The 121,896-nt window shown below is 44.9% G+C and overlaps 4 protein-coding genes and 1 non-coding gene across 5 annotated transcripts; 4 read left to right on the top strand and 1 right to left on the bottom strand.

Annotated features, from left to right (window-relative positions):
* Positions 1-2,655: 2,655 nt before the first annotated feature.
* On the top strand, positions 2,656-10,241 carry TMEM61 (transmembrane protein 61). Its single transcript, XM_056356608.1, has 3 exons — positions 2,656-2,745; positions 6,902-7,312; positions 9,698-10,241. Exons 2-3 carry the CDS (start codon positions 6,963-6,965, stop codon positions 9,981-9,983), a joined length of 636 nt encoding a protein of 211 aa, XP_056212583.1. The 5' UTR covers positions 2,656-2,745; positions 6,902-6,962; the 3' UTR covers positions 9,984-10,241.
* Positions 10,242-11,464: 1,223 nt separating this feature from the next.
* Positions 11,465-15,391, top strand: BSND (barttin CLCNK type accessory subunit beta). Its single transcript, XM_056356133.1, has 4 exons — positions 11,465-11,702; positions 12,737-12,816; positions 13,237-13,479; positions 14,262-15,391. The coding sequence occupies exons 1-4, from the start codon at positions 11,526-11,528 to the stop codon at positions 14,545-14,547; spliced, it is 786 nt and encodes a 261-aa protein (XP_056212108.1). The 5' UTR covers positions 11,465-11,525; the 3' UTR covers positions 14,548-15,391.
* Positions 15,392-16,746: 1,355 nt separating this feature from the next.
* On the top strand, positions 16,747-16,817 carry TRNAG-CCC (transfer RNA glycine (anticodon CCC)). Its single transcript has one exon. It is a non-coding gene; the product is annotated as a tRNA-Gly (tRNA).
* Positions 16,818-18,173: 1,356 nt separating this feature from the next.
* On the top strand, positions 18,174-24,624 carry PCSK9 (proprotein convertase subtilisin/kexin type 9). The gene is made up of 12 exons (XM_056355489.1): positions 18,174-18,955; positions 19,033-19,221; positions 19,367-19,490; positions 19,696-19,829; positions 20,961-21,099; positions 21,203-21,399; positions 21,542-21,725; positions 22,023-22,193; positions 22,427-22,575; positions 22,662-22,827; positions 23,079-23,260; positions 23,524-24,624. Exons 1-12 carry the CDS (start codon positions 18,794-18,796, stop codon positions 23,689-23,691), a joined length of 1,965 nt encoding a protein of 654 aa, XP_056211464.1. The 5' UTR covers positions 18,174-18,793; the 3' UTR covers positions 23,692-24,624.
* Positions 24,625-26,484: 1,860 nt separating this feature from the next.
* On the bottom strand, positions 26,485-92,350 carry USP24 (ubiquitin specific peptidase 24). The gene is made up of 68 exons (XM_056355488.1): positions 91,909-92,350; positions 79,638-79,803; positions 78,587-78,654; positions 76,932-77,075; positions 76,315-76,437; positions 75,406-75,441; positions 74,749-74,814; positions 73,234-73,299; positions 72,375-72,449; positions 71,425-71,583; positions 69,993-70,107; positions 69,370-69,473; positions 68,070-68,177; positions 67,502-67,597; positions 67,239-67,400; positions 65,974-66,018; positions 65,296-65,403; positions 64,504-64,653; positions 63,729-63,860; positions 63,092-63,203; positions 62,762-62,838; positions 61,728-61,868; positions 61,526-61,579; positions 61,218-61,333; positions 60,462-60,528; positions 60,189-60,299; positions 59,685-59,783; positions 59,433-59,603; positions 58,744-58,829; positions 58,501-58,594; positions 58,101-58,256; positions 55,625-55,722; positions 54,220-54,315; positions 53,836-54,064; positions 52,750-52,909; positions 52,309-52,464; positions 51,668-51,738; positions 50,756-50,916; positions 49,827-49,888; positions 49,279-49,470; positions 48,862-48,979; positions 47,411-47,555; positions 46,880-46,999; positions 46,527-46,652; positions 46,220-46,318; positions 45,928-46,010; positions 45,562-45,703; positions 45,033-45,152; positions 44,416-44,636; positions 43,867-43,991; positions 43,084-43,225; positions 42,579-42,729; positions 40,589-40,684; positions 39,844-39,947; positions 39,304-39,417; positions 38,671-38,767; positions 37,054-37,170; positions 36,346-36,438; positions 35,901-36,003; positions 34,909-35,030; positions 34,298-34,411; positions 33,961-34,026; positions 33,625-33,691; positions 31,444-31,522; positions 30,781-30,856; positions 29,576-29,662; positions 29,122-29,232; positions 26,485-28,952 (listed from the first exon to the last, which is right to left on the bottom strand). The coding sequence occupies exons 1-68, from the start codon at positions 92,212-92,214 to the stop codon at positions 28,890-28,892; spliced, it is 7,839 nt and encodes a 2,612-aa protein (XP_056211463.1). The 5' UTR covers positions 92,215-92,350; the 3' UTR covers positions 26,485-28,889.
* Between the last annotated feature and the right edge of the window lie 29,546 nt (positions 92,351-121,896).

Genomic DNA, 121,896 nt, shown 5'->3' with positions numbered 1-121,896 from the left:
TTGATGCTCCCGTCCCAGCTATGAGGGCCCTGGTGGGGAGCCTGGGCTCCTCTTCTCTGGATTTGGTGCCCTGGTGCCCCCGAATTCCCTCTTGACTTGGTGCTCTGGTATCAGCCACCTTGTCGTGATGGGGTAGAAAGTGCATGCGTGTGCCCACACACACGTGTGCACACGAAGGTACTGAAAAAGCTAACTTAGCCTAGCCTGATTATACAGCGAAATACACCGTTTTACATGTGATTTGCTGCAGCAGCAAAATGTGGTGAATGGTGAATCAAAAAGCAGCACTTTTCCGTGCCGGCAGCGTTGATCAGGCACAGCATACTTACCTGGGGGAGGCAATTACTGGAACAATCTCTCTCTGTTCCTCCTTTGTTCCTGTTTGTGCAGGGGCTGTAACTGTCTTTTACATCTTCTTGTTTTCTCCACTGCGGTTTCAGCATGCATGGGGTGTTTTACATATTTTGCACAGATATTCTGTCTTTATTCTGGAGAAGCCCTTTGTCTGTGCCCCATGATGTGCCGCAGCACCTTGTCTACCAGCAGGAAAGCTCTCGGAGAGCAAAAATGTGGTTTGGCCAAGGTGCTGCTAAGGTGACAGAGGTGCTGGCACCACGCAGTGCTTATAGCCTCTACCTTGTTGTGGAATATTTGTTGTTGGTTTGTGGCTGCCTGTAGGCCAGCTCTCTGGGGAAGACAGAAGGTCGCAGATGGTTATGGGGCTGGAGGACTGAAGGGCCAGAGCGACGTGTTGGCACAGAGCCACCTCACTCTCTGCAGCCCTGTGCTTGGAAGAGCACGCAGGACCATGCGCTCACGCTGCCTTGAAGTGCTTCAGAAGTCATTTGACAATCAGATTTCCCTTAAATATAATATCTGAACAGGTAATGAGCAGAAGATGTCTCATTGTCCTTTAACAGTGGATCCGGTGATTCACAGCACCCGCGTCACTCGTGGGTGGTAACGTGAGTGCCCAGCAGTAGTGTGTCTGCGACAGCCCACCCAGATGTGCACTCCTGGGATCCCTGGGACCAAACTCTCTCCTGCCAAGGAGTGAGTACCACAGTGTTTGGAGGACACCTGGGATTCGTTGTCAGGGATTACGCCCTGGGGTTCAAGGACCTTGCTGCATCCCAGCCCAGGGGTGAGGCCACGTCTGAGATGCTGCTGGTAAGCCCCATGCTCCTCTGTGATGGAGGCCCAACCTGCTACAGGGCCAGCCCCGTGTGAACCAGCCCGCCTTGTGCCTCAGTTTACCATCTGCAAAACTCCCCAGTGTCTGCAGGTAAAAGGGGCTGCACACCCACACGTTTTCAGCTAGGCTGAGTGGCTAATAAACAAATAGGAAGCAGATATGAATTCCACAGCAGGGCTTTGCACCAGTCCCTGCAGCCTGTGCAGATAAACCCTGAGCTGTTTTTGAGCCAGCAAGGTGAGGAGCTGCAGGCAGCACAGGAACAGCAGACCCGGGTTCGGCTACGGTGCAGGTGTACCCACAGAAACAGCTTTGTCTGTCAGGGATGCTCAGCTGTAGCTCAAGAGCAACGCGATGGATCCATGAGCACGCACAGCACGAGCACAGCGTGGCATGGCGGCTGTACATCAAACCTACCTCCATCTCTGTGGTGAGGAAGTGTGCCTGAGCCAGGTGCCAGTCGCACAGGCCATCCTGAGCCTCAGATCAGAGCATCCTCGTCTTGCTTAATATCCAGGTGTCCTCGTGGGCGCCGTGGGGTCAAAGTGTCCAGTTGGAACAGGGAAAAGGGGTGATACTGGCATTTAACAGAGGTGAGAACTGAAGCAGCCACAAAGCAAGCCCGTGGCAGAGATCCCCCGTGCTGCGGTGTGGGTGTCCCCCCCATAGGACAGTGGTGTGTCCCCCATAGAACAGCGGTGTCCCACCCATGGGGCAGCAGCATCCGCAGGGCAGCGGTGTCCCAGGCACGGGGCACCACGTGTGGGCTCTGCAGCTCAGAGCTCTCTCCAGGCCCCTGGTCCGCCTGTTCCTTGGCTCCTACACCCAGGGGTGACCGAGCTCTGTGCCTCCCATCCCGTCGGGGCACGGGCAGCGCCACTGCGGCTGAACTCACCCAGCACCACTCGAACCAACACAGGCGGGTCACATCCAGCCCCACCGGCCTTCCCTGCCCAGCACCGGCCCCGCCGGTCTGCCCCGGCAGCTCAGCTCCTCCAAGCAGCGCGCAGGAGGCAGTGCCTGCGGGGGGTCGCCGCTGCCTTGGCTTTCCCTTTTTTTAAATTTTTTTTTTTTTTTTTTTTTTTGGTCACACCCCCACCCCAGGGCTGCGGTCCCGGGAGCGCTGCGCCCCGACGCGACGGGACGGGAGGGGAGGGGACGGGACGGGAGGGACGGGAGGGGACGGGACGGGACGGGATGGACGGGACAGGAGGGGAGAGGAGGTGAGGGGACGGGTCGGGACGGGACGGGACGGGAGGGGATGGACGGGACGGGACGGGATGGACGGGACGGGACGGGACGGGACGGGAGCGGAGCAGCGCTGCGCGGAGCCGGGAGCTGGCGGGGCCGCCCCCCGCCGTGCCGTGCCGTGCCGTGCCGTGCCGTGCCGTGCCGTGCCGTGCCGTGCCGTGCCGTGCCGTGCCGGGGGAGCGCTGGGGCCCTGCCCGCCCCGCCGCCGCCGCCCGCCCCCGGCCCCGCCCGCCCCGCCCGCCCCGCGGGACGGGCTCCGCGGAGCCGCCGCTCGGCCGGAGCGGGGCTGGCGGCGGCGGGTGAGTACGGCGGCGGGGCCGGGGGCCGAAGGGGGCACGGGCACCCCTCCGGCTTGTCGCTTTGCCAGAGAGGTGGCCGGGGGCACCGACCGCGGCGGGGACGGGTGTCCCGGGGCTGCCACCGGGCGACGGGCGCTTCAACAGAGGGGACGGCGGGTGCAGGCGTCGCGGCCGTCGGGGCGGCCGGAGCGGCGGCTGAGCCCTGCTGGGGGCACGGGGCCTGGGAGCTGGGGGGCTGCAGGGCTCCACGAGGGCTCCCCTCCATCCCCACCTGCCTCTGGGGGGCTGCCGCACCGGTGCTTCTCGGGCGCTCTACGAAAGCGTCGTTACTGCTGTGGTTTGGATGGGCACCAACCCCCTGACTACTACTGATGATAACAATAATCATCCTTATAACAGCAAATTCAGATAAAGGCAGGGAGCAATCTGCCTAATGACACGCCTGCACTTCAGCACGTCTCTCCCCGGCGTTTCTCTTGGCACATCTGTGTGTGGTTAAAGGTCTCCAGCCCATGTGGTGTGGAAGGACAGGCTGCCGGCGTTGTGGAGGGACGGGGTGTGGAGGTGGCTTTCTGGGTGATGGCGGTGGGAGAGATTCAAAACTCTTTTCGATTCTTGTGTTGCTCGATAAGAGTGGTTTTCTGAGTAATGCTTAGTAGACCCTATGAATCACCATCTGCATAACTTTATATGGGGGATGCTATTCTCAGCATCTTACTGGAACTATGTAAACTATTAACATTCGTATCTGCTTGTACATGAAATGTGCAAATCTGTTTCCCTGGGAAGGCTATTTCAGAGCAGGTCAGAGGAGGAGACGGGGCAGAACAAAATGTCAGGGTGGCTCGGTGAGTGGAGATGGGTGTTTGGGAGCTGGCAATTGCCATCTTCAGAGGGGAAGCCCCTCCATGGAAACCTGGGCTGGAAATGCTCACCGGGAGACCTGACGTGCGGGATGCTGAGTGCCCTGGGAGCGGAGCCAGGGGCAGGCTTGGGGAGCGGGCACTTGGGTCCTGCCCTGGCCTCACACCTTGCTTCCTGCCCCTGCTCCTTCAGCCTCTTCTTCCAGCAGTTGGTGGGGCTGAGAAAAACATTGTGAGTCTTTTAAAGAGGCTCGGGAGAGCTGTGCCAGCCAGAGAGGGGGTTTGGCAAGGGGACGGTGCAATGGCAGCGTCACCCAGCGCGGAGGAGCCACCCCCACACACGCGCTGTGGGAGCACGTGCCGGGTAGGCTGGAGGAGCGTTTTGCGTTGCTCCTCGCGCTGCACTGGTTTTGTCAAGAGAGAAGAGTTTATTCTCTTGAGCTGTCAATCCATCACCTCCCAAAGGCTCTCCGCCTTCCCTCCATGCCTGCCTCCCCCTCACTGCTACCCCTCCCAGATGTGTGCAGCACCAGGGGCTGCAAAAATCTCTGTGCCCAAGCAGGGGAATCGCAGCATCTCCCAAACCTCACCAGGGGAATCACAGCATTTCCCAAACCCAGCTAGGCTGACCCCAAAATGAGAAGAGTGTTGATGGCAGGAGCTGAACATTTCAACTCTTGGTGCTGTTTCAATCCAGGCTTTCGGTTTGGAGTGACCCATTGGATTGAGAGCTTTGCTGTAGGGTTTTTTGGTTGTGGGTCTTTTTTCCAAATAATGTTGGCTGAAAATTTTCCAGGAAAATGCAATGCTCTCAAAAGGAGCTGGATTCACAGGTCAATAGGGTCCTTGCGCTCTCCTGAACATTCACTGCTGCAAGGCAGCATGAGCCCAGCTTGTTTGCTACGTCCTGCTTGTGTTCAGTGGTGAGTTAGAGGATGCTGATCCCTAAGAGCATATCGTAGCAGCTCTAACCAGTCCCTAACAGTCCCTTCTCTGTCTCAGCTCAGCCAAGCCCCTGCCATTCAGGGGGTAGCATCTAAACATGTCCCGTTGTCATGTCCCATTGCCGTGGAGGGAAGCTCTGCCTCCTCTCAGCCCAGGAACGCCACCTCCTTCCCGGTGGGTAACTGCACTGCTGCTGGGGATCCCTGGCCATCACCAGCCCGGGCAGCAATTTGGGCTTGTGACCACAAGACGAGAACTGGAGTGTGTTGTTGGGGCTCCCGGTCCAGCAGCCTTGCCACAGGTTTCCTAAAGCTCACTTCTCATCGGATTCCTTCATTAAATGTAGATTAGATCAGATGGCATTTCTTTCACTACAAAGTAATTTGGGTTTCCATGTAGTGGGCCCATCTGATAAATAATGGCTTGAAATAATGTAATCGCACCCGCCATTGATCCCACTGAGTCTGTGCTGGACTTCTGCTCCCTGCCTAGGCTCTTCCAGAGCCTCCCTTGGCTCGGCTCTTCCAGATCACAGGGTACAATTTAAGTCCCTGCTGTAGAAGGCAAGCTGTGCCTGGAGGAATGGAGACTAAAGCCATCAGATCATTTTTACTGACCTATGGGCAAAGTGGTGAAGGTAGAGGTGGGGGCTGAGTGCGGATTATCCAGCTTTCTATCCACCTCTGAGCTTGAGTCCCATCTCCGTCCTGGCTGTTCCCCAGTGTGCAGGCTCTCTGCCGGCACTGCCACCATGAGAAGCCCTCACAGAGGAGTCACCCAGGACTGAATCTGTAAGAGGGTGCTAGTGCTTAACTCTCACATGGTCCAAAGCTTTTTGTCCATCAAAAAGTGGGAGCTGAACCTGCATCTTCTTGCTGGGCATGAGCAGGGCCAGAGAGGACGTGGTGGGACCTCTCTGCCTCCCTGGTTGTTTCGTTAGTTGGGGCCTGGGGATCCCCAAGCCCAGGGAGCAGATGCTTGCTCTTTGCTGGAGAAAGTGAGGGGGAGTGAGAGCCCCACAGAGGCCAGAAACCAGCTCCCCCTCTCCAAATTTTCCTTCACCAGGGGAGGACAGTTGCTCTCAGCACATGACATTTAGCTGAGAGGTGCCACCAAGCAGGAACGTGTGGCACTGCCTCATCTCCTTGGTTGCCCAACCAACCCCAGACCACCCTGGTAGGGACGGTGAAGGTGGTGGTAGCACCTGCAGGATCAGTCGCCCCGGGGAGGTGAGGAAGTGTGCACTGGAGCTGACCCAGGGATGCAAGATTTTGTGTGCCAAAGCTCATTTTGGGTGAAGATTGAGCAGGCTCCTCCAGCGTCAGGATATTTACCCCACCTTCAGAATAACCTGAAGCCCCTCTCTGCTTCTGGAGTGTCTCAAAATGGGACGTCACAGCTGGGTCAGTAAGAGCCTCGTAGATCTCAGTGGTCTGCTGCCTCAGCCCCCCCTTACCAGCATAGCAGAAACACCCCCCTCAGCAGTAGGTCATACCCTCTCCGAGGGTTTAGCTTGCATCCCAGCACATTCCTGACTTTGAACGGAGATACAGGTGGATTTCTGCTGCCATCCTTGCCCTGAGCTTGGTGGCCGCAGGGAGTGCAGCTGTTGCAGGCTCCAGCAGTGACGGCTGAGCTCACTGGGGTCACCGCTCACTCAGTGCCTGAGGAGCCATCCCTAGGTGAGGTTCTCTGGGTTGCCAGCATCTGAGGGTTTTCCCCCCCCCCCCCCCCGAAATAGCAGCTCTGTGACTTTCAGAGGTGGTACTTGGCTCTTTTCCCTGAGAAAGCAAGAGGCAGTGCAGCCCCAATTCCCCTGGGCTGCTGGCTTTCGAGCAGTGGTGCCAGCCACCCACTGTCACCATGGGACTGATTTAACTCCAGTTTCAGAGGAGAAAACATGTGTGCTGATAATTTGGAAGCGATGACATCTTAAATTAATGTCCTTCTCCCTAACCTCTTCCATAAGCCTTGCTTTGATCAGAAACCCAGCTGGCATTCCTCCGAGCTGGGGAAGCAGTCTGGAATAAAACCCGAAGACAAGAGCTATGCAAATCCCCGGAGCCGCCTCCATAGCTCCCCTGGCTGGGGTTTCCATCCTGCTTCCGTTGTTTCTTGAAAATGAGGATGTTTTTATGAGGCTGTTGGGAAATGTATGGGTCCAAACTGGCAGCTGACTTTGCTGTGCTGAAGGGCTTTCATCTGAGATGGTGGAAGTGCCCCTTCTGATAGTCAATAATAAGGCGCTAAAGATTGTGCAATCCCCAGAGAGGTCCTCGCTCAGTAGTTTTCTCCTCTGGCAGCTCTTCCATGACCTTGTCCTGCTCAAACCCTTTCTTGTCTTGCAGGACGTGGGCTCTCTCATGCCTTGTCTCGCTCTTCTCCCCCCCTAAAACCTCCCTCCGAAGGATGGCAGCTGCATCTTTCCGCTACGGCATGACCATCACCGGGGCCGTGCTGCTGGTGACGGGGACACTGTGCTTTGCCTGGTGGAGCGACGGGGAGGTGGGCTCCCCGTCTGGCAGCGGGGCTCGCCTCCTGCCTCCCCGAGAAGCTGAGGCTGTTCCCAGCTCCTCCTCCAGTGCCCTGCTCCGCTCCGTCAGCTTCTTCTGCTGCGGCATCGGTGGCATCCTCCTCCTCTTCGGGCTCCTCTGGTCCGTGAAGGCCAATGCCAGGGTGGTCTCCCGCCGCTACCAGTACCATTTCCCCAGGGACCTGCAGTACTTCACCGCGGAGCCTCTGGAGAAGTGGAACTGCAGGTGGGTGCCACATCTCTGTGCGGTGCTTGGGTAGGAAGAAGTCGAGGGTGGCTTTGAGCGCTCCGGCACGGCCGCGTACATAAGCCTGTTCTCAGGCTTGCTCACTGGCAAGCTGGGATGAGCAGTAACGCTGCTGCACTGCCGGCTGTTGCTCAGACCCTGTCCTGCGCTCTCCTCCTGCTCCTGGAGCAGATGCTCTTGCTCATTAGTGTCAACCCTTGCCCAAGCCCCTGCGCCCCCCCTCCCTGCAGGCACCCTCCGTGCCCGCCACACTGGCTGCTCCCACGGCCAGCTCAGTGGCACATGGCTGTCCTTGCCCTGTGGGGCTGTCACCAGGCCAAGGCAGACATCTCCTTAGCAGAGCCACTGAGCAGAAGACCACATTGGTTTTTCTGGCAGAAGGTCTGGATTTGGAGGGAGGGGTGGTGTCATCTAGACCTCCAGCTGCTGAAGCTTTCCCCGGTGCCGCAGCTCTGCAGTGCTCTGTGAGGATGAGGGGGTTTATGCTGTCTTTAATGGAAGAAAAATCCATGTTAAAAGGGAGTTAAATGGAACAAAGGAAAATAATCCTCGGATTGGCATTGAGATGGGAGTGTAGGCAGGGTATCCTGCGAAGCCTTTTTTGGGGTGTGGAAAGACCCCTCGGCTCACCCTGAACACCACTGCTGCTTGTTGGGTCCCAGACTCTTCCTGTGTAAGCCAGAGATTTATTCCCCCTTCTTAATTTAAAAGACTCTTGATCAAAAGGGTTTTTTTTTTCCAGAGACTGCTGTGGAAGTCGAGCCAGCCAGCCCTTCCCAGTGCTGTTTTATGGGGTCACAGCAAAGATCTTGGCTCCAGCATAAATCAGGCTCTGGGGAAAAGCAGCATTAAAAGAAACTCTTCAGAACATAAAACCGTAAAAATTCAGTTAGGCGGGAGGCACATTCCTCGTCCTCTGGGGGTTTTGGTGCCCATCTGAATATCTGGGGGTGAGATCGTGAGCCTGTCTGAGTAGTCTGGGGGGGTTTCCTCCTGCCATGCAGGGCTTTGCTGTGTCCCAGCAGGGAATGTCCCTTTCCTTGAGGTCCCAGATCCCACACCGGACGGGAAGGCAGTGTCCTGGCACTGCTGGTGCTACTGCAGCTCCTGCAGCCCCAGCTGTGCTGGCATTCATGCAGCAAAGCATCCTGAGCTGGGAGAAATGCCCCGCTCCACATTCCAAGGCAGCATGCCTTGGCAAGCTGAGGCTGTTTGGCAAAAGCCACGGCACAGATACCCAGGGCGGTAGGTCTGGGACAGGGGGCTGCCAAGTTCAGGATGGGGGCATCCCTGCGGAGCACTGCAGCTTTCCCTTTGGACCAGCTGTGCCCCTCTGATGCCCGCAGACTCCCCGAGTGTGCTGCACTGGGTTTTCATCTGCAAAAACAAGCAGAGATGGGTTGCTTTCAAAGCCCTCCTGGCTTTGGGGCTGCACCGTGTTGCAGGGTTCTGAGCGGGGCCAGGCGCAGGGCAAAGGTTGGGCAGCGGTTTTCCCTGTACACAAGCCACGTTTGCTGAGCAAAGCGCTGCTGGAACCGGCACCAGGCTGGGCCGGTGCATGGAGGGCTCCGGCGGGCGTGAGGGTGAGGTGTGACTGCATTGAACCGGGATGCCTGGCTCTTGCCTGGCTGCTCGTGCCCAACTGGTTGCTCAGCTTCTGGCAGCGCCTGTGCTGCAGGGGGTGAGCTGGCGGTCAGGTAGATGATGAGGATGCTCTTCTGCCCGTGGGAAGCCTTTTTTGGGGTGTGGAAAGACCCCAAATGCAGAATGCAGGTGCGGAATGGGGGGCAGATGTCTCAAGAGCCAGCACCTCTGCTGCTCTGCAGTATTTTGCACCTGCAGCTGTAGCCCTTAACACCGGCGGCGGCAGCTCTTCGAGGCTGCCTTACCAGGCTGTCCTGCCTCTCCTTGGGCGAGGGGTTAATAAACTCAGTGGGAACTGGGCGGTGTTGCCTTGTCACAAGGTCTGATGGACCGTGCCCTTCCTCCTGCATGGCTCCCCACCCTCCTGGTGCTGGGAAGCAGCTGACATGGTTTTCCCTTGACCCTGGGCACGCGAAACCTGCCTGCGTGCTGTCCCCAGCATACATGTGTCTATCATGCTTAGGGATGCTCCAGCCAATGGGGTTGATGGGGTGCTGGGATTCTGCAGTTGATGGGTGCTGGGATGCTCCAGTTGGTCAGGTGCTGGGATGCTCTGGTTGACAAGGGCTAGGGTGCCCCAGTTGATGGGTGCTGGGATGCTCCAGTTGGTTGGGTGCTGGGATGCCCTTGTTGACAAGGGCTGGGGTGCTCCACTTGTTGTGTGCTGGGATGCTCCAGTTGACAGAGTGCGCTGCTGGGTTTCTTTGTCTTCCCTCGCAGCACCTGGGATGCCAGTGCCATCCCCACCTACGAAGAAGCCCTGACCTGCAGACCTGCCCATGGTGCCCCAGCCTATGTCCAGCCCCCGCAGAGGAAGGAGGAGTTCACGCCGCCCCTGTACCGCTACCTGGAGGAGGATGAGAGCTGGCAGGGCAGCCGCCGGCGCAGCTGCTCCGACAGCGCCTTGTTCCGCCCCAGCCCATCCTGGCTGGAGACCCAGCACCCCGGGGAGCCGCAGGCAACGCCTCCCCCCAGCTATGAAAACATCAGTGTCCGGGGCGTCTGAGCTGGCGGCACCATGGGGCTGGGACTCTGGGGGTGGCTGCCCAGTCCCTCGGCTTTAAACTGAGCCACTTCCTTTGCAGGGGCGAGAGGAGGGTGGGTGAGAAGGGGCGAGGGTCTGTCTGGATTTCCAAGCGATCGTTCCGGGGTTGTTGGCATTGCGGGTCCTGTGGGCAATGTGTTTGGAAGGTGGGGGTAACTGGCATTTGTATTTTTAATAAAACCACTGCTGGTTGCAGATGCTTTGCATTCCCTGCGCTGACCCACCCTGGGGAGCCCATACCAGGCCAGGGGCTGCCCACTCAAAGCAAGAGCTGTATAATAAAAGCTGCAGCGAAGAAAGAGGAGTCTGGCCAGAGAAAAAAACAGCTCCGTGCCACCCCGTTCTCTCCTCTGCCTTTTCAATGCTCCTTCCAGCCACATCTCCATCCCTTCCACCTTGCTTTCTGCGCAAACTGCCTTCCCACGCTTCACTTCATTTGCTTTAGAGATGTTCAGTGGCTCGTGCGTGCGTTCAGGGCAGCTGAGTGCACTTGGCATTTCAGGCAGCATCCTATAAAAAGACACCCTGAGCAGCACAGCCCCCTCCTTGCCCACCATGGTCGGGCTTGCAGCCTTGCCCAGGGGAAAGGCCAACTGTGTGTGGGCTGCTCCATCCCCCGAAATAAGGGGGTGCCCTGGGCCCCCTGCAGGGCTGCAGAGCGGCCGTGGAGCCACAGCCGAATGTAATATATTGTTTTTAGTATAATATATTATTTTTTGTAAGCCAGGTATATGTGCTCCCAGGTGGGCAGGCAAGCAAGGGAACAAAATGAAGGTTAATTAAAGCCACCGCCACTGTCTGGCTATCAGATGGGGGCGGGGTGGGGTGGGGGAAGGCGACACTTTTTAACATCCCAGCTCCATCTTAAGCAAACACAGGGCACAGGGATGCTCTGTCCTCGTTCCCCCTGGGTGGACCAACACCGCTCCAGCTTTAGCCCCCAGTTCACAGCCTGGTTGCTGCCCCATCGGTTGTTCCCCAGTACCCAGCTGGAGCGAGGAGGGGGCTATTCCCAGAAAGACCCCAGGGCGCTCCCTCTTTCCCTCAGCAGCCCCACCGTTCTTGAAAACTTGCTGTTCCCTGGCACCCCACTTATTTGGGGCTCTGCCAGCCAGTCCAGCTCCAGCCCCCAGGGCTGGGAAAGTCCCGTGGGATCAGCTGCTCTCCAGGTCCCCATCTCTGCCGACATGCCCCCCTCTCCCTCCCCGTCCCTCCCCCAGGCATGGGGTCCAGCTGCGTGTGCCTGCAGGGAAGGTTACCCGGACACGTGCTGGGCAGCTTCACTGGAGTGTGAACAGTGGGTTGGTGTTTGCATTCATTACAAACCCATTAAAAACTGGCTGGCTCAGCCCTGGGCAGGACCAGGCTCAACGTGCAGCCGCTCCTCAGCCCCTGGCAGCCTCCACTCCTCGCCTTACCCTGGAGGTGTGCTCAGTGGGCAGCAGCCGCAGGTACACGGGCTTCCCGGCATCTCTCCTCCCCCGCCTCTCCCACCTGGTGCCCATGGCGGAGGACAAGACCTTTCGTTATGGGTTCATCATGCTGGGTTTCTTCCTGGTGATGACGGGGATGTTCATCATGAGCGTGGAAAAGCCCCAGATCTACATCACTTTCTGCGCCCTGGGTGTCCTGCTTATAGCTGTGGGCGTCACCTGGAGCATGTGCCAGTGCTACCCGAAGGTAGGGGCCATCCTGCCACCGCGTGCCTTGGGGGGCTCGAGGGCTCAGCTGGGTTTGGGGGCTTCAGCTGCTGTGAGCGTGTAGCCTCAGGAGTGGGGTAGTGGCATGTTCTGGGGGAAAGCCTGCTGGGGTGATTTGGAGTGGGGGTGCTGGTTTGGGAGGCTCATGCCCTGCTATTCCTCCCTGCTGATGCCTTCAGGATGTGGCCCTGCTTCCTTGCCCCCCCCTCCACAGCCCTGCATCTCCCCGAGCTTTGCTTCCAAGCGGGCAGCCAGGAGTAAGCCCAAGGAGATCAGCTCCCATACAAACCCCCTCCAAACCAGGCCCTTCCCTGCAGCTGTGGGGGATGGGGGCTTGGCGGGCTCCCGGGACTTCAGAGAAGGGGCTGTGGGGGTCCGGAGGGGCCCGGCCCCCCCGAGTGCAGCCCTCACCTGCCGGTCTCCTTGGCAGAGGGCACTGCTGGTGTGCCGGGACAGCCACGCGTCCCTGCCCCGGGAAACAGAGCTGGCAGAAAAGGCTTTTTTCCAAGGAGAGAGCGGCTGTGGTGCTGATCTGGGCACTACTGGGTGGCCTGGCCACATCTTGGCTGCACCCCAAAATGTGAGCTGGTGCACGGGACCCCGGGACTGGGGACCAGCTGGGTGCCCTGGGACAGGGTGAAGTTGACCCCAGCTCCCCCCAAAGCCAAGCTCAGCCCCAGCGAGGAGGGAGATGTGGCTTTGTCACCATGCTTAGGGAACCCTCAGTGTTGTCCCTGGCCACCGACCTCCCCCATGGGCCCTGGGATCCCCCCAAGCTTGGGGACACACATGTCCCCACTGGAGACAACGCACTGAGAGCGGGGCTGGGCTGGGTTCATTCAATCCCTTACTGATTTCCCCCAAAAAAACATTTCCAAGCAAGACAACCAAACGTGCTGGGAAAAGGCCCCAGACCCAGCTGAAGGGACACTCCAGCCTTTTTGCCAGGAGGGCCGAGAGTCCCCGTGATGCCCAGCGCAGCCCCCCTGGCTCTGCCTTTCTTTTTCCTCCCAGATAACGTTCATTCCTGTGAACCTTGAGGCTGAGCAGTTCCTGGACCACAAATCCATCGTTCTGCCGGAGGGGGACACATGGTAGGTCCCAGCACCCAGCCCCAGCTGCAGTTTCCCTTTTGGCAGGCGCTTTCATCTGTACACAGTTATCTGCGTGCCCCCGGGGACAAGGGCAGCGTTGGAGCACACTGGCACTGGGGACAACTGCATCCATTGCAGGAAAACATGACAAGCAGGGTCTCCCTCCCTGGGGTGGGGGAGGCAGGGGCTGGCTGAGTGATGCTGGAGCTGGAGTGATGCTGGGGGATGCAAAGTACCCAGCTGCATTCCTGCGGGCAGCCCCCTGCCAGGACCTTCCGGCCCTGCTGCTGGTGTGGGCAGGGATGTGGTCCCAGTGGCTTCTACAGCATCTGATGGAGCTCTGCCTGCGTGTTCTGAGCATCTCCCGGCTCTGTGGGGGTCCAGGTCCTGCTCAGCACCCTGTTCCTCCTTTGCCTGCAGCCTGATTGCAGCCTGCCCCAAGCAAGAGGCCACCAGCACCTACGAGCAAAGCCTGCCGTCCTACGAGCAGACCCAGGGGCAGGCGCTGGGCTCAGCCCCACTCCCACCCACGGCCCATCCCAGACCCCGCCGCTGCTCCCAGCCAGCCGTGCAGGCCAAAGCAGAGGTGCACCGGGAGCTGGGGGGTGCGGGGGACCCCCCCCAAGAGCTGGCGCCTCGGCTGGAAGAGGCAGAAGGCAGCTGGTACGTGATGCCTGTGGGGTCCGGGTGGCACTGGTGGGATGTGGGGTGAAACTGGGGGTGTGTGGGCGTGTCAGACCACAGGCATGGGGGAAGGAGAGGAGGCAGAGGGGTCTCTGCTGCTCACACAGCACTGACCCCCAGACCCCCAGCCCACTAAAGATGGCGTCTCAGCCCATGGGGAATCTCAGTACCAATATATTTAACAGGAGGAAATCTGGATTGCCTTTGGTTGTAATTTGCTTTTTGCCTTTATTAATTTTATAAATACAAACTATGTCCCTCACCAGAATAAATTCCATGTTCCTGGTCAGACTTAGACAGAAATGAGATGCTCGGTACGTGTTCCTCAAACGAGGTGCTGTGTATGATGCCCAGGCTTGGTTTGGGATTGGAAAGCACTTTGCAGGTGATGGGGGTGATGGTGCACCCTCGAGGTGCAGCGCTGGGGCACCCCCTCTGCCACAACACAGCTACAGCTGGGACGGAATGCTCCTCTTTCCCCTGGGACGCAGGCACAGCATGAGGGCAGCCCTTACTTCATCCCATGGGCAGGAGAAGGAACCTGGCAGGCAGGTTGTCCCCATAAAGGCATTGGGGGGGGCTGAGGTGGGGCCCTCCCAGGACTCCCCAGCCACCCAGCAAGGGGACTGGTGATGCTGGGATGCTGGCTGAGCAACACTGAGGCCAGCCCTGGGTCCAGCTCCAGGGGAAACCCCAGCCCATCTGTGCTTAGTGTAACCCCTGTGCTGCCCACTGCCCATCAGCCCTCCCTGTTCCCGTAGCTCCCCCTGGACAGCCCCGGGGGCCGCGCCGCTGGCATCCCTCCTGGAGGACATGGACACGCCATCGCTGGGGGGCTCCGTGCCCAGCAGCCCTGTGCCACGGGGCCGGCACCCACCGTCTGCTGCCCGTTCCGGCTGCACCCTGACCAGCTCCCCAGCACGGGGAGAACACCCCAGTTCGTCCCACGAAGGTGCTGGGGAGGAGGATGACTTCTATTATGGGCTCCAAGAGGGGCTGGATTCTCTGCTCGAGGATAGCGACTGCCTTTTTGAGCCTGAAAACTGATTTCCTGGAGAGAATGGCCACTCGGCACAGACTCATCTCATGGAGGGGACGTGAGCATCACAGCCTGGAAGGGGGGGGCTGGGGCTGCCCCTGACATCGAAGCGCCTGCAGCGGTGGAGGAGCCCCCAGGCTCCTGTCTGTGCCATGCTGCGGCCCTGGCGCCCACCCAGCCGCACGGGAGGCTGCCGTCCTGCAAAACCCAAGGAGAACACTGCTACCTCCCAAATTTCTGCAGCAGAGGGGACAAGGTCTCCCTGGCCAGAGCCCTTTGGGTGGGCGCAGATAAGTGCAGATGCTGGGCTGGGCAGGATCTGGGCTAAATGGTGTGCTTAGGAAGGGAAAAGATCAGCTTTGCTGCTTGAAATGGGGTCAGCGTTTAGGCAGGTGAGGAAGTATTCACTCCAGGTGGGTGTTACGAGGCGGAGATGTCTGCAAAGGCTTTTTTCCACATGTCAAAGCCCCCTTGGAATTAAAAGTAGATCCTGAGCATCCAGGCAGCCTTCACGTCTCCAGGTTAGGAGAGGGTTGATGGGGTGGCAGACTGTGCTGCCCCCCATTTCCTGCACAAGGACCAGATGCCAACACCACTGGGGACTGAGGGAGGAGGACTCGGCTGAGCCGAAACCCCAGTGACGGCTGTGGCTTCCAGAGGGCCACTCGGGGTGGTGGCTCTGGGCAACTTCTTCTCTCTCTGCTGGGCTGGTGTCAACAGCCGCAGCGCTGCGGGTGGCTTCGCATGCCGGCGCCCACCATCCCCAAACTCCCTCTGAATAATAAGTGTTCATTTCAAGTCACGTTGGCGGTGCTAAGTCTGGTTTGTCACCACGACAGGGGAACACGGCGGCTTTCCGCAGCCTGTTTGCAGCACACAGAGATGGCAGCGCTGGCGGGAGCCGCGACCTCCACCTGCCCTTTGGCTGCTCGGGGCTGCGGGGACATGCGTGGCTGAGCCTCCCCAGGGCAGCCAGGTTCGGATCAAAGCATCAATGGATCCATCAGGATGGGGGTGCTGAGAGTCCCTTGCCCTGTTTTGGGAAGGCTGACTGGATGCTGCATGTGCCCGGCATGGCCCCAGGAGGCTTGGGAGCACCTATCTGCTGGCAGAGCAGCTCTTCAGTGAATTTATGTGTGTTGACAAGCCCAAAAGCCAGGGAAAAGCTGTCCTCTGGCACCCGAGGGGGATGGAGCATGGGAACCCTGGAAACGACGCGCCCTGTGCTCCCCTGCCGCCCAGGCAGTGCTTTGCTGGTATCATCCAGGGTGGTGCAAGAAATGGCTCTACATGGGGGCTTCACACCCCTGTGACACCCTTCCTGCTGTTTCTGCGCCATTCGCTCACCTTCGCATCTCGGCGGCAGCGAGGGGAAGGGCAGGCAGTGCCCCACGCACTCGGCGTGTTTATGGCCAACAGGAGGGTGTGGAACGAAGATGCTGGTGTTTGCTAAACATGATCGTGAGCGGCTGTCCAAGAGGAAGCATTTCCCAACTGTTTACCCTTGCTCAGCTCCTGCCTGTCATGCCAGGTGGGGGGGGACAGTGGTGGCCGTGGGGACGCCGTTCAGACAGGGCCAAGTCTTGCTGAGTTCTGGAGGGTTCCCCGGGGCAGAGCATCGTGCTGTGTCATTGGCTCCTGTCCAGCGCAGGAGTCGTGTGGAGACCCTAAAGCGTTTGCCCACCTCGTGTCCTGCGACTCTGCCACTGTTGGCAAAAGAAACGTAACTTTCCCAAGGGTTTTCTTTGGGCAGGGGCAGGGAGAGGGATGAGACCAGGACTGGAGCCCCTGCCCTGCCACCTCCCCCCCCCCCCCCCCAAAAAAAAACAACTTTGCAGCTGGGTTTGTGTCCCTGCAACCCTCAGCGAAGCATCCTTGCTGCGCCCACGGGCCGGAGGACCCCAGGCACGGAGTCTGCGGGGGCCACGGGGCTGGGCTCCCCCGCGCCGGCCGAGGTTAAACATTGTGGGAAGCGGGACATTCCTGCATGGCATTACGAGCTCCGGGAAGCCCGAGGCCCCCGCCGCCCCCGCTGCCCCACGCGTCCCGCCCCACGGGCAGGGTCCCCGCGTTCCCGGGGAGGGGGGGGGGTCCCAGCCCCGCGTCCCTCCGCGGGGACCCCCCGGCGGAAGGCCGGGCCACCCAGCTCGCACGGACGGGGCCGCGCCGCGGGGCCTTGAAGACGCGCGGGGCGCAACAGCCGCAGCGCACCAGTGGTGTAGTGGTATCATGCAAGATTCCCATTCTTGCGACCCGGGTTCGATTCCCGGCTGGTGCAGCGCAGGCCGTGCGGCGGGCGCTGGCTCGGTGGCTTCCAAACACACCTCAGTCACACAGAAGTGCCCTGCACACGCACGTTGCTTTTTTTTTTTGCCCCAGACTACAGCCACGGTGGGATGCAGGGAGCCCCGGCCCCGCCATCACCCTGCCCGCTGCTGGAGCTGCGCGGCTGCCCCAGGGCTGGAGGGTGGCAGGGCAGTTAGGTGCCCTTTCCCCTTTTTGGGGTCTTCTCTGTCACCTTTTCTGCTCCCTCCTTCCTCCCCGCTAAACAGGACCCCCCCTTTACAGAGACACCGCCGGAAGGCACCGCTGCTTGCAGCAGCTGCTGCTGGAAGCTCCCCTGGGTGCCAGGATGGGAATCGGATCTCTACCAGGTGCAAATTTTTTACTATTTCTGAATATTTTTTCATTAAAAGAATAGTTTTTCTGCATATATCCACTCCTTCCAAAGCACTCCGGGGCTGTGGGTCTCTCCCACTCTTTGCACAGGCCTTGGGGATGGGTAGTCGTGCCAAGATGGATATTCACACCCAGTCCCTGGGGTTGCTCCTTTGCCACCCCCTCCCCTTTGGGCTGTCTCCATCCTTCCCTCAGACACAGCTTGTCCCTGTGCAAGAAGGAAGCAAGTGACTCTGCAGGGGGAGGGAGACCCCTCGGGTCAGGGCTCCCCAGTACTGAGCTGCCCTGAGGGTGCCCTGAAGCACCAGTTACTAGTGGCAGGGCAGGACATGGCGGTGCCTGGCTAAGCTGAGCCAAAAATCAGTAGCCAGCCTGGTCCCTGCGAGGGGCCTGCTGGGCACCAGCCCTGGTGACATCGGCTCACCACGGCAGAGTGGGTGGCACATGGGGTCCGGTGTCACCCTAGTTACCCAAACCAGGGCGCATGCACCCACTTGAGGTCTCATTAAAAATAACATGTGCGCATCTATATAAGCCATACACATCTGTATAAGACATATACATCCCTATGAACTATACATATCATTGTAAGACATACAGATCTGTATAAGGCACATACATCCATGTAAGTCATACACATCCGTATAAGACATACACATCCCCATCAAACATATAAGCTCTGAGGAGCTTATAAAGAGCCAGCAAAAAAAATTAAAATCCCTATTTCCCCCAAAAGCAGAGAGCAGGGCAGGGGCTTGCCGAAGGTCACCGGGGCCGTTGGCAGCACAGGTGCCCGGCGGTGCAGGAGGTGGGAAGCAGCAGTGGGAGCCACGGGAAGGCACCCACCGTTTCCCAGAAACATAATATTTGCGACATGTGACGACTCTGTAAAAAATGCCTGAAGAGGATTAGAGGCTCTCATGGCACTCTGTCTGCGAAGCGAGCCAGTCCGGGGCGCAGAGGGGCTCTCAGCCCTTTCTGGAAATAGTCCTTGAGCGTCGGCGTTTTGCCCGCCAGGGCCCGCAGCGGTGCGCGGGGCTGGAGCGGCGGGAGGGCGGTGCGGGTCCGGCTGCAGCCCCCGCGCCCTGCCCGCCCCCTCCGCGGGTAACGGGGCCGGCGGGGCCGGCGGTGGCGTGATCCCGCCCAGCGCACCGGGCACGGCCGAGACCGAGCCGCCCTGCGCGCCGCTCCGCCGGTGCGCTCCGCTCCTGCGCCGGTGCGCTCGGGTCCTCCGCCGGTGCGCTCCGCTCCTGGACTCGGCTGCGCCGGTGCGCTCCGCTCCTCCGCGGGTGCCCCTCGGATCCTCTGCCGGTGCGCTCGGAACCCTCCGCGGGTGCGCTCGGGTCCTCCGCGGGTGCCGTTGGGTCCTGCGCTCGGCTCCGCGGGGGCGCTCCGCTCCTCCGTCGGTGCGCTTCGGGTACCCTGCGGGTGCGCTCCGCTCCCCCGCGGGTGCCCTTGGGTCCTGCACTCGGCTCCGCGGGTGCGCTGCGGCTCCTCCGCGGGTGCGCTTGGCTCCTCGGCTCGGCTCGGTGCGTTTGAGGGGGCTCGGCAGCTGCGAGCATCCCCGCGGCGGGCATGGCCCCGCGGGCGCTGGCGCTGGTGCTGGTGCTGGTGCTGGCACGGGGGGCAGCGGAGCTGGTGGAGGAGCTGGTGCTGGCCCTGGGGGCGGCCGAGGAGGGGGCAGCCGCCGTCGGGGCTGCTCCGTCGGGACCCGCTGCCTTCCATCGCGCCGCCAAGGTGAGGAACATGGGGTGGCTGGGGTGGCCACAGGCGTGTGTCCCCCAAATCCAAACCTGCCGCTCACGTCCCCACAGGCATCGTGGCGGCTGCCTGGGCGCTACGTGGTGATGCTGCGGGCAGGCAGCGGCGAGGCTGAGGTGCGAGGCACGGCACAGCAGCTGCAGGCCCGGGCAGCGTGGCGGGGATACCTGACCAAGCTGCTGCATGTCTTCCACCTCCTGCCCGCCTTCCTGGTGAAGATGAGCAGCGACATCCTGGACATGGTGTGTGGGACGGAGAACAGGTCCCAGGGTGGCAGGCCAGGGTGGGGGGCAGCAGCAGGGTGGCACTGGTGGGGGGTAGCAGCCGCAGCCTCGGGGGGAACGGGAGCTTTGCCGCTATGCCAGGCACCATGTCTCCTCCTGGCAGGCGCTGAAGCTGCCGCATGTGGAGTACATTGAGGAGGATGCCTATGTTTTCGCCCAGAGCATCCCCTGGAACCTGCGCAGGATCATGCCACCACAGCCCAGCTCAGGCACCTACAACCCTCCCAGTAAGCCCTGGGTCATAGGGGGAGGACCACACGGGTGTGGGGAAGGGCCAGTGACCCCATCCCCTCTCCTGATCTTGAGGGGATGGGGAAATCTCCCTGCCCCGTGGTGCTGCGGGTCTGGAGCTGCAGTTTGGGAGCATCCCAGGTGGCCTAGGTTGACCATGATGGTGGTGGCCTTCCCGCCCTTTGTCTGTGTCCCTGGCAGATAAAGGTGACCTGGTGCAGATCTACCTGCTGGACACTAGCGTGCAGAGCACCCACCGGGAGATTGAGGGCAGGGTGTTTGTGACCGACTTTGGGAGCATCCCTGAGGAGGACAGCACCCACTTCCACAAGCAGGTGAGCCCCGAGTGGCACATGCTGCAGCCTAGCATGAGCATCCCTCTGCACCCACCAAACCCTGGTCAGGCTCGTGGGGCTTCCAAGGACAAGAGGGATGTAGAGGAATTCTAGAGGAATGAAGGCAGGTTAATTAACATTGATAATATACAGCTGTGGGCTTGCTTCAGGGGCAGTGGGTTGGCTGATGTGGATAATATGCAGCTGTGGCTGGTTCCTGCTAAGTAGGTAAATAGCTCTAAGGGGTATGGATGAGGAGGAGTGGAAGAAGTGGAAGAAGTGGAAGAAGTAGAGGGGAGAGAGTGCCCTGGATGTAGGAGAGACAAGGAGAGGCCCTGGGAGAAGCAGGGAGAAGGGGGCCTGGATGAGGAGAGGCCAGCTGGAAGAGGAGCCCAGAGAAGGAAGACTCTGGAGGCAGCAGAGGCAAGAAGCAGGGTGGACTGGCCCTGAAGAAGATAAAGAAATGGCACAGACAGTAGATAAACCTTTGAAACCTTGTGGGGTGGGGTTGGTGGCTGTGCCGGGGCAAGGCGGGGGAGCTACTTACTGAAGTTAACCTGGTATGGGATGGTAAAGGCCTTGTTGCAGCTGGCTGGTTTGGATAGTGCTGTGACAGAGGGACACTTGGCTTGTGGTGAAACAGTAGGCAGGACATGCAGCAGCAGGAGCTGTGGTCCTGGGAGATGTTGGGACCCTCAGTGTGGTCTGTTTGGAGCAGTGGCTGAATGGGGCAGGGCTCCTGTCTGGGGGGCATAGGTGTGTGTTAAGCTCTTTTTGCAAGAGGGAACCCAGGTCCACACCGCACAGGCTGGGACAGCCGCCTGTGCCTGGCGGTGGGTGCTAGTGCTGCCTTGCATGGCTTTATCGCTGCTTGCACGGAGGAGCCCAGAGCTAGCACAGCCCTAGGAAGGGCTGCCTGTATCCACTGTCCTTTCTGCCAGTTTCTCCTTCTGCACAGGAAGGTTTTTTTAATCTTCCTGCCACCTGAAGATGTTTTTAAGGATCTGTTCTACAGTGGGATTTAGCTGGTGCAAAGCACAAGGGGTGGGATGGGGTGGGGAGGATGCTGTGGGGTTGCAAACCCACTTTGATGCAATGGGCTGGTGGGTACAACTGTGGTGCCTGTGCCAGGTCAAGTGTGACAGCCACGGGACACACGTGGCTGGGGTGCTGAGTGGGCGTGATGCTGGTGTGGCCACGGGTGCCAAGGTCCGTAGCCTCCGTGTGCTGAACTGCCAGGGGAAGGGCACCATCAGCGGGACCCTCACCGGTGAGTTGCCCCAGACCCCAGAGAGGAGCACGCTCTCTGCTGGAGCCCCCTGCTTTGTCCCCCTCCTGTGATAGTTTCCTGTCTCTCATCTTGTCCCTCCCAGGCCTGGAGTTTATCAAGGCAACGCTGGAGGCTCAGCCCTACGTGCCGCTGGTCGTGCTGCTGCCCTTCGCTGGCACCTACAGCCGTGTGCTAAACGCCGGCTGCCGGCGGATGGCACGGATGGGGGTGGTGGTGGTCACGGCTGCCGGTAACTACAAGGACGATGCCTGCCTGTACTCGCCAGCATCTGAGCCAGAGGTATGGCCTGTGGGGGTTCCCTGAGGTGTAGGGACATGCTGCCAGCTCCCCAGGGTCATCCGCTCCAGTGCCACATCAGCTCAGCGGGCTGGGGCTGTGCATCCCACCCTGCCCATGGCCCCTTCCATCACTGCCCTGGCAGGTCATCACAGTCGGTGCCACCAACAGCGAGGACCAGCCGGCCTCCTTCGGTACCCTAGGCACCAACTTTGGCCACTGTGTGGACCTGTTTGCCCCGGGAGATGACATCATCGGTGCCTCCAGCGACTGCAGCACGTGCTTCACTGCGCAGAGCGGGACATCACAGGCAGCTGCACATGTGGCAGGCGAGCTGGGCTCTGGGGTGGCAGGCAGGGCTGGCCCTCCACTTGCTGCTGCTGGGCACGTGTCCCTGTGGGCACAGGGCATCGGGGCTGCCTGTGCTGGGGACATGTGTGCCATGGTCTTGGCACGTTTGGCTCATTTGGGTGCTGCAGCCTGTACAGAGCTCCCACATCCCACGTGTACAGATCATGGGTTGCAGTGATGTCTTTTCCTCTCTCCTGAGTTGTGTTGCTCAGGGGAGTTGTGTGGGTGGCTGCATTGCCCCTGGTTCTCACCGTGCCCCTCCGGGCTCTCAGCAGGCATTGCCTCCATGCTGCTCAGCGCCGAGCCCCAGCTGAGCCTCGCCGAGCTCCGGCAGCGCCTCCTGCACTTTGCCACCAAGAACGTCATGGACATGGCGTGGTTCCCTGAGGAGCAGTGGCTTCAGACCCCCAACAGCGTGGCTGGGCTGCCTGTCTGGCTGGGCACAGGTAAAAGCCTTGGCTGCCTGCTGGTACCTGGCACAGCTCTGCCCTTACCAGGGAAAGAAGTGCCTGGGTGAAAGCACGGCATGCTGGCAGGCATGTCCCTCCCCGAGCTGTGCCTGGGACAGCCCAGCCCGGGCACCATTGCCAGCCCTCGTTGGCAGCCTGGTCTGTGCCATGGGTGCCGGGTACTGCTGTGGGTGCCCACCCCGCCACTGATGCCACCTGCCCCATTGCAGATGAGCAGCTGTACTGCCGCTCGGTGTGGTCGGCACGCTCGGGGCTCACCTGGCATGCCACGGCCATGGCCCGCTGTGCCGGTGCCGAGGAGATGCTCGGCTGCTCCAGCTTCTCCCACAGTGGCAGGCGGCTGGGGGAGCACATGGAGGTGAGCAGAGCATATGAAGACAGAACTACTGCCTCTGAGGCGTGCCCCTGAGCACCCCTGGTGATGCTGTGCCACCCTGGCTGCAGGAGAAGGACGGGCAGAAGCAGTGCGTGGCCCACAATGCTTTCCGGGGCCAGGGTGTCTACGCCATTGCCAGGTGCTGCACATGGCCCAGGGCTGAGTGCCGGATCCATGCCAGCTCCCCGGCTGCTGGGGGGGCCGGCTGCTCCCTGCAGGACCACGTGCTGACCGGTAATGCCCGACGTGGCAGGTTACAGACCCTTGAGCCAACAGCCTGATGGTCAGGGGTGTTTCTTCCAGTAAAACTGTGACTGGGGGGTAAAAGGGTGGGTGTGAGTGCTGGGGTGATGGGGAGGGGGACATGTGCTGTGTGCATGGAGGCAGGGAAGTCTCAGGGCTTGGCAGGGACATCCCTCAGTGCCTGTGTACACTGGGATGCTGCTGCAGCCACTCCACACTGACAGCCACTCTCCCCTGGGCAGGGTGCAGCTTCCACTCGCCCGCTGTGGTGCTGGGTGACGGTGGCAGACCCATCACGGGGCTGGGGAGTGAGCCCAGTCACTGCGCCAGCAGGACGGAGGTGATGGCGCATGCCTTGTGCTGCCCTGCTGCCAGCCTCGAGTGCCGGCTGAAGGAGCACATGTCCCTGGGCCCTACAGAGAAGGTAGGGATGGTGCATGCTCCTCCACCATGGTGTGTCATCACCTCTGCTCGTCCCTCTGCCACCCTGATGGGTGTTGGGTTGGCTTCAGCATCTTACTGTGGCTGCCCCAGCCTTCACTGGTGCCCCCAGTTGCCCACCTGTAATGGGACACCCTCCCCCAGCTGGGGTCCCATGGCTCAGTGTGACACTGGCTACACCGTCCTGAGCCCCAGGGACCGTCAGGGATGGGCTGACCCATGCAGGATGACATCTTCTGCCATTAGGTGATGGTGTCCTGTGATGATGGCTGGACGCTGACGGGCTGTAATGCCCATTCCCAGAGCCCCGGCACCATGGGAGCCTACGCTGTGGATGGTACCTGTGTGGCAGCCAGTGTCCGTGGCAGCAGCACGGCTGTGGTCATTGCCATTTGCTGCCGGAGCCGGCAGTAGGGATGGGCTGAGCTGGAGACATGGCTGCCCTGGCCCGGGGTGCTCAGGGGATGGGCGCTTTGCTGCACTGCTGCATCCCCAGCTCGGCACTTTCCCAGGTCTGAGCTGCTGCTCCCGGCATGGGCCACACGCTGACACGTGGCTGCCGATGACCTGTGTGCTTGGGCTGCCTTGATGGTGGGGTATGGGCTCATCCCCCTCTTGCACGCAGCAGGGCTGAGACCCAGGGCAGCTCTGCAGGAGCTCCCTGAGCAGCCCCCGTGCTGCCAGAGCCCTGCCCCGTCGCAGGACTCATCCCTTCCTCACCCTGTACCACGTTTTTCTATGAAAACCCCTGACTATATGAGCTGTCTCGAGGCTGTTTGTTTGTGTTGTGACCCAGCATATAATAAAACCACTTCTTTAAAAAAAGAACAAAAAAACCCCCTAAAAAAACCCTGTGGTGAGGATTGCTCCTTTCTTGCTTGTTTAGTTGCTCATTAGATGTCAGCTAATGCTGTTTAGCACCTGGAAAATCATAGTTTAGCCATTTTTTGGCAGTTTCATAACTGCCTACTCATGTACCTAGGAGGCTCCCTTACTTTTTAGTCAAGTGTAAGGGCTGTAGTTTAAACAGTCTGCTTGTTTAATTAGATTTTAATCTGCATTGCTACAGTCAGCTACTGCTTTGTTAAGTGGGTTTTTTTTTTGGTTTGTTCTTAAGTCAAAGTTAATGATCTGCTGGTGTTATGTGTTTCTTTAACGGTTTCCCTTTCAGGTCTCCCCACAACACATAGAACTAGCTGTAATTCCTTTTAAAAAAGGAAGAAGAAGAAAAAGCTTTTATAGTATCTTAGTTTTTACATTTGTACCTTAAATATTTATTTTGAATTTTATCAATAAACATTTTATAAATGTCTCTTTAAAATAAAATTCATAGACCGGTGCTTGGTAGATACGATGTACGTACATGTCCACAGTGAACCAGTCTGGAAGGGGGAGCTGGCACCTGCCCTGCAGGGATGCTGCTTTCCCCCAGCTGAGCTCTGCGTTGTTAGTGAGGCAGCCACAGGCCACCACCTCGGGCTCGGGTCTCTGCCTGGGGTACCAGGTGGCCCTGGATGACTGCTGGCATGCTCAGAGGTCAGCACCGACAGCTGGCCTGAGCTCTGTCACCGGCACAGAGACCAGGGGCTGAGTCTTGTTGTCCCATACACAGGCAAGAACAGAAGTTTGTTTTTAAAACAGTGGTGTAGGACAAAAGCTTCCAGTTATGGAAACAAACAGTGCCCAGCTTTGGGCAACGTGCCCTTGTGCTTTCTGTTGCTAGTGTCACTGGGCTTCACCCAGTAAGCACTGGAGCCCTAGGAAGATGAAGCACAGATGCTTAAAGAGAGATGCAAAGCAGCAGCGAAAGGCTGAGAAGCACCAGAAGCCATCAGAGCTGGGTCTCCTTTTTTTTCCTGGTGATTAGCAGCCTCCTGGTACTACAATATGTAATTTGTGTGGCGTTACCTGAGGAGAGATGAAAAAAATAAAGCTTGATACCACAAGCACCAGGCTAACCTGTCACACTTGGGCTGATCTTGGTTATGTGTTTCATCCTGTCAAAAAGCTCCTTACAGGTCTGTTACTCCAGCTTTCATTGGCAAGAAAAGACAAGAGACCCAGCAGAAAGCACCACTTTCAAAGGTTTAAACTACTTCTAACTTATTAGCTAACAATAGCAAAAGCTCAATCCTAATCTAAATATGTAATTACATAAAATTATGGGCTGTAATTATATACATGTTATCAGCTATGATCTGGATTTTGCACAGAGAGGCAGAAGAGAAAAAGGGATGTTAGCTTAAAGAGCTGAACAGCTTTGACATAGCTGGTAATTTTTCAGCAGACTTACTGGGCTGTAACTTCTCAAAACAGGCACCAGCTATTTCACCTCTGCTGACTTCCCTGCGAGAGGGGAAGGTCCCTGCCCCCCGGCCGGCTCCCAGCAGAAGGTGTGAGCACGTTCCATGCACAATAAGCCAGATATAGCTTTCATGGCTTAGCTGAAGCATGCATAAGCCTGGTGGAAGGAAACAATATTAAAAGATTAGCCCTCGCTTAGTATCTTACACAGGGGTAGGCAGAAAAGCCCCTCTCGTTTGGGAGAAAGCGGCATCGATCCCAGGTATGCTGCAAGCAGTCCCATCAGCATTGCAACATCCCGTCTGTGCTCCCAGGACTGGCACTGCCGGAGGAGAGCACAGGCTGGGTCATGCTTGAAATGCGGAAGTCTTTGTCCTTATCGTGGAGGACAAAGGCACCCACGTCAGGAAGGAAGAGCGGGGCCAGCAGCCCTGTCTGCAGCTCCTAGTTCTGCTTATGAAGGCAGCAGGCAGGTGAGGAGGGGAATACCAGCACCGTGGCACTGCTGCATGTCCAGCCTTCTGCATCTTGCACCAACCGAAAAAGCAGTATTTATCCAAGTCCAGATCACCTGCAAATCTTGCTGACACACAGAAGTCGGTCTAATCCATGACTGCAAGCGTATCCAGGGTATATCATTCTGCTAAGAAGGTGAGGCAAAGAAACTGCACACAGATACAGATCTGACAGTGCACCAGAAGGTGCCATGGCATAAGGATATACAGTGGTGCAGCTCCAGGGGCCGTTCAGCTGCTTTGATTTACTCTGGACAGGAGCCAAAATGGCAATCAGGGCAACCTCTCTGAGCTTATCAGCTGCAGGACTGGCCTAAGAAGTTTCAAGATAAGAGGATCAACAAGACAACAGCGTAGCCACGTATGCGCAGTCTAAAGATTACACTAGTTTTCTGTGAAAGGAATAACTTTATTCCATTGACCAGGAATCCCGAGACTGTTCATCAAGACTGCCCATTTTTCCAGTGCCAAATGTCTATGTATTAATCGGACAATATCTCCCCGAATGCTCACAGGCAGGCTGCGGCTGCTCCTCACTGAACATTTTGTAAGCTGTATAAAAACATTTTCATCCAAAAAGATTGGCAGTAAAAATTACAACATAGAAATGCATCACAATTTACACAAAAACTAGTTTTGTTGAACTCTATTTTCCAAAAAATAATCTTCAGCAGGTTCAAATGACAGCAGCTGGAAACAAAAATAATTGACCAAGTATCATCTTATTGCAAATTATAACCATTGACTTTGTACAAGCGTGAGCAGAATCATGAAAAAGCTTGTATTGGTTTCAAGTATACAGTGGTGATGAGCCATCCTGATGCAATTTTCTTATCAATGCTTCTCTGGGCCTCCGGTAATCGAGGACATTGTTTCCATAGGAAATAACAGGAACCTGAAGTGACAAGTGGTGCCAACCCATAGGAACATTACCAGCTTCTTCCGTCACCATCACCGCTGTGTACTGACTTCTTGTGATGATTTATGACCCATTAACAAAGTATTAGGGATGGGGGAAGGAAGAAGGGGTATCTGTAAGAAGCGATTTAGTCAAAATTAATTTAAAACATCACATTTAAAATGTCCCAGCACATTATCAGAAACATTTATAAAATGCTAACTCTGCCATGTGTCTATGAAGACATCGTTTGGAAAAGCAAGTGAGAGATTCACTACAATGCCACCCTTACTTCTTTGCACACGCAATTTATGACAACGGCTCTCTTAACCTGCAATAAGTTACAAAGCTGTACAGCTGAAATCAGATCGGATGTCTACTTCCAACAGTGAAATGACTGGTTAATTTCAATATTAGTGCACAACAGTGAAAAGCTGTCTGCTGCTTCTTGTTTCCGCAACAGTATGTAAAAAGAAAAAAAAAAAAAGGCACTTTTTGGCTGGTTGTGCCTTTAACTTGGCAAATTTATCTATTCTGGAGGTACCCAGGCACTCCTTAAAGATGTCCCCCATTTCTGTGCATGTTTGTTTATATAATTTTTTTAAAGTAAGGCAGAATCCATAAATAAAGGCAAAAAGCAGTGCAGAAAATGTGACAAACGCAAAATGTACAGAAGATGAAGAGTCAGTTGGCACAAAGAAGCTTGTATCCAGAGCCAGAAATCACTGAACTGCACTTGACGTGGAAAACAAAACTGTGCTCAAATCATCCCAACTGGTTTCTAGTTGTTTATGAGCAAATCAAAAGAGCTGTGATATTTTAAATGTTGCCTGGTCAAGTGAAAATACAAACAAAGCCAAATCATTCTTTCCCTGTGTTAAAATTGCTATAAAATCTGCACAACAGTGTCCCCAACTCAGTCAAGGAATTATTCATCATATACAACCAATACCAACTTTCTCAGTAATTTCAAAGCACAAGCAAGTGATTGCAGATCACATGATTGAGACTACATTTTATTCAATATGTCTCCAAAGGTTAAAAAAAATTTAATGAGTAAAACTGCAACAGAATTTCATCGTAAAGTGCTTTTTTCTTTTAAACTACTCATTAACTTTTTTTTTTAAATTCACCAACATCCTTTATTAACAAACGCTAGAGAACAAAGCTTTTCTTTTATTGCCCTTCCCAATTGTCTGTGGCTTTCAGAAGGGTACCAGAAAAGACTACCCATTCCAGAGCTCCTTGACCAAACCATTCTGTAAGGAATCACTCTCTTTACAGAGCAATCTTGCTGATCCTTCTCATAAAGAGCTTTACAAAATAACAGGGAGACATATTAAATACAGAAGTCCTTATGTAAACCCATTCTTTAACTAATATTTTACAATGAAATGTAAGTCATCACACATCTTTACAGAAATTTGAATATTTCTATTCAATATTATCAGAAAGATTAAAAATTTGCCCTCCATACATAAGGACAGTCTGTTTTTGTTTTCTTTTCCTGTATAAAAACCAACAGAATTTTTTTGCAGCATCACAGAAAAGCAACAGTTTTACATTCACTCATTTAATGTTCACATAAAAATTCAACCACTAGCGTTTGTGTATTTGATAAAATCTTCTTGTCAAACTGTTTTCGGGTGTCTGGACTGTCATAAGCTACTGCAGGTGAAGATGCAGTTTTCTAGAGCATGTATTGATCTGAAGCCTTCGTGGTTAAAAATGCTTTTAGCTCTCAGGGGAACAACCTCCTCCAGCATTGCCTCTGATCCTGTAAAGCCACTCCTCTTCCAGACTCTTCTAATGGTATAAGCAACGGGACTCCAGTTTCAGTAGGTACCAGGCATTAAATATTTGAGTTGATCTGTTCTTGTGTTCATAGGTATCCTCTATGGGTCAACATCATCAAGGTCACTTTTAGGCTCACCGATCATCATAGGAGACTCTGAGCCCTTCCAATATACACAAGGGATTGGGAGAGAAAGATAAGGCACATTACTTCAGTGGAGGCGCACAACTACCATGTCCACATGCAGTGACCATTCTGACCCGAGCCCCAGGAACACGTTGTCTAACAGAGCAACGCAACAGAAGATAACCATGCCCTAATTTTATTGTTACCTGTTGCAGATGTCTCTCTCCGTTCTCGTTGGCTGGACTACTTTCTGACCCGTTACTGCTTCCAGACTGATCTTTCTCATTCAGCAAGGCTGTGGCATAGGCCAGCGTGTCCTGAGTTGGAAACAGTCCAAGAGAGTGTCAGGGGCCACAGCAATACCTTTATTTATTTTTATTTTTTATATATATGTATTTATTATTTTTTTTAAAGGTGATTCTGAAACAATATAACTGCTGTAGTGAGATAGCTGAGTCACCACAGATAGCTGTGAGCTATTGACTAATGTCATGCAAGGGTTAGTTATTTCGGGAACAACCACAGCGTCTAGGCTTCTCAAGGAAGAACGGTCTTAAATGGACTGGAATATGCTAAAGTTGCCAAAACTAAAGATGCTACCTGAAAAGCAGAAAAGGAAATGAAGCAAGTTTAACGTTGTCTCCCAAGGCTGACACATACCTGTGCTGAAATAGTGCGCTGGAATGTTTTTGCAGTTGATGTTTCATTGGATACGTTACTCTGTGGAGCCCAGTAATGTTCGGACATCTGCGTAAACAGCCAAGAAAGCCACAAAATTGCTGTATGAGTTTTACATCTGTAAAGCCTTGTCCATTTCTGATGGTAGGTGAACTAACAAGTCTGGAACACACTCCCTGCATCCTCTGCCAATGAGGCAGAGATCCGGGGTACAGAGAAGCATGCACTTTTAATGCTGCCAAAACAGAGAGGCTATTGCCCTCAGTTGAAAACCAGCAACCAGCTCCATTTACCTGGTATGTGTGTGCACACATGTATGTGTGCAAGTTACTGGATGCCAGCTGAAGAGCGGTGGAGCCAGGGTTTACATGAGCCAGTAGAAAGGAAAAATGGGTACAGCAGGACTATCCAGACCTGTCAGTTTGCTGTGTTTCAAGAGAAGAGTGGCAACAAGTTGTGCCAGCTGCACTGCAAGCGTCCCACTAATTCTGCTTCCAGCATTCAGCACAGTACTAGTTTACGCATCTGACATCTGCCTGGCAGCAGCTGTCAGGAAAGAAAGGCAGCCTGGAGCTGGCATACTATCGTGTTGTACGTGCAGTGCTGTGAGACCAAGCATGGCCCTGCTCAACTGGAGGCAAAGCTGGGCCAATTCTGCAGAGCTTTAAGTTTTCCAAGTGTCCTTGGGTTTTTAATAAAGATGTGTTGTCCAACCTATGTTAAGTTTAGAGGGAAGAACAAAAACAACACGTGGGAGGAAAAAGCTGTTATCTGTCAACAGCTATGTTTTATGCAAAGCTGCAACGATTCTGTAAGGAATCCACTCATTTACACATTCTCTCGCATCAACACACAGGCAAAGGAAAAACTGCTTTTTTAAAAAAGTGAAACCTTCCAACACAAAATACAGTGGCACTGAAAGCTTCCCATATGGCAAGGAATAATCACTACGATCATTCACACTTGGTTTTACTCACTGTACACACAATCTATGCCTGAAACACGTGGGGCTACTGAAGTTCTTGCATGCATCAGATTTAGCTTCATCCAAACTGTCCTTGTCAAAAATGAAGTAGCTTGTATTTTGTCTTTAGAGTCATCTCAGAGAGCCATATAGAGGACAGAGACTTCATAATTCTCACTGTAAACAAGTGGTAGTTTCTCCACGAAGTCACAACCAGATTTACCTTTTTCTGTAGCCACTGCACAGCCCAACTCCAGTGGTGGGAATTCTCCTTGAAATAATCTTTCGCAGTAGGGCACCTCAGAAATTGAAATGATAATCATTAGTCACAAACAGGGCATTCTGGCAAACAAAAAAAATAATCCAAGGTGTCTTCTCTGTGCTGCTGCCCTCTGCAAGCACTGTTATCACTGCAAACACTGACTAGAACTGTACAGCCCTGCTATTAATTCAATTAGCAAGAGCAGTAATACCTAGTAAAGTTTACACAAAGCAGTCTACCACACAGATTCACGTATTTCAGAACTATGCTTTAATCGGGACACACATCAAGTTCTAAACAAAGAGAATGTAGGAATTACAATATTTCACAAATCTGGGACAGTTTCTGTAAGTTTATCTCTGTCTTAATGCCAGGCTCCTGCTCTACAGAATGTAGCTTTATATAGAGCAATTATCAGTTGTTAAGCGAGAAATCTGTCTTGGGTACTAATCAGTAAAGATTTCACTTCATACTGACCCATGTACTTTGAAGATCTTTGAGCACCACTTGTATCACAGTAACAAAAGATAAAGCTGACCAAAAGTTGAAAGAATAGCAGCCTAAAGAGTCACAGAGGGGCCTAAGGTAGGGATGGGGTTACACTCTGAAACCCATATCACTCACTTCTGAGCCAAGGTAACAAGGAACTTGACACACTGGTAACAACGGCTGCTGTCCACATGGTTGCTGTGGTGCATCAAGGCTGCAGGAGAAACACGTGGGAGCAAAAAACATAATTCAGATTTCTGCGTACCAGCCAGTTTGAAAACATAAAGATGAAGCCAAAATTTCCAGTTAGGTGGTAGAAGTTATTTCTACAGATGTTAAACGCATGAGTATTTGTGTTAATCACAGTGCTGTACTGCTTGCTGGCAGTTTTGAGTACTTCCACAACTCTATTGGATTAAAAATAGATCAAAGTGAAAAGGCAGTAATTCTTTCAAATGTGGTACCTGAATTTTAAACAGTCCTCTCCTAATGCAGTTATTCTTCCCCTATAATCCAGTCTATGTTAGATAATTGCTATGGTTACATCTATCTGAAGGGGAAAAAAAAAAATGTCTGAAACCCCTGTAAACGGACCAGATCACCAGTTTCCACCTGGATCAAATTTGCAAAGCTGGAAGAATGTTTAAAGCTTCTTCACACAAACAAGCATAGCAGAATTCAACAGCCATGAAACTCTTCTATGGGAGATTTGGGCAAAACCCCAGGCCATTCTTACCAGGAAGTTTTCTATACCGTGAATTCCCACATCTTTTAACAAAATTCTTTGACTGAGGAGAAGCACAAAGATTTCCACAGAGCTGCCACAAACAGATCTGCTACTCAAAAGTTGCTCTGTCCATAGCAGTCAGCTAAGAACACTGTAGTGAAACATCTGAAGTTGGTAAATAAGTACTAGGGAACTACAGATTGCCAGTTTTACTACTGTCAAAACACAGATTATTAAAATCACAGCACTTGATGTACTGCAAATTATGCACAAACAACCTACTGAGGGCCACAGAAAACTACTATTTGCTGATTTCTTTTCTTGGAGTAAAACTAAGCCGATGCGATGGATACACCATGGTCCACGTGCAGTGAGACTGGGTGCTGTTCAGTGCTGTTGCAAGGGAACTCCAAGGTAAAACTACAACTTTCACTCCCAAAGCTCACAGCAGTTCTTGAAGCCTTCAACATAAAAATCCAATTGGATAATTACACCTCTTCTGTAGAGGAAAAAAGGTCACGTATGGCCCACATTACAGAACAGAATTGGTCCAAGTGGGAACAATTTACCCAGAAAAATAAAGAAACCACTCAGTTATTCCCTTACACTGCCGCATGTTATCTTTTCCTCTATCAGTCATACATGGGAACTACCAAACAGAAGAGCACTGAAGTATAAAAGAGAAAAAAAGAACAAAGCTTCCTTCTCACAGAAGGAAACAGAACAGAATCTAAAATAACTTAAGGTGAAAGCCACAATCTGAAGCAGCTTCTCATCCAAACAGCTATGAAAGACATGCTCAAGCTGCACTAACTCATCAGAGGTGCTCTTTGAGCACCATGTGGCTACCCCACGTATCTCTTGCACGCAAAACCCCTTCTCCTGATTCATATGTAGCTCTCATCACTTCTGGGACTTTTCTGTTGCTTCTGAATGCTTCAGTAACTTCACTTCAGTAAAGTTTCTGTATCAAATGGAGAGACAATACTTTGTATGAGCAGCAACAATCGGAGCCACCTGTCAGATTAAGAGGCTGTCCTGCAATTAGTAGTATTAGCATCCTTCCATGCTGAACCAGTTTCTTTCAATGGTAATTAGGATGCTTACAAAACAAAAAGATTGGCAATTCCTTGAGATATGTAGGAAATAAAAACTGATTTTTAAGGTTACAGGATTCATAGAGCTACTCTGTTATGTTAATCACCCCCTTCCTCCTCCATACTTCCTGATCTGCTTCTTATTTAAAAGAATTAGTTCTCTTGCCCAACCTCTTGGTTAAGGTTCCTTAATGTCACTTTTTAAGTATGTAAGTACTACTCTTCTCTGGGTTCCTGACTGCTGTTGTGGGAGATAATGAATTTTTCCCAGTTAAATTCCTTTCCAGTTTGCCCTTACTATAGTATTTTAATGCTTATTTTGGATTTCCTTAGAGCGTTTTCTGAGGTGGTGGTGGCTAAATGAAATGTGTCAAGTTGTTTTCCCTGAGAAGTAAAACAGTTTAGAAGGATTAGAAACTAGGACATGGTATGAACCACTGTCAACATAAGGGTCAGTAGGAGACAGGAGTGTTCACCCACTGGCTTACTTGCCTATTAATCCATTTTCAGTTTCAAAGGCAAATTTGATGCGCTCCACTTGTAATGGGTCTTCAATAACCTGTTAGGAAAGAAAAAGATCAGTGTAAGTTGTGTGTGATACCTGAATCTATTCTAAAGAATGTTTTTAACCACCTCAACATGAAAAACAAATGAAACGTGAGGTTTCATATATTACCAGATTATCAAGACAGTAATTTAAAAAGTAATGAAAACTCCAAACTGAAGGATTAAAAGATACATGGATGTTGATGTTACCAGTGCATCCTGACCTTTTTGTTATGCATCGATACAAAACCTATCCTGTACAAGTCTTTACCCTTCACCTACCAGTATCTCATGGAGTAACTGGAATATGTTTTTCAGTTCATGAGGTGGAGCAGTTTCCAGCTGAGTCTGAATGTAAGAAACACAAAGTTACTCAGATAGTAAAATATGCTGATGATGCAAAGAATTACAAGACAGCTTTAGAGATTTTTGAGAATTTGTTGTTTTAAATAGTAAAAGCCTAGAAAACCCCCCAAACCCACCAACACTCCCCTGCAAATCCGACAAACTGTACTGATTGCTCTGCAGATCCCAGTGCCATTATAACCCACAACACACAGTATGACCAAAGCCTAGCAGAAACACCTATGCAAATAGCTTATCTTGATTATCTCTGTACCTTGATGAAGTGTAGCACAGTAAAGGAAAAGTGCTCATTACAAAAGCAGCAGTACACCACCATCTCAATGAGAACTGACAGAGATCCAGTTAGCTCTCGTAACGCATACATCACCTAATGGAAAAGTGCAAACAATTTCACACACAGCCATACAATTATTTTTAAGTAAGTTTGTAATAAAGTGTTAAGTCTTTTCCAGGAAGGGTGCAGCTTCTTCCCCCGCCACCTGCATGGCTCAGTGAGCTGAACCCTTGCCCTCACAGCACTCCATTCAGCTCCTGCTGCCCACCTCCAAGGGTCTGGTCAAGCATGAACCATTAAGTCAGAGCAATTCAAGTTAGCACACCTCCAGCTGACATGGTAACTGACTGCACAGGCACTTGCCAAATGTGTTCAGCTGCCTTTGCCAACTTTGTAAACTCTCAAACCGGACCCCTAAGTTTAGAGATATACTAGAATAAACCAAAAGTGCCTTCTTGCTTAGGCTGAAAACAGTAATCGCATACTCCCCAGCTGCTTTTTAACATTCAGTGTTTCTGGTACAAGGATACTTCAAAGAAATGACATCAGACCAGCTTTTACGTTCAAGCAGGGCAGAATTTAGAAGATACCTCCATTAAGTAGGGTTTTCCCTCAGACAGGAATAACAAGGCTTCCACTTCTTCATGGAGTGTCAAAAGCGGACCTGAAGCAGTGATGCTTAGAGGTGGACGCTGCTTAAAGAGACCAGGAGCTACAACAGCAAATACAAAAACAATCCACTAATAAATGAGTTTGTTCTACACACCTTGAAGACACTGCTGCTCATTTGGCACCATGTAATCTCTAAAGACACTCATCCCAACTAGCTTATAGCTCGTATGGTACCACTCCCAGTAACAATCTTTTGCACACTGAAGTGTCCTTTACTTTAGTGATAACATAGGCAAAGGAACTGCAAGGACAAAGCAAAATGTTCATATTTACTATCAGTATTTTGAGCTTTAGTTTCACTCCCAGTCACTGTTGCACATTCATCATATTCAGAATGTTTATAATTCTTTTACTTTGTGACTTTTAACTGCCTCCAACTTCAGAAACTTTTAACCCTAGACAGAAATCAAGGTATTCTTTTAAAAAGATGACTTAAAGTTGCTCCTTCAGGAAACTGAAGTTCTGAACTTATTCCTTTATTATCTTTATTTGGATATTTCTGCCTCTTGTAAGAAATATCTGGGAGAGTATTTAATTGCTTGTTATTCAGTACATCAGTCTAAATACTCCCCTTCAGACTAGCAAAAGGCATAACAGATCTAAGCAAAGTACAGCCTGACACAGCTTGATTCACATGAGGAAAGATCTTCTAGGCATATGGGGGGCGGGGGAGGAAGACACAATGTTAATATCAACATTTCTACCCACCCCCCTTGCCAAGTACCTGTAATACTATCTGCTTGCCACAGCCTCTTAGTACATTTACAGCAAAATAAAAAATAACCAAACATACATTAACCATTATTGACTTCAATTCAAAGTTACTGTATTTTCCTCACTGTTCTTAAGTTACTCCCAGTCAAAGTAACTGAAACGTAAAGTCACCCAAAAGCAAAAACGCAATTCTTACCAACATTTCTTTGTGAGGAGACGTCAGAGTGCAAAACAAGTAGTGCTACAGTATTGTGAAGATATCCAAACTCACGTGCTTGTGCTGAACTCCACCTGCGATTCTGCTTGACCCAAAGGAGAGATGTAATTAACTTTTGATTGGTTGACTTAGTCAACTTCTGTTAAGTCAAACCAAAGCAATGTCCTTAACTGTCCACCACCACATTCTAATACCTTGAAGCTGATGAAAATTTTGTTATTAACAAAACCACAATGCTCTCTTCTGGCAAAATAGCTATTTCCATGCTAACTACACATAGGTAGACTAAGACTTGCATGAAGTTTACAGAATAAGCCAAGGATTATTATCCTACCACTTGAAAAGTACCTGTCCGTAATTTAAGCATCATTAAAAACATGGAGATAGACAAACTACAGCACAATGCATGCTATGTATACTTCACCTGATTACTCTGCCGATTGGGGCCAAGGATAAAGTTGATCATGTGCCTCAAAGCAGAGTGTCTGAGAAGGAGACTGCTAGCCTTTATACCCTGCTGTTTAGACAACAATAAGAAGTTACATTCCTGTGCAGACAGAGAATCAATGCTCTAGGGAACAAAAGTAAAATGCATGGGCTAAAAAAATATAAAAATTCATCACACAGATCAATAAGAAACACCTCTCAAAGCTGTTTTGTTATACAGAGCACACTTTATAAACCAGCCGAGAATCAGCATATGCTAAGTAAGTGTCATATTAATGAAAAGAATAAAGAATAGGGGAATAAAGAGAAATCATACTGAGGTGAACAGTCCAGTCCAGTCAGTCATTCTGCTTCCTATAGGTCATAAATCCTGAACACTGAATATATATATTTTATTTTTTTAAGAACAACCAAGAACATCCCCACCATAACAGAACCCCAATATTCAGACTTCTGGAAATTACATCTTCAATTGGTATACTTTGCCGGTATATTTTTGTGTGATTTTGTCCTAATCTAGTGTTTAAGGACATCTACTTTTCAAAAACAGAAAAAAAGAATACTCTAATAAAAGTTCTGGAAGAGTTTTAATGTGCCACTTAAACCTCCTATGAATATAGATGACTAGCTGCTTTATTATTGTCCTTCAAAGTTAAAATAGCATGAAAAACCAGCATCTTCTTACCTTCTGTACAAAGTTATTGAATAGCAAAAAGTACTGAGCACAGTTTTTACAGTTTTCAGGTACATCTTTATCCAGCAGAGCAAGTAGCACCTCCAGTAATTGATGTAGCATTTTTAACTGTGAAAAAATTATTAATTTGAATGTAAAGAGTTGGCTACTGCTTTAAAAACAAGTGTTTCACATATCAGAGTTAAGGTATGGTTAACAAAATTGCACGTGTGGTCAGATACGCTTGCTGTGATGACTACCAGTAGCTAACACAGGACTGCAGCTCTCCCATGTTGCTCCCACATATGCTGCATATGTGCAACACGGAAGTAATGAAAGCATTAACATGTAACTTGCTCAAAGAGGACTCAGCAGTTACGTAAGTTTGCAATCTATTTAAAGCAATTCAAATTACTCCTCAGGCTGAACGGATGTTCAAATGTTCCAGTCACCATAGTAATGCAAAACAAACGAGATTAGAAGTAAACTGCCACTCAAGGTCTCATGTTAGTATGCTATCACACTCAGCTATGCAAAAAGCAATGGTAGTGTTTAGTTTGCAAAGCACACTAAGGGTATACACACTGGTATGTAATTTATTACATCTCAGTTAATAGATAGCAACTAACAGCCAAGAGGAAGTAACCAAAAATCAAATGACACTGTAAATGTTCATCTCCCTGCTACTGTATTCAGCTTGTAGGACCCTGTAGAAATCTTTCCTTAAAGCTCTAAATATGACAAACATTAACAGAAGCCTATGCAACATTAGTATCCTCCCTCCACGACACTAGATGAAAAATAACAGATAGATTCCAGAAACGGGATAGAAACAGCCTGCACACACCCCACCCCACCCCGCACTCTGTTGCGCCAAATATTGAAATTTGTTGTAAAAAAATTATTTCAGATTAAACAGACTTGGACATTCAAAAGCATCCAAGGCCCCATTGACAACCTAGAGAAACATGCCAGAACATAGATACCGCTTCTGTCTGAGTTCTCTTAATACAAAATATTTGGTTCAATTACCCCAAGGGAAATAAGTCAAATCTCAAACATTCGACAGTTGACACCTTTTCACAAATTTCCTGCTGGGTTTTCTTAGAATATTAAGATAAACAAAACGTAACAAAGCTGTACTTCCCAACTTGCTTGCCACAATTTGCTAATAGAAAATTAAAGCTCTAAGAAGAACCATACTTATGGTCTCTTTGCAACAAGACAACTCAATTACTACTGCTATACGCTTCTGAGCGAAGAAGGAGAATCAGTGAGAAATTAAGCTGATTTCTGGAATCAGAAAAAGATAACAAATTTTAAGAAAACACTGTTTCTAGCCTATTAAAAGAGCATGTGATACCAGTTTATAAGACAAGCTGAAATTAGGCAGAATTGTTTGTAAGTAATACTTTGAACTTACATTCTGAGAATTACAGCAGCACGTTACCTCCTAGGGCGTGAGCAGACAAGCATTAACCTATTCAGTAAACTAAGAGCTTTGAGCATGATCAAGACAAGACCCTTTCAGTTTATAATTTACAAATCACACAGCACTGTCAGCAAACACAGCAAGAGCCATTAGGTAGAGACAACCCACAGGATCACTGGTGATGAGGTGACACTGACCTTCTCCTGATAAAGCAAGGCACTGTCGAGGGTTTTTTCAAGAATAGTGGCTACAGCAACTCGCACCTCTCTCACACTGCATTCCAGGAGGAAAGTCCTGGAAGATAAAAGGTGAAGCTGCAAAAAGAACTGGAATCAACGTGTACAAAGATAAAGATAAAATTTTCTTTACATTGACACACACCTCTCTGTATCAGAACTCCAATAGAACACCATTTCAAAACACTATTAACTGATCTTGAGCTTTTCAAGAAAAAATACTTCCAGTTTATCTGTCATCTTTGTCAGGTAAGTATTTAACTTACCCCAGACACCTTCACCATGTTCTCCTTTCCCACCACTTGCAGGAGCAACTAGATGTGAACACATTCCAAGGCACTCCATTAGAATTAAACTTCTCTATCCTCCTCCATGTACGCTGCACTATTTTATTAGATTTTCAGAATTACTCAGAAAGCTGCACAATTAGAGAAAACACTAGAAATAAACCCCTAAGTGATTATCTAGACTGTCTGTTTAAAGAATGCGCACAGTCAGCTCTTTGGGAATACATCAGTGTAAGTCAGATCATGTTATTGGGAAGCTTTATCCGCACAGACACAAACCACCCAAGACAGAATTACCAGTACTTACTTTACAAGCTCCCGGCCCTCTGGCCCAACGAAATATTCAACTAACCACTGACAAGCATCAATGCTTTTGGAGAGTAGTGCATCTATGGTGGCAATCCATTCTTCTGTATCAGCCCTTTAACAAAACAGGGACAACTGCCAGTAACGAAAGAGGAAAACCACCTCCAAAACCTAAGCCATTATTTCTTGTCAAATAGGAAGAATTTTTTACTTTAATTGAACATACATTAGATGGCGTAAGACAAAAACACTTCAAGAAATACTACAGAATAACTGGCTGTCTTTAAACCCATTAAAGCCTCTCCATGCCCAATCCACTACCACCGAAATAACGGACAGCTGGCAGAGGCAGCAAACTCAGGTTATACACAACCCTCCTTCCTCTCTCAGATTTCTTTGTCATGGGACTCCAATGCAAAGCAGAAATGTATTGCTACTCCTGCGAATGTCTATGCTACCTGCAGTATTTCAAGGTGCTGTAGGTATGATAAGCATGAAAGCCTCAGAATATGTGGTTACAGCACCCAGAACAAGGCCTTACCTGAGTTTCTTCTTGGTTCGGAGATAGGTTTGGAAGAGGAATTGGACTGCCAGCTGTAAGCTCACCTTTGCCATGCATGGATAATAAGGATGCTTTACCTTAGTCTGAAAGAAACATCAAACTTATTTCACAGCAGAAGTATGCCTGCAATGCATATACTATCTCTTTAAACACATCAACATGTTCTATTCAAGTAATTTACTTCATCTGGGGACACCCCCCCTCCTCAAAGCATTACTTTGTGCTAAAAACAGTGTCCAGTGCCGACTATGCGAGTTAGCAAATATGCTATAACCGGAACAAGTTGGCTGTAAAGCCCACTGTATCTCTGGATTTCAGAAATGTAAGAAATGCCAGTTCTTTTATTACTCCACTCAGAAAAACTTAATTAGTAAACTGTACTTCCAATGAAAGTCTATCAACTTTGAGGTGACTAACACCAACTTTTGGATCTTCCACATAGAGAGGAAATTTTGTCCCTCTAAAGCTCAGTTTGCATTAATGAAAGAGGTGTGCGCGCTATTTCCTAAATTTTACTATGTCACAATGATGTTTCTGCCACTTCTAGAACAGCAGCTGGTGTCTGCTGAGACAGATGTTATCAGCATGAAAAATTATTGGAGTCAATGAATTGCTCATCTAGAAAAGCACAATCACACCAACCCTTCTCTCCCAGTTCTCCTAGTTGTGACCCTTTCTACATAACATACTCCAAACACCCTAAGATTAAAATCTAGGTACTTACAGCATTCAGTGAAGCTAATGACAGAACAAAACTGAAATAGTCACTACTGTATACATCTCTGTTCTTCATAAATTTCAAGTTTTCATCTCTCACCATCTGTAAAAGAAAAGGTGGCCAAAAAAATTAAAATGTTGTCAAAGAACATTTCTCTAACTAAAATTGCATCTTTTATGTAAATATACGTGGTGTTTAAAAAACAGCGTCCCAGTTTCAGCTGGGATAGAGTTAATTTTCCTCCTAGTAGCTGGTACAGTGCTGTGTTTTGGATTTAGTATGAGAATAATGTTGATAGCAACAACTAAGAGCATGAGCGTGTTAAGCAGCACTCACCCTAAGTCAAGGACTTTTCAGTTTCCCACACTTTGCCAGTAAGGAGGGGCACAAGAAGCCAGGAGGGAGCACAGCCAGGACAGCTGACCCCAAGTGGCCAAAGGGATATGTCATACCATAGAATGTCATGCTCAGTCTATAAACTGGGAGGAGCTGGCAGGGAGGGGCTGATCACTGCTGGGGGACTGGCTGGGCATTATGCAGCAGGTGGTGAACAACTGTACTGTGCATCAGTTTTTTTCTTGGGTTTTATTCCTCTCTCTCTTTTTCCTTTTCATTACAACTATTATTATTTTAGTTTATGTCAATTATTAAACTGTTCTTATCTCAACTCACAAATTTTACCTTTTTTCAATTCTCCTCCCAGTCCTACCGGGATGAGGTCGGGGTGTGTGTCAGTAAGCCAGCATCTGTGTGGCACTTGGTTGCTGGCTGGGGTTAAACTACACCAACACTCTGAATCACTACTTCAGTTGAGGGGAAAATACATATAGGAGAGTCAGAAGATTTGCATGAAAGCAGTGATTTTCTTCCAAGGATAATACAAAACAGAAGACAACTGAAGGAGGACTTAATCATTTAGGGAAAAGAAAAAGGAAGAAGTAGTTGATGAATTCTATTTCTTGCTTGCTTTTAATAAAAAAGCCAAGAGGAACATCCTTCAAACCCGAAAGGCTTGCTTAGCAAATTTACATGTACAGAGCAAGAAGCCATGGTATAATTGCAAGCTGCAGCCACCATAATGTACTTAAATGCCAAGCCCTTCTTTTTTCAAATGAGATCTTGCTGAAAGACTCTCCATAAATTCAAGCCAAGTTCTGTTTATTGTAGTAACACAACCCTGGATACAAGAATGCCTAAAGTGACTGTTAATGCCCTGATAGAGCCCACGTGGAGGGCCATACATAGCCTGCACAGTTTATTCTGACTGTGTATGTGATGCAGGCCCTCTTGCAGATGTGCGTATCAGCATGGTGTGCTGTTCAGAAGGCCAAACGCAAGACTGTACCCTCTCCTGTATGGACCAGAGCTGCAGGCGTGCAGACTTGAGACCTTCCTCTTATGACAGCTAGCCAATATCCAGGTTCTACTATCCTCTCACTGCTCTGCCAATGCCATCACACCTCCGTTTTCAGTCCTGACTTGCAAATTTGCCTTCAACATTCAGTTTTCCCCTTTGAGATCATATTCAGTATTATGTAAGCTAACAGACATGAACAGAATTGAAACTGGTTTTGATTTTTCTTACTTCTCCTCCTCCTTCTACATTCTTGTGAACTCAAGAGCTCAAGGATGACTGTAATTTGCCATCGTCTCCATTACTCCTCAAGTGTACTTTAAATGAAGCATCTCCTCTGCTCTTACCTCTCCCTGCTTGCATGCTGACTGCTGCCATATCTCACATTTGACTAATTTGCCTGCAGTTTCTTCAAAGCAAAGAACGATGGGTCAATTTTGTGAGAAGGGACATCAAAACTTAAAATAATGTACCATTGAGCAGCTTGTTAATAACCTTATGTCAGAATCCAGAATTATTTTCTAGCTTTGCGTTCAGTAAGGGAATTACTTCGAGGCCACCTTCAAAGTTACTGTGTTCCTCTTACTACATACTTAAATTTCCTATGAGTAGGATTTAGTTGCCACTTTCAGGGTGCTCTACCTGATATATCCGCACAGGCATCTTCTCTACAAAAAGCCCCTTTTTTTCTCCTTTTCGAACCAGCTTAGTCAATATGGAGAGGCGGTCACTGTTGGGCCTATGGGGTCGAGGTGATGACTGGGGTGAAATTTCTGGTGAAGATGGAGCAGATCTGAAATATATACAAGCTCAAGGTGAATAACGAAATCACATGACAAATCTACAGTTCAAGTTTAAAATACTGGTACAGCCAAGATAACCTTAAGGCAAATTTAGATGATACTCTAAATACCACTTGAGGCTGTCAGTTAGCTTGAACTTCTTACTGCAGCAGAGATGGCAATATGGAAGAGGAAATTATAAAAGCAATAAAAGACTGTTCATTAAGCAGCTTAAAAACCAGACCAACACAACAGATGGGTCAGTATACTCCTTTGTCAAACAGGAACTATTAATTTCTTAGTTCTGAAGATAGGGTCTAGATATGAACATAAGAAAAACTTTTACAGACATAAGAGGAACTTACAATGAGAGGTCCTCGGCTTCCTGACGCACAACACTCACTCGACTTTTCTTTGGTAAGACTGGAGAGTTCTGATCAGACACTCTCTGGTAAAACAGCATATAGGCATTCCAGTAGCGCCGACGCACATCAGGGTAAGGGTTAGCTGATGGGAGAAAAAAACGTTTGATGAAGGCCTTTGAAGTTTTAGTACCTTTTTCATACCTATAGGAAAGTGAAATTGGGTGTGCAAGTAACGTGCACTGTGGCAGTACAAAGTAATCCGTCAGATCAAAATATCAGTCCATGTTAGTGAATAACAAAAACCTGAATTCTAAAATATTTTTGCAAAAAGCCTATGTATTTGAAAAAGATAATTATCAGAATTATGAAACAAGTGAATATTGGTGGAAATGTATTTGGAATTAATTCCTTAAAGCATTGGAAAGTTTAAGTGTATGATGCCACACAATATTCTATGCACAGTCATTTTTACCAGCCAACAGTAAGGTCTGTTTTGTGGTTGGGTTGGTTTTTTTTAAAGAAACTATTTTAACAAGATGCCATTTTACTTTTGAATCTCCTCTGCTACTAAGTCTACAAAGTGAATATGGTTCAGCTAATACTAGGCTGTATATAAGCTGTTATGTCCTTCAGTAAACAGATGACTTTAGGAAAAAACTGCTTCAGAAGGATTAGTAGACAGACCAAGTAACTCGGAGTAGACATAACGGACCGAACTCTACCTCTAATGAGAAGCAGTGTGAAATATAAAGCTACTGAAAATCAGTCTGTACTTCTGCTTACATTGATCATAGACTTTAGGTCTATACTCTCCACCAAAACATTCATATTCCAAGGTTTCATCAGTTAGATCAAATTCTTCAACAACAGTGTCATTAAATTTATACCACTTTCCTTTTCCACATCCCCTGTGATCAAAGCAGAAGAGAAACACAAGAGAAACAAAGTTACTGGATTGTCGAGTGAGAAACCAAACCACCCTGAATATCCTAGAAATGACAACCCTGAACTCGTACTTGTTTTGACAGTAAATAGAAAGCTTAGTTCAAAGTTACATTTTAAAAAAATAAGCTTGATAAAAATGAGTAGCACATCAAGTGCAACTAAGCATCATAGGAAGCCCTCAAACTAGAATACAAGGTATGTAAGAATTGCTGAGACACTTATAATGTGGTGTCCCATATTATTGTGTTACTGTCTTAACACTCACGTCGGGTGTTAAGAAAGGGAAGAGTGCTTCCAACAGAGCTCTGCATGGCTCACCATACCTTCCCAAAACAAGCAGTCTGTAGACTGCTCTCAATCCCCCACGCAAATCTTCTTGGCCATTACCTCCTGTCCTTTATAAAGGAGTAGTAGTGCCCTGCATGTGCCTGGCCACTGTGAACAATCACACCAACAAGCTCATAGTTTTCCGTAGGGGCAACTTTCTTCCTCGGGGAGCCTCCGCCTCCTTGATCTGCATTTCTACCATTGTCCCCCACTTCTGAGGAAGAGTCCTGGCGAGCCATCCCTGACACGGTGTAAGGCTCCATGTTCAGCATCCAGGGAAACTGTTTGAAGAGATATTTCAGATTAACTGAGAGGTTATATTGTGTACGTGTTTAGGGTAATTTTATGAGAATTGTATTAATACTTCCCACATTGGGAACACCAAAGAAAAATATGATGGAACTTCAACTTTTTATCCTTATGACGCAGAAGTTAAATAAACTGTCTTTATGGGGGTTTTTGTTCTTGCTTTCTGAAAGGACCCTGAGAATGTTGCAGACAAGAAAAACTCTAAGGAAAAATACTTATTTTCTGTAGCATCATCATGTGGTAAGTTTACCACATAATCAAAACCACTGCATCAAAACATGGAGAAAAGAAGGAAGAATGAATATGAAGAGTGAGAATCCACACCATGAAGAAGCAGGGGGGAGGGTGCCACAGAAAAGTTTTCTTACCCTTATTTGTTCATCATATTTAATAGAACGTCCGCTCTCCCAATCAAAGCCAAATCTCATCAGGTGAATCACCAGCAGGCTAGGCAAGACCTTAATGCATGTGCGCTTCACTGTAGTTCTCTTAAAAAGGAAAAAAAGAGTATCACCTCTACCTATATACCTCAAGCATTCTGTAGTATTCTTCTACAGATGCACAATGCCAGCCACCTCGAACTGAGGCACAATACAGCCACGGGAGGCAGGACAACCACAGGATGACTATAATACATACAGACAGGGCATTATTACAGGTATTACACAGTTTATGCCATGGGCTGGTACGTAACAACATTTTACCATCCTGCCATCCCCTCTAAATACGCAGTCTACAATATGAGTTTCAGGGAATAAAGAATGCTATCTACATGGATTTAACCTTTTGATTAAATCTTCAGAATAGAAAGAGTAAGCAGTATCTAAGTATGGCTTCTATGACCATGTAGCGCTTAAGAAAATACCAAGCTGTAGCTGAATCTTCAAGAACCCATACCTTTTCTTTGCACTTTTCACAGTAGTATGCATTGCTTCCTTCCAGCACTTCGCCTCTAACAAACTGATCCAATGATATTTCCAGACTTTGACATGATGTCACACCTAGGTTGAGAGCCATGAAGGCTTCCTCGCGCTCATACCTAAATTCAAGCAGAAAAATAGTCAAGGCATTGATGGAGCAGCACCTACCCAACTTGCACTAACAAGATGTATGCACAGGAAAGAATACTGCATTTGCCCCATAGCTATCCATAGCTGTGAGGCTCACAAAGGCACGTCTCTACCTTGTGCTATTTTGACCTACATATTTTAACAGTAATGGGAGCACATAACTTGGTAACTGACGCACTAAATTCAACATTACCTGTGAGGACAGTCCTTGCAGATCTTCTGATCAGAGAAGATTCCTTGAAAAGTATTCTTAAATATTTGGTCTCTTCCTATTTTCTGTTGAAGATACATTTAGACATCAGGTGGATATATTACAGAGCAAAAGACTAAGAAAACAATAGGGATTTTAAACTTCTGAACGCTATATAGATTATAAAATATGTTGAATGGCTCTCTGCCTTTTTTTCTGAAGAACAAAGGAGAAAGAGAGAAAAGGTACCAAGGAGATGCATATAACCAAGGGAAGAAATCCCTGAGGTTTTTACCTTGAGGTATTCATCCATTTGATCTATAAGACTGGTGAAGAACTCATAAGCATCCTGTTGCTCTCTAACATAAAGTTCCTTATTCCACATCTTGAAAATCTGTATAAAGTATAAAAATATATAAAAAGGTGGTTGTTCCATATACCTAAAGATAGTGATTTTTTTTAAAAAAAGTGTGTTATTTTTACATGTTTTTATTTTCTGAAGTAGAACTTTATCTCTAGAAATTCTGCAATGAGAAAAGGCTGAATAAGTGATTACTTGTTAAGGAGGAACGCAACATATTCTAAACAAAAAGATCTAATACCTTCCAGAAGTTCTCAGGTACATAATACTGTAGCTTGCTTTCCATCAAATGACCAAAAAGAGACTGAACTTGATAGAACACGTTGTCATCTGGATTGTCTGTATCATCATCAATGGAAAGCAAGGCCTGGAAGGAAACAAATAACCGTATTAAATTGGTTCTTGGCAAAATTACTTCTGTAAGTTGTTATGACACACAGCACAGCGACTTATAAATTATGTATTTATGCACACACACATGTATACGGTTGTTGGGTTTGTGTTTGTTTTTTTTAAAAACAATTAATTTACAAATGCTGCTGAGATGAACTTGCAGTTCAGGTGACAGACTTTACTGGACGTTGAACCAATTACCTCTGGGAGACCAGGCTGCATATATAGTTGCTGGAAGACGGCATTCATGTAACAAGTAGCACCACCGTTCTTCAGTCCCACAAATCCTGAAACGGAGCGACTATCCACTGGTGGAAGATACTAGAATGAAAAACACATTTTTTTTTTGTCCCAGTAAGTTATAAAAAGCATAAGACTCCAACAACATACCATAGTTTTCATAATCACCTTTATATAAGCTGTTCAGAGCAATTTAATGAAAACCTAGGAATATAAATTCTGAAAGATCGTAACAGTGCTGTATTTGGTCATTTAGACATGTATCTAAATAAAATAGGTGATATTTAGGAAATAATTCTTTCTTATCCAGATAATAACTGACAAAGTGGAGTATTTGCTTTGAGGAACATCTAATGGGTCTGCATTTACTCTTATCAGCTTTTTGTCTTTTAAATTGAAGACCTTGGAAATTCCATGAATGGAGCCATTAAGTAGATCACACACAGTACTCCAAACCACACTCATGCGAATAAAAAAAGGGTTTTTGCTTACATCAAACTCCTTGGTAAGTGCAGGGTCACACTGGTGATGCATAGAAAGCAGCTCTTTTGTAATAAGCTGGAGATTGGAAGGTGAGCTATCAGCCAGCATTACTAACACTTCATAAGCAGCTAATCGGCTATCGGCTGTACTGCACCTGAAAAGAAAATCACATTCAAGATCTATTTTGTGGATGACTCAATTATTTCTAATTCCATAAAGCCATATTACTTGGAACAAGTGACAATTAACGTGCAAAAGGAACATTCCTGAGAGACTGCAGAGTGCTATTTTTATTTTCTTGGGGAAGGAGAACGGGGAAGAATCAAATCAGAAAAAGCAGCATCAGGAACACTCCTTTAAAATAAGCCTCCCTTACTGACATGGAGACAGTTTTTAATATTCAGTAGCAAGGAAGAGTAGGTGCCCTAAAAAGGAGAGACAGAATTGGTTGTATGGCTGAGGACAATCAGACAGATAGTCTCTATCACTGTAACACTGATGGAGACACAATGACTTATTTACAGGGAGAAAAGTTTTGAAAGAGATAACATACTTGCTACAAGAGATGACCTTAGACCTAAGCTGGGCTAGACCGGTACAGAACACTCCTACTTAGCTCTTTTCAGTGGATCAAACACACCAGCCTTTTCTTCTAAAGGCCAAAGAAAAGGCTTTATTTACTTTAAGCAAACAAAAGAGCATGCTTGAACTGCAGTAGAGCAAAGCTGGAGCAAAACACGAAGGTGTAGCAAGTCCCATTCAGTTCAGGCATTGCTAAATGCTCCACTGGAACCTTCTTCAGGGCTTGTGGAAAGGCAGTGCAGATATGACTGATCCAGCTCTTAACACCAACAGGTCAGTGTGATGTAAGCAATCCAGCTACAGCAGCACAGAACTCCACATAAGCTAATTTATCCACCCCTTCAGATATTGTAAAGGCAACAGAAGGCAGGCGTGACACAAAAGAGAAAGCCCACTCCTTTTCCCCCCATTTGATATATTCTGTGCTATTATCAACTCTCTCAGGTACAAGGAGACTGGCTCAGCATTAGCTTTTTACAAAACAGTTCTTTTGAAGGGGGAAAAATAGCAGCAGAACTTTTGCAATTCTCATTTACAAGGGGCTTGGAAAGTTCACTTCCTGGTCATGCTCCAACTTCAGCCATTTAGCCAACTTCCCAAGCAATGAAGAGCTAAAGGAGTACTCTTTGGACTCGTGAAGCCAGCACTCAGTTGTGCTTGCAGTTCATCAGTGATCTAACAAAGCACAGACTTTGGAAGTACAGAAAAGCAAAGATTCTGGGTCACACAAAAACTTAGAAAAACGCTGTTTGGGCACTTATGTAGGAAATGTAGAGAACTGGAGAAATGCGCCAACATTGGTATTAAAGCCTAGTAACTGTAGTCCCAGTGTGACATTTGCATTCATGAGAACATAAACAAAAAACCACAATTTTTACTTTGGATGAAAGTCTTGCTGACTGATTGCAGCACTGCCTGCTGGAGAATGGCTATTCAGAATAATCCTGGATGCTCGGAAGAGGAAATCATCCAGCAATGGCTTAATCAAAGATGAACCTGTAACACAGTAATCCACATCTACTGTTAAATACTTACATTATCACTGCAAACATCAAAAGGTGTTCCATAACAGCAAAATCACTTCATAGCACCATATCAACAAAACCCACATTCAAATATTTCATCACATGTCAAAGGTACAACAAACATACTGCCAAAATTACTCCTTATAGCTCTGTATCACTTCTACACATGGATTATGTCTTCGTACATACTGTCTACTGATCAAGTCCTCTGTTACTGCTATGAAGAATTCACACTTGTCTAGCCATTTTTGAGTAAAAAGGAACACTTACCAACCATTTCCTTCTCTGCCCCACAAAGTGAAAGGAGAGTTTTGATAAGCCTCAAGTGTCCTGCTAACAGGATGTTATCAGCTTCACTGGTCTCACACTCAGCTGTACGGTTGGGTTCAAAATTATCTAGCCAGGTGATCTCATCTTCTAACATGGCAGCTGGGCTTATGTTTAGCTGTTCCATTTCCGATGCTGCAAGAGAAAAAGAAAACCCAGAAAAATGAACAGCTCTATCAATATAGACTATAAATACAAAGAATTTCGAAAAGTTTGGTAGTAGTCTAGTTTCTCCCGCAATGTGTACAAAGTATACCTTCCACAAAGGAACTCAAGTTCCCTTTCCAAAAGGAGTGAGCTGCCTTGCTGTTACTCAACGCCAAGAACAGTCCATGCCAGGCATTAACACAGGACAGCCAGCACACTGGCAGGTCACATCGAGTTCATGGTGTGGTAACCCCTCTGTGAAGGCAATCCTACATCTTGTCTATGGAAGGAAGACATGCTTGGAAGCTGCAATCAGAATGACATTTGTGCCTGTACATACTTACATGTGAGGTCATCCAATAACTGACATCTCAGGTCAAAATACTCTGTACACTGGGATAAAAGTCTGAAACAGGTACAAACAGAAGAAAGGTTTAATTTAAAATCAGAAACTTCTTTCTAAGCTGTTGCCTTTAAGGCCTGTGTGCTCTGTCCATCTAATGCAAAGTAGCTATCCAGGTATCCTTCTGCATGTACTCACTGCAAGTTTTAAAACAAATTCCTTCCCCACAGCTACTTCTGAATGTTATGAATGACATTTAATCCTGCCTTCTTCCTTCACCTCATAACGATTTCAGTCAATTGTCAACCAACAATAAAACTATGTGTTTTAACTTCTCAGTTACTCCTCTATTTAGATTCCTCTAGAAATTGCTCCTTAAAGTTACTGTCAAATTCAACAACCTTTGGCCAGTTAAGGACAAGTTAACAGGACTGACACCTAACAGTCTTTATAGGTGTAATGGGCAACACAAGCAACAAGAAATCAGGTGAAGCCATGGGTCCAGACACTACTGACAAGGCTGGAGCCTTTAGCATTGGTTTCTGATCTGGATCTATGCAATGCTATCAAGTAAATTCAACGTTACTGTCATACATCCCATTGCCTCTATGTCTCATGCAGGATTCCAGCCAGGAACTGACTACCATGACCACATCCTAGAAAGAGCAGGTCTACTTAGCAATTCTTGCCTCCCAAATGGGAAGTCAATTAAGGTGAACTGTAAGAGTTCACAGAGGAAGAGTTGTACCTTGAGAACTCAGCTTTATTTCCCTTCAGTTTACATATTTCCAAAATCATCGGGGGCGTGACAGGGATGGTCTACTTTTGACAGACTTGCAAAGTCCTAAACCCTTGTGCCTCAGAGCTTCCACAGCACTACTCCAAAAATGTGACAGATTTGCTTCCTCAACACACACACATCTGACTTACCTCTGGTTGATTCCTCTCATGATGCTGGTTGGTGACCAAAGAGGCAGCTGGGCATGAAGAACAACAGTCAGGAGAAACTGGTTGGGCTTTTGTACATCTGGGTGGGCTGATGTGTCTGTCTGACTAAGGGTGTACAACTGGTCACAGGCAACACGACGAATCTGAAAGCGTCATTTGTCAAACATTAGCAATTGCTCAAAGGTTGCAAAAAAATACATTTCTGTTTTGCTAGAAATCTGACAGAAAATAAAGACATTGAAAAGCTTGTGTAAACCAGACCATGAGCTCTGCACCCACCAGCTAGGTTTTCTCTATTTATAGGGATTTAGCAATCCACTTTCATCCCTGAGCTAAAAGCTCTGATGCTTTATTAAACAGAGATTATAAATTCAGATAAGGAAGAAAAGATGCAATGACTTAATGTAAAATATATGAGATGCGATGAAATGAAGTAAATGTGACTTGAAAATCTCTAGATTTTAGAATATCCAGAATAATCTTAAATCAGAAAGAATGAATTTTAGGAGCGTTCTGATCTTCAAGTTCAGAAGAGTCCATTAAATCTTACCTAGATCTTTCGAGATTAAAGTTATTTGGAACTTTCCCTAAAGTACATTTTTACAGGATGTGTCTCACCAAAATGACAGTATTTTCTTTAGACTAGCCACAGCAGTGTCCTACGTGCCTCATGGATTAAACGACCCTAAAGAATGTAATACTTCAGCATTTTCTATCAACACATCACTAGAAACTGGCATTACTAACAATTATACAAAGGTTATTTGTTCAAATACAAAAACTTGGGGGAATATTTGTAATGAATAATTTTTACCTTCAGACCGTATCAAATGATCATAGTGTACACATTTCAGAAACACAACATTTAAGAAGTTTACAGAGAAACACCCTCACCTCAGCACTTGGTGATCCAAGTAGTATGTCAATGATGAAATCAGCAACACAAGGCAAATTGTAAAAAGATCCTAGAACAGAAGAGTACCAGGCTATTTTTTAAAAAAATAATTTAAAATCAATCAGTTACAGTCTTGCACTAAAATACCATAGGACCTAGAGGACATCCCCCTATCAATGCTGAAAAGTGGTAGCGGCTATCTGTGTATTTCCCATCTCCTCTTCTCCCCAGAGACTGGCATCACGTTGTAACAGCATTTTTCTTCGCCTTCCACCACCATCACCAATGTTTACACACCCTGTACACAAAGGTTCAAGTACTAAACACTTGCTATGCAAACAGCAGCACTTACAGAATTACCTACTTCAAAGCCAGTGCAAATATTTAATATACTGGTAGGAAGTCAGCTTTCCCAAAACGTTTCACCAAGGCACACCACTACATGCCTTGTTTCATGCCACACACACCCCCACCCCGCCCCCCGCCTCAATTTTTAGCGAAATTTTGTGGTTTTAATTTTACCTGTCTCATCTGACAGCGCTACAAGTTTCTTGTGATTTTTTGTACTTGTGTGCCTCCAAAAGCCTTCCCCCACCTTACTTATATTCCAAATAGTGAGTAATCCAATTCTATTTCATACCTAGTTGCTGACTGCGTAGCTGAAGGCAGGTTACTAAGAGAGACAAGGCTTCTCCAGCAATCAGAGCATCTTTGGTGGATACGGACTGCTGTCTGACACAGATACCAGCATGCAGCGCAGTCGGCTCTCCTTCACTTCCTGAACTGCAATTACTCCCTGCATTAAGAAATGAACAAGTGCTGTAATCCATTATATTTTTCAGATGTTTTCAGCTTCTGGTCAGCTCTCTGCAATTCAAAAAAAAACTTCTTCAAATGCCATATGGATTACAGCATTTTGCTCAGATTTGTGTAATGCAATCATATAATGTGCTGAGCTGGAAGAGACCCAAGAGGTTCATTGAGCCCAACTCCAATGAATTTAGCTTCAAGCTTCAAAGCGTTCAATTAAGAATAAAACAAACGCTTTCTTTAGACTGGTTTAGAGACATAGTTAACCTACCTGAGCTGCTAAGTCTGTTTCGAATCCCAGCAGGAAATAAACTGTTGCTCTCTTTTATCGGCTGACTACTTCCCACGAGGTCCAGTCGTCCTGCAGCAGCAGCCCAAGAGAGTCGCATAAAGCAAGCCACTGTGGAAGTGAAATCATTCACCTCCATAGTCTGAAGGAACAAAAACCAGCAGTTACTTCTGTGATATTCAACAGCCTTTGTTAATCATAGGGATAAGAGGAATTTATCTTCAGGATCGCGTCAAACTGACGTTTGGATTTGTTCTCCCCTCTCTTCTCTAAGCAGGCTCAAGGATACAAGAGTCTGTCTGTTCCCAAGAACAGATCAGTGTTGCTCCCTTAATAGGAAATTCTCCACTAAGATAGACACCCTTTTTGCCTATCTGGACTTAAGCACACCGATTTCAATCGTATTGATCCATCGATCCACTGCCCAAGAACCTAACACAGCATACATGTTAGATTAACCATGAATTTCCTTTCAAGTGGACTCAACTTTCCAATGGGTTGAGTTCTTGTCGATTAGATTGTTTTAGTAAATACCCAGTCTCAGATTCGTTACACTGACATACCTATAAAGGGGAAAAATAGCATTCTCTTAAAGTATTGAAAACAAAAATGTCCTTTCTTCCCAGGGTACTATCAAGCAAATTTAATTTTTAATGAGTTACTTGAAACAAAAAACTTGCCCAAGATTTCTAATTCAAAGAAATACAGACTATAAGCCACAAGTTCAAGCAGGAACGTTCTTTCTATTCCCAGAAAATTAACAAGAGTAAGATCTTAGAGTTAAGTGTGACTGACAATAAATTTCAAGTAAGATTTCTGTGTAGAGCTATTTCTGGTAAGCGCTTTTGGGGTACTGCTTCCCTCTGTACTGCCAAAATAATTTTTGAGACTATGTTAAAATTCAGATCAAAGTTGGGAAGACTGATGGTCAGGATCTTCAGAGGCTTTTAAATGGAGCTTGGGCAAGAACCTGTATAAAAAGACTTTTGATTAAAAACCCAGGAGTTATACAGCTGTCACTGGAGACGTCACCACTACATCACCACAAATCATCAAATGCTTCCTTACTTGTATGGCAACTCTTGCTGCTGGTATGATTTCTTCTACCCTAATGGAGGATCTATCAGATACAGAGAGCTGTCGGTAGGATGACTTCTCAGGTGTTCCACAAATGGACATCTGCCTACTTGCTTGCCGGCTGACATTACGGAAGGGGCGCGAAGACAATGCTTCTACCCCATCTTTAATGAAATCCTCATCCAGTAAGGTAGGCATTGTCTGGCCAACAAGCAAGAACCTACATTCACAGAGCAAAAATATCAGGCTTATATTTGAAAGTTCACAGCAAGTGAATGAAACATAACTCGAAGTACCAATTAATCTGAAATACTACAAACCACACTCTAAAAGCAAGGAAAGCAGCACTTTCTCTAATGAAAGGCAATTACATACCTTGCAAGTTGTAGGCAGATGGAATAGACTCCCTGTCTTGTTTCATAGTCTACTTCTGATGGGATGGAATCTCTCTGCATCACATTCACCACCAAGCTTAAAAACAAATCAATAAGACTGTTTGAAAATGCTTTACATTAGGAGAGAGATGCAATTAATTTATTTCTGTCCTCCCCTCCTCCTATTCAGCCAGCAGAGTGTCAGTTAAAACTGCCAAACTGGCATCTTTGGAGACTAACATCCCCGTTTTCCCCTCCTACATCTACAGATGGAAGCTTTCTTCTGTTCCTGTTGGAAAATGCTTCAAGGTCTATGGGGCGAGGTGGCTGTGGACAGAATTTTTAAGAGCAACACGTACTTGGTAAATCTGACACAGCACAAGCAGTATTGCCAGGTCTTCCGAACCACTCACACTGTGCCTCAACTCGTACCTGAAGGGTCTGAATTTTGGAAACTGTAAAATTTAATATGGTTCCCACTGCACGATCTATGCTTTGACTGCTTAAAATATCCATTGGTATCTGTGCAGGACATCGTGTAATGCATACACTTGCAAATTTGAACTGAAACACTTAAATGCTAACTGTTCAAGCATCAGCTACCTTAGTAAAAGCTACACTACACATCTTATCTGTGCCTAACTATTTTGGGGTTTAACAAGTACTCTGTTACAGTACTATGGTAGTGTCCTGGTTTCAGCTGGGATGGAGTTAATTACCTTCTTAGGAGCTAGTACAGTGCTGTGTTTTGGCTTTGATGTGAGACTTTTCAGTTCCTCAGGCCTTGCTAGCAAAAAGGCTGGAGGGGCAGAAGGAATTGGGAAGGGACACAGCCAGGCCAGCTGACCCAAACTAGCCAAAGAGCTATTCCATACCATGGGACGGCACGCCTGGTATATATACCTGGGGTTGGCTGGGGTGGGCAGATGGTTGCTCAGGGACTGGCTTGGCATCGTCAGTGAGTGGTGAGCAGTTGCATTGTGCACCACATGTTCCTTTCTTCCTCTCCCTCTGGGTGTTATTCTCTCCCTTCCCCTTTTCATTGTAACTGTTATTGTCATCATTATTATTGCTCTTTCATTTTTTTTTATTTCAACTATTAAATTGTTCTTATCTCAACCCTTGAGTTCAACCCTTTCCAATTCTCCTCCTCATCCCTCTGTGTGAGGGGGGAGCGAGTGAGCAGCTAGGTGGTACTTCATTACCAGCTGAGGTTAAACCACGACAGGTAGCTACAGTAGCTTTTCAGACACTGGAAAATGAACACACAGCTTTGGGTGGATGTTTTTTCTCTGAAAAGGAAGCTGATAGGTGTGCTAGTGTGCTACAGTGTGGAAATCAGAAACTACACAGAACTGCTAACTAAATGAAACGTTAAATATATTGAGTCAAGATTGACATCTAACCTCAAACCTCCTGCTCTGAGGAAGTTTTCACAGAAAGACTTGGCACAGTTTCTTGCCATTTCATCATCTGCAGTTGGCATCAGCTTGGAGCTCAGTACCTAAGATAAATAAATAAATAAACAAGCATGCATACACACACTCCCCTTAGTATTCTTTACCTGCTAAAGGTTAAAAGCAAAACAGAAAAAAGATCCAATACAAATGAAGCAACTACCAGTACACTTATGCAAAGCTGTAGGCAGTAAAGAGAAATTGCATTAAAAATATTCAGGACAACTATGGCTATGACAGATACTTATTCTGTATCAAAGGGCATTTTTTTTTTCATTGCAGTTACTTGTTAAGGGAAAGGATAAAGTACAAACTCTAGCACATGCAATGTTGTTTTCAGGCTCAGTTGGTGCTCCTTGAGAGCCCAAATCATTCCCCTTTCCAGATTTTCAATTGACAGTATGCCACAGAACACCCTACAGATGGCTGGCTTATTGATTCATGCCTTCTGAAACATAACCATATTGCCATTATTGTTTGGGGGTTTTTTTGTAAAAGATGGTCCAGGTAATTCTGCAGGCCTTATGAACATCACCACTGTATCGTTCCTCCTGTTGCAAATCAGCACTAAACTGCACAGGATGCAATTACGCTCAGAAACATGGCCAAAAGGAAGTCTGTGGTCAGATCTCATGTCAGTTTATCATCAATTTCACTTCATTTTACATGAAGAACACCCAAAACAACACCCAAACAAACAAAAAAACCCCAGCTCCTCCCAAAACCTCAGAAAACCTCCAGAAGTTATTTATGTTCTTGAAAAGTCTCTTCAGCATGTACAGACAGCTGCACGTGGGAAAACAAAGCACATCTGTTCCAGGTTCACAGGTCAGAACAATGGTTTACAGAGTTCCAGGCATGAAATCTTATCGCAACACTGCATGATATAACCCTGAACACCTGCAACGTTTAATTTTCATCTCTTTGATATGCTCTGCAAATTTCCTGTGCATCTTTTTTCAGAGAGCAGTTCAGACTGGTTGCCATATTTCCAACAGATCACCAGTGGAGGGGATAAAAGATTAAAAAAAAAAAAAAAGAGAGAGAGAGAGAAAAGTACATCATCCTTTTCTTGACTGAAGTCATCTTACAATTGGCTTGACTGGATTTGAGGAACAAGTCCACTCATATAATCTACACATCTAATCCAATTTACTGCTTCTCATCCCTTGCCAGAAAAGCAAGCAATTTATTACTTGCTTTTATTATTTTCTCTGGCATGGAAGCAGCAGATAACTGTCTCGTCATGCTGTAATATAACCTGCCAGTTCAACAAGATACCCTTGCTGTGATATGCTAAACCATTTGCTTTCGGTTGTAGAACTTGTCAACACAATTCAAAGCTATCATCAAATACCTTTCATTCCAGCTGTACAGAAAAGGGGGGAATCCTAACGCTGCAGTATGACAACAGTATAGGAAGATAAAGAGCTAACATCAGACTGCAGAAACCCAAAGGAAAGCAACTACAAGAAAATTCCTACAGTGATCTTGGCACACACCAGGAATGAAAGAGAACAACTTTGTCCACTGCTTTTGAATCTGCTGCCAACCGGTCCTCCAACTTCAGGTTGTTCAAACCATACTTGTCATGGGACGTTATACACAGTGGGGGGCCCTCAAGCAGAATGAGAAACTGTCCAGCCTCCAAGAGCATGCAGATTAGTGCCTTAACAACAACACCAGCTAAACTCCCTTAAACTCTTTAAAATCCATGCACTGAATGCTTGGAAAGAACCTTTTTCCAGGGTCCAATCCAGTGTTTGGCTGAAGAACTTACTCATGACAATACTTAGAGGTTAAAAAAAAACATGTGTGTGTTCCACTCACTTCACATACACAGCTAAACAGGCCAGAAGCTGCTGCATAAAAGGCCTGCACATCTGGATAGTAAAAGTTCTTCACAGCTGAATGCTTTTCAAAAATATTCCTCCTTAGCCTCTACAGACAGAATATAGTAGACTTATACAGAAGGGAAGTTAGCATTCTTTTTCCTTCAAATTGAATTAAGCAAACCCAATCAAACTGAACAACAGCGCCCATTCATTTTTAAGAGCTGTGTGTGTGTGTATATACACACACACACACAAACACACACACTAAAAATCACATATTCAGAGTTTCTGGAGATTCAAGCTGGAATTTTACCTAAACAGTAATGACTTTTATGTTTCTTTGCTCCTCTTGACTTACTTCAGAATACTACTTCCACCTTGCAAATCACAAAAAGAGGGACCTGACTTCACAGTAAAGTCTCTAAAGGGGAACTTTTAACCCCTTTCATTCTGTGTAAAATTTATCACATACACAAAAGTAGACTATGACATGACATTTGCATTTTCCGTAATGACCCTACCCAAGAAATTTAGAACCACTTAAACCTTAGTGCTCAGAAGCACAAGTAAAAAGTGATTTGTTTTCTTACCTCTAAATTGTAGAGCACTCTGAAGGTCGACATGCCTGGAGCAAAAGACCTGAAAAGACTTTCTAATATTGAACTAGCACTGGGCTGATGTTGGTGCTTTGAAGACAACGACGGTGATTTTGAAGACTGAGAACTTGATTCTGATAGCAGTGTTTTCTAGGAGAAAAAGTCACAGAAGAATTATTTTGAGATTACTGCATTTTGTTGTAATTGGCAATACATTTCCTAAAATCCCTGTAATAACCCCCTCACCTCCAGCTGCCTGGAAACGAGTCAATAATCTTTAACACGTGCATTATTTGCAGTAGAATTTCAAACCCCTCATTTAATCTGACAAGGAATTTAAGAATCCTGGTAGTAAAGTTAAGCTCATCAAGATCAGTTATTTTTTAATCCATACCTTTCTTCCTAGGGAATCAAGCTGATCAAGAGCCTCCTGAATAGCTGGGTCAGTGGGAATCAAGAGCAGAAGTTTCCTCACTCGCAGCGTTATTCTGAAAAGTTATCAGAAGTTACTTATGCAAAAATAGGGCTCAGCCACACTGTGGCCCGGTGGGTGCCTACACACTGCAAAATAAGTAGCTGTTCACACTTGACAGTGCGAGCATTTCTTCAATATTCAATAACCATTTAGTCTGCTTACCTTGGCTCCTCTAGATTGGCAAGCTGGTAAAGCATATCAAACACATTACACACGAGAGCCATGACTACTCCAGGGAGGGATTTCTCCTGAGAATTAAGCAGAAATACAAAGGTCTTTTTTCCCCCCTCTCTGTTGCAAGTAACTGACAAGAGCTCTTCACTGAAGCAACTGACCCAGACGCCAGTAGAAATCCCAACCTACTTTCTACACTGAGACAAGATTTGAATTTTTACATTTTTATCCATTTTTGAAGTCAACTGTTAGTTAGGGTTGACCAGTCTGAACATGCTAGCTGATGCTCCTTAGTTTATTTTCACCCTGCAACTTTATTAATAGTGGAAATCTGGAAACTTCTCCTCCCAACAAATATACAATCTCAAAATTAAATCATATGGGTCTTGTTTGTTTAAAAGACACTGTAGAGATTCATAAACACCAAGCAGGCTACAACAGGTCACAGAAAACAGATTTTGAAGTCCAAGCTGCATGCATAAGGCAATTGTGTATTTAAATGTTTTGTTTCAATTGCAATTTGAAAGCAAAACCAGACTAGTAAAGACTGGACACTTGAACATGTGAACAGCTTCTGTCTCATCTTACTGTAACTCTTCCAACCCCAGTTGTGAATCCCCCAACTATGTCCCCTCCAGGAAAAATCCGAGGGAAGGTTTCAGGCTATTATGCTGTACCTGTTCCATTGCATAGGATGAGCTAAATACACTGCCACTGTTGCTGGAACTGGTTGAGGAATCTGCAGAGCTCCCTGACGGAGTCCCACTTCCTGATGTTTTTACTGTAAGGACTTGTTCATCAGAGAAACCCAGCTGGTGCAGTAGTTTCTGATCTTTATTTACAGTTAGCTGCAAGAAAATATTTATCGTTTAGTTGAAGAAAAGAGACTGAACGTCATAAAGAATCAGAATCCCTTGTAGTTCACATACCAGGCTATCATTGGCAAATATCTGTATATTATCCACAGGTGAATTCAACATCTTTGCTATTTTCCACCTGACGCTTCCTACAGTTTCATTGCTATGAGCCTGTAAAATTAAACAACACTAATTCAGTAAGTCTGCTCGAGCAGTAAATTCCAAGAGAACAAAAGAAAAATCTTCCATTAAAGTCTTCCTGCGCCTCTGCATAGGGCGGTAAAGTTATTGTCCACAAAAGAGACTGACAGGGTAGGACAGCAGTAGAAATGCTCCATCACCAACAATAAGCAAACAACTTATTTTTCCTACCCTTGAATGATGACCAAAACAAATTTAGTCTACAGACACTTCCATTACAGTAGCCTTATACAGATATTTAACATTTTCAAATAGAGTTTGCAAGCTGACTGAAGCTCTTCAAACCAGCTTCCTCTGTCCAGTCCAGGCATTAAAAAAACCAAGAGTATCTATGTGATCAACACCTCATGACAGGCATAACCTGTGCACACATACCTCTATGGTGAAGGTATCTTTGGTAGACTCATATGTAACATTAAGCGTTAAAAGATGTCCATGGAAAGAGGCACCATGAGGTAGAATAGTTCGAGGAACAGAGTAAAGGTCCTACAGGAAGAAAAGGATAACAGTAAATACCACCCTTGAAAACAAAGACATTCCTGTAACGGCACATAACAAAGTTAATAGAGTTGCATAGGTTTAAATAACTTTTCATAATATTGAAAGTTGTGTTCTTAGCCTTGCCTAGCAAGAAATTACATCTCTTACCTCTATTGTTATCACATAACGCTCTGCCAACAGCAGCAGCCTCTCAATTATTACAAGTTTAGTTGACCTGGAGATAAACATCAAAAACAAGAATAACTTGTCTTAGATTCATTTTCAACGCCCATGGGTAACTACCATGAATTAGCTGCTTTCAAATATAACTCCTTAAACTTGGAGTTAATTCAGTTGAAATTAACTAGGAAAACAGGCCAAGAAGCTTGCATTATACTGCTTGAGATGTAGCCAGCTTCAGAAGCAGCTTCATGTTTCTAAAGGTCACACCTTGTGCTCATATATTTAAGCTACATGCATTTAGGTATGCATATGTTAAGCTAGAAGATGAAAAACCATCCTTTTCTCTCCCAGTTAAAATAAAAACAAATAAACCCCACTGCCCCAGAAATATAACATGACTAACAGGCTGGTAATAGTCTGTGGGCTTTTTTTGTGGGTTTTTGGTTGGTTGGTTGGCTTTGGTGGGGTCAGAGGGGGGTGTTGGTTTCTTTTTAGGTGGTGTTTTTTTGTGGGGGTATTTTTGGCCTTTTTTTTTTTTTTTTTTTTTTTCTCTCTGAAAACACAGGTTTTTCAAAGTCTCTTTGGAACTCAAATTGCATTGTAATTGGAAGATTCCACTGAGAAACCACCAGAATACACAACTACCAATACTGACAATTTTAATTAGCACTCAAAATCACGTGGGAAGCAGCTGGGAGCAAATGTCTACTGTCATCTTTATTCTTTTAAAGGCAGGCCTACCTGTAGGGAGACTGAACTGATGTTGCTACTGTAGGCATAGCGGTTGCTGTAAGCATTTTTGTAGCTCTTGTAACAGCATGTGTTAATGTTGGACCACCGAGCGCAGAGCTGGCTGCCTAGAATACAAAGCAGAGTGTACGAGCTGGTTTATGTGGACAATTAGTATGTCCTGGAGAGCTAAGAGGACAAGAAATATTTGTGGGAAGAAATGTTTTCTTTAAACAGAATTATCGCAGTCAATTATTGTAATTCTAAGACACAAAACTGAAAAGGCAAGTAGGTACAAGAACAGAAAATTAGTCCTTTACCTCTAATCGTGTGTAACAATCAGCAATGAATTTCTTGTGCAGTGATACTGAATCCTAAAAAGTACAAATGAATCAGAACTTACAACAAAATCATGGTAATTACTCAAAACTGACAGAGCCCAACAAATTACACATTTTAACATGCAGAGGATCAATGCTCTATGAATGTCAAAGCACTTTCCACACAAAAATATATGCCTACCTTTTTCAATCTAGGAGTTAGATTAATATAGCTGTAATTTATTATCAACTGAATAGCTTCATTGGCGATTTCTTCATCAGGTGACTCCATTGCAATCTTCCAAATGAAATCCATTCCTATTAATTCCAGTTTTTCTACACTCTACGCAAGAAAAAACAACAGTAAAACACAACTGGACTTCTTATACAACAGCGAGATGAACCCCAGGAACAAAATAGTCTTCCATCTGCTAGAAGGGCATCTTTTGACTGAATCTTAAAGATTTCTTTCCCAATGCACTGCCAAGCTTTGGCACAGTGCAAAGTGAAATCAATAGCTGTGGATTTGTATATTTATACTAGAAAAAAAAAAAATTGTTTACAGTGGATGAACAGGTTCCAAAGAACACTCTCAGCCAAGCCAACTGAAAAATTACTAACATCAAAAGCACAGAGAAATTTAATTGGGAATGGAATTTGTTTCACAAAGGTCAACTTGGTAACTAACCACATAATAAACCATCACAAAACCTGCTATGATACTTGGCAAAAAATTATGCATTTGAATTAAGGTAACTGTGATAAAGATCTAAAATGCCTGTGGAAGACTACTTGACATAACCATTAATTTAACAAAAAACACTGAAGGATCAGAGTTAAAAATTATTGTAGATTAGAATTTGAATATGATAAGCCTAAATCTTTTGTAAAGAAGAAAAGGAAAAGAAAATCCAAAAAGAAAGGAGTATTTCCCTTCTAGGGAAAATCAAAAAAACTGCACACTTGAATTCGTGATTATTAAAGCAGTTTACTCATTCCTCCTGCAAAGTTTTAGAAGCTGCATACCAGCTTCCAGCTACCAATTGCTCAATTTTAATTATCATAATTCTGGAGTTTTAGCTTCAGAATTTAACAATGTTAATGCTAGAGGAATGATCTGCCTATCAATACAAACATGACCATGTCAAACACCTGCTAAAGAATCCTTGTCTCACCTCCTCCCATCCCCAAAATGCCACAGGCTGTATGTAAGAACAAACTTGCCAGAACACTCACCAGTTGAGTTCCTTGCCTCTTTAGTCGATGGTCGCACAGGTTCACATTTTCAAAGAAAGTCTTGAATAAACTAAAACCTGAAAATGAAAAAAGGTGCAAACTTTTTGTTCAGGTCAGACTAAGTTTCTAAGCTTTTTTGAAAGATGAAGATAACAAATACAAGAGATGATCTTTCCCCTCTACAGCTATAAAAACTCAAAGTGATTGAAAAAGACTGCTTTATTATCTTTATTTACAGGACTGTTTAGATATTAATTTGAAGGCTTCAGAAGCAAATTTATGTTATATATTTCAAAAACAAGTATGTTGACAAAAGCCATTTTTTCTTACCATTCATAGTAATTTCGTATGACTCCAGTTTAAGAATTTTCTCTTTGAAGAGCTGTTGCTGTACATCACTCTCTAGATCATGCTGTCCTTTTGTAAACCACTCAAAGCACATCTGTGAATGAAAGGCAGATATATATTTACTCCATTGTCATGGCAATTATTTTAGTTTTATATAGCATTGGCAAACTATGTCAGATACTACAGTAACTCATCTACAGCAAAAGATTCAAAACCTAATCTAGTAACCTCACACAACCTCACATATTATACAGGCTGTATTGCAGCATTAGGGTACTTAATCTTCATAGTCATTTTTCACCCTAATAAAGTTGTCTCGTAAAAGAGACATTCAGCAATCTGCAAAATTGCACATACCCCTTTTCAAACCAGCATCCCTACATCTGCAACTAGTCTCCTGGTCTACGTTCTTCCTTCAGTCAAATTTGATGTTAAAAGAGCATCCTAGTCATAAGCAAACATGTAACACTGGCTCCGTTAACTTACACAAAGCCTATAAAAGCATTACTAGTTTGTGTTTGCTACTCATGTTTCACGTCTCAACACACATACGTGCTATTTATGATCCATTAAGATTCACTCTGTAACCACAGACACTAACTTTTCAAGTTTTTCTTACCTCTCGATCTAACTCACAAACGTCTTGGCCAGTTACGAGGCATTCCCAGATCTCCCTGGCACGATTCCAGCCCAAATAAAGGGTGGCTTCTTGCAGAAAAAATGCCAAAAATTTTAGATGTGCCTCCAAATACTGAAAAGAAGAAACAAAACCTCAAGCTTAAGACTTTTCTTTCTGAACAAGAACTCTGAGCATTCTTTTTATTTTTTGCAAATTTAGTTGTCAAATAGTTCACTTTGCAAAGCCTGGAAAACAGAAATTGTTAAAAATTACATAAAATAGCTATAAAACTCACTTCAGAAACATTACTTTTTTTATTACCTTTGTAAAAAGGAACACTGAAGTCCCCTTGGATTTGCTATTACTTTCCTGATACTATTTGACAATAGTTATTAAATCACAACAAGTGTCGAGAAAAAAAATTATCAAAACCTTAGCAATAAACTGTTACAAGCTATCTCTGTGTGTGGCTGCCATGTCCTAACAGACCTGTTCCAGGTTTCAAGAGCTTCACACCAAATTCAAAGATATAGTCTCTACAAGGGTAGCTGAACAGAAGCTGGTGGAGAAACTGGAACAAAGCTACCACAAGCCCTAATAGATACGTGTCAGAACTATAAATAAAAACTAGTGTAATTAATTATTCATCAGAGACAATATACATGCTAGTGAATTCCAAAACCAGAACATCACCTAATCTTACACAACGTGGTCAGTGATACGCTAGACCATGTTTTCAAAAACTTAAGGCAATAAGAAATTTGGGGTTCAATACCTCCCGGTAAGTGTATCGGCCATCCACTAATGTTGCTCCAACAAGCCCTCCTGGACCTGCCACAGACGCAGCCAAACGGTGGCATGATATCAAGCTTCCTGTCACCAACTTCACTATTTCAAAGTTTTTCTTTAAATCTTGAATGATGCTCTTGGGGGAAAAAAAAAAAAAAAAAAAAAAAAAAAAGAGAGAGAGAGGAAAGAGGGTTTTTTTGAAGAAAATACACGAACAGGCACACACACACCAGTTTGCTCTTCTACAGACATGTGTGTCTCATCACAAGGAAGTTCCCCCCCACCAGAGTCAGCTGTATCCCTTGCAAGCATCCAAAGCCCCCTGATTAGTGTTTTCAGCATGTGCTGAAATACACGTGCTGCAGATTGCAAACCAAGTCCCACACTTTCAGTCAGCCACTGTATAACACATGTGACTTGCTGGTATTTTAGTCTGTTTTCCAAGAGTCAATTCAATTACAAAGCAGCTGATCTAAACATCAGCCATAGTACATTTCTTAACAGAGTTGTGCTTGTTAATTGTTCTACAAAAAGCTGGGAATAAATTAGTCCTGACACAGCAAACAGGTTTATATATATATACATGCACGCACAAGTGAACTGTACACAACACAGCATCTCTACTTGAACAGTCTGTTTATGCTACACCACTAAACTGTACTTGTCAAAGTGTTCTTTAATTTTTTCCCCCCTCTCTTGCTTCTAAATTCAAGCTTCAGAAGTAGAGCCACACAGCCATAACAAGGGCTTCAAACATAATCTCAGCATATATTCTTACCTTGTCTTGTTTTTGGTAAGTTTGCTTAATAAATGAACGTGTGATTTCATGGAGCTGACGTAGTGCTGGCACCACCCACACAAACTGAGGATTATTGTGCTGGGACGACTAGTAGTAGGAAAGGTAAAGACAATTACACATGTGTACATGCTCAACAACAGATTAACTTTCCTCTTAGACTCCTAGAAGACTAACAATTTCTATTAATGCCGCTGTTGCGAAATGACAGCTGCTAGCTCTGAAGGCTTCAGTTACTTCTTCCTGGTCCCCTTCCAAACAAACTCAAGGTGCCTTCTTCACTTTCTGCAAGTCCTTTGACGCGCACGTATGCCATTTTGCTATCCTTATTATTAAGCCCAAAGTGCCACCTCTTTGCTAGAAAACATGCAAATTAAGTAGACAAAAAGAACTCAGTTGCACCAGGGAGAGATGATAACCACCACCTTCCTCAATTATGGGAGATGAAGCAGGTCTGTTAGGGCATAAAAGGACAAACCCATTCAAATGATCTTACTTATTGCTAAAGCAAGAATAATAGAAAAAAGAATCTGAAATACTACTGAGGGTTAAGAGATGAGAAGAAATTTCTGATTGGTGCTGCAAGAAGCCCTCTGATAGGAAGCAAAGGATACTTAAGCTGCATTTTGGAAGAGATCCTACAAAGAATAACCCTCCTACCTCATTGTTAGAACTGCTCATCACTTTTCTGGGAGGCTTCATTTTCTGTAAAGTTTGACCACACAAACCAGTACTGAGGTTGCTTGTTCAAGGAAGTGATGTCTGGTTTAAATACTGACAACAACCAATACCACCTACACACTTACGGAGATTAAAGTAACCTGCCCGTAACACAGAGTGCGCTCTACTGAAGACTCCCTCATCTATCTGAGAATGCTGCCTTAATATTACATTCCCTCCCAGTTTAAGTCTTCATTTCCCCTAATAAAGGGAAATAAGAAAATGACCTATTTTTAGAAGTCTGATGTATGTTTACTCCAATCCCTTCTAGCCTACAGTTACAGCTTTCTGTTACTGTTTCCCACTGCAGCACCTCTGTCAAGGCCCTTGCCAGAATGTCGTTAAAAAGAATGCAAGAATAGGAAAGCACAAGAGAAGATTCAAAAGAAAAAAATGCAAGTTTTACAGACATCGAGAACCCAAAGTTTGAAATCCATACTCTCAAACACACGCACAAAAAAGGTGTTATCAGTCTCAAGAAGGAACATACAATGTCTCCTAAACAACTAAAATCCTCTACAGATGCTGCAACACAGACAAAACCTAATTTATCATGAAAGAAATAAAGAAAAAAGCTTGTAAGCTTTTCATTAATTTACAGTGTATTTCAGACTGAAAAAAAAAAAGACCAGAATATTCCTACAGATCTCAAGAAAAACTGCCTGCTATGTGAACAGTGCAGAATATAATATATGCAGTCTTAAGCCATGCACATCTCTGCTGCTGCCAGGAAACATCACAGGCAGCTGCGGGAATGGCTTATGTTAGATGAAAAGAGTTTTAAGTATTTTATTAAAATACAAAACTACTAGGATTTAAATACTGATTTGCATTTTGAGACTTAATGGTCATGCCAGAACACATGCTTAACTCGAAACTAATCTAGGCTTTCACATGAAAGGGACAGTTAAAATACTGACATACCTTTATAGTGGTTCCATTTGCAAATTCTAACCTTGGGCCCATCCTGGTAGTTTCCCATAAACTGATCACTCCTTGTGCTGAAAATTTGCTTAAAACAAAGGCAAGAGACTTACTATGAGTCTCATGGTCAACAAACTGGCTCACACAAAGCCTACCCCTCTCAAGGACTCCCCAAGGTAAGAACTTACAGATGGGACACGCAATTTGTGCATCTTGAAAGAAAGGGCAACATCGAGGCTAGATAACATTTCATTTTGGAAAAGATAAAATAATAAACCAACCCTCTTAATATCCTCTATGCACTTGATGATGTAGCTCCTTTTGATTGCCTCTTTCACTGCATAGGCATCACTGAGGATTGTCAGATGTTCCTCCAAAGCCTGCTGAATAAGACTACATGGTAATGTTGGAAGATGAGCCAGCTCCCAAAGTACCTCCAGAACCTAGAAGAAGAAGTGCAAGACTAGTCAGGACCTAGGAAGTACAGAGACTAGCAACCCTATGCTTAATAAATAAACACAAAAACCTGAAAATATTCACATGCCTTTCCAGTCGTTGTCTCCACCCGTGCTTCTCGACCAATGCGCCCTATCAGGCTCAACAGCTTCTGTCGCACTCTATCACTCTCTGTCTCCCAGCTCTGTATAGCAAAGAAATAGCATCCACTATTAAAGCAGCAAGCACTGTCAGTCTCTTAACTCTCAAGTGTACACAAAAATATTATTTACAATTGTTTTACTGCAGGAAAAATAAAAATACAAACAAGCATGTTTCCACCATGCATGCTTCCTTATTTTTGTTACCGGGAGTTACAGTACTGATTTGCCCAACTATTTCAAATATAAACCATAAGAGATTAAATATAATAATAAAATGCCACTTTAAGTACCTTAGCACTGTCTATATAACATACTTAAAATCTAAGTAAATTAGCAATACCGTAGCAGAAGAGGCTTTTGAGTTAACAAAAATAAAATCAGTATTAAAAGTGTTATTTTTATAGCCAATTTTATATTTATACAGAAAATACAAATGTATTCAAGGCATTTGCCTTTTGGTGGGCTGGATGCACAATCTCTTCCTAAGGAACGTAAATTGATGTGAAAACTTACCTTTTGGATTAGAACAAATAAATGATTGAGCTGATCAGAACTAAACTTCACAGCGGCTGCAGCAATAATGGTATGTATGTTTTCAATCACAGTGGAGGATTGTCCTGACTGAGAAGATGAGAAGAGGAAGAAAAACACAAAGGGGTAGGTCTTTGTCCCAAATGAGTTAAGAAAAAATCTTCATGTAAGCATCATCCTACTGTTCATACTAATGAGAAAGAATAACAGCTTTTGACATGTTAGAAACACAAGGTAAGAGTAACTGTCCCAGCTCCTCATTTCACTACCAGAAAGGTCTTTGGAAGTAATTCTAAAGCAGGAAAGTACAAGTTAGCTTGCCATTATTAGAGCAGCTTCAAGGTGTTGCAGTGGCACATACCACTGGCTGTGGTGCCAGCAATGCAAACATCACCATTTTCATTGCTTGGTTAAGTTCATGTGTGAGGTGCTCCATCTCGGACACTCTTTAAGGCTTTTCTCAAAAGCAAACAATACAAAATCTTGTCCCACACTGATGGGAGCACCATGGGAATAACAGGCAGAAGGGGGTACGAAGTACTGCATTTTATTAAAGAATAAAAATGAGTGAGCCAGTCATATTTGAGCTCTACTAAGCATGCAAGACTTGCTACCATGCCCACACATACTACAGATCTGACAGCGTCTGATGGGTTTAGTCTAAAATTTCAACATTTGGACAGAGAAGAAAACCATTTCCTGCAGCAGAAGATTAAATTTCTGGTCAGAGCTTCCATGCCATTTGCATCAAGCAGTCAAACTACCTTTCCTACGCAGCAGTAAGTTAAGTACACATAAGGTGAATGTGAAAAGATGACTTGTCAGTCAATTGTATGTGTGTACAGGAAGCTAAACGGGAATACATCATTTGAACTCCCTCTCTTTAAAGTCACACTGTGAGCTGCATTCAAATTTATACTTCCAGCACAAAAATTAATATCCTTAGGCATGGTCTGTGGTCTAGACAAACACTCTATCACCTATTTCAGGCGGACAACCTCTTATTCCAAGTCAAATATTTTTGCAGCCCCTTAACACTTGTTGCAAAGAACTGAACTTCATCGTAAGATTTAAACAGCTGTGTTACAAGAAATTGCCAGAACATTTGATTTTAAATGGTAAAGAAGTAGAAGAATGCCTTTGCATTAACTATACTGTTAAAATCTCACCACCTCTACTCAGGAATAGAGATGCATACATTATTTAAAAAAAAAATCCCACCACTAGAATGTCTCCTTTTGTGAGACACTCTAAAAACGCCTGTCTAGTCTTGATTGCTTACCTGAATTCTCCAAATTTTAGTAAGCTCATCCAAAGATAATTTACTGCCTAGCAGTTCAATAATTCCCTTTATACGATCACAGTATTGTGCTTGGTCTATATTACCTACGAAACAAAGAAAAACAATTAAATTAAAATATTTTAATCAGTATTCAATACGATAAATGCCTAAGAATAAACAAGTTCTTTTAAAAGAAGGGAGAGGAACAAAGCTATCCTCATTTGCAAATTCTTTGTTACAGACAAATCTATCAGTCCAAAGAAAAAGAGCAAGGCTCTTTTTTTTTATTTTCTTTTACTTCATACATCTGTTAGCAGTTCACACCTATAGGACATTACTACTTGGAAACACCCCCCTCCCCTTTTCTCACTTTTCTAGAGGCTAACAATATACAAAGACAAACTGAGAGTAAAAACTCCAGGTACAGCAGAAGATACCTGCACAGATGTCAAATAGAGGATTAGATGATAGTAGCAGAATTTGCAGGGTTTTCCTTACCATTTTTAAGACAACAAAAACTTTGAAATCCTTTGTTCCATCAAAATGTATTGAAAGGGAGAAACGATATTTTAAGATTTAAGACATTCAAAGCACATGCCAGAAGTCTCTGTGAAAGCACTTACCTTCCAGAGCAATTGACAGGACAGAATTTTCTACCAGCCAGTTTAGCAATCTGTCTGTATCTATTGCATTCTTCACTGACTTGGATACAGTGCTGTCTTCTATTAATTTTGTTACCTAGAAATTGCAAAACCTGAGATTCTAACACCAATTCCCACATGCATTATGTATACAAACAATGAAATCTATTCAAAAGGCTTACCCCAAAGCTTAAGTGTGAATCCTGAAATATCCTAAGAACAGGAATTGTTAGAAGGGTTTTTATGTGGTTGGGTTTGGGGGGAGTTTTTTGGCTGTTTTGGGGGATTGTTGTGTTTTATTTGTTTGGTCAGTTTGTTTTGTTTAATAAGCTGTTTAAAGGCAACCAGAAACACTTCCTTGCCATCACTGTCTGGTTTGGTAGATTCTTATTCTCAGTTTGACACAGAAATGCTGGCCTGTGCTACCAGGTATATTTCTGCAGATGTACCCGAAGTAGGTTACGTCAGGCTTCTGCTTGTTACACTCAAATCAAGTGTCCTATTTTTTATCCAATACAGAACCAATATAGGCTCCTTACTCTAGGGAGAAAGAGTACATTTCTGCTAAAGCCTTCAAAAGCCGCACTTCCGTAACTTCACCAAGGATACACAGCATTTATGATTAAAACCCAATTTTCCCATTTAAAAAAGAAGGGAAAAGCAAAAAAAGGGACTCTAAAAAACCTTATAATGCCTGCGTACTAAAAAAAAAAAAAAGCACACATTTTTTAAGGACACTTAAATTGTACAAGTTTTGGAAGGAAGAGATGAACAGCTCTATACTTAAACCACAACTCCCATCAAAAATAAACTGTTTTCTTCTTCTACTTAGATGTAAGATTCTAGCACAAAGAGCCCTAGTCCATAAACTCCAGCTCTTAGGTGCTACTACAGTGTCCATATACAAGCATAATAAGAAATTACAATCACATAGTGTAATGACGTGATATAACTGGATCAAGACACCCGTCTAGGATTAAGTCCCATTTGCTCCCTCTCCCCCTACTTTCCTCTCAATGAGAGGAGGAGGGAAAAGGGATATCCCATAGAACACTCTGAATTAGCAAGGTTATCTCAAAAGTGAATATTCAGCGAATAGCACAGACCACTGCTTGTAATTCTAAGAACTGTAATTTCAGATTGATAAGGTTCAGACTATGTCTAGCTGTTCTTTAACGGGGAGGCCACAGTCCTTGCAGTGGCTACTGATATTACAAACAATTCCTGTCATATTGACTTGTTCTGGTATTTATCACGAACTCAGCTTTTGCTAAGGCAACATCATTTGTAAGGAGATACCACAACATCTTTTTTTAAGGTTGTGGTTTCAATGGCTTATTAACAACCCATCCCACCTACACCCATGCCCATGTGCACGCGAACACACACACACACACACAAAAGGCAAACCTACTTCTTTGAGGGAATTCATTTTTGCACTGAAGTGTGGAGATTTTAACATGCGCAACAGAATGTCCAGCCGTAAGTCATCTACTGCAGTTACCAGATCAGGTTGGAAGCGCATACACAGCAGTTTGATACCAGACAACAGCTCAGGGATACTGACTAGTCTCTGTTTAAAACAAAACCAAAACATAACAAAAAAACAAAACAAAACAAACAAAAAGGACAAACATAGGCATTGCTATTTTTGCTATTCTGTTTCAGACTTCAATGATTCACAAAGAGTAGGTTTAGTGACCCAATACAGACTCTTTAATCTATGAAATGCAGCACCATGTACATCTGCAAGTATTACCTGTACACTAGAAATTTTAAGACAACAAAATCTTTATTTAAAGTGGACTCTCTGTCTACAGATTTGGTACACTACACTGCTCCTCTGTAGTTATACAACCTATGCAGACTATCCAGTTTACAATTAACAATTTAAGTCTAAGTAAAAAGTCAACACTCAAAGTTATTGGAACTGAATGCCAAATTCAGAGTAATACAGGGAGTAGTCACAAGTTACACATTTTATCAACAATTACCAAATTCTCAGAAGCAAACAGCTAACGCAACAGTCAAATTCATGTAACTCGTGTGCATATAACAGACTCCAAGACAGTAAGCATCTTCAAGTCTGAGAAGTCAGCATTCAGCATGCTGCAGAAGGGACTGACAAAAACATGTCTGATAGCAACAGCAGCAAAATATTTTACAAAGGGTCATAATACCAGATAGCTACTGAAAAGGGTATTGAAAATAATTGGGTAAATTTATTTTTTTCTATGTCATTCAGTCAGAATTCAGAACAGGCTGCATTTTGGCCACTGGAAATAAAGCTGTTCTAGTCTAGGCTGCCAGCATTTCCAACATACACAGTAAGTTCTTCCTAAATATTAATATGCAAAACATTACCTTGTCTTTCAAGTCCTTCTCTTCTACATTCTGTACATATTTAATCATTTTATGAATGACTGGATCCAGCATGGGCTAAAGAATGTGAGAAAAGGCATGCCAATCATTTTATGTTTCCTGAAACCATTTACATTACTCAGAAGATCTGGCTGCAGTAAAGCCAAATACTTAGTTGAAAATTCACAATTATCTTAGACATAAAGCAACACCTACAACGTACATAAAACTATCTGGCCAGGTATGTCCAGAAAAACAAATAATTAAGAGTAAGAAGCCATTTCAAACCACCATAATACAGATTTGCAAAAACCCAGAAACTGACCTTTCAAAATGCATCAGTTACTACATGCATACACCTCTCTGACTGCCAGTGGCTTCTGAACTACCTCCTCTTCAAATAAATATTTTCAGTCACTTAATTTGATAGTTTGTTAGTGAGTGCAGATGTGAAGCCAGAAGTGCATTTGCATGTACAAATATGTCACAGTGAGTTTTTTCCCCCACAATTTTTCCAGTGTAAACTCCCATGTCTATATGCTTGATCTCGGCCAGGAAGTTAAACTAAAACCCAAATCCATCCATCAGGCTAAATTCTTTTCCCATATGCTTCACATTGATGAAGCTTACTAATGGCAGTGGCAAAACTTCTCACTCTTGCAGATGCAGATACATGACTACAGATCACTGTGCTTAGAAATTAATCTGAGCCCTCTATCCATCACCCTCAGGATGCTCAAAATGGTTCTTTTACTTTATGCGACGTGTTTTGAAGGTTTTTTGAGTTAGTCACCAGTTTCACACCAACACAGTTGTAAACTAATTTTCAGACCCCTGATAACTCATTACAAAGGCATTTTACCTGTACTACAGAAGAGTTAAGATATTCTGCACAAACTCCAAATGGCTGCACTAATGCAGAGATTGCCTGAAAGAAATACAGCAAGTATTTAGGTGCACATAAGAGATCTTTTCAGAGCTAGTGATCTATACCTTAAAAAGAAAATGAAGGTGAATAATTACTATTTATCTCATACAACAGTTTCCAGTCATTTGCTACAAATTTGTTTTGGTGTGCAAGTCCTTTATAATAACACATGGTTCAGGAAAGAGATTTATTTACTCTACAACATACAGTACGTGTTATATATTTTTGCTTGAAATCAAAAATGCCTTCCCAGTTTTCACTAATCTTGGTCCTCTCATCATTCTGTTCAGTCTTCTCTGATTTTGTTTCAATAACAGAAATAAACAGATGGAAAGAGACACATCACATTTTGGTTGCTTTCTACAGCAATGAGAAGTGTGATTACAAGACTTAAGGTTAAAGCCGTATGACAAATTTATCTCCCAATGCATTAAGTGGGAGAAAGCTTTTGTAAAGGTGTCATATACATGTCAAGATCACTTCAATGCGTGATTTTCAAGTTATATCTATACAAGAAATTAAATGCATAAAGGCATCTGTTTGCCAATAAACAGCTTCAGAATTGGTTTCTTCTCACACTGGATCAGAATTGTGAAATTGAGCGTGCACCACTGCAATCAAAGGCCTAAATTAAGTGATGCTGATCCAGACTTCCTCCCTAAGCAAGAAGTTATAAATCATTAAACGAAGTCCAAGTTTCTATTGCAGGATCAGGATTTAAATCGAGTTTCCTTATTCTTATGTCATGTTCATATATGAACCTTATCTCTTCATAAAACAGCAAATATCAATACTCCAATAAAAGAAGTTGAATTCTCTCCAAATGGTGTTTCACTGAAAGGCTGATTTTATACTGGGGTAAAAGATTCCAAATGACATAGTTTTCTCTTAGCCTCCCTGCTCTTCAAAGCTTGAAAGATTCTGAAGGTTAGGAAGCTAAAAGTTAACAAGTTAGGCTTCATGAAAAAATAGTTTAGCACTGTTGAACCAGTTAGTTTTTAGACACAGCTCTTGAGAAGTTGCTTAGGATTAGACAGTGTCTGTCTTCCTAAGGATTTTTTTCTTAAACGATGACTTCATAATAAATGACAGAAGTCAATTCACTTGCAGCTAAATGCAGCTACAGCTGAAGTAAACAGAAAGCCAGGGACATACCGGTGAATATACAGTGAAACTAGATTGACTGATGTCTAACTGGAAGGCTGATATGTTAGCCAGAAAGGTACACTAACCCTTCCTCTTTTCTGTGATGTCTCAGAAGCTCTTTAGTCAGGATTCTTATGCTCAAACTCATTTGACATCCAGTCTGACAGTACTTCCCCCGGGCTCTGTGGGAGTGTTGCTCCGGTACCAAAGGCAAGGTAAGAGCACTGCCAAAAGGGATGCTACTGGTTCTATATGAAGCATGTTACGGAAAGGGAGAAGTCTCGTTACAAAACGTGAACTTACCCCAAGTTCAATATCTTCTGAGTTGAGTTTGGACTGAATTGCTGAAAATCCACCCAATTCTGCAAACTGAAATAAAATACTCAGTATTATAATCTGTGAACTACAGTATTTTATGTTTTCAGTAAGCTACTGGAGAAAATACTCCATGGACAGTTCCTGGGATGCCAACAAGTATCCTTTACCGTGGAATATGACATTCCACATAAGCTTTAGATTTTCACAGGAATTCAGGGGCACACTGGGGAATGCAATGCAATTATATCTGGTACTAGTTTAAACATCAAGCTAGAAACTACCTTGGGTAAAAATGGATATAGGGAATAAAGTCAGACCACATATAGCAACAGATCCCTTGTGTGGCACATCAGACTGGGAAACAGCACCGCAACCTAGGCTGAGCTCTCAACTTCCTCTAGTCTTAGCTATCACGTTAGAATAAAGGTGTTCAAGGAAGAAGGCAGCAACTCAACAAGGTGTATTTAGCCAAGCCCCTTCCCTGTATGTAGGATTAAAACATTAAGCTATTCTTTTCGGTGGTTGTCAGAAAACTGAAGAGTGGAAAAACAAGTTGGGGGGTGGAGGGAAGAAGAAATTATCTCTAAAGATCAATGAATTCAAGGGACAAATAACAATTTTCCTTGGTTTACATTTACCTACCCTGTTTACCAGATCCACCAGCCACCCATGAGGTTCCTTGAACAATTAAAACATTAACAAATTAGTAGCAGCAACATCAACGTTAAACAGCTGTCTTCTGAAACAGATTTGGACAGACACATTCAGCCCATTAACCCACACCTCAAATGCATGCGCTAATATTTCAAAGAAAACAGCCATGTGTTTGTAACAGCTCCTTTACTAAGCATGTAGCTGGAGCTCTGGTTGGTTCTCATTAGCATCATCCTTTTTTGGACTCTGCTTGACATCACTGACCATGTGCTGTGGCAACAGTATGCACTGTGGCTGCTGACTCACAAGCAACTATATTTATAGCACATTAGCTGCGCGGAACATTACTAAAGAACATTTCACAAAGCAGCAGATACAGAATTTTCTTTCTGTGACCACTAAGTTGTGTCCTGAAGGACAAATCAACTCAACCAATGCTTTTTCAGACCCACCCATCTGGAGCAACTGCAACAAGACAGTGCAAACCTCAAAAACTGCCTCCTTGCCTGTGTGTCTGACTTGAAGATATCCTTATCCTTGGCTGTCAAAAAAGCATAAATTCTCTGCTAGAACTGTACTGAGTTACCCTGGTCATTTCACACTCAACAGCCAAACAACTGTCGGTTTTTAGATACAACAGATCTACCATTCTGATTGTTGTGATACTTTAGACATGGAAGTACACCACTTTCTAATTCCAGCCTCTAATAGAGAACTGGGACAATTTGAGAGGACAAATCTATTTCTACAGACCAACATATATTAAAGATCTATTTGCTGTAATTCTTGGCGACACATTTACCTTTCTTCTGTTCTAAATACCTACTAATCATACAATCTTTTCTGAAACAAACACATCTACCCTAAAAAGAGGTTTTAGGGTACAGCCACGCTCACCTTCTGAAAAGTGGAGATGGGTGAGACAGCATGCATGTTTCCCTCCCCGAAGACTTCTGCCCAGTTTCTCTGGCATACCTTCATTCGATTCTTGAAATGATATTCGTTGTCGGGGTTAAATGCCTTGAAAGAAAAGCCCATAGCAATGAACAGCATGGCTAATGCCAGTCTCAGAACTTGGTATTATTTGATTTTTTCAGTTGAGCATTCTCCTGGTTGACAGTTAAAAGATCTAGCAAAAAATAAAGTTCAACAGAAGACTCCTGCCTCTCAGTTCTCACTGTATAAAGCATTCTGAAGCTTCCATTCTGTATAGACAATACCCAATACCCATGTAATCCAGAAAAGGGGGAGATGAACTCAAAGTAGCAGTTTTAAAAAATAAACTGTGAAGTGACAGCACATGTAATTATTTTTTTTTTAAAGTGTTAGTTTTCAGAAGTTTTGAACATCACTCACCCCTTTATGATTTGCACACTGGATGTTAACAAACTGCAGCAACAATGGCTGCAGATTTTAACACAATACACTAGAACTTAAATAGAAAAAGCATCAGCAGCCTAAATAGGAAATGCCAAATACCCAAATATTAGAAACTGCATCGTAAAGTCAAATACCATTGTAAGTACACTGAGCAGGCCCACAGGAATAGGATCTTGTTTTACTCTTTCTGCAACCAGGTCCACTAGCAACATAAGCATGTTGTATATTCCTTCATGGATTTCAGTTCCCCATTTGTGAACAGCACTGGATGTCAACAGCTAAAAAAAAAAAAAAATAATAAAAAGTAGTATTTTGACGTTTAAGCACGATCACAAAACATGAGAAATTTATCAACCCCTGAGACTGTTTTCAGAGCAAATGTTTCCTTAGAGTGTACTAATCACTGTCTGGCATGTTTACCAGATGCTCTCCCTGCACTAAAGGCTTAAGAACTAATTAAATTTGTAATTTCACTGAAGAACACCTTACATTTTATTTTCTGTTATAAGCCGTGATTTATCAAAGCAAACTGTTTTCCATTCCCATGCACTAGTAAAGACTGTAACCTTTGCAAAGAACAACTAATATGAAACTAATTTGTTTGCAGATTGAACACACAGGTACTAAATCTTCAAGTAGGTGTATCACAAAGCTGCATTGATTCAGCTGTAATAACCATTTACCAATTCACACTTTTCAAGCCATTTCTACTGGAAAACAAAAAACATGTGCTGTGAAGAGAGAGGTATTTAATGCTGCTTTCCCACCTACATGTGGGACATGTGGAAACATTTAAAGAACCTTTATCTTTAAATCTAGTCTGTTGTAGTTTATAAAGGACATTAATCTTCCATCTGCAAATTTAATTTAATTTCTGCTAGCTGTGTCTGAACATCAGCAGTTAAAAAGCTTAATACTTTAAATAAAATTAAGTTTTGTACTGTAGAGTTTCTTGCAAATATTTCAGCAAGTTGTAAATTCAGAACATTCTAAAATTTAGATTTCTACAGATTATCCTTCTGGAGGAGCAATCTACACTATTTAACATGCAAAAAATATCAAGTGCTTTAAAAGCACTGTATGTACTTTAACAGCTAAATGGAAAAAGAATTTTTTCCTTAAGTTTCTATATTCCTTAAATATACTTACAATCTCACTATTTTAAGATTAGGACTGAGTAACTTTTTAAAAGGTGTATATATGTCATTATTCATATCATTTAAACCCTGAGCAAGAAATTCAGGCAGTTTTCAAAATGGAATAGCGGGAAATAAATTGGTTTTAGGGAGCTCTGTAGAGAAAACTCACAACAACCCAGAGAAGGACAGCCAAAGGCACATTGGGCATTAAACACTGAGGGGAAATACAAATTCTAAACAGATAGTGAAAAGAGGTAAGAAAGAATTTAACAGCCTTCCAAAGAAGCAGCAGCAAAAAAAATAGTTAAAAGAAATCTGATTTTGAACTTGCTAATGGCTGTATCCAAGGGTCTTTAAACCTGTCTTTAGGCTTCACTAATTACTACAGAGCTCTTAATTTAAAGTGGGTACAAAAAAAAAAGAATACAAAAGCTGCATGCCAGAATTGGCCAGAGTTGCAGAGCTGGGCCTTTGTATGATTTTAATCTCAGTCTATGTATGATATTAATCTAGAAAAATAACTTGAGTATGATTTTAATCTATTAATACACTCACTAGTTACCATAGTTTCTGAAGTCTGGATTACAAGACACTATTTTCACCGTGAACACCACAAAGGAACACTGAATTGGCCTACTGCATGTACTTACCTTTTTAAATGCTTCAGGCATGCATCTGTCCATAAATCTTTTGCAGTTCTCATCAGAATCAGAAAGACCTTTAGAGAAAGGAGAGTAATTTTTTTTAGAAAAGTATTTTTTAAAAAATATTTTCAAAGATTACCTCAGGGAGCTCTTTGCAAGTTTTTGGGAACACCAATCAAAACCAGCAGTAATAAAGTGCTACTGTTTATTTGTAAATAGCATGCTTTTTCAGGCACAAAATGTGAGTCAAGAGAACCTGCCTTCTAGAATTAAGAAGTTTCCCAATGTTCCACCTTATACAACTTATTCAAGCATTATTAGCACTGTAAGCATTTCTCCCTTCAAAGTTTACTACTCATACCAACTTCAGATCATTGCTAATGCTTCACAGCCTCCACCCAAAACCAAATCCAAGTACAGCTTTTTAACACAGGTTAGAAACAAAGGAGCAACCCAGAACAACCTAACAACTTCCATTTTTTCCAACAGATTATAATATCCCTTTAGTCTGCCATCAGGCATGATGGAAAAGCTGTCTTGCATTCATTATATACCAGTTGTTGGGCACGATGCCTCCATAACACTATTAACCCCAGCCAAATACTGAATACAGAAAAGTCAAATTCAGGTCTAATGCAGTATAAGCATTTCACTGGGGAAAAACAACCAGTTATACAAGCATGCTACAGCATGGATTTAGATGACAGCTTGTTTTTACTAATGGAAAATAACGAGCACAATGAGAAAAACTGTCAGTAATTCAGCTCTGAAAAACCGTAATTCCTACAATCAGTAGAACATAAAGAAACATGTGCTCCACTTTTTTAAAAAGCTTAAGTAAACAAATTACTTTAGAGGAAAAAAAAAAGATACCAACATTCTTTTTAGAGCATTGGGCAGAATATTCAATGTTAAACCACTTTCACAGAGATGTGATCATTCTGCATGGTGCTAAGTAAACAACTGCAAGATTCATATGAAAGAGATAACCGCCCATCATAATGTCTATGAAATCCTTTGAACAGATAATCCTTGTACTTCTAGAAACAGAACTTACCTAGTCTTGCTAGGTAGGTGGATGCAATTAGGCACTTGCCTAGAGATTCTTCCCGCTTATAGGGTATGGACCAGTGATCTGTTAAAACTCTGCTCTCCAGTTCATACAAGTTAGTTGTTGGAAACTCAATACCTTCACCAGAGCAATTTCCATTTTCATCATTTTTCTGTGAATAAAAAGGAAGTTCAAGCAAAACAATTTTTATCTCTATCCTAGACACTTTAAAAGATTTAGTACCTTCAGAAAAAGCAGCTGTGCTTGTAACAAGCATGTCAAATTCTCAACAACCCTGAGGCTGCTTGTGTTTTTCAAAGCAGAACTTAGTATTTCCATTTCAATTGAAGGGATTACATACCTTTATGTATTTCATGTAGGTGATAACTACCATGTTTACATAACTAATTGCTAACTAATTGCCTATCTAAGTGGCAAATCTTGTTCCTTAGCATGTCAGATCCTACAGCCAAGTGATAAGCACTTCCAGCCCCTGTGAGACTGTAGGGTACAAAACTCGATCTTCATAAAACTGCATATTAATCCTCTGTTCAACAACTGCTGTAGAATTTATTCTAAGGGGGGGCAATTTCATCATCCTCTCACCTTATCACGTTAAGAAACACAAGACACTAATTCAGTACCTCAGGATTATTTTGTTTTTACTAGCTAATTATCTATAAAGAAAAATATCTCTCTCAAATATAGTTGCCCAACAAGAAACTACAATCATCCTTCTCTTGAAGTCAAAATGAGTTACTGGAAAATATTCTGGAAGGCAAACAGGGAAAAAGCTAGCACATGTCTGCAGCTAAGCTTTCAAGGCTTCCTTGCTAGTGCCACTAGCTATTTCTGTGTACAGGCAGAACACAGAATTAGTCCCACGTTCCTTGCCAAGTGCCATATGAGGTAACTGCCTCAGCAGTACCAAATGAAAGAGTAAACAAGTGATCCATTTGTTTTCTTTTGTTTATTTTTTAACCTCACATAGACACCAGCTACCCAATGTGTCAACGAGTTCACATGGACTAACTTTCCCTGCCTTCACATGAGCAGACAACTCAAGCAGGGGAAAGGGCAGTGTTGGGATCAGGCCAGGCAGCAACCAGGACCAACTGTCAGAGGCAAACACAAGTGCAGTGATGGTAACAAGGTCCCCCTGAGAGAGAAGACAGAGACATGTAGGGAGGAAGGGCAAGTAGGAAACACGTACAAGAGTGTGTGTGTGGGGGAAACCAAACCAGGGTCAGGAACAGAAAAGGAACAAACAGAAAGGAATAAACCAAAAGAAAGACCTGAACTCAGGAGGGTATGGTATACAAAGAATGAAATAAACGCATGCAGACAAGTGTGCTTCCAGCTCTCTCACTACACTTGCTATTTGCAGGATTAGACCTGTTTATTAAAAAATAAATATGTCATATTCACTTCCATAATGGCTCAAAAATATTAAGCCAAGGAAACAGCAATTGTACAGAGCGTACCCTTTAAAGTTCAATGGTGCAGGTGAAAATAGCAAACAGTGGCTGGACTTACTAAATGTTCTGGAAAGCAGCAGTAAAGTTTATAGGAATGGAACACAAAATCGTGCTCAGAAAAAAACCAAACATGTCAGTGTTTGGGAAGTAAGGTGCTACCTTTCCCCAAACCTCCACCACACATTCAGTCCTAAGTCTGCCATTATGGGAAGTTGTACTTTAACTGACCTGAATATCAACTTCTGAAACTGTTGTCATTTGATCCAGTACTGTGCATGGAAGTCTAATGTAATTAGCAAACCATGCCCTGTTTAAATACTTCAAGTTTTGGAGAAGATATGCCTAAAGGTTTAAATGAAAAGACACCGAAAGCAAAAGTTTTCTAGGAAATATCCTGTTGTACTAAGTAAACAAACAACAGTTAGGTTCACAACTTTTGTAAAGCACACCCATCCAGAACACAAAACCACTTCCTGTGGAAAATAAGTGTGCAGTTACAAAGAAAACCCTTACAGCAAGAGTACAGGATACAGTGATTAGTCTAATAAAGGTAGGAGTACAATATAAACACCCAACTGCTACCTGTTCAGCAATTTCAGTTCAGCCCAGACTTGTAGCAAAGGAAAGCAACATTGCAACAGATGATTACAGTAACTGAGCTACCCTCGCTCCATTCCTTGGAGGAAACTGTCCGTGTTCAATAAAAGTAGTGTTAGCAACGGAGAGTTTCAAGAGGTGCCGTCTAATAGCAGTGCAGACCTTAAACTGCTGCTGAAAAGCTCCACTTGTTCTGCTTCCCCATCTGCATCTAAGCAACGCTGCTCTTTATTTACTTCTTTTGACACAAGCGATTGCCAGTATCTGTAACACAGAAATTCGTAAGGGAAGAGTGAAGTAACATATGTTCTTCACTGTACATTTAGCTTCCACAAATAAGGCATTATATTAAATTGCACTAAGGACATGTCTGGCCTGTTGCTGGATGGCATCTACCAACAATGCAGTGAAAAGATTTTTTAAAAAATTATTTTTTTTGTTACACAAGAAATAACAATGGGTGCAGTACTGGGAATACTGCCCTAGTAACAATGGGAACTGTTTGCACTGAAGGAGCGTATCTTTGGTACATAGCACTAGAGACAGCAAGTCTTCTTGCTCGTCAGTTTTCTGCTACTGAAACCCTGCCCAGAAAGTACCAAATTAAATTATTTATTAATTTTAGAACTATCACAGCTACGGTGAAGCCTGCAACAGTCTCAAATAAATGCCCAGGTAGTTTAAAACTCAAATTCCCCTTCAAACATTTACTAAATTTAATACCCTGCATTTCTTGGAGATTACTGCTATGCTCAGTTTGTATTACTGCAGAATGAGTCTTGTTTCTTAGAATATACCTAGTATGAGTAACAGTCTCTTTAAAGACTTATTGCTGCTCTTTTATAATTAGTGTCCTTCTGTGCAAGAAAAAACCCAAACTGCCCACCATCCAATTTTTAAATTGATTTGTTTATTGCTCTTTAAAGCGAGGGGTTTATTAACAGCAGCTAGCAGCTGTAGCAAGGTGCAATGTCAGCTCAGCTCTTGCACAATTTTGCATTGGCTCACTAACCCACACGGGCTGCAGAACTTACTTGCTCTGTTGACATTTGTAAATGCAGCACAGTTCTGGACAGCCACGATTAACACTTCCTAACTGAGGAGCTAGGAATTGTCACTACCCACTCTACTGACATGGGTCCACAGGTGAAACCAAGCTTTTGCAGAAAGAGTATGCTATGCATGAAAGTAAATAGTACACAGGGCCATGTCAGCCTCCCAGAAAAGTGGTTTTCTGGGTCTCTGGGGAATTACATGTTAGGTGGTTTGTTGTGGGTTTTTTTGTTTGTTTGGGGGTTTCTGTTTCTTTTGTGTTTTGTTTTGGTTGGTTTTTTTTTTTAATTTTATTAAATATACAGAGAAACCACCTCCTTCCCCTCAAATAGATGACTTAAGAATGCTGTCTGCCAGTTGATGATGACCTACATCAGGACTATGCAATTCTGGATGAAAAGACTTAATACTGGACTGGCACCTGACATGTTAGGGATTTGTAGGGATATTCTCCAATAATAGAATAGTAAAAAGCAAAAAAACCACTATTCCTGGTGGCCAACTGGTCATCCAAAGATAAACTGCCTAGAAGTCTGTAAGAATCGACCATTTTCTGAGATAGGAAATCATGGTGCACATCACACATCCTGTGACTATTCTCCCTTCTGCAGCTGACAGACCTTTAACATAATTTTGCATGCCCTCTGATGTATCTCTTATTACACAAAAGCCCTAAATATCCCCCCATTCGAACAGTATTGACTCTTGGCTTATTTTCAAAGTAAGAAAATGCAGTTATGTCTAAACATACACACACAGGCTCCCAAAAGAAATAGCCTCACATGAACAGTCTCAAGCACTGACTCAAGATTCTCACTCCAGGGACCTGGCACCTCCCAGAGCTGTTTGCAAGGCTGAATAAACAAAAATTGTTTAATATCTGATCAATAAAGCATTTTTGAATCTGTAGTGTAAAACCTTCCACGTAAAACTAACACAAAACAAAGATGAGCCCTCACACAAAAAGTAAAATATGAATTAACTTTAATTGCGAAAAGGTCATAGTTCAAAGCTTCAAAATGTATTCCTGCAGTGTTCAGCTGATTAACTCATCAAACACTGTTTAACTAAAGCTGCTGACATTTACCACACCAGTCTGGTCACTTCACATAAAATAACTAGGAGTTTAAGAAAGTGTTTTGATGCTAATTGGCAGTCTTAGTAATGAAATTACAGTCAAATTATGATTTAAATTTGTTAATATGATTTTGATAGAAGGCTACTAACAGAATTTATTATCACGAGAGCTAAATCACATTATGTGCTCTTGAATCTAGTACAACTTATGAAACAGAACCCCCAAAGTCATGTTTCTTTAAACAAGCAATAGGATCACACTTTCTAAGACACCAGCAGACCAGCTGCCTTCACCTCATCCTAATAAATAATTTTCACAAAATGACCAGCATTTATAGTCAAGAAAACAGATTTCTGATGCTTCACTGTATTGTTAAAAAAAAGAAGAAACCGTATTTTATACTATGCACCTGTAAACTGGACCAAACATAATTGCTCTGCAAAGCAATAATGAAAAAATAATGCTTAAAGCCAGAATTAGAAGCTAAGAGTTCTAGGTCCACCTTTCAGTTTTTATCACAGATATACTGAGCAATAACAAGGAAATCAATTTTTCAATGCTTCAGCTTCCCCAGCTGTAACGTGACAACAGTAATACTTCCCTCTGTCACAGCACGCTGATGCAGACACTAGCAAATGGTGCAAAGTACTGCAAGATGCTCAGGTGGAGGCAAGGTAAGAGAAATACATCACATACCCATAAAAACAGACAGAGCCCTTCTCTGCTCTCTCATCTATTACGTCCATCAATCTGCGGGAGAAGCTATGAATCCTGAAGTCATGACTTGACAGTCTGTCCACCTGCCAGACTACAGATTAAAGCATCTTTTACTTGCATGCCTGGATGTCAATTCTTTTTTTCTTTTAATTAAATCCTAAAAGGAGGCTATTCTGTTACCTAGAACACACTCACAGGGGTAAGAATTAAAAAGCTTTCAAATAAATCAAAACTACCACCTTGCACTTACGCTTGAACACACCAAGCATGCCACTGAATGTTTTTAAAAAATATTGTTATATTTTCCATACCTGTAACCTACTTGCTTTTTATAAACTGGTACTCCATGAGCTTAAAGAATTTCTTTAAACTCACGTTATGTGGCAGGTGTGGCCAAAATTGAGAAGTATTTCCCAGTTGCCTTTTCTTGCCATCAGATCAAACTCTTTTAACCCACATTACTAGGAGCAAGCTTGGTATCCTGTTACGAATATGACAATATTAGTAAGCCTCAGAAAATAGTGTCATACATAGAATTTCCACGTTTCTTATTTAGCAATAAGAAAACCCACTGTGATTTCCCAAACATTTTACTGACAATCAGACATTTATTTGCAAAGTATAGTAACAGTTTTTAACTGTTTGAAGTCCTAAACAGATACAGCACTGTCCTCTTGCATTTTCATCCCCAGGAAAAAAACTCTGCATGCAAAACTTCTGAATATAGCTAGAAGTGCTTTTTGTTATTTACATTCCACTAAGGGAGACACATAGATTTTTTTGTTTGATTCTTTTTACATAGAAATTAAGGTATTTAGATCAAATTTTTACTACGCACTGCTTCACAGAAGTACATGTGGCCTTGCAATAAGAAAAAATATTAGTATTTCATCATGATAATAAGGACTGAGACCAGTCTATCACTACAGGAAAATAAATCTTATGTTACAGACTCCACCTAACTGAAGCCGATTTGGACTCACCTCACCACGAAGATATCCTAAGAAAACTCATATTTATCTGGTGAATGTTCTCTCAAAGTTTTGGACACTGATCTTAACTGAGAGGAGTACAAGTGCACTACAATGAATGCATGGTAGTAGTTGTAAGGGATTACAACAATTCAACTACAAACCCTTGTGGCTCCCTGCCACTCCACCTCTCACAACCAAGAACTGTGTAAGACTGGGCCTAAGAACACAACAGGAATTTTAAAAATAAAAATACATTCAGTAAAGCTAGACATTAACCAGGATTAAAAACATTGCTTATACTGGTCTCCCTGATAATGGTGCAATGTTACTAAGCAATATTCCCCAATGTACTTGGCTAGTTGCTCAGAGGTAAACACAGTACTAAGCACTACAACAAAACAAAATAATCAAGGCTCTGGAAAAAAAAAAAAAAAAATCACATTTGAATGAAAAGATCAATTTAACCTAAAATAAAAGGAGTATATGCTCTTTTATATTACTGTTACCATAGTATTCAGCAAAATCTGCAGCAGACAGATTTGTTACAACCACTTTTGGCAATGTATCTTTGATAACTAGTTGTAGGCGAGGGAAAGGTCATGGAAAGCACTGTTAAGAATGCCATTCATAAGGAACCAAGGAAAACACACACTTATCTTGCATGTGTTTTCAGTATTGTCTGTGGATATACTTAAAAAACTTACTGTTAGTGTAACTACAAAAGCCAGAGTTGATACCGAAATTCCTCCCAACCCTTGAGTTTTCATAAGCACAAAACCCCATGCTTATTTCCAAATAACTCAAAATAACTTTGTGCGGTATCAGATAAACATTGTGCTTTAATACAATAAAACAATGAATCACAAATGTTTATTATTTCAGTACTTAATTTTAGGTCAATACTTCTATCTCCCTGTGCCAAAACATCAGGCATTAATAGAGAAGTGATGCAGAAACACTAAAGTATTTAACATTTTAGTGACCAAAGGTCAGGCTCTGGAAGGGAGAATTAATTCAGTAACACGGCTAAACGCTCATCTATACTTCTATTCTATGGATGCATACTGATGTATAGCGAGACAGAAACTAGAACTGACAAAGCAGCTGACAAAAAGTTTGACATCAAGTTCTACAATGTATAATTACAAAACTGTTATTAACTCATATGAAAAGTCTTTAAATGCCCCACTGGGCATCAGAACAAGAGAAGCCAGAACTGGTGTAAAGCAGTGAGGAGGAAGATCAAGCGGCAAGAAACACACTGGCTTTTTTTAATTAATTTTAATTTGGCCCGTGAAGCATAACTGAAACATACATACCAAAGACTATTCCTATGGCAGCACAAATACATGGGTGGGGTTTTTTTTCCCAAAATAAGAGCTTACAAAAGAAACAGGCACTTCCTCTCTATCTTTGCCCTTCTCATACAAAGAGCTACTGTTCCTTAATCCAAAAGCAATCCAAATGATTTGCTGGAATTAACTTCTAACACTGGCTAATTTGTTTTTATTCTCATTCTTCCTCAGTATTTCACTTCCTTATTAAACAGCTGCCACAGAATAGCACTGTAAACTGGGAAGATGACCAGAAAATGCCTCCAGAGAACATTATACCAAAGACACTTCCTGCCCAGCTGAGAAGTTGGCTATACAGAGTTGTGTCCTACCTCCACTGACCCCAAAGGCATCACCTTCACTGGTGAAACAGGAATTATAAAGTGCTTGTCTCAATCCAAAGCTTACTCTAACAATTACATGGCAATGAGTTCATAAGTTATTTGAAACAAAGCTTACATTTAAAATTAACCAACTGCACCTCTCAGTATTGCCCCTATTTTCTTTAGCTTCATGTAGCATCTCTGTTAGTCTGTGTTATATCAAGAATGAAAACCAGGGTATTTCCTTTCAAAATCCAAGAAATCATTAACTTAACTAGAATCTAAAAAGAGGTGCTACACCAGGGGCACTAATTTTGGAAAACAGCGATGCTGAAAACCAGGAGTGCTAAAATACTAATTCCACTTGACATTCTGATGGCATCCAGCCAGGGACTCAATGCCAGAATCCACCACAGAGCTTTATTTGATTGCTTAATTGTTTTACAAGGCCAATTCCTAGACAAGCCACACTGTAAAACTTCCACATGAGAATGCCAGAAATACTCACTTTTGCAAAGCTCAACACTACTTACAAGACAGGAGATTGACTTTAAATTTATAAAATTACAGCATGAAATCCATCTCATTTGCTTGAAGGCTAAATACCATTTTTGTCTTTAAATAAATACAGCTCCTTCCATTCAAGGATCAAAAAACTTCACAAGCTAAAACAGAGGTTAAGTTACACACCCACCATGACGAATCGCATCTGTGGTAGAACTGCTTTCAGTACTGAGCGCTAATAATGTGGAGAGATAGGGCTTTGAACACAATAGTTCTGCAGCATGACTAGTGAGAATGTTCCTGGCACTGTTACTACAGTTGCTGTCCTGTTTCTTTTGCAAAACCTCCTTCTCTGAAATCAAACACCACCTCAAAAGCAACCCTGGACAAGTTTTATTATAAACCTTCTCTACTAAAATGTGGTGTATATGAGCTTTTGATCCAGTTCAACTTAAAAAAAAAAAAAAGAAGAAGTCAAAAGAGCACATGCCAAAGGAGACAGGAATAGCCAGAAGGTAATATAATCTGTTCATCACAATTTACCCAAAGGGTCATAGTAATGACTCTCAGAAGCTGTTTAAAAACAAATCAAAATTATTTAAGTAAAGGTTATACAAACCATTGTTACATGTTCCATACTTTTAGTGTAAGTGGGTTCCTATCCCTTACCACAATTTTAAGTTCTCTGGTCACAACCCCCGCATTAATTTTAGCCTGCTCATCTCCATCCTATTACTCCCCAACTGGTGAAAGTCAGCACTTGTGGCACTCATGGCAATTCATGGACACACTGACAGACATTGTCATCACATTCATTTATAGTCTTATCTTAAATTATAAAGATTTAGTGGCAGTTCATCAGCTTATCTGTCAGTCATATGAAAAGATGAGTATACTATCTTTCCACTCCCACCACTCAGCAAAGAATCACACCGTAGAAGTCTGTATGTTGCCTAAGGAATAAACACAGATTCTTGCCAAAATGCACTTACCAGATTTACTTCAGCCAACAGACATAAACAGCAGTTATGTCAAACAGGCAAAGTTACCTTTTGCAAAAGCAGGTGATCTCAGCCTGTCAAAGTGGTTTGGTACTACACAGGGTAGAACTTGAAACCAGCTGTGAACCTAAAACTGAACTTCTTGATATTTCAGGAAGGCTGCACAAACGAATGTTAAGCCCCCTTTGTACTTTCAAGTTTGCCTGCCCTTTTTCTTTTAATGAGTTAAGCATGGTCATGCTAACAGTATCAACTCCACAAGTGCACCACAGCTATTAACTTAAAATTGAATCAGCTGCACACTCTTTGGAAGCCTGCTGGAACCGAAGTTTTAGCCCTTGTGAAAATGAATTTATGTACAGCTTCATCTCAGGTCTCACACAGAAAGCACAGGGCACATGTCAGGTGAGCTCATAGCAGCTGTCTTGCTGCTGGGCCAATTATTCCAAATTCAGGCTTCTGTAATGCCTCCAGGCACCCCTGAAGATGAGCAGTCTGGACCACTGAAAGAGGACTCACGCTGGTTTTGCCACCTTATCTAAAGAAAACACATCTTTACTAGTATGCTATATATCTAGTTGCTGTGTTATTCTCAAAGAAAACCAACAGACAAGTCTTTCTTTGATCAACACCCTTACTGAACAGAACAGATTCTAACATTATGTAATAGAAACCAAATAAGCATATGCAAACATAATAGATTCATTACTGATTAGGGAAAATGTAAAATGTTTAATCTTTCATAAATCTATTCTTATATGCATGGTAACTGTACTCAGCCAAAAAAAAGGAATGTAAATAGGAAGTACAGACCTGTTACACACACGTCTTTGAGAATGACTACAGCTTTCCTGTTATTTTTAAGGTAAAAAAAATCTAATCCTGTCTTTTGTTCATGAAGAAGATTACTAGACCAGAAAATTTTATTTAAGGGAAAATTTCTATTAATTGTGCTCTTTTGATCTGTATGTTCATGTACATTGCTGATACATAAAATCCAAAAATAAACCGAAAACTTAACATGCCACTACGTCCCCACTAAATAAAAGTTAAAACTGATATTATGATGAGGGGGAATACACACTCTTAAGAGTTGTTAGAAAGAGAGATGATACTGAGAGGGAAAAAACCAGAAACAACATCTGAATTATCACAAGATAGTACGGCGTACAATATGTTTCAACATAATGTATATGACTACAAAGAATAATACAGCTATTAGTGCAATGCCTTTCTGTACAGCTTCATATGTCATAAGCTTGTGCTGAGTAGAAAGCTACTTACTGATTAACCACCTAAGTAATAGCTGTATTTATTAAATGTAGTTCTAAATTATATTTGAAGAATAAAAAAACCCAAGAACTGCTCATATATAATTTTTCCCTTTTACAAAATACATGTCAAAAGCTGCTAGGTTGTACTGCAACATGAGACAAATAAGCACAGGCAACAATCCCAAGTCTTAAAAGAGTTTTGCAGGTATAACCCTCACATTACAAAAATACTGCTTTGCATACATGTGCAGTTGACAGATGCTCATATGGAAATGAAGCCAATTACAAAATTGAGGTCTGAATTTATATAAAGTTTCAAGTAACGAGATACTGCAATCCTTCTGAAATGTCTACTTTGTGCAGTCATTTGCCTACATTGAAATGTTTTGGTTTCCCTCCTGTGGGTTAACAAGAACACAAGTAAAAACAAACAAGAACATGAGTGGCAAAGGAAACCATGAAGTGTAAGTTTGATCAGACATACAAGCTGAAATAACAGGGAGAAAAGTCCTCTTAGAGTTGTCAAAGTGTCATCTGTCATAGGAACAAGAGGGGGGAAAAAAGTGCTTCTCTGGAGTTTACACTGACAGCTTCTCTTGAAATGTCATACTGACAACCCAGATTGTCCCAACCAACACCATATCTGATAGGAAAATCCACCCTCTTGGTGGCTACAGAGATCTGAATGCAAACAAGGAGAACTCTCTTTCACCCCCAACTCTTAAAGACAAAAGTTAGAAACCAGTTCCCTATTGCTTCCACCAGTGAAGTTAAACAGCGACTCCTCTTCTGCACAGCACACATGCCATTCCACAAATCACCTTACCCCACAAACATACATCATCAGCCTATAGGAGCTAAGGATCTAAACCAGTTAATTCAGCGAACAGGATCATGTATCTTTATTCTGCAAGATTGGACTTCAATATACCGAGGCTACAGATATGGGTGATCTGCGCAAGCGTGGCTATGTACAGGAAGATACACACGTGTATTCTTTGTACATATTTATAGATACATACACAACTGTACACAGAAAGATACCACTTCTGGCACTGGAAATCTTCAGGATACTGTTCACTGAATCCTGGGAGGGTACACTAGCTTCCCTGGTTTTATTCACACGTTTAGGTGTCTGCTATCCATCGCCCACTTCTTGAGACAAGAGACCATGCAAGGTGGCCCTCTGGTACCGCCCGGCAGGGCTGTTCTTCAGTTCTCATCCCCACGAGTTCCATAGCCTTTAGCTCTTTTCATATGAGCACTGTGGGAAGTTTTAGAAAAAAAGACCTGGAGGAGGAAAAGGCTTTACAGGCAGCGCTACAAGGCTGTTCTAGGCGGCAGGAAAAGCACCACGAGTGTATCTGCTGGCTGAGCAGTTCAGAGCTGTCGAAAAGGGGGGAAGAGAAAAATGCAGACAAGGAGGAAGGAGAGAATCGGGGAGAGGCCGGTGTTTTCCAGCACTTCACCTACTTCAGGTCTATTTTAGAACACAGCTATAATTTAAGGTATGAGTTAAAGCCTTTGTTTTGAAAATATCCGAGCTCACTGCATTCCTATTTCAGAATTTATGCGTAGCTTACCCAAGTAAAACCGTCTGTAAAGTAACACCCAGACCGCACTTTCCCTCACGTTGTGCTAACAGTTAGAAAAAAGTACGGTCATTAGTCAGTCGGATTATGCAAGCAGGCACAAAAGGGGCAGAGGGGGAAAAAAACACCCGACGGCAGCCCCGCATTCCTGGAATGCCAAGGGAAAGCCCGGGTGCCCTCCACCTCGCAGCCATCGCAAGGCAAAGCCGCGGCGCGCAGCCCGGGACCCAGCCCAGGCGGCCGCGGCGAAGCCCGGACCCCCGGGGCACCCACCCGAGCGCCAGGCCCCGCCGCCGCCCGCCCGCACCAGCGGCCCCCAGGCTGACAGGGGGCGGCCCAGGCCGCAGCTCACCTCGGTCTCCACCACTTCGTGGTAGGCGGGCGGCGGGTCGAAGCCACCGCCGCCGCCGCCGCCGTCCCCGTCGCCGCCGCGGGGGCCCTGCCCGCCGGCCGGGGAGCCGTGCCCGCCCGGCGGGCCCTGCCCGCTCTCCATGGGCTCGTAGCCGCCGTAGTGGAGGCCGGGCCGCTCGTTAGTAAGCAGCGCCACGGCCTCGTTGATGTCGTTCTTGGCCAGGCGCAGGGCCTTGCGGATGGCGGCCGCGTCCGAGAAGCCCATGCAGAGCAGCGTGGTCATGTGCTGCTCCTCCTCGCTCTCCATGGCCGCGCCGCGCCGGGCCGGGGGAGAGGGGGGAGGAGGGGGCCGCGAACCGAGGGGCGCCGGGCTCAGGCGCTGCCCGCCCCGCGCGCCGCCATGTTGACGGGAGCGCCTCTCCCCTCAGCCGCCGCCGCGGCGGCCGCCCCCGCCCCCCCGCGCGCGCCCTCACACGCGCGCCCCCCCCGCCCCGCCCTACCGCCCGGAAGCGGCGGCGAAGCCCGGCTGGGGAGCGCACGCCGGGACCCGCGTCACGTGACGTGGGGGGCGGTACGGCCCAGGCATGAATGGAACGGAGCGGGGGGGAGGGGGGGCTGTCGGCATAGCGACAGGAGCGGGTAGGCGTGGCCCGGGCAATGGGACCCCGGTCGGCGGGGCGGGCCGGGCCGGGTCTTGGCGGGGCTGAGGGCCGCTCTTGGGCAGTGGGGCCCGCCAGCGGTGAGCCGAGCCGCTGGTCGTTCGGCCAGTCTCCTCAGCGCTGCCCATAGCTGCTCCTTTAATTACGGTGGTGAATAGGTCCCTCAGGGGCACGGCCGGCGGAGCGGTTGCTGGTCCCCACAGCGAGAGACGACAGGCCCGGGGCAGGGGGAGACTGAGGGAAGGCGGGAAGGGGCTCGCGCAGCCGTCAGCGTCTGTGGTCAGGGAGCGCGCGGCAGGGGCAGGCGACTCCCGAGGTGCCTCGGGTCGGGTTTGTGTCCCCCCCGGGGTGCCTCGGGGCGGCTTTCGTTCCCTCACCTCAGGGAGGGTTTCAGAGGGTTTCTGTCCCCGCGAGGTGCCGAGGGGCGGGTTTCTGTCCCCTCACCTCGGGGAGGGTTTCGGAGGGTTTCTGTCCCCCGAGGCGCTGAGGGGATGGTTTCTGTCCCCCGGGTTCTGTCCCCCGAGGCGCTGAGGGGAGGGTTTCTGTCCCCCGAGGCGCTGAGGGGAGGGTTTCTGTCCCCCGAGGCGCTGAGGGGAGGGTTTCTGTCCCCCGAGGCGCTGAGGGGAGGGTTTCTGTCCCCCGGGTTCTGTCCCCCGAGGCGCTGAGGGGAGGGTTTCTGTCCCCCGGTTTCTGTCCCCCGAGGCGCTGAGGGGAAGGTTTCTGTCCCCCGAGGCGCCGAGGGGAGGGTTTCTGTCCCCCGGGTTCTGTCCCCCGAGGCGCCGAGGGGAGGGTTTCCTGCGAAGCCCAGTCCTGCCCTGCCTGTGCTTGCTGGCGGCAGCGGACTGTGGGCCGGGGGCTGGAGGGGCGGGGCGGCCTTCGGGGCCTGCCCGGGCAGGGGTCCTGGGTCACACGAGCGCACTGAGGGGTTGCTGGCTGACTGCAGGCGGAGTGCTGCCCTTCCAGCCTGCTTCTCTGTAGAACTGTGTTCTTCAAGCGTATAACATTGCAAACTGACACAGATCTGTACAAAAGGAAGCAGAGTGCGGTTGGATAGCAAAAGAAAAATAAATATTTAAAACTTGATAGTGCCCACAGCAGAAAATAAGTTGTATCTATTCCTTAAACCCGCTTAGTGAACTCTGGTACTGCATGAAATCAGTAGATCTGGATCTCCTGGCAATCTCCCAGGCAAAATTTATCATCTCATTTTAACGATGTCTTCTCTACATCCAGAGAAGAGGAGGAAGGAGGAAACAGATCAAAGATTTGTCAAGATCAGTGCTGGTGTCTGCAAATACATACTTGTCTTTTAAGGCTTGTGTTTTCTGGCAAACCAATTTGTATTAACAATGGCTGACGTTGCTGAAAGTGCTGGGGTCAGGAATCGAAACAGCTGTCTGCAGTCTTAGATACAAATCACATTCAGCATAATGGAAACTATCAAGTGTAGGGGACACTCAACAGTGTTTAGGTGTCTAACCTACCTGAACATTCAAAGCTCATTGTCTCTGCACCTGAGTTTGTCTGTAGAAAGAAGAAAACTGATGGATCTGTCAGTTGGACTGGCAAGGTTTCAGGTTCATTTTTAGATTGCAGTATGCCACCAGTGATCTCATGTTGCTTATATACTGACCCAAAAGGTAATCACAGCTTCTTCATCTTGCTCATTCATCGCTGTGTTGTGTTTTTTTGGTTGTTTTTTTTTTCTGTAGGCTGACATTCAGTGAAATGGGGGTAGTGGCATATGACTCTGAACTTCAGCTTCTGGATCTAAGGAAGGTCTTTCATTAATGCTGATCTCCAATTATAAATGAAACTGTTCTGGCTCAGGCTTGTCAGGCTTCAGAAACATTCCAGCACTTCAAATGCATTAAATTAATATGCTGAATATTGACTCACTGCTTACTCATGTGACCAACATTGACATTATGCTTTCTTATTTTTGAAGCATATTATAAATAACGGTTTAATCTTCACAGCCTGATGAAGTCAGTTGGCATCGTTTTCCCCTAGTAATGGAAGAAACATTTGTAGGAAAAAGTCAGGTATTTTATTAGATGTCATTATTGCTTTCAGGTTTTATTTCAAGGAAGTGCTCCTGTAAATTTGTGCTGAGCTAACTAATGAAAACATCCCCAAAATAATGGAGGAACTGAATCCCAGGTGACTAAGAAAGAGGATAATGCTTTACCATTAAGTTACCTATGGTCTATAGTCCAGCTGTTGTCAAAAGGTTTTGGATTTACCAATATGTAAGGTTAACACCTGGACACAGCAGCTCAACATAACTGTCGGTGAGGGGTACCTCACTTTTGTACCTCGGTTTGTACAGACTTCCCTGACAGCCTCTCTTAAAGGACAAGACCGTACATTCCAGCTTACTGAAGGAATGGCTGCGTCTACTTCTAAAAGGTGTTCAGCCTGGAAGTCCCAGTTTGCAAATGTTTTTCATGTGTTGTTACTTCAAGAACAGTTGCAGGGAGAAGCATGGCAAACTTGTCTAACTGAGAACAAGAAAAGCAGCAAGTGAGGCTTTCGGTATGGGGCACCGGGAGGTGCAAGGAGACACGGGAAGGAAAGAAATTGAAATGGGGAAAAAATATCTTCAAAATCTGCCTTTGGATAACTTGGAGTTTGTGCCTGTGTAGTTGCCAGCTTAATATGACACAAGTACTAGATATTTGATCACGTTACTTTATGGAAGGTAGTTACTTTCTACAGAGTGCATCATGTGTGTATCCTGAAGCGAATCTGGATGCAAGAAACCCCTGTGTTACAGAAAAGAGATGTTTTTGAACAGAAACAACTGTTTTGGTAAGTGGTCATGCTGTGACATCAAACCTGGCTTTTTGGGTTGGCAGTGGTGTTGCTGGGTAGCCTAAAAATAGAGTTTGATGGAGAATTGCGATGACTTCTGCAGAGATGTTACAGGAGGAGTATTTGGTTAATCTGTCTTTTTAACTGAAAATGCTTTTATGCTTTTCTTCATAAGCCTGTTTTAAAGCTGTGTTTACAGCTTTCTTGCTATTTAAACAGTGAATGCAGTGTTTTCCTTCAAAGAGAAACAGCTGTATTGTTCTGGTGGAATATAAACTGCAGCCAACCTAAGAGGTAACTCTCTGGCTTGTTGAACTTGGAGGTTTCCCTTGTTGTTTACAGCTGTTGGGGAATTCCAACCAAAATCTCAGATGTAATTAGAAAACACCCTTTGTGACTGTCATTTTGTTTCCTTCTTTTGTTGTACCTTCCCAGCCACGATTGTTATATATACTATATATATACTCAGAGGCTTTGATAGAAGGGAATTTAAAGTTTATTATGTTGCCACTAAATTTTTGTTTTCATGTATATGGTTTACTCGGGTCAGAAGAGTATCTTTCTCATATTTTGTTAGAAGTACCACAGGATTATATTACCAAGGGAAGCTTAGTACATGCTAAAACTTACCATTCATAGATCTTTTATAAATAATGACTATATATGGGGAATCAGGACAAAAATTAATTACAGGGCTCCACCATATATGGTATATAAGCATAGAAGGAGTTGTATGAAAACTGGAATTACAGTAGCTAGAAGAAACTCCTTTGCAGTTGTTGCATGAATGAGGAGTATGTGTGAGCCTGTATGAAACCCAGCTCCTTCATTTGGAGGGAAAGAACTCTCATTTTCTTGCTGGTGTTGATGGTCTGGGATTAGGCACCTAATACTGTTGGATCTCAGGATTATAAGAGGCTTCTGTCCTCTCTGCCAGATGAACAGAAACACTCTTCACAGGCTGCAGGGTGAATGCTTTTTGTAGACTTGAATTAGGTTAACAGAAGAGGCAGCAAAGCAAACAGTATTGTTTTGCAGGAAATCTTATCGCCCAATGGAGACAAGAAAGAGGGTAACTTGCTGGTGAGAAGTATCTTGTCGCTGTACCCCTAAACATACCAAGTGCTGACAGGCAGAACATGTTTATGAAAGTTTCCCTCATTTTATGGTTTGGATGGGCAAGACACTTCTTGTTTTTTAGTATAGCTGGCTGTTGAGGCAAAGGAACTCTTTACTAGCTGAAGAAAGAGTAGGTGAGATATTGCAGAACCCAGCTTTTGTATAGTATTGCAAAGAATTAATTTAGGTTTTCTGGAATGACTTTATCATTCCTTCCTTCCTTCCTTTTGCTCCTTGTCCCACCCAGTCTCTTCCAGTTTCCTGCTTGTGCTTTATTTATAGATAAACGTAATAGGTAGGTTTTGAGAAAGTGCCTCAGGGACCAGGTGTGCAAACCCCCCTGAATTACTGAAAATCACATTTCTCATATGTAGATATTGATGAATGGTGTTTGGTTGCCTTTAGCAGAGGGGTTAAAAGCATTTGTGTAGTGAAGAACCATGTAACCCCCCTGAAAAGTACAGTTGCAATGGACAGATAATAAAGTAGATACACAGATGCACCTTCACATAAAACAAAGATTTTAGTAGATACAAGTGTGTGAATCTATTCACGAGCACCAGCTGACAGATTACTGCAGTATACTTTTAGACTTTGTCTGCACTAGGGAATTTTGTTGCCTTCACAGCTTTTGGCCAGCTAGAAAGGAGATTTGTGCTGGGGTAACTGCCAAGGCGAAGCCTGCTGTCAGCAGTGATTTGCAAAGAGGCAGTTTACCTTGGTTTCAAGCTGGGTCTCATGTACACTAGTAATCATAATTACAATATTTAGCTCTAATACAGTGCTTTTAAGATGGGTATCTAACAAGCCTGATAGGGGTATGGAGGGGTATCATTAGCTCCTCAACATGTTTTAATTTTTAGAACTGCTACAGACTGTAGTGGGGCTGGAAGGGAATAAGAAAGGTGAACAGATCCTGCAGTGTTCATGTGTCTCTTCCAGCAAGTCTGTCCCCATTGTTATGCTACTGTCCAAAGGGAACAGGAGCTGAACTGTGGCCATTTTTTCTGCAGCAGAAGCTGAATACCCATTGGCCTCCTGAATACAAAAATGAAGTTTCATACTGTTTCCCTTGAATGAAAGCAGCATGACGTGAGCATGAAAAGAGTGGAACAGTATGTTTAGGGAAACATGACTGAAAGTAGAGAACAGCTGACTCCAGGGGCTGAGCAAATCTGCCCTCTCTGCTTTACTGTATGGTTTTGTTTTCAGCTCTTCAGCTCAGACAGTCTTGTGGGTCTCACAACACATCTCTACAGCTCTGGGCTGGAAAATGAAACAATTGCAAGGAGGCTGTTTATTCTTCCTGAAACAAGCTTCACGAGATGTGGAAATGGAGAGCAAAGGCTGAACTTTAGGACAAGCTGAAAGCGTTAAGATGCAGAAATGCAGAGTGAAGCCATTCAATAGAACCACATTTGGAACAGAGCCCTGAAAAAACCTGCAGTTATGACTAATCCATTTTTAATGTGTGGTTGTAGGTAAAATCACTTCTTATAAAGATCGTTTCTCTCCCTATGTTGGTTACAGTTCTTTCTGTCATTTTAGATAAATGACATGTTGACATGTGAGTTCAATATCAGATGAACTGTAATGACAGAATTATTTCTGATGCTGGAGTGGCTCTGGCTGAGCTGCTGGCAAAGGGGAGTAACAGCACAAACAGGATTTTCAGTGTGAAGCTGCAGCAGCACCCTGAGAGACCCACCCAGGCAGGCATTTGAGTGCTTGCTCTATCCTTCAGCCAAGTTAGATGAGGAAGCTTGATGTAGTAGTAGACTGTAGAGCTCAGTTGGTGCAGGGCCAAACTCATGCAGGGACATTTTAGAAGTGAAACAATCTGAAATGGAAACTTCTGGTGTTCTAGTTACACTGAACAAGTCTGTGAGACACCACGCAGTTTTACAGGGTAGCCTTTGGGTGCTTTTATTTTGTCCTCAAATTGTCCCAGCCTTTCTTGCTGATCCCTTCTCAGGGATCCTTCTGATCCTGTGATACAGAGCCACTGACAGTAACATGCTGCTGTAGGGAGGGGAAATGGGGCATGATGCTCTGTTTGCATGTCATGGCTGTTGTGATACCAATCCAACATTTACAGACTTTGCAGTTTACAGACTTTGCAGTCTGTAAATGCTATAATCAGTAGAGCTGTGAACAGGAGTAGGAATTAACTGCAAACAAGCAAGAGACTGTGGAGGGGAACAGTATGGAGACTCTGTTTAGGCAGGTAGGAAGCAGTACAGTGAGTCCAATGCTGATGGGATATACTCAACTTACGGACTAGCTAAGGGCAGTGCAGTGACAGTGCCTGTAGTAACATGCAGTATGCTGAGGGTGAAGGTTGTTCTCTGTAGTGCGCGTGTATCTGATATGCAGGAACAAAAGCAGCTGGCATTCCGTTCCCCTGGTGTAGGCTGAAATGTGGTGCAATGTGATAGAGCAACAGGGAACTCCTTGCTGGCTTTTTGCCCTGTGCAGATTCCTTTTGAATTAGGTTTTGACCTTTAAAACAAGACCTGCTTCTTCAGTTTCTCATTGTCTAGATTTTGCATCGAAGCTTGAGAAACAAGTCTGTGAAGCTGGAGGATTTTTCAAGCTCTAATTAGTGAAACAGAAGAGGTAGGAAGGAATCTGCTGAGGGAGAGACAATCACCAAATGGAAACCATTTTACAGATCTGGTGCCTTTTATTTTTTATTGTACGCTGCTCTGCAGCAACACAGGCTTGTGTGGTGTTGGGCTTAAATTAGCACAAAAACCTGATTTATATTAAAGACTGGTCCACAACTTCTCTCCTGCTCTTGAGGCACCTCTACCTCCTGATCAAAACACAACCTTGTTTGCCCTCAGTGATGTGGAAACCAAAATTGTATTCCTGCTGCCAGGATTTTGTACTAGAGCACTGCAGCTGCTTGGCACCAATAGCCTTATGCAGGAGATTGGAGGTGGGAGCAGTGAAAACTACTATCCTGACTAAAAATCTGGGGGTATTTAGGCATGGGGCTATGATGGAAGAACCTGTTTCCCTTTTTGAGTTTCTTTAACATTACCATTGCTTCAGTTGCATTTGGACAGATTTCTCAATTTATCATTGAGGCAGATTCTGTCATTTCATGCAGATTATGAAGTGCAGAAAAAAGGGCAGCTGAAACTGAAACTCAGCTGCGGGTGAGATGCAGCAGCCATTCCATGCCGGAGGAAGGCCTCAGTGCTGTGCTTAGGGATCTGCAGGTGGGACTACAGGGAAAGTGGAAGCACGTGGTTATTTTGGTTCAAACACAAAGCATAAGTTTGCAGAAATAACACAAGGTTCTTCAGGGCTGTGAGAGCCTAAAGCCTTGGATTTCTCCTGCCTCATCTGCCTGCTGGCACGCACAGCCATGTTGTCCCTTTCACAATGCATTTGATCTGTCAGTGATTCATTTGAAGGCTATCTTCACCAGCAAGGTGCTTCAGGGCTGAGTCACACCCATGTATCAGCTCTGTCAGCTACTCCTTTCACTCCTAGGGTGCTCCCAGCCTTTGATCTGCTACTATACTGCAGCAACAACTTCCCCTGTTTTTTAATGCTGCATTACACTGCAAGGCTGTCATTACTCCACAAATGCTGCAGTCTCTGCTGCCTGTATGCTGCTATCACAAGTACATCCGTGCTTTTTCTCAAAAGCATGAAATAAACTACTGCTGTCCCCAATCCTCAAACATTCTGTTTCCTACAAGATGGCAGTTTCCATCAGACTACGTGTGTCTTTCCCTTCTCCCTGTTGCATTTGTCTGGCTGCTGCTTTTAAAAAACTACGGGGTAGGGGCTGTTTACTGCATCCGTACACTGGTGCTGTGGGTTCTTACTGCTTTGTAAATCCTAATGTTACTGAGCAGTGATGAATCCTGTCCTCCAGCAGAAAGTCCCCTTTTGCTGGCCAGGCTGGATCTTATTTAATTTGAGGTTGATTCTGTCAAAGCTAGAGACCTCAGTGGAAAGAGGGGTGCTCTGTGTGCAGCAGGGCTGAAAACACTTCCTGTATTTTACAGTTGTGTTTTTTTTTTTTTTTTTAACAGTGACAAATAGGAAAAAGCGGAGACAACACAAGAATTAAAACTTACTTGCTTAAAATCAGCTAAATTCCTTGTAGTGTTGGAAGTAAGACCAGTAGCAGCATATGAGCTGGTTCTGCTGGAGATGGTGCTTATCCAATGACCTAGCAAAACCTTCCTGACTTGTAGGATTTGGGGCGGGAACTCCACTGCAACAAAGAGGTGCCATCTCACAGCCTATAAAGCAGTCACTTCCTGCTGTTGTGGTGTGGGTCAGTGATCCAGTTCGTTTCATCTGTACACTCAAGAGTGGGCCTTGGCTGGGATACAGGGTGGAGGACATGTTCACTGTACTTGATCATGCAAATCAGTGAAGGTTGTGGCTACCTAGGTGTTTGTCTTATAATGGGGTCCAGCCAAGTGGCGCAGCCTGTATCTGCAACACATCCCTAACGCTGGGAGTCCTGACCACAGTATGCTGATCCTAATGTGATTTAATAGTGATGAATCTCTTTCCTTCCATTGGCCAGGTTGGGCTTGTTTTATTTATGCCTTAAACCCTTTCCTCTCTCCCACACTGATCTGTGCGAAACTATTTAGCAAGTTAAAAGCTCTGCCTGGTGTGTGGGCAGGAGAAGGGCCACAGCCTGGTGTGGAGAATGTATGCGATGTGGTCCAGGCTTGTGGAGAGAATGAGGCGGGGACCAGAGGTGCCAGTCGTGTGCTTAGTTCATACAACTTGTCCAGCCTGTTTTCACAGACTTGTATCTACTGATCCTTGACCATGTCTCAGGCCTGACCTACAGTTACTAATTGTCAGTGTCCTGAGGCTTCTTCCAGGTTTTAATTGGCCCTATTAGTATGATGGATGCTGGAAATAAAGGCACATTGGAGAAAGGTGGTAGTGTTTTTGCTGCTGCCATTGTTGTTGCTGGGGCTGCCATTAACGCTGCTTACTGGCATTTGCCCTCCTGTGAAATGTGTAGGTGAGCTATTTATAAATGCGCAGAGAGATCCTACATCTCTAGCTTGTGCTCCGATTTAAGGGTAATCCCCACCAGGAGGGCAGAATCTATCCAGGACTGCAAAGGAGGTTAGTGGCAGAGTTGAAAATAATCCACTTCTGAGCCTCAGCATTGTCTTTACGGTGGGGTTGATTTATGGGGTCAGGAGTGGGTGTGAAGAAACAGCATACTGTTTCCCCATTAGCTCTGCCTGTTACAGCGTGATCTCCGATCTTCCGGGTGGCGAGAGGCACTTTTCCTGCTGCACAGCCCCCTCTCCTGTCTTCCCCTCCCTTTACACAGCAGATACACGCAGCTCTGTTCTGGGCTTCATTCAGCCTCAGTCTTTGCTTGCTTTTACTCTTCCTGTATGGAGCAGGCTCAGCCTGGTGTGCAGGAGGGAATGGCTCTTTTCCTAGAGCACTGCAGTCCTAGGCACATGGGAATTAGTCTCTATACTTCTCAAATATTCTGAAAATCGATACAGCAACTTGCTTTCATTATTCCTCTCCTGTAAGGTGCAAATTACCTCACTTTTGAAAGCATGCAATTTCTTGAACAGCAAGATTAATATAGCTGGATTTCTAGTGTATCTGATTATCTTTTACCTTTCCACATGTGGATTTGCTGATGACTAGTAAGAGGCAAGCTTCTCAGCCTGTCCTCAGTGGGAGCATGATTCTTTTGCCTGACTCCCAGTTTTTATGAAGTAGAGGGAAATGAGCTACCTTTGAGGTCTGCATCTCAGCGTCCAGCTTCGTTAGGGCCAAACAAAGCACTCAAGGAGGGTTAGACAAACACAGATGCACCCCAAATGGATAGCATGAGCCTTATTTCCTTAAGAAACATGCTAATGTGATGTGGTTGCAGTGAGGAAATGATACTTTTCCTTCTATCTGAGAGCTCCTGGCATGCTGGGTCTATCTGCAGGACACAGTGCCCTCCCTTGGTCCTTGCTGGGCTCTGGATCTGGACTGAGAAACCTGCCCTTCCTGAGTGTCTGGGTGGCCAAGGGACAGTTGCTGGAGCCTTGTGGGGGAATCTATGTGCTGCGATTTATAAACTTGGTCAGAGTTACAGACTTTGTAGGGGATTCCAGTATCCCCTCGAGGACCTTATGAGGGGGGTTATGTGGAGCTTCAGTGCTGCATGAAATCAATTGTGGGGAAAAAAAACCAACCTTACGAGTGACTTTATCATTGTGTGTAAGAGAGTGATGTAAGAAACTGCAGAAGTCTGCTAGCTTGATTCTTGAACATGTGGTGGAAGACTTTAATTTGTTTTTTTTCTTGTGAATAAGAGTTTTATATAAATGCTGGAAAATCATAATTATGACATAAACATTTCAGAGGATTTACACTTCCAAATATAATGGAGAAATCTGGGAACAGAGACTTGTTTGAAAGAGGCATCTCTGACTTGATTTCAGCATTGCCCTTTGGGATTATGCTAGCTCAGAGCCTGTGCCTGGCTGCTGCCTGAGTGATTTAGTGTGAAGCTGGGTGCTGGGCTGCTCTACACAGGTATTTTAAGAGGTAGGATGTAATGGTTTCACATTGGCATATTTCTGCTACATGTTGTGCTTGTTCCTGCCCTTGTGTAGGTTATTTTGTACTGGCAGTGCCTGATAGTTGAACCTTTTTATGTCCTGGAGAAGCCCATTAATCTGCTCAATCTCCTTTTTAGATTACTGAAATTTCATGTTACAGCAAGATGAGGGGTTAGGAAAAGTTAGCTGGTTTTTAGAGTGATTGTGTTCTTTTGTTTTGTCTTTTATCAAAATAATTGTCAGCAAGAAAACCCAATGTGACTTGGAAGTGTTATGTACTCACCACGCCTACTCCTGAAGGAGTGGCAGATGGAAATAGGCAGTGCTTGGGTCAGAGCGCCCCGGAACAGTGAGTGTCCTTGGGCTGCACAAGTTGATGGTTATCTCTCCTTTCATCTAAATGCACATGGAGCCACAGAGCTGGTTCTAAAAAAAAGAAGAAGATACTGTGATCCCAAATGTCTTGTCTCTCTTACCTGTCTTACTTGAGGGGTCACCTCCTTTCACTGTGCACATCTTGTGTGGGTTGCAGATCGCCCCTTGTGCCTGTAGCTCTGTTTCTACACTATCCCAGTACTGCCTGCTCGGTGCTGTCACTGTCTGGCTCTCCAGAGGTTCCTATGCCCACATCATGAGTCAAACCCTAGGGAAAGTCAAAATCTAAACACCTACAGAGAGAGTGGGGGAGCTGGGTTTTCTGCATCACAGGGGAGTTTGTACACACCTCTTAGAGACTGCCTGAAACCATGAGCTGCCGAGGAAGTCCTGGACAGGCAGAGGGAGGGCTTGGGGCACCCTCGCTGGGAAGCAGAGGGATAGAGCGGGGCAGAGTAACCCACATGAGAAAGCCTCGTGTTCAGGCAGGAGGAGCAGGCTCTGGGCTCTGCTCTCAGCTTGCTTTTGTGAAGATCCTGATGAGGCATCTCTGTTTTAGGCCCCCACTGTCCTGAGGCACAGGACACCTGCCCAGTGCTCTCCCAGGGTGGTACTCTCTTACACTTTTCAAAGGAAAATAAATCACTTCTGATCCACAGTACCCCACAGCAGGGAGCACCTGCCCCTGAAGAGCATTCCCAGCTCCAGATGTAAAGAAGCTTGACAGCACATAGTGTCAGAGGAAGGGGGGCATTCAAATGATGTCTCTGCTTGCTTGCCTTTGCCAGTTCTCACTCTAAGAAATAATTGTTTTATGCCTAATGCTTACTAGGCAGAGCTGAGGTGCCTCATTTGGGGTTCTGAATTCTGGGGGGCTGGTAGGTGCAGAGAGACGGGTTAACATGGGGCTGGTTACCTGACCAGCTCTTGTTTTCCCATGACAGTTAAAATATAGCATTAGGTGACAAAGCATGTGCTGGCTAACAGAGCTCAGCTGACATTTGCCTCATAATGCTTGGGAGCATGGCTCAGCCACAGACCCAAAGCACTTGGGTTTTTCTGCACGGCTCAGACTGATGATATGTCTGGCTTGTGGGTTTGGTGAGCAGGGGGGAAGCCCCATGCCCATTTCTTGAGTTCACCTTTTCGTCTGGCAGCCCATGGGTTTCCTCAGGCCATCGGCTATACCTGGCAGTCTTGGCCTGTGGATCACCAGAAGTCAGATTATGGTGGGAGGAATTAGGGTGCCAGGAAGGGGAACCTTTCCCAGATTTGCCATCACAGGAAGAAAAGGCTTCTCTCTTGCTAAATCTCCCCTACTTCTGCTTCTCCATCCCTCCTTTCAGTGGGGTTGTATGTTTCCCCTCTGTGGTTTCTGAGTTTTGTGGCATCTTTTTTGGGAGTCTGCCATGCAGCGAATGCTCACATGTATTAGTGGCCTGCTGGCTGTGTTGTGATTTCCTTACTCCTGTGCTGGTGATATACCAGCCATCTGAAAATGGAAAGTTCCTGCCTTAGTGCCCAGCCTCACTTCTTTCTGTGGCCTTGCAAGCTTACTGCTAGCAGTAAGCTGCTCTGTGCTGGTACTGTCTGGCTGGGCTAGTTCCAGGGAAAGGCACTCTCCAAGCCCGAGTTCACTCCAAATCTCCACTTAGTATTTTTATAGTGTTTTACACCTTTCTGAGGTTGGGTGTTTGAACCAGATTTTTTTTAAAAAACTGAAATAAAAAGGGAAGGCTGGAAAAACAGCCAAAACATTTTTTTTTTTTCCAGTGCAACAAGCCAGGTTTTGAAGACAGCCTCAGATTCCTGCTGGCCAGCTGCATGGAAGGCATTGTACATGTATGTGGCAGCCTCCCTGCTCTGAGTGATTGGCTTTTGCAGGTTGGGCTGTTGGTGAGCAGTCTGGGCAAGTCTGCAGGTAGCCACAGGGAAGTCCAGAGCGGCAGCGTGTGCATTCTCGTAGACAATTTGTTTTGCAGTTCTCACGCTTCAGCTTGACCAAAACCATACCTGACCTTATAGCTACAGGCAAGATCAAAATGACTTAGCAACTGTTATTTATCCATTTACATTAGTCACCCATGTAATTAGATCAGGTGACAGGCGTGTAAGACCACCAGGGGACACTGTTGGATAGTCTATAGAGCCCTCCCGGGCCTGTCAGGTCGGGTTTCCCTCTCTGGTTTGTCTCAGCTTGTCCCTGCCTCAGCCTCCCTCCCTCCACCACCCTCTGCTAAGCTCGCTGTCCTTGGCACTCCTTGCTCTGGCACTGGATTCTTTAGAGCTGTTCCCTGCAACCCCGGCTATTCGTTTTCCTCTGGCAATTTTATCACCCAAGGTCACCGTGTTGCAGTATCTTGTGTTTTGTTCTCTCTCCCCCCCCCCCCCCCCCCCAGAGGCAGGTAGCCAATACACCAGCTTGCTGGGAGTGTGTCAAGGACCTGCACAGAGCTGCAGGACTTGGCATGTTGGGACCAAGAGACATAAACCAGACACAACCTGCCCTGAAGTTTGGAAGCACTCGGAGTAGAGATTTGAGTTTAGGCCTGTTTAGGAGATTAAGTTCAGTCTGGGTTCAGACCACTCCAGTTCCCCATGTTAAAAAATGTCCTCAAATTCTATTCCCTGTAATAAGAGTGAAGTGTAAGGTTCATTGCTTTTGAAGTTAGTGCCTTCATGGTTTGTGCAATAAGAAAGACGTGCCATTACTTGCTTGAAATAGCAATTTAGAAAAAGTGTCAGATTGCTTTTTCAGATGGCATTCCTTAAGGAACCTGAACAGGTGGGCATGTGAGTGATGTGGGTTCCTGCAGCCTTCCTTCTGAGAAAAGCAAGTTGAATAACTTGTGTGTAGGAATGGCCTCCCCTCAGGGCTGATCGAGGTGTCTGGGCTTGAGGTGAGGCAGAGAGGCGGTGTCAGTTGCTGCTGGTGAGAGGTTCCTCTCAGCACCCCATCCCAGCGAGAGCAGCTTGGCTGTGCTGGCTCTCATATAGGCAGCCTGAGGGATGGGGAAGTGGAGGAGAGACTGTGAGCCTTGTCTGGGGACTGTTCACTCATGGTGGTAAAAATGGATTTTGCACCTTACAAAGAGAAGGCTTCCTTAGGTCCAGACTCAAATGGACAAAATCACTCCTGACTGGTTCTCTGTGGTTAGACCCATGATTCACGCTTTCCTTGGGGCCTCCTGTTTCAGTACTGGCTGCCCCCAGCTGCAACTTTTGGAGTTACTTAGCAAAGTGATGGAGAATGGGACACTGCCCCAAGCAGCACAGAGACATTTTGCAGGGCCTCATTCTGAATATAAAACTGCTTTGTCTGTGAGAAGTTTTGGGTTGATTACCATTTTGGAGGGGAAGTTCCTCTGTTTAGGATCCTCCATAGCGTGAGGTATGTTCTGCATTGCCAGAAGATCAGGACTAGGTTGTTACCATCTACTGTTATGTCTTTCAGTGCTAACACACAGGTTTAGAGGAAACATGGATCTGTATCTCTGCTCATGTCATTTGGCATAGCTGCCTTGAATTCAAAGAGTTTAGTCCAGCTGAGAATCTGGTCCATCTTGTACACACAGGGCTTTGCTTTATGTAATGGTCTTTCTGCAAACATCTTTGCCAAGTGCTAATAGTGCACCAGCAAGAAAGTTCATGCTTGGGCTTTGGTGAGAACTAGTGTACTGAAGAACTCCATGCATTGTGCTTAGCCCAACAAACAGGGCTTCAAACACCTCTGTTGTGGGGAAAGATTTTTAGGTGGCAGTTTCCTTTCTGCTCAGGAGATGAAGTGCCCACAACGGTTACTGTAGAGTATTTAGCTGGTCAGCTCATGAGTGCTTTTATATTTGAAGTGTTTAAAAAAGGGGATGGTGATTTTAGAAGTGAAAAGTAAAAATGGTCTGGCAGTCAAGTGATGTTTAAGGATGAATGTAGTGTAGGCAGTGTTCCCTTGTAATCTGTCAGGAGGCGGGAGGGAGCAGTCTGTGTTAATTATGCTTATGGTTAGCAGCCAGTGCCTGTGCTTCAACCAGAACTAACTGTGCTGATTATGATTGATTGGAATTCCAGAGAAGACTCAAAGCTCAGTGTGTCTTCTCAAAGTATGCTGAAATGATAATAATAATTCATTCAAGTTTTATATTCTCTATGATGCTTTGTCCCCTGCAATGGTAGAAGCATTTCCATAATCCCGAGTGAGCTGGAATATTCCTGGAAAAATTCTTCCCTAATGAGTATTGTCATTCAGAAGACTGCTTCAACTCACTTGTTGAATTGAAACTTCCCTGCAGAGCCCCAGATTTCATGTAGCAGCCTGGGAACTGATGTAAAGAAAAGGAAGGTGCTGAAACTCGTAAGAGAAAACTCCCTACTCCCCTCCATCCGACATTGCTTCCTGAAGTGGCTGAGGAGTTTGGTAGGGCCACCTGGTTCTCATAGAGACACCGAAGGGTCTTCATGTCACTGAGGTTTAGGCCATGTGTTGGAAAAGTAGTTTCCTCCTGTAGATGAAGAAGAAAGAGGTATTCTGACATGAGAATGAGGGTCAATGTCTCACTGCCATGTCATACCCAGAGTACAAGTGAGATCTGTGGCAAGACTGCATGTGCTTAAATTTTTGATGAATTATCCAGAGCAGGTGAGATGGCTTTATCCTCTTATTTTTGCTGCAGGGAGACAGCAAAGTCCTGATCTAACATACAACCTGCAACAGCAAGAGGTAAACCTGTGAATTTCTGTTGGATCATCACTTTTGCATCATGTAGCTCTGGCTGTTTTGACTCAGTATGAGGAGTCCTAGACTTGGGTTTAATATTTCAGGATACAACGGCTTGGACTGCTCCAGTTTTGAATCCTTTCTATGAAGTCTCTTGTTTCCCACTGGCCCTTTGATTAGCTACGTTGCTGAGTAGAGTATGAAAATTGTGAATTGGTCTGAATACGTTCTCCTGACCCTGCCCTGCCAACCTCTTTCGTATAGCAGGGTAAGCTGGGAGCAAGGATGGGTTTTTGCCAGTGGAAAGCTGGGATCTGAATCTAGTTTTTAGATCCATTGATTTCAGTGGATTTCCTTAAGGATTGAATCACTCCTTTATCCTGTTTAGATCATACCTGCTAATGAGTCTGGTCTGGTGATAAACTTCTCTGGAGGGTCTGCTTGGAGTTTGCAACCATGCTGTGGAGGATAGGCATATGCTGTTTTTTTAAGGAATGCTTTTTGTCTGAATTTACCCCTTGCAAATATCTTTGTAAACATGCACACTTTATATATAGAGAGAGACAGGGCCTCATGGCTGAGATGTGGTGCAGAGGAGGACACCAGCAATCTGCTTTCATGGAGAAAGCCTGTGGAAGCCACTCACTCTTGTGCCTCAGTTTCTGCCTTTGCAAACAGAGAGACTTGGTGACAACTGCCTTGCAAGATGAGTCCCACAGTGTGGCATTGGTGTCTCTCTGTAACACGAGGCCCCAGCAGAACAGCTTTTGCAGTAAGATATGATTTAAATTATTTAGGGTGTTGTCATGTGATCACAACTGATTGAGTTCCTGTGGCTTAACAAGTTGCCATCTGTTATCATCCCCATTATGAATTATGCATTAGCTTAAAGCAAGGCTTAAACCAAAGGAGTTCAAGCAAAGTCCTCACCCCAATGATACCATAAAACTGTCTTTAGGGCTGTTAGTACTGAATCCAAAACACCACAGCCAAACAAGAGAGCATGCTGGTCCAGTACAAGCTCTCTCTGCTGGTTCAAACCATCCTGGCAGATTCCCTTGGTAGTGGCAGGCTTTATGTTGGGCCAGGTGTCACTTGCCATCCTGATGTAGGCTCATAAAACCAGTAAAAACTTCATTGCCTGTGTCCTGGCTGTGTGGGCAGCAATGAGACCACAGGCCCACACCAGAGTCCCAAAGATCTCAGGACTGCATGGTCAGGGAGCTGCTGTAAAGAAGGCCCGGTGACCGCATGCTGAATTGCTGGCTGACTTAATGTGAGGCTCTGTGAAGCTGTCAGCTCTGGAAGTGCTGTGGGCCCTACTGTAAGACCTGACAATATACATGTTTGTGGTGGTGTCAAAGTGGCCATTTGCAGTAAAGCACTTAAAGCCCAACTCAGACATTCATCTGAGTCCTCTGACCTGGAAGCATCATGGTGAGAAAGCAGGCTCTTCCAGAACATTCCAGTTTCTCAAGCTGATATACAGTGCGTCGGCTAGTCAGTGCACTTTTCCTGTGAAGGAGAGATGCCTCGAGCCACTCCAGCTATGCGTGCAGGCTACTTCCCTCTTAGGCCAAAGTGCTGCTGTTGCTCTGGTCATAGCTCAGGAAGATCCCACTGGCCAGCCTGTGAAGTTTTTCCCTTTTGGTTTGTAGCTTATGTTGGATTTGCAGTGGTGAAAGTGATTAGGGTCTGCTGTCCTTCCAAGGGTGCAATCCCCTGATGTCCCATCACCTCTCAAGTCACATTTTACAGGCCAGGCTTCCTCTGCCTGCGATACACCAGCACAAGGCAACCAGCTTGGCAGCCCAGGGTGATTGGGGCAGGCTTGGCTCTTACTGCACTTCTGGGGTTAGCTTGACTTTATGCATGTTTTCTGCGCAGCAGATTGGGTCAGTGACCTTGTTCTGTTGCAGAGGCAGGCCTTTATTACCGTTCACTGAGATCAGAGCCTATAAAATAAACATTTGTCTCTGTGGAAACAGGCAGCAGAGATGACTGTAGTTAAATCAAGACTTACTTGGCGAGTGTGCACAGTAGGAACGCAGAAAATTCATGGCATCCACAGAAGCCAAGTGCTTTCACATAGATTGTGTGGCTGTCCTGAGGAGGACCACTAGGATCTGCCAGCCAAACAGGATGGATAGGCAGGGAATGAACGTTTCCTGGCATGAGCAGTGGTTCCAATGGTAATTCTTGTGAATTTGGGGTCATAAATCTGTTTGTGACTGCAAGGACACTAACAGTGGCTCCAGCTTTATCCAGTGTTCAAAGCGATGCTTTTACAGCTGGAGGTGCTTGTTCCATCAGCTGGCACAAAGGCTGACTCTGTGGCTCCCTGTCTCTGACCTTGGATATCTGATGGCAAAATCCTTTGGCTTCACAGGGAGTTACTCACACGATGTCCCTGCTAGAAATAGAACTATGTCCCTCCTCTTTAAAGCAGGGCTGGATTCTCTGTCTTCAGCTTGATGTGCAAAGCCCTTCCCCTGGGAGTGAGCCAGCCTGCATTTTCTACCAAATTCACAAGTGTGCATACCCCTTGCAGTTTTACAGAGGCTTGAACAGTCTTCAGCAAAGACAAGAATTCAGTCTGTCTTAACCTCTGGAAAGAGGGAGGTGGATAGGAAAGCAATAGCACCAGTGTTCATGAGATTTGTGTAAACTGGGTTGGTAATACTGGAGATCTTCTTTCACATTTAGTCCCAATGACTTTGCAGTCTGAAGATGAAGAAGAATGAAGCTCTGGATGCTGGGGCCATAGTGGATCAGGAAGGAAGGAATAAGAAAGCAAAGGAGGAAGAGTTGGGATTTAGTGTGGACCACCAGGACGGGAGAAAAGTGAGACAAATTCTTGAACTAAGTCTTAAATTGCTCCAAACCGCAGGGTATTATGCTTGGGGGAGAGGCAGGGAGGGAATAGTTATGCAATTTCATCCTCAGTCATGCAAAGGCAAGTTATTGGACAAAGGGATTGTATTAGATATATTGCAGTTGGAGCCTAGTAGAGCATTCGATACAGGGTCTTACAAGATCTTGCCCTCCCTCCAATATTGTTTGGCTTGTTTTGGATAGGAACTCAGTTGTGGATTAGTAGAAATGACAAATACATGGCTCTGATCATGCAGATTTTTGAGCAATGTGACAATGAAAGTTTTTGATTCACCTGTTTTACTGAGGGCTCCTCCTGTGCATTAGCAAAGCAGTAAGGAGCGTTTTAATAACAGTTTTAGGTGCAACGTTTTGCAAACCTTACTGAGTACCTTGTACATGAAGCATGGCAGAAACCAGGAAGTTTGGTAATTTTGGTGAGATAAAAATAATGAAAGCGATGGAATGTTACAGGAAGAAGAGAAGTTTTTTTATCTGAGAAAAACATCTGAAAGCAAAATTCTTTAGGAAGGAGGAACCCTGAATACTTTAATGTGAGAGACAGCAAAAGTGAGCAGTGTATAGTTTGGGCTTGCATACTTGGGTGCGTGTGGTAGACTAACAGCAAGGCAATGGAAGTCAGGTTTTTAGGCCAGACTGTAAACTGGGGTAAGCAGTATAGCTCTGTGGAAATCTGTAGAGGTTTGGCACTTTATCCCTGCTGAAGATATAGCTGGGGTAGAATTTACTGCCAACAAATTACCAATCAACTGGACTGAAATCAGAACTGAAAGCAACAGGGATGAGTTAAATGAATCTGCTTCCCCCCACATATTAAAGAAGAGATTCTGCTTACCCCAAGCCAGAGTAGAAGGAGAGAGGAGGCTGTACAGGAGCCTGCCAAAACTGCAGAGGTGTGGGAGTGTTACTGAGCAGTACAGGAGGACTTGGCACACTTGAAAGGAAATGGAGTATGGCACCAAAATCCATTCCTTGGGAGCAAGACTGCTGGCTGGGAGGCAGCCTTGATAACCAAATCAGTCTTCCTACCTCTGTATAATTGAACTCTGGATTATGGCTAAGATTTCATTACAGGAAGGTCATGAGATTTTACCCAAGTCTCACAGAAGAAGGAACTACTCCATCCTGTAGCAGATGCGAATATTGTCTAGCCCAACCAATTGTGGCTCAATATGAGATTTTCTTTCAGAAGGCTGTGCACTCATGATTCAAGGAGTCCAGTTATTTACCAATAATGCACAGTCCTATCTCAGCTCCTGTCCTTGGAAAGATGCATGCACACGTGTCATTTATGTACTGTGGCCAGTTCAGGAACAAACCTGTGTGCCTCAGCAGTGTATTTCTCCATCTGACTTGCATCCAATAAAGCTCTGATCACATGTGGAGAATAGGAATACTTTGTTTAATGTTCTCCCTGCTCTGGGTGAGTTTCCACCTGCATCATCTGCAACACAGTAAAATGCAGTCAGCATTGTGAGAATGGAAGGGCTAGATCTGAAACAGTCCTGCATCACTCTGCATGGCTTGCTGCATCTGGGACTGGAGAATGATGAAGGATTTCCTCATTTGGTTTCCACAGTTCATATCAAAAGCTGCTCGGGCCCTTCTCAAGAGCCGCCAGTGAGGAAGTTGCAATTTACTGCTATTCTTCAGTACATTTTGCTGAGGTATAGCTTTTTATATTGCTTTATGTGGCATTTGGCAATTTAGCCTTTTGGAGCATCTGTTGATAGTAGCGTGAAACAGTGACTTAGACATTAGAGCATTTAAAAGGTCGGCTAGTCAAAAGATGTACAAAGTTGGTCAGACAATAACTTTGCATTATAGGCAGTAATGCTAATATAAGATGCTTTCAATGTGGAAGTCTTTCAGCTGAAATCTTCTGATCTAATCAATTGGTAGTTCATAGCATGATCTTACACTGTGGCTTCAAAATTCTGTACTCATGGCATTACCTGCCACGTACTGAACTTTAGCTACAGCTCATTGTCCTCTAGCCTGTCTTATGTGAACTGCAGGGGCTGAGTTCACATGGTGGAAAGCAGAGTTCTGTTCTTCCTCTCTTCAGTCTCTGTGCAGCTTCACTACTTGCAGTGGCATTATTCCTGGGTTACACCATATCTGGGCTTGCTATCTTTTGATTTGATAGTAGATCAGGGTGAAGAGGAGAGACTGATTGCTCCCTAGTCCATTTCAGGAGAGAACTAGGTAGTCAAAAGGTTACTTAAAAAAACCACTTAGTTTTATATCTTGATTTGCTTGTGTTTTTGTGATTTCATTCTATAAAAATGGCTCTGGAATTGTTCAAGTCTGTTCTTTTAGACAGTGGCATAGAGCAGAAGAGGCAGCATGTGTTAAGCAAGGAATAAGCAGCTAGGTTTCAAACACTTAGTCCTTCAGGCAACTCTTTAAGAGTTTTGCACCAACCAAAAAGGAGAGAAGAAAGGAGAAAATGGAAGGGAGCATTTATATTGAAATCTTTGTTTAGTTCCAGAAGCCTAGAGCAAAACATCAAAACACAGAGTGCCTCAGACAAGCCAAGACAGGGAATAGAATTTCCATTTTATTCCAGATGAGAAGTGGGTCTTGTTATAAAGGGTTTGGGTGACAAAGCTAGATTTACTTCAAATTTCTACTGCAATCTATTTTTAATTATTCATGTGTAGATTCTTGTCTAGGGTTAACAAGGAATTTGCCAGAAGCCAGCCCACAAAGGCTTGAGTTGTAGCTTTCCAGCAGACATCCTGAAAAAAACACTGTCACAGGCAATCAGCATCCTTGGGGAGGTGGTCTGTTAGCAGGGTGTTTACTAATTGGGATCATTCTGCAGTGGATAATTGTTTGTGACACCCATGCTGATTAGACCCACAATATCTTCCCATCCTGCAAATGGTCCATGACAGTTTTGATGAATTTGAAGTTTGGAGTCTGAATAAATCTATGGAAGGAAAAAAAATGCTTCCACTGGAAAATGTATGTAGAAGAGCAGAGTTCTGCCCTGGGTCAGCCTCCAAGAATGGAGCCACATGAGCACGCAGAAAGAGGCCACTCGGTGGGTCTTGTCAGACTTCCTATTTTTTCCTCTTGTGTTTAATTAAGAGACTGGGGGAGGACCAGCCATACCAAATTAAAAATGGGAGAGTTCGTTTAGCTTGCAGAGGACAGGGATGTCCTAAGCAAGGACTTTTGGGCTTACTGGGAAACTGCAGATTTATTGAAATATCCCTGGAATGAGTTCAGATGCAGGTCAGGCCTTCTTGCTGGCAGACAATAGCAAGAGTGATGCAGATGTCCCCAGAAAACAGGCAGTTCTCTGGGCCTGGGAGCAGTATGTGAGGGTTGCAAGCATCATTTTGCAGAGGAGATTTAGAGATTTTTTTGTTTCTGAAGGCTGGACCAAAATGTATTTTACATTTTTGCTACATTTGACTGCTAGATTGAGACATGCTTTGTGGCCAGATTGAGGATCACGGAACTGTAAGAGCATGCTTGTCCAGTCCCCTGCTCAAAGCTTATTTGTCCTTCTGGCTCAAGCATAAATTGTATAGCCAAGATAAGCACCATGTAATGTATTTTCAGTCATTTGACAGAAATATGGTTGTCATGCTTTGTCTGGTTTGCATCTGTACTACACCCAAGGTGAGCAGCAGGTTTAATCTTTGCAGTCAAGTGATCAGAGCTTCAGCTGGATTCTGTAAACTCCAGGCAAGCACGCAGTATTTGCCAGATTTCAGAGTGAGGATGAAATTGCAGCGCTGATCTCAGGCCATGGATCTATGATACGACATTCTGGGCTTCCCTGCTCCTAAAAGGTCCTAAGTTTTCAATAATTTTTCTATGCATATTTCAGGATGACTCTAGCAAAAGTAGTACTGGACATACATTAAGTCTAAAAATCACTGCTATAATTCTCATATCTCCTGGCTGGAGCTTTTCATTGGGAAGTAAAGAATTAAAGAAGCATTTTCTGTAATAAACTTGGCAAGTCAGGGAAGTTTTTAGTGCTGTTAGGATAAACCTAGATTCATGTCATGAAATCATAGGGCTAGTAATGGCTAAAGCATAGGAGACAAGGATTCAGCGGTGTCCCAAGGCAGCAGAGTTCATATTCCTGTTCAGAACAAAGGTCAGTCATTCTCCTGAGTCGGAAACTATTTCTGGAGACAGAGCTGTCCTGTTAATAGCCATGCTCCATTCCACAAGGAAATGGAAGTTTCAGATGCAAATTGGCATGGAAAATTATGAGAAGCCATCTAGGCCTGAGCTTTGGAAAAGGGGAGCTCTTCATATCATCTCTCATTTCTTCCAGATCCTCCCTGTCCAGCCAGCAAGAAGTGTCTCGTGACAGGCCAATTCACTGGACATTTTAATGGTGGTCCTTGTGAAATTAACCATAGGAAGCTGAGATGTGTTATACAATACAATTGCAAATCCTTCCTCCCAGTGGTCTTATCCAAATGCAAACAGTTCTCTGAAGCTCTGACTGGATACTGAAGAATGTTCTCAGTAAACTCATCACCCTGGGGCCTGTGATTACACTGCGGCATTCAGTACTAATTGACCGAGTTGGTGGGAGAGAAACCAGTGTCTTGTCTTTGAGGCAAAGCTGAAGGTGCTTCTTAAGAGCTCAGACTTGTAACATAGAGTAAAAGTGTCAGGGTTCTGAATTTTGTAGCTTCATCATTTATGCACATGTGTTGTTCAATTCTATACAGAATCACTAATGTGATGAGAACTCCACCTAGCACGGCAGAAGGCTGGATGAATAAACAAAAATGCACAGGATGTGCAGAAAGAGGTGCATTCCCCCAGAAAGGCAGGTAGTGCATATGAGATACTGGCCATGTGACAGTTTGTATTTGAGATTTCACCAGGGAAACTCTCTAATTAAAAAAAAAAACAACTCTGTTCCCTAAAATAAAATTTTCAAGTGTTTCTCAGCACCTTTGTTAGTCTTGTGTTAGACTGTGGTAAAGTCAGAAGGCTTGTCCAAAGCTATATGGAGAATGAAAATGTCCTGACCAGAAGTGTCCAGGTGCACTTTAGGGTTGCCCCTTGTATGTAATGAATGGGGTTTATTAACTGTTTCTAAAAATTTGTTAAAGGTTTCCCCAGTAGTGAAAACTAGGATAATCTTCCAGAGCATTCTGCTGAAGCCAGTGGGATCGTACAGAAGTGGTGTGGTCCAGCTTTCTGGCTCCTGTCAGAGGATTATGACTTAAATGGGATCAAGCACTCAGTGTTCTGAGTCGGAGCACTGGTTACAAGAGGTGATCATTTTTATGACTCTTACCAGGGCAACCCATCTCCTCAAACCCAGTGTCCTGCGCATTAGCTTAACTCTGATAATCTTCCGGAGCTTTAGCAGATTCACAGGAAGGGGTGGACCTGGAAGGATTCCTGGAGGCTGTCAAATAAGTATCCAGCATTTCAATTGCAATGAGCTCCAGTGCGTCTTCTCTAAATCTGTTTCAAGTTGTTTTTTCGGGGTCAGTGGAACACGGTATAAATCGCAGCTTGCTCAAGTCCTTCAGGCAGAGAATTTGGGGAATACATATGGAAATACTTTTGCCTAGTGTTCCCTGCTCTGCACCCCTCCCAAACAGAACATACATTTGTGTTGCAGTATAAAGGGAAAAACCTCCGAGCCTGGAGTAATGTATACAGTTCAATAATACATGAAATTCAAAGCCACACATTAATCACATTCATGTTTAACTTTCAGATTTAAAACCTGCAGGTTGGCTGGCCTTTGTTCTGCTAAGTGGAAGGGGGCATTCCAGCCTCTCTTGCAGAGTTCAAAAGCTGCCTCGGGTAACAAGTGCAATTGGCTTTATAGGTCTCATTGTATTCTCCCTTCGGGGCACAGTGAGAAGCTACTGCACAGGTTGGCCCCTTATCAGGCTGTTCAAAGGAAGAAAAGTTTGGATAGCAAAGGTTAGGCAGGTCACTTCGAGGGGCTGCTTGCAGGTTCAGGAGGCCAAGACTGGAAAAAGTGATGATGCTGCAAGTCAGAATCCAGCTGCATTGGCAGGTCTGGGCAGGAGGAGCAAGTTATTCAACAACCTTCCTTTTCCTCCTGTCACCATGCGGTTTCCAAGCCCCTTGTTTTCATTAGTGTTTTTCTTAGTGTTAGCTTATTTTCAGAATTTTCTGAACAGCATTTCAGTTTTGGAGTGCTTGTCTCTGATGTGCCCTTGTGTGTTGGATTATTATTGACTGTTCTTGGTGGTTACCTTTGTCCAGGATTCACTCACTCCTTCAAGTGCTGCAGCTTCCTCTCCTCTGGCTGTTCAGACCCCAATTCTTCCCTCCTCTTTCAGTCTACTCAAAATGCTGTTGCAGTATGCCTTTATCCTTTTCCCTTTTCCCAGCCAGCCTGGCTTTCCAGGGCTCCGCACAGGCAAATTAAGCCACAGGGAGTAAAGACTATTCTGCTGCCCTTTAGAATCATTTATTTTGGAGGTTATCAAGTCCAACCGTTAACCCAGGACTGCCAAGTCCATCCCTAAACCATGTCGCTAAGCACTGCATCTACGCATTTTTTAAATACTTCCAGGGATGGTGATTCTACCACCTCCCTTTGCAGCCTGATGCAAGCCTGATGCTTGACCACCTTTTCAGTGAAGAAATGTTTCCTAATATCCAGTCTAAACCTCTCCTGGTGTATCTTGAGGCCATTTCCACTTGTCCTGTTGCTAGTTATCTGGGAGAAGAGACAGACCCTCACCTGCCTACAACCTCCTTTCAGGCAGCTGTGGAGAGCAAGTAGGTCTCACCTGAGCCTCCTTTTCTCCAGGCTAAGCACCCCAGTTCCCTCAGCCACTCCTCGTCAGCCTTGTCCTCCAGACCCTACACCAGCCTCGTTGCCCTTCCCTGGACATGCTCCAGCCTCTCTACGTCTCTCTTGAAGTGAGAGGCCCAAAACTGAACACAGTATTCAAAGTGCAGCCTCACCAGTGCCGAGTACAGGGGGATGATCACTGCCCTTGTCCTGCTGGCCACACTGTGTCTGACACAAGCCAGGATGCTATTTGCCTTCTTGGCCACCTGAGTACACTGCTGGCTCATATTCAACTGGCTGTCAACCAGCACCCCCAGGTCCTTTTACGCCAGGCAGCTTTCCAGCCACTCTTCCCCAAGCTTGCATTGTTGCTTGGGGTTGTTGTGACCCCAGTGCAGATCTGGCACTGAGCCTTGTTGAAGCTCATACAACTGGCCTCAGCCTGTTTGTCCAGCCTGTCCACATCCCTCTGCAGAGCCTCCTACCCTCAAGTGGATCAACACTCCCTGCCAGCTTGGTGTTGTCTGCAAGTTGATTGAGGGTGCGCTCAATCCCCTCATCCAGATCGTTGATAAAGATACTGAACAGAACTGGTCCCAGTACTGTTCCCTGGGGGAACCACTTGTGACCAGTCGCCAGCCAGATGTAACTCCATCTACTACCACTCTTTGGGCTTGGTCATTCAGCCAGTTTTTAACCCAGAGTAGTGTACACCCGTCCCAAGCCATGAGCAGCCAGCTTCTCCAGGAGAATGCTGTGGGAGATGGTGTCAAAGGCATTACTAAGGCTTTAGCAGCCAGCTGCCATAGGAACTTGCCTGCTTGCTCATGCCTGTGACGGTCTTAGTTACAAACACGAGTTGGGTGCTGTGGCTAACCAGAGAACACATGTATTTGCAGTAGCTGATTTGCATCAGGGTTATAGTCTTTGGTGACCCAATCATAGCTAGATACGGTGGTAGTGATGGTTCTGTGGCTGCAGATATATTAGAAGTAACTTCAGGTAGACTAACTTGGGGCCTGGTAGCAGTCCAGCAGTGGTACTGTGGAGGTTAAGAAGGTAGCAAAATCCTCTCCACAAACCTGGTAAATAGGAATTAAGCTACAATTTTTTGGCCATCAGGTAGTTTGAAGTGCATCCACAAAGCTGTAACGATATGTCCTGTCCTCCAACTTCCAAATCCTTGTGTGTCACCCCAGGTAAGGCCTGAACTTAGATGTTCTGTCTGAATGGGGGAGATGCAATGAGCATCTCAACAGTGCTTATAAACGTTCCAGAAAAAAGGATATTGGACAGACTTTTTACAAGTAAACACACAGGGTGACTCAGTGAGACTGCCCATCACCAACAAATGAGCCTGAGCTTTGAAGTTAAATGGTCTAAATTCCAGAGAGTCCAAAGGTTTTACATTTTGGAGTGAAGTGCCAAATTCTGCAGGCATATCAGAGGTATAGTGTTGGATTAAGAGCTGTATATATAGTGACCTCTTGCTGGTGGGTCATCTAAGGACATTTTCTGTGCTAATGTCAGCTTCTGATGGTACAAATCATTAATGGCTGTTGAAGCGGTGGAAGAGTTTGATCCTGTGAGGTCCTCTCTGAAACCTAAGCAGGAGGATAAAGAGGTCTTTTAATAAGGGGTGGAATTCAAATGCCTGTTAAGGTCAAATGGTAAATTCATCACTCTCACTTGCAAAATTGTGGGCTGACAAACTGAGCCCACCAGCCAATGAGAAAGACAGCATGGCCTGAAAGACTTTCATATAGAATGCAAATATAGGGGTGCAGCAGAAGGCGTAATTTTCTTGTGCTGTCAGCTGGAGAGAGACTTTTATGCAACAACACTGAATTTAACTTGCAGTTACAAAGTATATACTGTTCTTGTAGGGCCACACTGGGGTTTTCATGAAGCAAATGGCAAAGCTCCCACTGACAGGGTTTGGCCTTCAGGAACTTCAGCTCTGGAAGTTGTTCTGTTATGTGTTATATGTAGAAAGAGGAAAGATTCCAACCTATCAAGCTTTGATGCAACAACTTTTCTTGTTTATGTCAAAAGAATGAACTATGTCTTGTAAGCAGCATGCAAAAATTTCCAAAAGGCTGAATTATTGAATAGTACCTTGGAGTTTCAGTGCAAGATCATGTAAGTGACTTTCCAAATCTAGTCCCTGTGCATCTGCACTATCCAAATGTATGGCAAAATGTGGAGCAGGCTATTCAAAGGCATTAAGCACCCCGTCCCCATTTTAAGGACAATGTTAACTTGAAATCAATATAAAACCAGGTGTCTAACTTAGACAGTCCCCAGTGTTTCATAGTTAAAGGTTGCCATAAAGAGCAGTGTTAGTTAGGACATAGTGAAAGATCTCAGAGAAGTTCTGTTGACTTAAAAAAGAACAGGACTCAGCTCAGCTTCTGATCTAAAAGGTTTGACACACAAGCATCTGTCAGCTGCCCAGTAATAACTTGCTGTTGGTATATGCTGACCCTGTGACAATCCACAATAAATGGAAAATAATTAGATTTAGTGTTTTTAACTTGTGAGAAAACTACCCCATACTTGGAAAAAAAAATAAAAGGCTCCCCAGGGATATAAGCATGCATGTGGACTGAGAGAAGCTGATGTGTGGTAGGTAGTTCGTTACATTGGAGCCACTCATTTCTGAGTCAGAGCTCTATGATACAGCAATTTCCATTTTTTTCTAACTTCTTTTGTCTTTTCTGCTGCATCCTTTCAATTGCCCTTTTCCCTAACAGAAAGGAAGAGAGATTTCTGTCATGGTATTCATAGGCCAATACTGAAATTGTAAGTTTGATGCCCATATACCATTTCTTCTTTATGTTTTCCTAAATGATGGAGATAAGCTGTATCCCATTTTCCTAAGGGAACAAGACCCACAGCAGTGGTTCACTGCTGGTTCTCTCAGCTTAGAATAACATGGCACAAACTGCAGCTTTTGTTTACATCTATAAGAGTCAGATGGATGCTCACTCAACTACTGGAGGAGGCTCCTGTCCTTTACGGAAGATGTCTTTATGATCAGCCAAACTGATCCAACTTCTGAAAACTTGGCAGGCACCCTCTGGTTCAGACTGTGAAAAACATTAATGCACAAATTATAGGAACGTCTAGTTCTTTCATATCTCTCTTTTTTTATATCATTTATTCATGCAAGGAAGGTGTCACGTTTGAAGTGACACCTGTGCAAACAAAATCACATTTGTGATGTTGCAGAATGTGTGGTGGCTCCTGAGCAAGGCCAGGAGGGATAAAGTGTTTCCAGAAGCCTGGGAAGACCAAAGGTGGCTGGAATGTCTACAGAGAGAAAAGACTGGGTCTCCCTGCCTCTGGTGCTAGACATTGGAGTGCCTACTAAATCTTCCAGTAGTTAGGTGGGCTGGGACCACCCGGTGGTGCTGCCCATGTCTTTTCTGTCTCACAAAGCCTAGTTACATGTCAGAGGTTCTCTGTGGAAAACCACCTGTCTGGTAAGATCCATGGCAAGTTTGCGTGGCAGGGTGTCCTGAATGGGGGTGTATTCAGGGTGGTTGAAGTCACCATCTACTGTGAGCATTAGCTGTCTATGCTGGCAGTAACTAGCTATTAGATGAAAAGGCAGCAGAGGCTGACACATTTGGTTCAAAGTTTATTAGTGGACTGTGAAGAGGAGTAGTTTCCATCACACAAGGGGAAAACTCAGGAAAGAACATTTTTTTTGTCCAAGGTGTGGGAAAAAGAAGCTCCTATGGCATTCTAGAGAGGAGAAACTAGTGGCTCTTTGCTTTACAGCAAGACAGAGGTGACTTATACTTCTAGAAAGCTGTGTAGGCCTTGCTTGGGTCAAGCTCAGCTCCCTGGCTTCATGACAGTGCTCTGGCAGAGCAGAAGATTGGTTCCAATATCCCAAATCATTAAAAATTTAGTTAGGAATACTTTAAGAGAGCCTGCAGTTAATGTGAGGCAACAGTTTTTATCTAAAAGGACTTTTTCTTAGGAAGCAGTGACTGATGAAAGGCTTGCAGTCTTTCTCCAGTTCATATGG

The sequence above is a fragment of the Falco biarmicus genome, chromosome 11, assembly GCF_023638135.1.
Source record: "Falco biarmicus isolate bFalBia1 chromosome 11, bFalBia1.pri, whole genome shotgun sequence".
NCBI lineage: Eukaryota > Metazoa > Chordata > Aves > Falconiformes > Falconidae > Falco > Falco biarmicus.
Note: the sequence above shows the minus strand (reverse complement) of the source record. Positions and strands in the feature narration are given on the sequence as shown.

What these genes read in the sequence shown, in the direction of transcription:
- TMEM61 (XM_056356608.1), top strand. Translation starts at nt 6,963, where the DNA reads ATGGCAGCTGCATCTTTCCGCTACGGCATGACCATCACCGGGGCCGTG. An exon ending in CTGGAGAAGTGGAACTGCAG is followed by an intron (nt 7,313 to 9,697) that starts GTGGGTGCCACA and finishes CTTCCCTCGCAG; the next exon opens with CACCTGGGATGCCAGTGCCA.
- BSND (XM_056356133.1), top strand. Translation starts at nt 11,526, where the DNA reads ATGGCGGAGGACAAGACCTTTCGTTATGGGTTCATCATGCTGGGTTTC. An exon ending in CTGCCGGAGGGGGACACATG is followed by an intron (nt 12,817 to 13,236) that starts GTAGGTCCCAGC and finishes CTTTGCCTGCAG; the next exon opens with CCTGATTGCAGCCTGCCCCA. An exon ending in GAAGAGGCAGAAGGCAGCTG is followed by an intron (nt 13,480 to 14,261) that starts GTACGTGATGCC and finishes CTGTTCCCGTAG; the next exon opens with CTCCCCCTGGACAGCCCCGG.
- PCSK9 (XM_056355489.1), top strand. Translation starts at nt 18,794, where the DNA reads ATGGCCCCGCGGGCGCTGGCGCTGGTGCTGGTGCTGGTGCTGGCACGG. An exon ending in GCAGCGACATCCTGGACATG is followed by an intron (nt 19,222 to 19,366) that starts GTGTGTGGGACG and finishes TCCTCCTGGCAG; the next exon opens with GCGCTGAAGCTGCCGCATGT. An exon ending in GCACCCACTTCCACAAGCAG is followed by an intron (nt 19,830 to 20,960) that starts GTGAGCCCCGAG and finishes TGCCTGTGCCAG; the next exon opens with GTCAAGTGTGACAGCCACGG.
- USP24 (XM_056355488.1), bottom strand. Translation starts at nt 92,214, where the DNA reads ATGGAGAGCGAGGAGGAGCAGCACATGACCACGCTGCTCTGCATGGGC. An exon ending in AGAAGGACTTGAAAGACAAG is followed by an intron (nt 71,584 to 72,374) that starts GTAATGTTTTGC and finishes TGTTTTAAACAG; the next exon opens with AGACTAGTCAGTATCCCTGA. An exon ending in TATTTGTTCTAATCCAAAAG is followed by an intron (nt 67,598 to 68,069) that starts GTAAGTTTTCAC and finishes TTTGCTATACAG; the next exon opens with AGCTGGGAGACAGAGAGTGA.